The sequence below is a fragment of the Lygodium microphyllum genome, chromosome 3 (genome assembly GCF_053477565.2).
Source record: "Lygodium microphyllum isolate KBCC chromosome 3, Lygodium_microphyllum_v1.1.10, whole genome shotgun sequence".
NCBI classification, from domain to species: Eukaryota; Viridiplantae; Streptophyta; class Polypodiopsida; order Schizaeales; family Lygodiaceae; genus Lygodium; species Lygodium microphyllum.
The window spans coordinates 154,243,348-154,387,526 of NC_141137.1; the positions used below are offsets into that span (position 1 = coordinate 154,243,348).

At 40.7% G+C, this 144,179-nt stretch overlaps 1 protein-coding gene and 1 pseudogene across 2 annotated transcripts; one reads left to right on the forward strand and one right to left on the reverse strand.

Moving 5' to 3' along the window:
* Positions 1-48,007: 48,007 nt before the first annotated feature.
* Positions 48,008-111,013, forward strand: LOC148039059 (secretory carrier-associated membrane protein 3-like). Of its 2 annotated transcripts, XM_087674945.1 has the most exons (13): positions 48,009-48,278; positions 58,865-58,921; positions 102,192-102,308; positions 102,383-102,445; positions 108,049-108,082; positions 108,174-108,296; positions 108,585-108,653; positions 108,908-109,001; positions 109,170-109,215; positions 109,387-109,454; positions 110,223-110,271; positions 110,453-110,518; positions 110,597-111,013. In XM_087674945.1, the coding sequence occupies exons 1-13, from the start codon at positions 48,222-48,224 to the stop codon at positions 110,669-110,671; spliced, it is 918 nt and encodes a 305-aa protein (XP_087531071.1). In that variant the 5' UTR covers positions 48,009-48,221; the 3' UTR covers positions 110,672-111,013. The 2 variants fall into 2 exon arrangements, with proteins under 2 accessions (XP_087531072.1, XP_087531071.1); XM_087674946.1 differs by lacking the exon at positions 58,865-58,921 and having other exon boundaries at positions 48,008-48,278.
* LOC148039060 (uncharacterized) lies at positions 78,570-79,151 on the reverse strand (annotated as a pseudogene).
* Positions 111,014-144,179: the final 33,166 nt, after the last annotated feature.

Sequence of the window (144,179 nt, forward strand, 5' to 3'; positions counted from 1 at the left end):
TCTTAGCATTAATTGCCTTCTTGGTTGTGCTTCTCTTTGAATTTTTGGGAAATCTGGATATGGAGAAAGTTAAGCATGCCTACCAAGAAAAACTCTAATTTCTTGAGCCCTTACTAGCCAAACACACTGTTCTTTGTAGCAATCTTCAGTAAACTACAAAAACAACAACAAGTAGGTAAGGAAAGATAATATCAATATCTTTTCATAATGTAAAGCAATTGGTAAATCACTTACAATTATTCTCTTCATCTTCAAGCATGAAATTTTCCTCAAGAAACCTCCAAGAATTTTTTATTACCCTCCATGCACAAGAGGACCTATCTTACTAGTGAGGAACTTGGAAGCTATAGACAAAAATCTATTTGACCCCTTTCAATACTAGAAACTTGTCCTCAAGAGCAGCATACCATCTCTTTGAAAACCTATGGAATATACTAACTATCAATCATCTAAAGAATACTAGAAACATAAATCAATTAATACTTATAGTCCCATGTCCCCATGGAAACCATGGAGAGAATTCATTGACATGTTTTCCTAAATTTTGTGTGTGTTATAGAAATGCTCCATTGTGAACCAAAAGCCAACTAAGTCCAAGAGAAATAAAAATATCCACAAACCCTTAGAGTGTGCTCAAAAAGCTACCGTGAAAACCTTCTAGTGCACTAAATGTTGTATTCCAAATCACCTAGCTACTGATATGATCTAAATCAGTGATGGTGCCGCATTTACTATATGGCTACCCACAATACCAAAGTTTTTTTTATATAATGCCTACGATTAGATGGGAAATGTGAAGACCTAACAAGACATAGGAGCAGTGCAGGTGGCCCATCAAGATTACCCTAGACCATCTGCTATCGTAGCCCCAATAGTGTCATATACACAATAGGATTATCCATTTCCCAACATGGGCCAAGGAGGACAAGGAAGACATCGAGGAGGCAAAGGAGTAGTATGATGCTCAGAAGTGGTAGAGTTAAGACTAGACTCTAGCACCATATATCAATATAGCAGAGATCAAAGAGCTTCCTGATCCAAAGGCCGATGTGGTTACCCAATAATGTAAGAAGCTAAAAGAGAAAGAGGAGAAGCCCACATGAATTTCTTGGGTTCTACATGGGAAAGTTAACCACCAAGTGCATGCATGAACGGCACAAGATTTCATAGTAATGAGAGATCCATGGTTGTTGCTTGTACCAGATTCAAGATCTACAGGTGCAAAAAGAACCATAGGAATATTGACACCCAAGTAAAGACTGCAGTCGATTTTGCATCCAAAATTAGTATCTTCCAGATATAAAAGTGATCAGTGGAGTATCAGCCACAATCTAGTGTCATAGAAGCCAAGGCTTTGTCCTCGACACATGCAGTTCAAACCAAACTAAATACCCAAACTTTGTGGGGTCCAATATCCATTACCATCCCCTTAGAAGACTAGTTAAATTTGTCCTAGCACTCAAGGGCCACTTACTCTACTGATGATCGAACCAAATTGGCCTACTCTACCAAAACCCAAAGTTGCAAACTTGACTGCATCTACACTAGAGGAGGAAGTTTGAAAGATGAAACATGAGCTAGTTCCATCAAGACCATTGTATGACCCTACTATTTTGGTTATATCCCTTTGATTTCAAAATCAAGTCATCAACAATGTTGTGCTAAACAATGGGTCCAAAGTCAACATCATCACTATGGCCACTTGGAGAGATTTTGGGATGATGAATTGGGAGCCACCCCATTCTTGGTTTAAATGGCTAACCAATAAAGAGTGTAGCCACTTGACATCATTTGATTTTTTCTCATGGAGATAGCTAGTGTGCCACTCTTGATTTCCTTGGTAGTACTCAACATGGAGCATACAGGTGAGGATTATTGCCTATTGCTCAAATGGCCCTAGGCATGGTAAGTAATAATTGGGATTGTGACTGGTTAACAATTTGCCAAGGTCACACTCAAATTTGAATCTTCTTAAATAGAATTCCACCTCCATCAACAACTTGCCAACCAGTAATCACAGAAACAATCAACACGGTGGATGGCCTAAACGATGATGAGGAAGCTACATTCTTGGTAGCTAACTCCAATTTAGAACCATTTTTCCTAGTGGATATGCTACAGATCAGCCAAATATACTTGTAACCCACTCTCCACTTAACCCTGCCTAGAAGCCCCAACCCCAACACAGGACCAAAATCTCGATGATATAGACATCCAAAATCCAGACCAAAGCAAAAGTGGCTCAAGTTACAGCTATAGACACATTCAAAAATTTTTATGTGCTCAAAGAAGAGAGAGAATTTGAAGCACAAATGGAGAATGTTACAAGGGTCTCATGAAGGATTCCCTTACCATAGTCTACCTTGGTCTGGAGGAAACAAAGCCAGTAAAGATCAATGTTCACCTCCAACCTAACTTTCACAACTAGCTAGTTGTTGTACTATCAGAATTTAGAGACATTTTTGCATAGGATAACTCTAAAATGAAGGGACTAGATCCTTAGTTTTATCAACTCTAAATTCCCCTCTAATTGCATGTTGTGCAAGTCTGCATGCAATGATATCACATGAATCCCCACATGGCAAAGCTAGTCCTTCGAGGCAACTTCATCACACCAATGGATTGGGCAAAGTGGATCTCACCCATTTTTATTGTCCCTAAGAAGAACAAGAAAACCATGATCTATGTAGATTATAGGAAGATGAATGCGGCAACCATTCTAGATCTATTCTCCATTCCTTACCTTGAGAAGAACAAGAAACTCATGATCTATGTAGTTATAAGAAGCTAAATGCTACAACCATTCCAGATCTATTTCTCATTCCTTACCTTGAGAGCATTCTTGATGAGGTTGCTAGTCATGAGATGTACTCCTTCTTGGATGGATTTAGTGGTTACAATGAGGTCCGACTTACTCTAGAAGATCAAGCTAAAACTCCTTTTATAATGGCCTAGGGTGTATGTGTATGTAAAGTAATGTGGTTTGGATTGAAGAATACCCGAGCTTCTTTTCAACAGAATATACACGAAATATTTGGGCCCTACCTGATACACTTCATGCAAGTATTCTTGGAAAATTTTAGTGTCTTCAGCACACTCCTAGTTTACTTGCATTATTCGACTCTATTTCACCGAAAGTCTCTTTAAGTTTGAACCCCATGAAATGTGTCTTTGTGGTAAAAGGTGGTGTTTTATTGGGTCACATTATTTTTGGTGATGGCATTGCTATGGATCTTGACAAGATAGCTGCCATCATGTAGATCCCCATTCTTGATTCCCCAACTATGGTGCTCTAGTTTCTAGGGCAAGTACATTGTCATGGACAGCATTTCCACCTCCTAGCCCATGTAGTTATCTCAATCAATTAGCTAGCCTACACTCTCAAAGCAACCTTCATATGGAATGAGGCAGTGGACCTAGCATTCTGGCATCTTTGACTACTTATGTCCAAGTCCCCAATCATGTTCTCACTAGTTTAGACAAAGCCTTTTCATTCCTTTGTGAATATCTTCAATATGGCAATCGATAGTGTACTTATGTAATAGGATGCTAATGGTTGGTTTCGACCAATTTTCTATGCCAATAGACGAATATTTGCTACTAAGAAAAATTATTCTACAATAGAAAGAGAATGCCTTGGAATGATTGATTCTGTGAAGAAATTGTACCATTATATTTACTTGGCCATTCCTTTGTTGTTTATATGGATCACTTTAATCTAGTCTATTTGGTCAAACAATAGAATGTGATAATGAGATTGGCTCGATGGATTCCCTTGCTTCAAGAATTTGATTTCAAGGTGGTGCATAGACCTAGAACACAATCTATGATTGCAAACTTCCTTTCCCAACTTCATTCTGGAGAAGCTCCACTCGAATGAGATGATGATTTTCCAAATACCCAACTATCTCATGCATAACTGATAATCTTGAACCTTACCCACCCAATCCTCCCTGAATGTAGTGAGCAACACAATCCATAAACATCACTATATTGTCCAGTCTTTCAATCTCTTTCTATTTCTCTATTATTATAAACAGAAGTAGGCCTCTACTTCAAAATAAGTAGATCTTGATCTTAAGCAAGGTCCTTGCTAAATCCAAGTAGATCCCTTTCTTAAACACCTTGCTTCCAAAAAACAAGCTACCCCTAAGCTTAAGTAATCCCTATACTTGCATACATCAAAACCATGTACCAAGATATCTTCCCAAGCATCCAAAGCCAACATATTTTACCTTAAATCCAACCACAAATGTCTTCCAAATCATTGTAGCCTCAAATCAAGCCTCAATGGCTAAGGAAAATAGATAAAGGCCAAGAAAGATTGGGAGCAGGCACAAAGTAAAGTCATGTATTGGTTTTTTATTAATGTCACACAGATAGCATGATGGGCTATTTGTAGGAATCTAAAACCCTTGCTATTGCATGGAAGAATTTGGCAAAGTTGTTTGAAGTTGACTCAAAGGCCATAAAGTTGTAGCTCAAGTCGGAGCTGAACCAAGTGAAAAGAGGGAACCTCTCGATTAATGATTATGCTTGAAGATCAAGAGTATTGTGGAAGCTCTTGGATCTATCAGTATGGTAGTTGATGATGATATTGTGCATACATACTTAGATGAGCTTGGAGATGAATACAAGAGCTTCATGCCATCTTTAAATATGAGGGATGATATCCTTGATTTTGCAGACCTGATTTCTATGTTGATACTTGAGAAGAAGAACCTTGGCTTGGATTCATCTTTCTCTCAAAGCAAGTACAACTATAAATAGGTGTTTTACTCTACTAGCACAGGTAAAGGTTGTGGCAAATCCCAAGGTGGTGGCTGTGGTCAAAGTTATGATGCACACCAAAATAGAGGATAATCTCGAGGAAGGGGAAGTCAAAGAGGCCAAGTTATAGATTCTAATATGCAATAGAATTCTTGTGATAGCAAGGAGTGCTAGCTTTGAGTTCAAAAAGGCCACATTTCTAAAAATTTCTTCAAAAATAGGGCTCAAATTAGAAATGGAAAAAAGCAATAAGGCAATTTGCATCTAGTAGAAATAATGATGATTGAAAGTTGTTACATGGCACTTTAAGAATACAATGATTGCTAATGGTTTGTTAAATAATGATGTATGGTATGTAGACTCGGGTGCTTTTAACCACATGACTTCTTAACTACATGACTTCTCATGGAAAGTGATTTAGAGAGATACATAGTCCAAAGTTGCTAGGCTATGTGGAGACAAGCGATGATACACCTCACCCCATTACTCATGTTGGAAATGTTTCTTTGAGTATGCAGGGTGGAAAAACTAAGTACTTGGCTAATGTGCTATATCTTTCCAATATTATCAAATATTCGATTTATATTGGTTAGATGGTAGTATAAGGATTGCAAGTTCGATTCACATTTGATGGTTATTATGTAGAATATCTCAAAAATGATTGCATCTTGATTGCAAAAGGAAAACGTGTTGGAAAATTGTTTGCTCTTCATGTAAGTCTACTGAAAATGGATGCTACCATGTTTGCACAAGGTTTAGGTGTTGTGGTTAATATTGAAATTTGGTATAAGAGAATATTGGTCTCAAAATACCCATTCACATAGTGCATTACTCTTGAGCCCTTTGTTAATGGTCTACGATCCCATTACTAGGATCATTGAAGATTGGCAGGTTTGACCTCCCAAAATACCTTGCAAATTATGGCATACATAGCAATTGCTCTTTATTAAGGTGCATACTCAAGAAAGCAACAACTTCACCTAGACAAGTCAAGCAAATACTATTTTTCTTCAATTTCTCATGAGTTTCAGATGTTAACCCTCAAACGAATGAAGGTGGAAAATCCGGAAAAGCTAAAGCAGAAGACAAAGACAAAGGCCAAGGCAAAGAGAAACGGAAGACAAAGATGCACAAGGAGAAGAGTCCTAAATAAGGGAGAAAGGCGCACAAGGAAAAGTGCAAGTCAAAACTTTTGTAAAAGAGCGCAAGCGCATCATGGTTTAATTCAAGGAGCGCCTCGTGCAATTTGTAAATGTAGATGGGCGGTGGAAAGGAAGCTAGGAAGATAGAAGGACAATGGGAAAAAGGGCCTAGGCTATGGCCGGCCATGTAAAAAAGGGGAAAGGGGATGACCGCCCAAAAGGGATTTAGGGTTTTGTATATAAAGTTGAAAAGTGAATGAGAAGCTCATTCTTGTGTGTGGCCAAAAGTAGCTCTCTTCTTCTTCTTCTTCTTCTTCTTCTTCTTCTTCTTGCTTGCTTGCTTGAGCTTGCGCTTGAGAGAGGGAGTGTGAGAGTGTGAGGGAGTAAGTGTGTGAGGGTGAGGGACCGAGGAGGAGAAGCTCTCCATCTTCTCCTCTCTTCTTCTCTTCTCTCCTCTTCTCTTGTCTTGCTCGCGGCAATGGAGCTTGGAGCGTGGAGCTTGAGGATGGAGCTTGCTTGAAGCTTGCACTTGGATCGTGGAGCTACCGGAGTGCGCGGGAGAGGAGGTAACTCGAGCGGTATGCAGGTGAGCTCACTACACCCGTAGATATGGATGGCGCGTCGGTTATGTGAGAGGTAGCCATTAGTGCTCGGCTTGGAACGCTTGAAACAATAAGCGGTCCATGGGTCTTGGCGGTTGAGTGAAAGCTCACGCATTTTGGTTCCGTTGCCGGGACCAATGGATTCAAGCCTTGAGCGCTTGCGCGCTTCGAATCAAGCATCAAAGTAAGGGGTTTTCCCTGAACTGGTGCTTGAGATAGGTAGGAAGTGAGGGGGTTGAAGAGGGCATTCAATCTCCTTGGCAAGTAGGTTTTTTTATTTTTTGAGATTTATGTTATGAGATGGAGTAGTGTAGGTATTTACTCTATGATTTGTATACGTTTAGGATAGGAAAAAAACAAAGAAAAAAGAAGCAAACAGTAGGGTTTTCTGTTGCTATATAACAGGCTAAAACAGGGAAACAGGGGACTAGATCCAAGTTTCTGGGTGAGACAGGGACAGGGAACTGGCTGTGAGGTTCTGCAATGCTGGGAAAGAACCTTAAGAGGCCTGGGAAGCCAGGACAGACCTCATTTCTTTTGTTGGCCTTATGTGAGAGAGAGAGAGAGCTTCTGGTTCACAGGACGAGGAAGCGCTACCCCGATTCTAGGCGCCAGCGATTCGTGCTGCTCCAGGTGAGTCCGGTGTTCTCCAATAGTGCTCTAATCAGATATGGGAAGTCCGTGGTGCTTGTGTGCAGCAAACAGTAAGGAGGGTTCAAACGCGCCGGAATCGCACCCGCCGCCGACGCAATCGGACCAACCTACAATGGTCTGATTCTCGGAATCAGACCACTCTTGCTCTGGAGTCGGACCGTCCGACTGAGGGTGAGTGAGTCGGACCAATCTAGTCCGATTATCAGAATTGGACCAGCCCAATCGGGCGTGCCATGTGGCACTCGAACCCTACCCGTCCGACTCAGACACTCGGATAATCAGACCACTCAGAATCGGACCATCCGCACCTCCCCTGAGTAGGTTGGAGAGAAAATGAGCGCCGTGACAGGTCTTCCAAATTAGACCCTAGTGTAGTAATGGCTCTACATGAGCATGGATCCTCACTTGTAAAAGAGCAACCAAAAGCCCATGCCCGAACAGAGAGAAACAGAGATCCTAGAACCTCAACGGGCCAATCTAGCCATCTAGGGCAAAGAGGCCACACCACAATAACACATGTACATTGTGTTCAAACTGCGTCTAGTCGAAGCAGAATGCAACATTATCAAGATATCAATGCGAGGATGACTAGACATGACAGTCCTGACGATAGATGCTCCTTGAATAGCACTACACTGGCGATCCAAGGCACCATTGGAGAATCCACATCTGGTCGTACAGTCGGGGACTCAAGGGCATTGGTCAGAAGGCTTAAATTTACAAGCCAAGACCCGGAAGATGAAGACATAGTACCACCTGCTTATCTTAGGGTCAAACTCGCCACCACAGAAAGAGAGCATAGTGTTGATGCTCTCATTGATGAAGGAGCACATTTCAATATCTTGACTTACGAAGCATGGACTCTACTAGGTCAACCAGAGCTCAAACCAACTTATGCAACTCTTAACCCTTACGGGGAACACCCACAAGCACTTCTAGGGAAGTGCAGAATCCTTGTAACTATTGAAACAAAAAGCTTGCCAGTCCTATTCTATGTTCCTCCAAATAGCAAGAATTGTGGAAAGGAAATCCGCCTAGGAAGGCCCTTCAAAAAGGCAACAAAGTGTGAAGCCGACTATATAGCACAGAGGATACACCTAACACTACCAGGTGTGAGGATAATCACAACTTTTAGCAAGGGTGACCTCACCAAACCTTGAGGAAAGGGAAAGGAGCATTCTGACAAACCAAGCAAGCCTAGCAATGAGAGCAAGGAGTTGCCGAAAGAGTTGATACAAGCGCAAGTTGAACGGAGAGAACCAGTGAGTGAGGCCATACTTGAGACAAAAAGGTTAGGAGACAAGGCCAAGGATAGGGTTTGGACTCACAAATATCATAGAAGACCACGAAAGAAGCCCAAGCCTTATAGGCGAAGGCATCGATGGAGAGCTAGCACAACGCCACGATGGATATCCAAGGCCTTGCTTCATGCTCAAGGGTATTATGCAGGCAACCGATGGATTTGGGTACCAAAACCCCCTGCTAAACCACCTCTATCAGACGCCCAAATTGTGTCAGAAGCAAAGAGGCGTAGGAGGAAACCTAAACGAAAATCCAATTCTGGAACCAAAAATATGGGAGTGATTGAGCCCCACACGATGGAAGTCAAGAAACCAAACAGGACCTATCAAAAAGTAGATCCTCGGCCTAACATGCTTGACAAGCAGATGCCATATGTAATCATTGAGGATACGCAGAAGTCGCTAGTGCCCAAGGAGCTTTTGATTCCCCAAGAGGATAGCAAGCATCATAGGCATAACATTGCTCAGGGCAAGGTTAAATGCTCAACAAAGCAAATAGCACAATCATCTAACAGCCACGAGCAAATCTCCCAGCCAGTGTCAAAGCCACTTAGGAGTTCCAAGCCTCCTACACCCTCTTCCCTTAAACGGACACAAGAAGCGCAACACTCGTCAAGTGCGACTACTCAATCCCAATCTCAACCTACATCAAAGCTTCCAAATGTCCAAGAGGCAGGACACGACAACACCCTTAGCTCTCAACCTAAGGATGTGCCTGTGCAATCCACCATGGCTAGATCAACGAATACTCGATCTACGCAAGTGAATGCTCTAAGGGAAAGAAAAGACATGACCACTTCCAATTGCTCTAAGGACTTGACACCACAATCCACCAATAGCAGCAAGTCCATGGAACTAGCTGCTACTACTTCAAATCAAGGATCACAGCAGTCACAGCCCTTGGCCGTGACAAGACCCCTTGCGGAACGTGTCCTTAGTAGTTTACCTATGGAGGAGGTGTCGCAACCAACTTCCTCGACAACTCCAGCACTTTCAAAGTGCCTAAAGCCTAGGCTGGTGGAGTTAAACTCAAGGGAGTTGGCTGAAGAGCTAGACTCTTCGAAAAGGGAGGTAGTTGTGCTCTCACAACCTAGCGAGGCTATTCAGCAGGCCAAGGCCATGTCTCGTAAAGACACACCAGAGAAAGAGAATGCTGAGGCCCAACCAAGCACATCAACGGTTGACCTAGTCCAAGGTCTTAAGTCGTTGAGAGATGCACCTTCACTGACCAAGAAAAAGAGGAGAAAACATCGAAAACAATAGCAGCTACAGGTGGTTGTGGACCCCAAGAACATTGAGACGAAGAGCGCTGGAGAGCCGATGAATAAAGCATCGAGTCCATCCACCAATGAACCCATTAATGTCTCTCCTAATAGCGGTGAAACCTCAGGCTCTGAAAAATCAAAGCATTCATTGCCATCAACAGTTGCTTTCAACACTCAATCCACTGGCAATAGAATCCACATCGACCAATCAAGAGTGGATACAACACAGTCACAACAAGGTGACGAACTCACACTAGTCACATCCAAGAAGAACCATAACGCAACAACGAAGCCTCTAAAGAAACATGGAAACCCCAAGGGCATGAGCAATCCCAACGTTGACCAATCTTGATCATCTAGGCCTGAGTCCCCCAGCTATGCTAAAGCCCAGGCAAACTCCTAGAACCTTGCATGAGATGGCAACCGAGCAAGCCCTCGTTGAACATAGAAGTGTCGCAGAATGCTTAACTGAGTTGGATGCTAAGCTCAAAGTGTTCGCACGTATCTGCGTCCTTGCAGACATGGGCGCATGCCCTAAGGAGCAGCTTGAAGAATACTTGCCATTCCCCTTATCTTGGGAAGAGCAAGAGCATCTTGACGAGCACTATAACAAGCTCTTACATGAACGCATGCAACTCATCCCTGACGAGGAGGCTAACAAATTCCGCTTAACCGTCACGTTCAATGAAGTGCTCTGCCAACCGAATCTCATAGACATAGAGAAACTAAAGCAACTAACAGAGGGCCGAAGTCAATTTGAATAGCGCCACGTTGCAATGGCCGAACTAGGGGCTCAGATCATGACAGTCTCTGAGGAGCGATTGGCCAAATGGCGATCCCAAAGGGACTCAACATATGTGGCACCAACTTCCCTTCTAGTGAGGATTGACATTCGGGGTACAGACTTAGCTGGAACTAGCCTAGAGAGCCCTCTGCTTGATAAGGTTCTCACTGAGGAGGAGTTACATGTTGCCAGTAGACTCGGACAAGGGTCCATGCTGCTCAATGTGGCAAAATATCTATTGGTACTAAGTAAGCTGCCACGAGTGCTGGATGCGTGTGCCACGCTCCAGTACAACCCCGAGTTCTACAATTGGTTCTTATCCTTGTGAAGTGACATTATGTATATAAATAAACACTGATTCTTGTGTCACCTTGTATAAACAGTATCAACACACACAAGTAATGATAGTCAAGCGTAGGGAGAAGAGTTGGGTCTGACAGGCTAAGCTCCTCAAATCCTCCTCTCATCACACATTTAAAAGCCGTGTGATCATCCCCACCTCCAAGTGAAGGGCATGCAACCCACATTACCGCCATAGGAAGCCTTGCCCAACAACACTGATGGTGTAGACAGGGTGCAATCCCTTTCTATACACCTTCTTCCCTTTTTGGTCTATCCTTCCGAGGTTCCTGTTACTTCTCGTTAATGTATGCGACCTTAACAAGCAATGAAATAGGCATCCCAATAAACATCATAGCATTCTAAAAAATTATGTCTTAACATGATTGCATTGGTTCAATGTACTTAACGCAAGCGAGCATGTACTCTCACAAAGTGACAAGTTGATGCAGAATGACACAGGTCAAGGTCTAGAAGCGTTTAATATCCAAGTCACCACAAGACCACCAACCCCACAAAGAACCCTTATGGAGGAAGTGACAAGCATACCAAGAAACCAAAGCCATGATGGAAACGCCACTGGATGAGAACCCAAGGACACCTCTACAGAAAAAGCACATATTGCAATTGAGCATGGCCAAAGCATGATCATCGATTACCTCCTCCTTCTTGGCTAAACTCTATGTTTGGGCAAGAGCCACACTCTCAACAAGGGCGAACGTCTCTTCATCATCCAAGATTCAATTTGCACGATGCTCTGCCCTTGTCCATGCACAGCTCACTCCAAGTGCTACCTCAATTGTTCGATGTCTCACATGTTACAAAGAGGTTTGCAAAATCTCAACTGTATCTCTTTATCTCAACAATAGTTCCTATAGCATCAAGGCTGGTAACACAATCATCTCTGTAATATCAAGTCTTCATAGCCTTTGAATCCCAACATTTCTCAATCCAAATGAAAGGCTAATAGTCTCAATGTATGGCGTTGATTGTATTCACTTTTCCCACACCAAAAAAAAAAGAAAGAAAGAAAGAAAAAGAACAAGAAAAAGAAAAAAGAAAAAGAGCACACATGATCATAGCACCGCACCTAAGGGTCCTCAAATTAGGTACGTCCAGTGACCTTGGTCGGCTAGCTCCGTCCCTAATCCCCTAGCCCCTTGTATGTCCCCCACAATTGTTCAGGGCACATTAAGGGTAGGACATACCTAGGGAGCTCGCCTCGCCTATGGTTAGACCTGTCACCCTGAACCACTTGCACAATTCTTTTACCCTCCATCTCAATGCCATTACAATCAACAGTGGTAAGCAAGGCTTGAAAGACAATGGAAAAGTACACCATGCGTTCCAAGCACTACAAGTAGCCACTAGCTACCAATAGCTAAGACATCAAGAAGCTTAATTATGCTACATTGCCTTGACAAGACCATAATGATGTCTCAAGCAATCTTCAAGTGTACTCCCCGTCTTCATTGACAAATTTTTCCATCAACTTAGCCCCTTGCTTCACTGACCCATTGCTATACAAGGAACCAGGCCGACAGTCTTCTAACTGAGTAATATCTAAGTACGCATAAGCACTCACATAATACCTGCACCGAAGTATATACACAATTTGGGTCCTCTAAGTGTAGGACAATATCCTCAGCTTGCTTAGAGTTTGACCTGTCTCCCAAACTAATTGCACTATGTCTTGTGCACAATAGAGAAGACTACCACTATCCTTAGGGAGAGACCACATGAGAGGTTTTCGATTGCAGATGTTGAAGACTCCAACGAAAGTGTCGTTCGCTTTTCATCAATACCCAACTCTGAATGCTTATCCCTTACCATCCGACAAGCCCGCAAAGAATCGTCATGTGCAGAATCCCCAACAAACCAACACTTGTGCTGGCCATCAATGCAATCCCCAACACAGAATAGCCCTACCATCAACTCCAACAACATTCCACCAGCCACCTTGGCCACCAACAAGCCCCGAGGACCTTCTGCCACACCACCACCAACACTCCTCCACGGAAACCACAGGCGTCCTTGTCACCCACGTCTTCGGTGCATGCTACAGCCTCCTACCTACGACGGTGAGTGCCATGGGACTGGCACTCGTCTAGGCGGGGGGTAATGTTAACCCTCAAACGAACGAAGGTGGAAAATCTGAAAAAGCTAAAGTAGAAGACAAAGACAAAGGCCAAGGCAAAGAGAAACGGAAGACAAAGATGCACAAGGAGAAGAGTCCTAAATAAGGGAGAAAGGCGCACAAGGAAAAGCACAAGTCAAAACTTTTGTAAAAGAGCGCAAGCGCATCATGGTTTAATTCAAGGAGCGCCAGGCTCTCACCCGTGCAATTTGTAAATGTAGATGGGCGGTGGAAAGGAAGCTAGGAAGATAGAAGGACAATGGGAAAAAGGGCCTAGGCTATGGCCGGCCATGTAAAAAAGGGGAAAGGGGATGACCGCCCAAAAGGGATTTAGGGTTTTGTATATAAAGTTGAAAAGTGAATGAGAAGCTCATTCTTGTGTGTGGCCAAAAGTAGCTCTCTTCTTCTTCTTCTTCTTCTTCTTCTTCTTCTTGCTTGCTTGAGCTTGTGCTTGAGAGAGGGAGTGTGAGAGTGTGAGGGAGTGAGTGTGCGAGGGTGAGGGACTGAGGAGGAGAAGCTCTCCATCTTCTCCTCTCTTCTTCTCTTCACTCCTCTTCTTTTGTCTTGCTCGCGGCAATGGAGCTTGGAGTGTGGAGCTTGAGGGTGGAGCTTGCTTGAAGCTTGCACTTGGATCATGGATCTACCGGAGTGCGCAGGAGAGGAGGTAACTTGAGCGGCACGGAGGTAAGCTCACTACACCCGTAGATATGGATGGTGCGTCGGTTATGTGAGAGGTAGCAATTAGTGCTCGGCTTGGAACGCTTGAAACAATAAGCGGTCCGTGGGTCTTGGTGGTTGAGTGAAAGCTCACGCATCAGCCTTTTTTATGATTGCCTCAACCCCATCATGTTCTCCCTTTCCATGTCTTAAGCAAGAAAAATGTCAAGTCATTTTCATGCTAATAAGACCCCAATATCTAGCAACAAAGTAAAATGGTTGCTTTGCTTTGAACTATGAAGTTGCACCATCTAATCAGAACCAGTGTTTTCTAAAGTTGAACCCTTGTCTCTGAGCCATTGAGCATATAAGAGAAAGACATGTTGCATAAATAAGGTGTCATGTTTTTTTATCATCTAAGATAAAAATGTGTGTGCTCTTCTTTACTGTACCTAATGCAATGTGAAAATAAGAAATCGTGACAAAAATAGTGACCTACTTAGTTTGCGATGTATTATTAGGATCTCATTTTGGTCCTTCAAGGAGTAGTTCTGTATGCAGCAATCCACAAAAGAGACTAACACCTCATCTAGAAACAAAAAAATGTGATCCTTGAACTGTTGTGCTTGCCACCTAAATATGAAATTGTGAATGACATACTTCTTCAAGTGGTCTCAGTACACCTACAAAAATTCTATAAGTAGCATTTTCTTTTAGACAATGTCTTTCACTATGCTCTTCTTGCCTTTGTTTTCTAATCCACTAGTACGCACTATATTTTGGAACATCTTAATAGGAGATTGCTCATTCTACTTGAGATCTTCTCTTGGATAGAACTAAATTTTACTTATATCATATGCATTATATATTCGCATTAAACATTTATGATGATGGAAACTATGACCAGAAGGAATAGGGTAGAGGATAAACTCCCAAAGTGGAGTGATACTAATACTTGTGTTCTTCAATGCAAGACATCCTTTGCTAATAACTCCATCATGATAACAACATAAAAACTTATTGCATGTGTATTAGGAACCATAAGCATCAAAACTTTTCATTAGCATGTGAACCTCTTTGAGGAAGATCATATGTACATGCACAATAGAACAACATATGAAGTGTTCCCTCTATTTTCAGACAAAGAACGGTTTCAAAGCCTCAAAACAACATTGAGAAATTGTGATATCTATATACTTTTTCTTGAATTTAATATAGAGTTCAACCAGCATTATACATGTACAGGATTGTTAGTAATAAAATTAATGATGGTGATTTCTAAATCATCAACTACAATAAGTCAACACCTCTCATTAAAAATGTTTTACATGTAAACTAACACAGCATAAAAAGTTAGGATGCACTACTAAAAAATTTTGCAAAATAGAGTGATGTGGCAAAATGTAGTATCACAATACTTGAAAGTAATGCATATGAGGAAACCTAGGCTCTCGAGTCTCACTAAACTTGCAACTTAAACCCATAATGCATATGTTAGCATAGAAAATAATGAGAGTGGGTAGGAGAAAACTCTTCACCAACTCTTGAATTGAGGCAAGTAAGAAAACCAAAAAGGATTTAGGGAACTTGAACCCAAGAACTCACATTGAAGTACTCATAGAATATGTTTATTTTCAATTTGATGGCGGGTAATAGTTTGGTCAAGATCCTAAGTGGCTTTTCTTGGACCATGTTATCTATGGGATGTATTTTTTAATTAGCATATTTGCCCCTCTTTGATCCTATTTGCATTCATTGGTTTAGAACTAGGTGTAGATATTTCATAGCCTTATGTTTCTATCATTCTAATTTGTATTTATTTGAACAATGTAATAAGATTCTGTTAAATGACTCTATGGTTTGGTTTGATCACCAAGACAATCATGATAAAAATGATTTAAGCATTGTGTTAAGCAAAAAAGAAGAATAAAGGGTTTATCAATTTGTACGGATAACTTTCTTTTCCAAATGCAATTTGTTACCTAAATGTTATCACACACACAAATCCAATGCCCAAAGACTACAAAGATAACTACAAAAACAAAAGCAACATAGAATACACTTGTACAAGCCCTTGTCAATTCCTTTAAGTTTTAGGCATGTGATCACCATTTCCCAAGCAGAGTGTTTAACACATAAACGAGCTTCTCATCCACATACCAAAAAATGGACACTCACATTTACGGTATGGACTACCAAGGTATCTAATCCCATTTGCTCCCCAAGCTTAGAAGAGACCCAAAGAGCTACCTTCACTACTTCAGTGTTCATTATCTCCAAACTCTATCCCTACACACAAAATTTCACTCTTCTCTACCTCACTCAAGTAAATTGGTTTCTTAAGCATTATGCTTAGTTGGGCTGGCATCTTTAACATTCTACCTGACTTATTGCCTATGTGCCCTTTACATCTAATCATTTCAAATAACACCTATACCCCCCTCGCCCCACGAGATCCCCCATCTTATTGTGGTTGATGGATGTCACATGTCTACCTAACAATTCCTTGGCAGCATGTTTTAGTGGTCCATCGGGGAACTATCCTAGACAGCTTCACCCGGCACTCGCAAGAATGGATGGTGTCTATCGTCTAGGTTTCCCAGAGTCCACCCTGTAACGGAAGGTACTGGCCATCCTCACGAGGATCACCATGCAAGCTCGGGATCCTAATTTGATAATTGAGGCCTCGATGCATCAACTACCTCCATTGGAGGTGTCCCACAAGGGCTTATTGTCCAACTAGAGCGATCGTAGTTACCCTTGGTTCATAGAGTGCAACGGTTTTTTCCAACAACTAGTTAGGATTCAGGGAACCTTAATGGAGTTCTGGCATAGCCACCCCACCTTTCCCTTGAGATAATTACTGATCAAGGTTTTAAGACTTGACCCTAGGTAAGTCAACACTCAGCTCTACCTAATTTTTCCTAATTAACATTTCGTTTAATCTCTTGAGAGAAGCTCCCAGCTTACCACCCATCCGTAGCACGAATCTATCAAGGATCTCACCCACCCTCTTCCCACAAATGGTTTTCTTTAGTTTTCTAATTACCAATCACATTAAGTTATGACATATGAAACCAGCTTCGTTAATTAACCTGTTATCACAGATTCCTTCGCGTAATTTTATGGCACAACACAAAGATAGAGAAAACAATCTTTTGGCAAAACATATTTCGTAAAGTTATTTACAATGCATTTCCCCTTCTGCCTACGTAGAAGATACACCTCCGTTCACCGGAAAATCCCTTTTGTCTGCACATAGAAGAAAAGAAACCCTCCAAGATTTTCGTCCCTCCACTAGTATCGGGGACTCCAAATCCCATCCTGATTCGCATGAGGCTCAGGAAGTTCCTAGGAGCAATCAAGAGATTTACGGCCAGAGGCCCCTAGCCTTCCCACCTCCTCCTGCCTAACGAAATCCTCATTGAGTGACCTCTCACTATCGGGGCCAGTCCAAAGCTCCTCGCAATGATACAAAACAATCCCCCTTGGGACAAGGTTCCACGTCTAGCTGTGGGGAAGGCATAGCTTGATCTTTCCTCTTATTATCCCAATTATATATTTACAATCAGATCTAACTTCTATAAGCACAATCAATCCTTCCTATCTAACCATCAATGCATGCACAAATATTTTTTAAAAATAGCAGCAAGTGTTTTTAGCATAGAAAGCAGCCCCACCCAAATCTAGGGTTTCTCTTTTAAGGTCCCACCTTATTCTTAGGGTTTCGCTTTCTACTTGCAACTTTTTTTTCAGGATCTGTAAGTTTTTTTGTGAATCTAAAGTCTATTTTATTCTTATTAAAAATTTGGTATTTTCGGCCTAAAAGATAACATTGGCATTTATACCTATGGCAAGCAATCATGCGATGCCCCCTACCCTAACCCATGCTTAGCAAGCTTTCAAATGCTTTACCAAAACCGTTTAGACTTTAGAATTTGTATCGACAAATTCTTATCAATGTCCAACAAGTCCTATAGGCTTCCGATATTTATTTAATTTTTCGATACTTATAACTTTAGGGTTGTCGAGTATTTCATAGCTATTTTTGCTTCAACATTCTCGATGTTTTAGATAAGGTTTTCTCACTGGCTCATACATGGGTCAACCCATGATATTGACGCTCTCGCTAATATAATCGTTAATATTAATATTACATGTGTTTTTAATAAGAAAATAATTTGTATTCTATTCTACTCATATTCTATGGCTTAAACGACGATATTTGATCATTTATCGAACTTTCAATGCTATCTAGAAAGATCAATTTTCATTTAGTTATGTCTTAAGTGTAATGGTGATTGTTTTTCTAAAAACCTTATTCTAAGCAATGCAAAAATCATAAGTGCAGTTTTTCTTTCATCTTTCAGACATCGAATTGTATTATTACACACCTAATTTATGCACGTCTATTATATATTTTTCTATACAATTTTCTGCTCAGTTAATGCATTGATTATTTCATGATATTATCTAAATTATTTTTTATAAATTATTACAAAACTCATATGCATTTATTTATCATTAGCAAAATGAAATAGATATAGTTACCTTCAGGGAAAATATATAAAATATTCCCTCTCCTAACATGGTCTACTTTTTTTCTATTATTATAATCACACGCGTCATTAATGAAATAACAATAAATATCATGAAATAAACCATAATTAAGATATTTTCTTAATGACTGGCATATAATCATTTTCCAAGTGAAAGAGTCTTTTCACTAAATAGTTAATTATTTATTACTTGGGCTATTATCTTAAGCAACAGTTTATATGCATTTTCTTTAAAATGTGTTTATAATCATTTAAAGCTAAATATAGCAATAAGCTTATAAAACATTATTTTTTTTCAAACCGACGAGATGTTACCTCTCTCACGTTTTCTATAACAGGGCTTTGCCAATTTCTACCACGTCATTTTCTCCATCAATCGCGTTCTTTGCTTCCCTTGTTGCAAATGGGCTTTTTGAATTTCTACAACCTCGTGGAGCCATGGTTGTTAGGTGAAATTGATGTAATAGTTCAAGGAGAGCAAAAAATTTTGCTAGCATTTTGCTTAGCGATATGGCTATATGGGAGGAAGGTGTAAGAGACGTAGAGAAAATGGAAACGAGGTAGAAGAGGGGTATTTTCCTCCTTCAAGGCTTAAGCTATAATGGAAAAGAAGAATAGAGAATTTTTTCCATCATCAAGAGGTCTTCCTTCTTGCTTTCTTTGTGAAGGAAAGAGGGTGTATTTATATGCATGAGGGGAAGCATGCAGTCGACTCATTCGTTTAGCTAGTTGTCAAGAGCCAAGTAAGCGTTATAAAAAATGCATTTTGATTGCTTACCTGGTGGATGGTGGCATGGGGATGACTTTAGAATGTTTTCTCTCCCTCCATGTATCAAAAACGTCATGATTTTTTACCTATTTTTTCAAAAATGTCTTTTTTTCTTCAAAATGACTTCATCTGGTGGTTTTTGGCCAAGTTACCTCATGATTTATCTAGTTTATAAAGTCATGCCATACTCTTTGATACTTAACTTACTCGATATCATGCTCTTTCTTGCGTGTTCTTTGTCTATCGATTAAGGCTTTTGCAATTTGTCTTACAGTTATAAAATCAATGTGATCTTTGATGCATTAAATGGAATCAGGTATACTAAATCAAATATAATGTGAAAATTTTATGATTAAGCCATCGTAATATTATTTATGAGGTGTCTTTGCTTCTTGTTGGCTAGGAACATTGAGGTTATTCTCATGTTGGATTGCATAATTGATTTAATACAAGACTCAATATTAAAAAATTACGTGTGGTCACTTATGTAATAACTCAATGAGTAATTTTTAAAACATCTCAAACCCGAATTTGTTTCTTGATATAAAGTGTTATGGCGGGAATATTACATCCTCTCCTCCTTGGAGGAATCAAGATGTCCTCATCTCGAAAAGATTTGGGAAACTGTTTTTCTAGAGCTGTCTCTTCTATCCAGGTAGCATCCTCCTTAGGACAGTCTTTCCACTGGATAAGATAATCTCTAATGGTTCTATTTCTCGGAGGTTTCTCTTTTACATCTAAGATCTTATCAAGTTGGATTTCAAGGGCTCCTTGACTAGGCATTACAATTTGCTGGTCATCAAGAATATGATCTTGATTGGTCACATAAGCTTTCAGAAGACTAACATGAAATACATTGTGGACTTTCACATGATCAGGAAGTTTCAATTTATAGGCATTTGAGAACCTTATATGGTCCACAATACCTTGAACTCAACTTTTTGAACTTTCCCTATGACAGAGAACTCTTCTTTGGGCATACACGGATGAAAACCATGTCTCCCTCTTGGAAGATATGCTCTTGCTATCTTGGATCAACATCAGCTTTTTGGCAGTCTTTGGTAGCTTGGATGTCTTGTCTGATAGTTTTGACTCCATGTCTTCTAGCATTTTCTTAGAGCCTCAACCTTTAGGGTTGGATCAGAGAAATTCAATGGTGTCAAACAATCTTGCCCATACAATGCTTGAAATGGAGTCATTTGAATACTCTGGTGGTATGACGCATTGTAGGAAAATTCTACTAAGGGCAAATATTGTATCCACCTTGTTGGTTCTCTGGAATAGTAAGCTCTTAGTATATCCTCAATGACCTGATTAACTCGCTTTGTTTAACCATCAGTTTGGGGATGGTAAGCTGTGCTAAAGCAAAGTTGGGTTTCGATTGCTTCAAATAGGCTTCTCCAGAAATGTGACGTAAATAGAAAGTCACGATCACTGACGATCCGTTTAGGAAATCCATGAAGCCTAAAGATTTCTTTCACAAACAGTCGTGCAATATATGAAGCTTTGTAGTTGGTCTTGACTGGGATAAGATGAGTGACCTTAGTTAGCATATCCATAATCACCATGATTGAATTATACCCTCCTTGAATAAAAGGTAAGCCAACTACAAAATCCATACTGATGAACTCCCATTTCATCTGTGAAATCTCAAATGGCTGAAGTTTGCCTAGCATTTTGACACGCTTAGCTTTCACTCGCTGGTAACTTAGGCATCCGGTAACATATATGAGTACATCATGCTTCAGTCTTTCCCAGTAGTAACTTTTTCTAATTGCATTGAGAGTTTTTGCATAATCAGGGTGTCCTAAGAACAGGGAGTCATGGGCTTCCCATAATATCTTCTTTTTCAACACTTTACTGAGGGGAATCCAGAGCCTTGTCCTGAAATAAACAAGTCCATCATCCATAGTGAAATTTTGGTATTTGACTCTGAGCTTAGGATCAGTGTCCTTAACTAGGATTTCTCTAAGCACTAGCTGATACTTAGGATCCTTGTTTTCTTCTTCTTTGGCTAGCTCAATGACTGGATTGCTAGGCATCGGTATCATGGTAGTTAAAGTATCTCCTTGAGATGGCTCTTCCATAATAAGTGCATTCAAAAAAGCTTTACGACTTAATGCATAAACAATCACATTCTCTTTTCCAAGTTTGAACTCAATTTCAAAATCAAATTCTTGCAAGACTTCAATCCACCGACACTGCCTCATGTTGAGGTGTGGTTGAGTAAAGATCCATTTGAGACTTTTATGGTCAATGACCAAAGTAAACTTGTTTCCAAGCAGATAGTGTCACCCCAATTTGAGAACATGGATCACAGCTAATAGCTCGAGATCATATGTGGCATAATTTCTCTCATGGATTTTCATTTTTCTTGAGAAATAAGCTATCGGATGACCTTGCTGCATAAGCACACAATCTAGTGCACGAGAACTTGCATCTATTACGACCTCAAACTCTTGACTTAGGTCAAGTAGCTTTAAAATGGATGTTGTTACCAAACTTTCTTGAGCTGCTCAAAACTAGCTTGCTCAATGGGCGTCCACACAATAGCAGTTTTCTTTTTCAGCAAATCAATGAGAGGTGTAGCTATTAGGGTGTAATTTTTTATGAAATTCTATACCATCCAGTCAGCCCTAAGAAACTTCTCACTTCCTTAACAGTTGTTGGAGGTTGCCACTCTTAAACATCTCTAACTTTGGCTAGGTCTACAGAGATTCTTCAACAAATACTTGCATGCTTGCCAATTGTGCCTAGACAATGTTTGAGGCTTGTAGTTGCATTTTCATTTGCACTTTAAGCACTTGAGCTTATCAAAATATTGCTTTAAACTTGTCTTGAGGATCAAAATACCTTGAGGGCATCTTTTGAATATCATGAACATAACCCTCATCCTTAGCTTCATGTGCATGATTAGATGGGATCGCAACCATTTGCTAGAAAAAAGTTTGATCTTAGTGGTCCAAAGTGTATTAATTTTTACTTGATGAAACAAACATTGATACTTTGGTTAAGATGATAAGAATTGATTTTCCTTATTAAAGCACTTTCTTGATTGCTTAGAAAATAGCCTGGGGATTGGAAAGAAGAAAATTATCTATGTACATTTGTGCATCCATATTTTGATGGATTGGAAATTGTGGGTATGTAAGAGGAATCCACATTTGTTGTTCACGTTGATTAAATGCTGTAGAAATTCCCTGAATTGAATACATCAAACATGGTTGGACCTCCTCCTTAGATGTATCTTCTACTTATATTGATTATGAGAGGGTAAAGGTATTTATGGATAGGTGTAAGGAGAGTAAAGGCTCCAAGCTAGATAGGTGCACTACACATTTACTACACCTAAGGGTCCTCAAGATAGATATGCTCGATAGCCTTGATCAATTGGCTCTACTTACAAACCCCTAGCCCTCACCACCATGACACAACCTCATGGCACATCAAGGATAAGACATCCTAGGCTTGTTTGGATGACCTATCACCCTACAATTCTCATTGTACATTAAAACCTTGCACTAACTAGGTCCTCAAGTGTGAGACAATACTCTAAGCTCACTTTAAGTTTGATCCATCTCCCAATTATACTTACACAAGCACCTTCCATTACCTAATTAGCTAGATACACCACTAAGGAGAGCATGCTGATTATAGGTTTGCTAAAGGATGAAGGAGCATCTAACAACATTAGTGCAACCACTCATCTTCTGCAATAACTCTACCAATTGTGGAGACTTCATCCACCTCCTCTAGTTACCATCACTAAAGTTATAAGGACAACCGTATCACTTCATAAAGAAATACTACCACTCCTCTAATAGGACCATCACTTCACAACCATCCCTCACATGAAGCTCCATGATGTTGCATGCCAAGGGGTAAGTACTCATTTAGAAGGGGGTAATGTTTATCTCATTTTTGGAGCTAAGATAAAGAAGAAAATATACACAATAATTTTAAGGATAATTTTAAAGAAAAATATGAAGAATTATCATTCAACTAAAATTGAACATTTCTAAAATTTTCAAAAAAAATTGTATTTCGATTGTAAAATCAAGAGTCATGCAAATTTATCACTCTTAGTTAGGAGAGAGTCCAAGATTAAGCCTCTAAATGTATGCATGTAATACAAGCCTTGGTCCTCATGAGCCTAAGAAAGGGTTAGAGTGTCCACTTTTTGGGGAAATTTTTTCGATTCCATGAATAAAAGGTTGAAATTTGAATAGAAGAAGTTATTTCTTATGTTTCTAAACTTGAAAGCTCTATTATTCCATCTTACCTTTACGTGAGACTGAGAGTGCAATTGAGGGACTTGAAAGGTAAAGCTTCTCTCTTGCCTTGCATTCTTCTCTCCTTACCCTTCTTCTTTCATAGCTTGGAGTTGAAGTTGGGATATCTCTCTTTCTTCTCTATGTTTGCTCTCTTTGTTGGAGTGCTTGAGGAGCAAATCAATTGTGATTGAGCACTGAGAGAAGATTGAGGAGCAACACTTGGAATATGGATCCACTTCCAAGCCGATCAAGTGACAAGGACTACAATGACATAGGTAAGGGGGTGAGCTCTCTACAACTCAAATTAGCCATGCATTTGTTTGCTTTGCATATTAATGAGTGCTTGAGTGGATAGAGAAACAATGTTTATAACTAGCTGAGAGATAACATAGCCAACATGGTTGAAGCTCTTGAAGTAATAAGATTTTTGTCAAAGTCCCAACATTGAGTGAAAAGCTCAAGACTATGACTAAAAGAGAATGTTTAGGCATGATTTTCTATATGAAGTAGTTTCAGCATTACTTTTTTGGGGATATATGTTTGTGTCTCATGTAGATTATTTTGCTCTAGTGTCTCTAGTAAAGCATCAAAACCCTATGTCAATTTATTAGTTGAATAGGTGCTCCTACTACAAGAGCTTAAATATCAGGCAGTGCATAGGCCTAGCTTACAACATGACATTGTGGAGTTCTTGTCAAGGTTTGATAATGGTGAAGCTTAATAGGAGGTGGATGGCAATTTTATGGAGATATTTGAGGCTTCAATAGGTCATGAGAAGGATGCTCACATTCATGCAAGGTCCTTTGGACATGGTATGAGGAGATCTTTCAATCCCTCACTATCAAATAAATACTTGACATGTGACTAATGATCAATAGAAATGGTTGGTGTTTTGTATATAGAGTTTTGCTTTGGAGGAACAAAGAGTTTTCAAAGCACGTTCCACCTACAATTTGGTGTTGTCAAAGGGTTTTCTGTTCATGGCATAAAACATGGAGTTCTTATGTTTGCAGAAGAACTTCATTAGGATTCACATGAGAAACTTTCATACATAATCCAATCATTATTCGCCTACATTTGTCTTAGATGCCATTTAATCTCATAAGTTCCTTTGTAACTTGACATGCAATTTTCAGTTTGTATCATGTAAATTGACAAAAATTAAGTCTATGAGGTCCTTTAACTTGATCAACACGTGGAAATTGACAGTTTACAGGTTATGTCACATTGGTTCATGAGGTGTATTTGCTTGGAAATCAAGAAGAGTGCCCAAAGTCCATTTGGTTTGTATGGGACATGAAGTAATGGCTGTAAGAGACTTATGTGACTTGCAAGTGACCTATATGGTCCACTTTTTGTGTGGAAGCAGAAGAGGAGTGCAGCCCGCATTTTTCGGCGCAATTTTCGGGCATGCACACCTGTGGCAGATGGAGGGAGAGCTGAAGACTATATGATGCATGCTCCAAAGCATGCAAACACAAAGCAAACTGAAGATAGAGAGGAGATACAAACAAAGAAGGTGAGATTCCTTTTTGCCCATCCATTTGGTATCACGAAAATGAGTGGTATGATAGTCCATAAAAGGGAAAAACAAAGATAAAGTATTCAGCCTGCTCTTATGAATGTCTTCTTCCATTCTCTTATCGTATTCATGGACCATTGAAGCCCTTCTTGTGCCCAAGTACTTGAGTGACTTTGGGACAAGTAAAGGGGAGATCTTGGAGGTGTATGGGACTGATTTGGACTGCTAAAAACTACCATAAACAGGGCAGCCCACTGTTCTTGTCTTCTTGAAGGGAAATCAAGTGATCTATGTGGTTGCAAGTGTTGGTATTGACCTCTAAACATCAGGGCTTCATTTGAAAGTGAATAGAGAAGGCATATTCTTGAGTTTATGTATGTTTTGGGGCTTGTTTATGGGCTGGAAATTACTGTTATAAAATAGGGCTGAAGTGAATTAAAAGCTTTGTCAGTGCATTTCAAGAGTTTTTGGTTTTATGTCTTGGAAGTAGTGGAATCTACCACTCAAATACTTGTAACTTGGAGTTGTTGTTCATTGGTATTCATGAAATTGCTAAGTATATGATAAAGCTTGAGGTCTTCTTCTCCAACTGAATCATCTCTAAAACCCAAGACTTACCAAACCCCAATCTTTTCTCTCTCTCCTTACCTTGAATCTCTCACTCCTCGTCTGCTCTAAACCTTGATGGTAGACCTTTTACCCCCCACACGACGACAGCATACAATGCCTCTGGAGCTCTACCATATCATTTCTACAACTATGTGAATTGTTTCACACTGAAGACATCATAGGTAAACAATAATTTCTCTCTCTTAGTTTCAAATGTCGCATCATGTCCTCACTATAGGTAAGCAACAAATTCTCTCTCTTAGTTTCAAATATCACATCATGTCCTCACCATTGCATACAAAACATGATGAGCTTCCACACATACATGTAGATGAAATCATGAACGTTTGAGATGATTTAGGTGTACTTAAACTAGTTTTGATAGGAGAGAATTTTGTTCTCTAATGACTTGCATGGTCATACTATTGAAATATTTTGCTATTTTTTATAAAAACATGGCAAAGATCTCATGTCTTTTATAATACCACATATGTCAGCATGCTTTGAGCATCTCGATTATGGATATTTCTGATAGTGTTACTATTGGACATATGTCATTAAGGGAGCCACTTTAAGGCATCAAGCCCCTATTTATTTTGATACATAGAGGACTACTAATATGATGAAGAGTGTGCAAATTTTTAAAGTAGAGCATGAAACTTAGTGTTGCATCAAAGGGTGATAATATTAATAAGCCTAAGGGGGCTAAAGGGCCACTCTCAAGCAAAGAGCTTGTAAGATCACATAAGAAGAAGTTATGTTTCAAGTGTTTAGGCAATCATGAATGCAAGGATTGTCCATAATTCAAGGGTAACAAGAGTGACAAGAAAAATCAATGAACACATTGCATTGTGCTCCCTTCAGAGGCTTATTCTAAATATTTACTTGTATAAGATATCTAGTAGGCTAATAAGCATGATTGTTGTTTAACTACCTTTCCATAACAATTCATATGTTCCCCCCATGAGTTGTTATGTATGCATGGCATGATCAATGGACAATGAGTTTCTATTCTTGTCGATGATGGATCAATTCATAACATTGACTATATGTTAACAAAGAAAATACATTTGCCCCTAATGCCCAATACTCATCCTTATATCATTAATGAGAAGGATGTATGGGATATGGAAGCATATGATGTTTCATTAGAAGTGCACCAACATACTATGAAAATAACCTTCCAATTTATGTCATGACTAGGATCGATGTGGTCTTAGGACAAGAATGGTTGCAAAACCTAGGTACCACACTACAATGTAGTTATGAGTGCAACACTTGCATTTCAAGAGAATGGTGCACATGTTTTATTGTTGGGCGGGTGAAATGTTATGCCATCCCCACGTACCTAAAACCACTTTTTCATCTTAGGACAATAGTGTGTATGTTTTGCCACTAGGCAAGTAGAATGTTCCGCCATCCCCTTTTATATGTATAGCTATATTTAACTATTACACTAAACATACTAAAATAGAAGAGATCTATTTTGTTATGTGTCATCTCCCTTTTTCCCTTTACACAAATTTTGTATTATATTGATGGTATTGTGGATATTTCTTTAGTAGAATCTAATGAGATATTAAGTGCATGCTCTCTCTCTCTCTCTCTCTCTCTCTCTCTCTCTCTCTCTCTCTCTCTCTCTCTCTATATATATATATATATATATATATATATATATATATATATATATATATATATATATATATATATATATATATATATATATATACACATACGTACGTATGCACGCATGCACGCACGCACACACAATTCCTCCTTCGTCACAACATTTTATTATGGATTCTTCTTCTCTCTCTCTATTGCATGTTCATACTAAGATGCAAAAAATATTGTGGTATACAATGATATAATCATCTTGATTTGCTGCCAGGTTTCCTATATTATAGCACATAATATTGATGTTCTAATAAGGAATTAACCCATTTAATGGCCATCTTATCAACTTAGTACTAATGAAGCTAGCAAAGTGGAGAAGCAATAGGTTGATTATCTCCAACGAAGATTCATTCAATCTCGATGGGTCCATGCATATGTACATAGATTATTGTATCTAAATGTGATCACAATAAAGAATAAGTATATGATTTCTAGTGCCAATAAGTTATTTGATCAATTTAAAGGAGCACACCATACACTAATAAGATTGACTTGAGGTCAAGCTATCATCAACTTTTGATTATGCATAGAGGGTATATCTAAAAATGGATATTGGAATGGATTTTAGCCATTATGAGTTCTCGTTTATGCCCTTTGACCTAAATATTCCTTGTGCAACATTGATGAAAATTATTGATAACGTGTTACATCCATATCTAGGAAAATTTGTTGTTTTCCTTGATGATATCCTTATTTATTATTATTTTGAAGAAGAACATTGGGAACATATTCACGCTTGAGATGTTCAAAAAGCATAAACTCTATGTGAAAGATTATAAATTAAAGCATGGCCATTAAGGCACAATGCAAATAATCTTGTTATTATCACTAGGTATGGCTATTTGGTGGAGCTAGTGAACCATGGTAGTTACTTTGTCCAAAAGGTAATCTAGAGACTCACAACAACTTTCATAAATATACATAAGAAGTTATCTTCGTCTTGACCCAACAAATGGATTGATAGAGTCTATAATTAAGAAAAAGTGCAAAAGCTTGACCAAGTTGGTGCAATCCCATTGGAAGCACTAGGATATTAAGTTCCCATCCGTTTTGTGGCCTTATTAGACATCTTATAAGGTAGGGTTGCCACTAGATTACCTGCTTGCTTTTGAATTGGAGGTTGTGAACCCATTGGAGTTTCTAGTCCCAAGTACTCACTTGGCAACAAAAGATTGCCTCCTCCCTAAAGAATGTCTTCATTTTTGGATGGTTAAGCTAGAAAAATTGGAAGAGGAGCATTTCAAAAGCTTATATATCTTGTTCAAAGCTTAATTACAGAAGAAGAAGTCGATGAACAACTAGAGAACTTTGGAACATGGCAAACCAAATTAGATTTCAATACTTGCTTGTGGAAGCTGCTAAGAAGACTCAAGTTTTGATGGAGTGGCCCATTTTGTGTGTTTTATAATACTAGTTCTACAACTATTTATCTCACACCTTTGCAAGGTCAGCTCCAACAACATATATTGAACGGCTTTAGACTCTAAGTGCACCATGGTTTTGGACTTCAATATGTCCATTTTTTATTTTGTAGAGAGATCAAGAGAAGGATCCAACAATAGGCTCAAATTCAAAGTCCAAACTACATATCACGCTTGAGATGTTTTAAAAATTACTCGTTGAGTTATCACATAAGGGACTGCATGTAATTTTTTAATATCGAGTCTTGTGTTAAAGCAATTTCGCAATCTGACACGAGAAAATGCCTTAATGTTCCTAGCCAACAAGAAGCAAAGATGCCTCGTAAATAATATTACGATGGCTTGATCATAAATTTTCCCACATTATATTTGATTTAGTATTTGCGATTCCATTTAATGCATCAAAGATCACATTGATTTCATAACCGCAAGACAAATCGCAAAAGCCTTAATCAGTGGACAAATAACACACAAGAAAGAGTATGATATTGAGTAAGTTAGTATCAAAGAGTATGACATGACTTTATAGACTAAATAAGTCATGATGCAACTTGGCTAAAAACCACAAGATGAAGTCATTTTGAAGGAAAAAAATACGTTTTGGAAAAAAATAGGCAAAAAATCATTATGTTTTTTACACATGGAGGGAGAGAAAGTATTTTAAAATCATCCCCATGCCACCATCCAATAGGTAAGCAATCAAAATGCATTTTTTATAAAGCTTACTTAGCTCTTGATAAGTAGCCAAAAGAATGAGTCGATTGCATGCTCCCCCTCATGCCTATAAATACACCCCCTTTCCTTCACAAAGAAAGCAAGAAGGAAGACATCTTCACAATGGAAAAAAATCTCTATTTCTCTTTTCCATTGTAGCTTAAGCTTTGAAGGAGGAAAATACCCCACTTCTACCTCATTTCCATTTTCTCTACCCCCTCTTACACCTTCGTCCCATACAGTCATATTGCTAAGTAAAATGCTAGCAAAATTTTTTGCTCTCCTTGAACTACCACGTCAATTTCACCTAACAACCATAGCTCCATGAGGTTGTAGAAATTCAAAAAGCCCATTTGCACCAAGGAAAGCAAAGAACGCAACTGATGGAGAAAATGACACAAAAAAAAATTAGCAAAATCCCCGTTAGAGCAAACCTGAGAGAGGTAACATCTCATGGTTTGGAAAAAAATAATGTTTTATAAGATTATCACTATATTTGGCTTTAAATGATTATAAACGTATTTTTAAAAAAATGCATATGAACTATCGCTTAGGATAATGACCTAAGTAATATAATAATTAACTATTTAGTGAAAAGACTCTTTCACTTCGAAAATGATTATATGCCTATCATTAAGAAAATATCTTAATTATGGTTTATTTTGTGATATTTATTGTTATTTCATTAATGCCGTGTGTGAGTCTAATAACAGAAAAAAAGTAGACAATGTTAGGAAAGGGAATATTTTATAATTTTTCCTTGAAATTAACTATCTCTATTTCATTTTACTAATGATAAATAGATGCATATGAGTTTTGTAGTAATTTATTGAAAATTATTTAGATAATATCATGAAATAATCAATGCATTAACTCAACAGAAAATTGTATAGAAAAATATATACTAGATGTGCATAAATTAGGTGTCTAATAATACAATTCGATGTTTGAAAGATGAAAGAAAAATTGCACTTATGATTTTTGCATTACCTAGAATAAGGTTTTTAGAAAAACAATCAACATTGCACTTAAGACATAACTAAATGAAAATTGATCTTTCTAGATAGCATTGAAAGTTTGACAAATGGTTGGATATCGTCGTTTAAGCCATAGAATATGAGTAGAATAAAATAAAAATTATTTTCTTATTATAAATACATGTAATGTTAATATTAATGATTATATTAGAGAGTGTGTCAATATCATGAGTTGACCCACATATGAGTCAGCGAGAAAACCTTACCTAAAATATTGAGAATATTGAAGCAAAAACAACTATGAAATTTTGTGAAACGTATGATAACCCAAGGTAATACAGCTATCGCTAGTCCGACTGAAATTCAAGAGAAGAAGTAACTCCTTTAGCAAGTTAAGCCACCAGAATTCGATGGCAAGGGCAAAGACATTAAACTGAGGTAGAGATTTGGATTGAGACAATGGAGGACTACTTTACTTTCATGGGGACTGCCCCTGCTAATCAGGCTATGATCGCCAAGTTGAAATTGATTGGTGAGGCACACCTATGGTGGAAGTAGTGGTGTAAAGACCAAGGACTTGTTGAGACAACTATTATCTAAGAAAATGTAAAAGAACCTATGCGTGGTCGATATTTGCCACCAGCTTACCGCACACTAAAAATGAATGAGTTCTTTAACTTAAGATAGCTGAGAATGAGCCTGGAGGCATATTACTCAAAGTTTATCTCACTTCTTAAATATGCACCTTCCATGACTATTGCTCAACAGGCGTCTAAGTTTTGTCATGGATTGAATGCTCCTTTGAACACATGCCTTGAATCTGTGCGCCCAACCGATCTCAAGATGCTTTGATTCACGCAACACCTCTTGTTCAAGAGATTTAGTCAAAGCCAAGGAATAATAGGCTTTGGAATCAAAACAAAGGGACTTCATGGGGCTATGTTAAGCGAGCCAAAGGTCAGCGTCCACTTGGTCAAGGAAAGAGGGACAAAACAAATGCAGTTGGGAACTTTATACCTATGGGAAGTAATTCAAGAGTACCTAGGTGTTTCCACTATAATGAGCCAGGCCACTTTAAAAGATAATGCCCAAAGCTTGGCCAAATTCCTCGCCAAGGACAGTACAAAGGTCAAAACCAAGCTTCAATTGCAAAAGGAAAAGTATCTGTTGTAATTCTTAAAGAGCTTGAAGAAGAGTGAAACCCAACTATGGAAGCCGATATGGAGAGGAAATTAGTTCACGCTGTCCTTCATAAGAAAGGCCCAAATCGCCAGTTTTCAGTGATTCAAACACCAACTAAATATCACAGTAAGTCCTTTAAAATTCTAATTGACTGTGGAAGCACACACTCGTTCATGTCACCAAAGTGTGCCAAGAAATTAGGTATAGACACAATACCTACATCTAGGTTGCTTGTGGAACTATGTAATGAAAAAGATATCATGTCTACTTAGCAAACTTGCAAAGGGGCATTTAGCCTAGGAAGCAATCTCTCTAAAATGGAATTTAGGATCATGAATTTAGGGGCCTATGAATGTCTATCAGGTATGGATTGGCTAATCTCCAATGATGCACATATTCAGTGTAGAAAAGGCCACTTTAAAAACCTAAAGAGGGAAAAAGTGATGACCCAAGGTGAGGTAGGAAAACCCAAGGTTCAACTAGCCAAATCATCTCACATAATAAAAGGGTTAAGAAAAGGATTACTTGTGTGTCTCATAAAATTAAATAAGGTTGAGCAGAATAAACAAGACGAGGGAGAGCCATATTGGCTGAAAGAATATGATGACATCTTCCCAGAAGAGCTGGTTGAATTTCCACCTCAAAGTAAGTGATCATGAGACCAGACTTGAACCAGGAGCTGCTCCAATCACTAAGAGTCTATATAAAATGTCTATCCTTGAAGCAATTGAGCTGAAAGAGCAACTCAAGCAGTTACTAGATCAAGGATACATCAGACCCAGTAATTCACCATGGGGAGCCCCAGTACCGTTTCAAAAGAAAAAGCAAGGAACTCTTCACCTTTGCATTGATTACCGAGGTCTAAACTAGGTGACAATCAAGAATAAGTATCCAATCCCAAGAATAGACAAGCTACTTAACAGGCTGCAAGGAGCGAAAGTCTTTTCCAAAATTGATCTATGATCTGGTTATTACCAAATAAAGATCAAGGAAGAATATATCCCCAAAATTGCCTTCGATACTAGATATGGTCATTTTGAATTTCTTGTAATGTCTTTTGGTCTAACTAATGCCCCTGCTACATTTAACAGATTAATGTATGACATTTTTTACCTTATCTTGATGAGTTTGTCCTACTCTTCTTTGATGACATCCTAACACAATCCAAGAGAGATGAAGACCATGAGCTGCAATTGCGCATTGTGCTGGACACAATGATGATGCACAAGCTCTATGCGAAGAAAAGGAAGTGTGCCTTTTTCAAACAACAGAATAGTAATAATACCCAAGAAATGAAGTCCCAAGTTGCCTAAATTATGCACTTGATGTATTTTGATTGTAACACCTTGAGAGGTGGATTTTTTTCACTTATTCGAAGCCTGTTTGCCTAATGTAAGTTAGTCCCACACTCATATAAGCAAAAACATGCATTGATAATGTGATTAGGACATCTAAAATGCATTCCCTCTTGAGTATACAGAATCTCCTATTGTACCAACAAGCACTCCAAAGCTACAAGCTACACATAGCTACACATGCCCTACCCATTCTCTCAACTAATCATAAAATAGAAAGTAAAAAGCTTAAGAAGCTATTTTATAGCAGGCTCATTGTTGCTTACCTCCCCCCTCATTGTAGTCCAATCCTTTGGAAAGAAGCATAATGACCTCACGATCCTCCCATGTTCTCCTTGAACATTCCAAGATTTCAACTTTCTCTTCAACCACCATCACTACCATAAGGTAAAGAGAGGAGGAGAAAGATACGGAATAAGGGGAGAATATGCGAAGCCTCTCCCAATGTCTATTGTGTACTCTCATTCTCACTCAGCCTATGGGATGAACAATTTTATGAGAAAATTTATCCAATTCTCATGGGAGTGATCCCAATGCTCAAATTTAACAATAAAATTATTTACATGTTATAGATTTTTGAAAATGATTACAAAATATGGCAACACAATTACGAGACTCAAAATATGAATAGTGACACAATTTTAATAGATAGTAAAGCCTTAAATATTTTCAAAAATTACCTTGAATTATTTTGGCTCTTGCTTTGGTCTCTCATTTTTATTTATAGTAGTTTGGTCTTCACTTGCAATTTTGAGTAGCTTCTACTTTTAATGTTGTTATTTTTAGTAGGTGAACATTGCCTTTGCTTTTAGTGTTGTTATTTTTAGTAGATGACATTATCTTTGTTTTTTTCTCACTCCTTAGCTTTGATAGTTCTTTTTCTGCTTTTGTTTAAACTGGTTATGATTCAGTAAGAATATATGTCAATTTTTTCATATTATAAATGGCACTATATCTCACTAGGATCAACAATAGTGATAGCTAGTCAATACATCTACAACTAAGCTAGTTACTCTTGATAATAGTGGTAGACCTATCATTTACATCCATAATGTTGGAGCTCTTTGTTGAAAAAGGATTAGATTTGCTTAGAAATATAGGCTATGGCTTTGCTACAACTTTAGGTTCGAGAGAGTGAAAGTGATAGAAAAATATGAAATGATAGAGTGGAAGCGAGAGAAAAATATGAAATGATGTATTACTAACTCACATCACTTAGGCACACAAGTTTTGGGCATTATTATCTAGGCTAAGGTGCATGAATAACCCTTTGATCCTTATTAAATGCAAACGGGTGGAAGGGATGTTGATACTCACACTTGCATTCATACATAGATAAATGTGGATCCACATGTAGAAGGAACTAATATCCAACTTGTATTTTAGCACTCATGTTCTCCCATGTGAACCACCTTTTATTGTTTGAAAAGTATTCCCTAGATATTCCAAAGACTATAACTTTATTCTTTGTAATCGTGTGGTGCTATTATTATTATTACTATTCTTATTGGGCACTTCTTATCTTGCTTGTACTTTCTCTTAAAGAATAAAACTTAATACACACATGCACAAAATACATGAGTGGTTGCAACATCCATGAATGGGGGAGGCCTCATAGCAATTCGTGGCACCCCTTGTGGCATTTATCTTCATTTATGATTAACTTCTGTTGTGATTTGTTGATTATATCTTAATTGGTTCTAGTTATTTTCTTGTGATAGTCGCTTGTGTGTTTTCATTATGCAATGTTGATTTTGCATTTCCTTAAATAGTGCTAGGTGATTAATGTGTGATTTGTGATTGATTATCTCGAAATTTGTGTAGATTTTGACAAATATGCATATGGAATTGTGGTGAGTTCTTTCATATCCTATTAATACTTTGACTTGATTTCTCCTTTGGGATCACATGGAAAGATTGTGCTTTTGCTATACATATTCTATTCACAAAAGAGTGTACTATCTTTTGAACAAACTTCTAGTTTAATGCCTTTGCTTTCACATACACTTTTGGGGATATGTATAATGATTATTCTTTGGTCCACCAACACTAACAAAATGTTTGTCTACTTTAGGGATCCCATTATTTGTGATCTACATCCTTACCCTTTATTAATTTGGGCCTAAGGATCGAAGAGAAGAAGGCATGAATATGTGGAAGGGATTGTTTAATCCATGCTTGGACTTTTTGTGGTTAACAGACCTTATTACAATTAATACAATCTACAAACAAGTCATGCACTAGTCAATTGCACCCAATCTAGTGTTTATGCATGCCTTGTGGGTCACTTTGTCCATATTTTAGCTCAATTATCCATTTTGTCAAGGGATTTTGTTGATTTTATAAATGTATTTAGTTGTAATTAAGCTCTAATATCAACAAGTAAACGCAGTTTGGCATGTGACATCAACATTAAGTCCCATCTATTATATCATACAAGTCAAATCACTCTCTTTTCTTGAAAAAAGCCATAAGAAGATGAAACAAATGGCCATTGCACCATCAGAATGAGGTCATGTGAGGGTCAAGACTAGCTTCTTTATGCATATTGCAATTCTCTCTCTCTCTCTCTCTCTCTCTCTCTCTCTCTCTCTCTCTCTCTCTCTCTCTCTCTCTCTCTCTCTCTCTCTCTCTCTCTCTCTCTCTCTCTCTCTCTCTCTCTCTCTCTCTCTCTCTCTCTCTCTCTCTCTCTCTCTCTCTCTCTCTCTCTCTCTCTCTCTCTCTCTCTCTCTCTCTCTCTCTCTTTGTGAGTGTGTTTTATTATACTAGGTACATTGGCTATTGGAATTGCCAAACCATCCAGTTTACAAGAGCTCAAAATAAAAATATCAAACCCCTCTATCCTCTATCAGAACTAGTTTTCCTCAGCCAAGAGATAATGCATGGTTTGAGTAAACAACTTCTTGGAAAGCTAAAGGATGACCTATATTGTGACTAGGACACATGCCATGGCTATGCAATGTAATCTATTCTCTTATTTTTGTTAGTTATTACATATAGTGTTGCCATGGTCGCATCCCTTCATAGCTTAAAGTGCCTCCTTGAGATGACATCATGAATCAATTGAATGCTCTTGACATGAGCTATGCAAGCACGTAGTGTTTAGGTCTCCTCTACTTTTTCTTCAATTACTAAGGCCTCAACCTCATGTAGGGTTTGCCTATCTTGACCACGATTGGGAAAACACACACACACACACACACACACACACACACACACACACAAAGTATGTGTGAGTGTTTGTGTGTGTCTCCTCCTAGCTTACTCAACAAGGGTACCACTTTCGTTTATCTCCTCTTCTACTTCCCTTAGTTGAGCAAGTGAGCATGTGACAAGTTTCTCTTCTTTTTCACTCCTATGAAGAATATATCACTAGCAAGAAGGAATATGTTGGATGTGTGCCAACATTGGATTTATAGGATCAAAGGTGTTAGTTGTTTGCTTGTTGATTAGACATTAAAGGTAGCTATGGCAGCTTGTGCAAGAGGAATTTATGATAAGAATGGATGAAATGATAGTCGTCCATCTTGTGAGGAAAGGGCTAATCCTACAAGCATTTGCCTACCTTGCCCTAAAATCCTGCCACATGTTGAAATGCTTTGAGGATGTCAAAAAGGATGCTTGTACCCTTATTAGGCAAAGGGATGTGCTTGTGGATGTTTGTGCTACTATAACATATGTGCTCTATTGCTTTGTTGTCACCACAAGAAAGGTTGGATATTGTGAATTGTTTCACAAGTTGGAGATTGTGAAGAAGATGGCTATAATAGCAAGCAAGGTTGGATGTTGGGAAGAAGATTGCTCAAGACATCATGACAATTGCAAGTTTTAAATTGGTTCTCAGTAAATGCATTCTTTCAAGAGGATGTACCATGTTGAGCAATTGAATATTTGCAAAAGTCTAGTCCATTTTGACGGAGAAGCAAAAGACCAACACACTAGCATCTAATTCTTTGAAGAATCATTGAAATACTTGTCCTCTTCATCTCGAGCAAACAACCTTAGAATTCTATGAATTTACCATATTTCACCAAAGTTGTCTTGCCCTAGGGAGCCATTTGGCCAACATTTGAATTATATAAGACCTATTTAGATGGTGTTTTTGCTACTAGAGTTTACAATAGATTATATATTCATATGTAAATCATTTAAATAGATCTCATTTTGATGTAGGAGTATCTCGAATTACACAAATAGAAAATAATATAGTGTTTCTAGTACTCATGCTTAAAATATGTGACCTAATTATTCTAGACGTATATTTTCTAGTTGGTTCTTATTAAGATATAAAGAAATCCTTAATTTTATAATATATTGCTATTTACAACCATTGGTCTACTACAACTCAATAGCCTTAAGAACTCCCATATAGTTGAATTTGATAATCCTACAGCTTTTGATGTTTTTATCAATCCACAAACTAACCCCTATAGGTTGAATTTCAATAATTCTATGGCCTGTGTCGATGTTATCATTCCAACACATAGAGAAATTTGGAGATCATCAATGACAACAAATTAATTTTTTTAGTTTGATTAATTAAATTTTATGATTGGAGTTTGAAAGGGAGCGACGGATCGAAGGTTGGACTCGAGAGCTATGGCAGGAGAGCAAGAGCAAGAAAGGGAGAGACTAGAAATGGGAACTCCAACAGTCACAATGTATGACCGGGCCTTCCTTTATTCAAACTTCCACTAAAAGAATAAAGAATAAAGTGACGGTGACGGGCACCCGCCACGTGCAGTGTGCAGTGGCGGTGACTGTCAATGTAGTAATACACGGGTGGCTAGGCAGAGGCGCCTTTACCCCCAACAACTTCCCACTTAAAGGCGAATCTGCCCCAGTGAGGAGTGAAAAGAAAAAGAAAAAAGACAGTACAACATGTACACATGTACAACAGGATGAGGAAAGACGTCATCTCATTCCACGCCCATCAATCTCCTGAGGAAGGCAAAGCACCCTGTAGAGAGGCTTTTAGTGAGCAGATTTGTAGGATTTTGGTCAGTCGAGATCTTGACAAGATAAACAAACTTGTCCTCAACGATCCCACGTATGAAGTGATACCTCACCTGAATGTGTTTCATCTTCGCATGGAAGACCGAATTCTTGGCTAACTGAGTAGCACTCATAGAATCCGAATGCAGTGTAGGGATAGCATCAATACCAAGGCCAGTAACTAAACGACCCAACCAAATGGCCTCCTTCCAAGCCTCAGTGGCTGCAACATACTCGGCCTCTGTAGTAGAAAGGGCCATGGATTTTTGCACCCTGGACATTTAAGAAACAGCACCTCCAGCATAGGTGAATACATAGCTGGAAGTGGACTTCCTACTATCTGCATATCCTGCATAATCAGAGTCAGTGTACCCCACAACTCCTATATCCTGGCTGCTATAGCATATGCACATATCTGCAGTGCCCTTCAGGTACCTATGATACCCTTCACGACATCTTAATGCTTCTTGCCATGTGTAGCCATATAGCGTTCCACAACACCAACTACAAAGGCAATATCTAGACGAGTGGCTATTATGGCATACATAAGACTGCCCACTGCGGATGCATAGGGAATCTTGGCCATCTTGGCCCTCTGCTCATATGTCTGCAGAGGATAAGCATGTGATACCTTTACATAAGAAGGCAATGGACAGCCAATAGGCTTTACGTCCTGCATGCGGAAGTGCTCAAGGACTTTATAAATGTACTCCCTCTGTGACAAGTAGAGGAGTCCCTGATGCCTGTCGCGTGTAATGCACATACCAAGTATGTGAGCGGCCTGTCCCAAATCTTTCATCTCAAAGCTCTTCTTGAGCTGAGCCTTAAGAGCATCTAGCTCATCATGAGCTTTCCCTCCTATCAACATATCATCCACATAGAGTACCAAAATCAATAAAGAACCATCACGAGCTTTCTTCGTGTAAAGACACGGATCCATAGCACTCCGGCTGTAGCCATGTGACTGCATAAAGGCATCAAACTTATGATACCACTCCCTAGGTGCATGTTTCAAGCCATAAAGACTTTTCTTCAATTTGCACACTAGTTGCTCCCTGCCAGGTTCTGCAAAGCCCTTAGGCTGCTCCATATAAATCTCATCATGCAAGTCCCCATGTAAGAAAGCCGTCTTAACATCCATCTGGTATAAATCCAAGTTAAGCTGAGCAACCAAAGCTAAGACTAAGCGCAGGGTGGTCATCTTAGCCACATGAGAAAAGACCTCATCAAAGTCCACACCATGCTCCTGCTTAAAACCCTTTGCTACCAATCTAGCCTTGTATGTCAGCTTGGGGTGTCCAGGGGTACTTTTTAGCTTGTACATCCACTTGCATGGCAAAGTCTTCTTGCCCGTAGGCAAGGAAACCAAATCCCAAGTGTCATTCTTATGCAGGGAGTCTATCTCAAACTGCATAGCCCTCTCCCAGGAGTGACTGTCACCCCTGCGCATAGCCTCATCATAAGTGAAAGGCTCTCTTGCATATGTAACCAAGACATAATGCATCGAGGGCTGAAATCTATTTGGTGGACGTCTGTCTCTAGTAGACCGTCTGCTGCCTGCACAGTTGCCTGTCCAACACCCTGACCATGAGCATCTACTGCAATTGTAGGCTGTCCAACTAGTTGTGCGGGAGCTCTCGGCTCCTCCTGAAATATGACCTTGCGGATCTCAATAACTCTCTCAGGCTACCTATGCATTTTGTCTTCATGGAAGACTACATCATGACTGCGGATGACTTTCCGCGCCTGCGGATCCCGGAGACGGTAACCCATCTCACCTGCATCCCCATAACCAAGGAAAATGCATTTGACACTCTTGGGTTCCAGCTTACTTCTCTTGTCCCTGGGCACATGGCAAAATGCCTCACATCCAAAGACACGGAGATGCGCATAAGAGGGGGGTTTTACCTCCTCTGCAACCTGGAAATCCAAACCACTAGAAGGTGATTTGTTTATGACATACACAGCTGTACTAACTGCCTCAACCCAAAAGCTTTGTGGTAGGCCTGCATGACTAAGCATGCTACGTACACGCTCCTGGATGGTTCTATTCATCCGCTCAGCCAAATCATTTTGGGGGGGGTGTAGGGGGCAGTCAACTGACGCTTAATACCCCTCTCATCACATAACAGCTCAAAAGCACGTGAGACATACTCACCCCCATTATCTGTCCTTATGCATTTTAGCCTATACCCAGACTAGTTCTCAACCAATGCAAGCCATCTCTGAAAAAACAACCAAGACATCGGATTTCAGCTTAATGGGATAAGCCCAAACTTTCCATGAAAAATCACCTATGAATGTAACAAAATACTTTGCACCACCCATAGACTGACAAGGCATGGGCCCACAGACATCCGAATGTACCAATGCCAAGGGCTCACTCATGCGTGGCCTACCAGGCTTCTTATGCGTAGACCTAGTTTGTCTGCCATAAAGATAATGCTCACATAAATCAAAACATGCATAATCAAGGGGCGGTAAGTACTGCAAACCAGAAAGCATTTTCATTCCCTTCAAAGACATATGGCCCAAACGGGCATGCCAAAGAGATACATGTGGGATAGAACCCATAGACAAAACATGATCAAGGGAAGAAGTTAATACAATCAAGGGGTAGAGACTGCTAGCCTTGGCACCTCTCACAATCACAAGTCTGCCATGAGTGATCTTCCATGCAGAGTCTCCAAAAGATACATGATAGCCTGCGTCATCAAGCTGTCCAGCTGACATGAGACTGCATGTCAAAGCAGGTACATAACGTACATCCTGCATAACAAAATTGCTGCCAGAAGGAAACTGCACCCTAACATCACCAATGCCCACAATATCAAGAGAGCTGTCATCACCCAAGTGCACAGTACCCGAAACAATACGGTATGAATGAAACCACTCTCGGCAAGGTATCACATGAAAGGATGCACCTGAGTCCAAGAGCCAACACTATGCATACATAGAGTGTATCTCTGTCATCTGTGAAGCACTAGAAGAAGCTGCAAGGATGTAATCATCATCATCAACATCCTCAGGTTGCATAACATTGATCTCTTCAAATTTAACACCGGACTTTGTAGGCACTATGTTGCGATCAGAAGACTTATCCTGCACTTTGCCTTTCCCCTTATGTTTGCGCCTTTTATTGTAAAATTCATGGCATTGTGGCCTAATATGGCCCTTTTTCCCACAATGGTGACAAGTAACATCTGCATTCTTGCCACGGGATTTGCTACGTGACTTCCCACGAGACTTGGACCGAGATTTTTGAGAATCCCGTCCATGGCCACTACCACTGCCATGCTTTCCATATCCATCATTCCTGCCTTTAATTGTCATAGCATGTGACACATGAGAGGCATTCAAATTCTTACGGTTAACCTCTTCTTGCAGAAGAGCACTCTCAACATCAGATAATTTCAAGGTAGCAGTAGAGGCACATAATGCAGTGCGGAATACATACCATGACTCATTAAGAGTACCAAGCAAGAAAAGAGGAGTGACATCCTTTGCAAAAGTGATGTCCTGCGAAGTCAAGTTTTTGAGTATAGCATGGAATTGGCTCAAGTGAGCAAAGATTCTTGATTTTATCCCACAACTACCATGCACTATGTTCTTCCTCAAATACATTGTAGTGAACCTGTTCTGTGAGAGACAATACAATGGTGAACTTGCATAACTCATCAAGCTCAAGCCATTCCTCATCTGGCATAGTTGCAGGCGGATGCCCGCTTAACCTCAAAGGTTTGATCTGCGATTTTTGCACCAATACCTGCCAAATCTGGCTCTTCCAATAAGAGTAATTCGTACCATCAAGATTAGTGATGTTGAAAATAGCATGATCAGTGGGGACGAACTCGCCATAATGCAGATTGGAAGACTGTAAACAGTTCTAAACTGCTTGTTGTTTACTGCAGAAAATGACAAAAAAATCACCAAAATCGAGGGAAAATGGCGAGGAAAGTGGAACCAAAGTTGCTACCCACCAAATACTAGTGAAAGTACATCATTTCAGAGTGTTTCAACATGAAAAATCCATGTCAATCCATACATATATGCTTGCTGTAATAAATTTCAGATTTCAGTAAAAAAAGCTAACAGTGCCAAAATCGGATCCCAAGGCAATTAGATATTGCCAAGACCAAAGCCGGCATCATGCGGGCATAGCATAAGCATATGACAGTCGATAATCATGAATCCAATACCCAAGTATGTCATACAAACATCTGCTAGTGAGTAGGCACACCCCCAGGCAACGGGGCAAAGTGTTCCTGCCACTACCAAAACTTGACACAAGTAGGTGTCAGTTCACAAAGATACGGATCCAAAACTGAGACTTGGCTCATAAGCATACAGTGAACCAAGACATATGATGTATCATCCCAAAAGGTAAGAAGTCCCAAAGTCTCAAGTGTGTGTAACTGCTCAATAGCATGTAATGGCTCAATGCATAAAAGTACCACCTGCTCAATGTCTGATAAGCATTCAAGAATGCTCCCACTGGCACAAAAGCCATATGTACGAGCTCAAGAGCTCAAGCCAAGGCAAGACACAATGCTAATGACATAAGTCCAAGACAATACATCAATAGTACATCCCGAACATGTAAGCGGTAGAGCATCCGTATGTAGCATCCATAAGCATGTAAGACATCAAGTACATCCCAATCCAAACTTTGACAAGTCAAGTAACATCCGTATATAGCATTACATGTAACTTCAATCCCCCATTCAATCGGGATGCAATAGGCATCAAACCGGTTATGTAGTCATGCCCAAACAAGCATAGGCATACAAATACATGCTGTCTCAGACCTGAAATTTATTGCAAAAGATTTTGTCATCAGAATTTGGCAAATCCGACATCACCCTCACATTCGAAGCATGCCAAAACCCCAACTTAGACTCTTACCTTGCTTGAATCGGGTTTCGAATGTCCGAGATATGACAAAAAGAGCGATTTTTGGGCCAGATTTTGAAACATGCGCAAAAAAAACGTGAGCTGGCTGGGGGGGTCTGCTATCCAACATGTCAACAATGGGGCCCAAAGGGGGCACAAATGAGGGCCAAAGAAGGCCTACACCAAGCCTCAACAAGCCTTGATAGGCTGGAAGCAAGATCAAGGTGAAGGAAGCTCCAAGAGGTGTGAGCTATGGTTGCCCACAACTTGTTTACAGCCTGTGAGACCTGAGAACTGAAGTAAAGCCTAAAGAAAATGATCAAATACCTATGATGTAATGCCCTAAAGGTGCCCAACAATGCCGGGAAGGTGCTCGGGAAGCCGGGGAGTGACGGGAGCTCGAAGGAGTCAGATATGGTTGCCGGGAAGGAGACCCAATGCAAGTAGGGAGTCGATGGGATGCTGAGAATGCCACGAACCAAGCTCAAGAGTTGGAAAGCAAAGCTCTGATACCAGTTGAAAGGGAGCAACGGATCGAAGGTTGGACTCGAGAGCTATGGTGGGAGAGCAAGAGCAAGAAAGGGAGAGACTAGAAATGGGAACTCCAACAGCCACAATGTGTGACCGGACCTTCCTTTATTCAAACTATCACTAAAAGAATAAAGAATAAAGTGACAGCGGGCGCCCGCCACCTACAGTGTGCAGTGGCGGTGATTGTCAGTGTAGTAATACACGGGCGGCTAGGCAGAGGCGCCTTTACCCCCAACAGAGTTATACAAAATAAGTACCCAGTTTATGGTGGTTTTGACATCACAATCTATGTTAACATAATGGCAATATGTTCTTGCAAATTTATAACAAGAGGCAACAAGCCAAAAAAAAAAAAAAAAAAAGAACCTTGCAAGGGCAATACTCACGCATGCTAGCCTCCCCTTGTTGATTTATGATTGCGCATTTCAATACAAGGCATACAATTTGATTGAAATTCAAGTCAATAATTAGACGACAGAAAAATTAATGTTGAAGGAGGGCCTCACACAACTAGATTCTTGATTCTCCAATATGGTAAGTATTTGTTATAAGCACAAAATGTGCCCCCACTTATACTCTTCATTGTTGGGACAAAGTGTGCCATTTTTGTGAATCGATCAACCACCACCAAGATGGAATCATGCCCTTTGGAAGAAGGTAGTTCGACAACAATGAAGTCCATGGGTAAAGATGACTTTGGTTTACTTGGAATAGGTAATGGTTAAAGAAGGGCATGAGGTCAATGATGAGGGACTTTCGCTCAATTGCATGTGTCACAAGAATGCACTATCCTTGACTAGTTTCCACATTTGTGGCCACCAAAAATCCCTTGATACTAGTTCAATTGTCTTGTTAACCCCAAAATGCCATGTTGAGGGAAGATCATGTCTCTTTTTGAGCATATCCACTTGTAAAGGATTGAGAGGAATATGAAAAAGTCCTTCATAATAGAGAAATCCATTTATGTCCTAGAAATCCCTTTGAGTTGGTTATTGGCCTTGATGTAATTGTCTCCTTATGTCCTTGGTGAATAAGTCTTTTGTAAATTCCTTCTTGTCCTTTGATAAGAATCCAAAGTGTTCTAGGGCTTTGTTGATAACTGCCCTTAACTTCACTTGCTCAGGATTCAAGATTACTAAATTCTATTGGTCTTGGGTTTCATCTCCTTCTTTTGGTGCTAGGTAGGATTCTTCGAGATAAAGCATCTAGCTTCCCTCATTGGTGGCTAGGCCTACAAGTAATGACAAAGTCAAATCTAGGTAGGAAACCACTCCATCTTATTCAGTGATGATTCAAGACATGAGAAGTCATAAAATATTTCAGATTCTTGTGATTTGTATAGATAGTGATCTTATGAGGGGCATCTTCAAGTAGGTGTCACTAAGTCTCCAAGGAGTCCACAATAGTAGAAGTTCTTTATCATGAATTTCATAGTTGATTTTTGCAGGAGATAAATTTCTCAAGTGGAAAGCTACTAGATGAACTTGATTGTCATCACCGATCTAGGATAGAACATCTATAGTGTAAAATTTGAGGTATTTGTCTCCATGATAAAGGGCTTCAATGGATTTGCATGGATGAGGATGGGTGCTATGGTGAAGGCTTGCTTTAATATTTGAAAAACTTGTTCATCCTTTTGATCCCACACAAACTTGTCCTTTCCAGATAGGTTGGTTATAGAGGGGCAACAATATCAAAGTAATCCTTCATAAATATTAGACAAAAGTTTGCAAATCCCAAAAAGCATTAAACATCTCGTATATATGAAGGAGTCTCCCATTCTATAATAGCTTGTACCTTCTTAGGGTCCATAGAAATTCCCTTCTCAGAAATGATATACCCCAAAAACTCAACTTCTATTTGATGAAAATGATACTTTTCTAGCTTTGCATACAAGCCTACCTCCCACAATTTATTTAAGATAATTTTGACATGATGCCCATGCTCCTCTTGGTTCTCGAAAAATATCAAGATGTCATTCAAATAGATCACAATAAAGTGAGTCTAGTATTCTTGAAAGATATCATTCATCATATGTTGGAAAATTTTTGAAGCATTTGTGAGGCCAAATAGCATGACAACATATTCAAAATATGAATGGAAGATGGGTTTTTGCACAAAGTATGGGCATTTTGAATATGTTGTCATGCCATTTGGCCTCACAAATGCTCTAGTAGTTTTCCAACATATGATGAATGATATCTTTTGAGAATACTTGGATGACTTTATTGTGATCTATTTGAATGACATCTTGATCTTTTTCGAGAACCAAGAGGAGCATGAGCATCACATCAAAATTGTCTTAAATAAATTGCAAAAAGTAGGCTTGTATGCAAAGCTAGAAAAGTATTATCTTCATCAAACAGAAGTTGAGGTTTTGGGGTATATCATTTCTAAGAAGGGAATTTCTATGGACCCTAAGAAGGTACAAACTATTCTAGAATGGGAGATTCCTTCATATATGTGAGATGTTCAACGCGTTTTGGGATTTACAAATTTTTATCTAATCTTTATGAAGGGTCACTTTGATATTGCTAGCCCTCTAACCAAACTAACTAGGAAGGACAAGTTTGTATGGGAGCAAAAGGCTAAACAAGCTTTTCAAATTGTTATGGCTGTCCAAAACCAAAGCTGAAAATATACAAACACATGATTGTGCTAGAACACGTAACATAAACATAGACACAATTCATACACAGACTCCAATGGCCATAACTAAGAATTATTTATAATTTCATGACTTCATAAGCAAAGACTTAGATGTTCAAAGAATATGGCACAAACATTTTTGATAAATCATCCATGACTATTAAAACATAGCACTATTCCTTCTCTATATTCCCAATTCATATAGTTCATAATCTAGAATACAACCGCATGCATACCAAAATCAGCACCTAACATACAGGTAACATGTCTCATGACATTTATGGAGACACTCACATAGGCTGATCTCCAATGACTATATTCATATATTAAAGTAAGAAACTAAGGCAACTATTGGGATTCAAGTTCTGGGGATTTGTGCCCCTAACACTTGGCACAACTCGGTGGATGACTAGCACAGGCATGACCTAAACCCACAAGCATAAAGTAAAATACTAGATGACACAAAGAACATACTTATACCCTAGTAGAGGCCTTGCACCTTTGAATAGGCCACACTGAGCTACCATGAGTAGAACTCCTCTGAGATATTTCATAATCCTCTTGTGCAGTTGCATAAGCAGTTCTAAGGCATAAAAAATAGACGAAGTACAACGATCCAAAAAGAAGTAGCATCATGATAGTTTAAGCATCTAAAAAGAAATAGGAACATAAACTATGATGTCCCTACAAGAGGACATTTGCACTTGAGGAGATTGACATCATGTCTAGCCAGGTACATCACCATCCATATCCTGAAACTCTCCACGCACTTCATTAACCACCTCCTACACTACATCGCTGATCACCTGCATGAAAATGCTTCTCCTACAACAACGTAGCAATGTAATTCTCACTGTTTCTCTTAGCCTACAAAGCCTCCTGCAATCTAATTTCCAAGTCATGACATTTCTCCTCTAGTATAGATATCTTCTTATGTAACCCTTCATCTTGATGATCGTCAACCGGCTACTCTACCGTAAAAACATCCTTAAACATAGCAAAAGGAGATTGGGTCATTGTTGATTGACCCCTTGGTGTCATTTGCAAATTGATTGAGAACCATGTGCTTGTTGTTTGGGAGTTTGATACCTCTAATATATCCTTTGTCTATCTCATCTTGTACTAGCCACCCAAGTGCATCAGCAACAATGGCAAAAAGAAGAGGGGCCAAAGGACATCCTTATTTAATAGATCCCTTGAGGGGGAAGGAGTTTGTCATTTCTCCATTGATGGCTTTTGTTGTGGAGGCATTACCAAATAGGGTACTAACATACTTTATGAATTTTCTCCCCAATCCATGTCCTGAAGGGACTATGAAATTCCACTCAAGCTGATCATATTCTTTATAAAAGTCAAAGTTAAAGAAGACAAATTATTGATGAGTTTTTTAGGCATATTCAATGCTCTCCCAAAGAGCAATAATAGAATCTAGGATATACACGCCTTTGATAAAACCCTTATGTTCTTTCCTTATCCATGAATCTAGATTGTTAGAGATTCTCCTAGTTAAGGCCTTAGCATATATTTTGTATGCAAATGTTAGACATGTGATGAGTCTATTATTAGTTAGAAATTCCTTTTAATCTCTTTTATGGATCAATTTTACTACCCCTTCATTGATAATGTGTGGTAAGGCTCCAAATCTCAAGGATTCCTTCAAAACTCTAAGAAGAGGGAGATGAGGAATTCCTTGAATTCTTTAAAGAATTCATTGTGTAATCCATCGAATGCTGGGCTCTTTCCTTTAGCTAGGGCAAGGGACTCTTTTAACTCATCATACTTTTGTGGAGAGGTGAACCACAAACCTAGTGGTGTGTGGCTCCCTTGCACGCATTTTCAATCATTAGAGTCCAATTTTTGTTAAAAAGGATGGTCTAGATTGGAAACATCTATACTATTAGTTAACGAGAGGTGGGGGCGGGTGCCACGCGTCCAGCACCCGCCCCCGCCCTGGCGTGAAGTGTCGGGGCGAGTCTAAGCGCGGAGCGCCGAGTAGAACTTATATTTGAGCTTGTCAAATACGACTGGAACAACTCCTATCGGGGCCAATTGCCTCTATTGCTTGCAGACGGCATCGTTGCTTTTTCGGTTGCACACCCGCACTTTGGGGTGTAATGCGCGGCCTGGTGTGAACAGATCCTAAGTCACATAGAAGTCTTGGAGGTTTGGTCTTACTATTGGCAGGTGACACGTGTCGGGTATAAAAGAGCGCGTTCCATTTTCAGCAACCTCGTGTTGAAGAAAACATTTTGGCCCGAATCACCGAAGCTCGATATCACCTACAACGCGGAAGGAGGAGGAGGACCGAGGAGGAGGAAGAAACGAAGAAAAGAAAGAACGGGAGAAGAAGAAGAAGAACAGCAGGATTGAGGAAGAAGGAAGACGAAGGCCGATCGAGACGCAGGAGAAGTAGGAGAAGACGAGCTGTCCGCTGTTTCGAGCGATGTCGTATGATAAGAACCCCTTCGACGAAGATCCCGAAGAAGTTAATCCTTTCTCGGTAAGCTCGTTGCTGTTGGTAATCGAAAGATTTCGATCCCGTGCCCTTGATTTATAACAGCTGAAACTTTTCTCGGTCTAGAGCTGAGACGTGCATGATTTCATACATTTGCTTTCTTCAAGCAGAAATTGACGACATGTTTACATCTCACTAGAATTCCAACTCATACACACATCGACCCTTGCTGCTCATCTTTCCCGGATCTTCATCTGCATCAGTTATGTAGATCTTCTAGGCATTTCAACTACGCAGGAATTGAAAAAGCAGACCTGATTGGAAGGTTACCAATAAGTTAGGCTGTTCATATGCTCTAGGACAAATATACGCTGCCTGCCACACATAGGAATGCCACTCTTAGGGATCCTCTTCCAACAAGCAAACATTAAACCTCGGCAATGTTTTGCTACATCTGTGGAAAGGGTAAATTTGGCCAATGCTTAGTCTCATCCATTGAAAAATTGAGGTTTTTCTGTGAAAGAATGCATGAAGCCATGTTGGGCAGTCCTAGGTGGCTTAAAACAGTCTTTCACATATGAATATGATTGAGTAGACTTTGGAAAGAAAAACGCAAAGGCTGCAGGTCAAAAAGAGGCATTAAATGCAGTTGCCAGCACTAATGTAATGCAGAGAATTGGAAAGCGCAGGCAGCAATGGCAATGCAGTCAGGGCAGCCTGTAAGATGAATGCAGTAGCAAAATGCAAAATTTTGATGACTGAAAGGTCCTTGAAACAGGTCGTCCAGCTGCACCAAACAAAGAGGATCAGCAAGCAGCAGTAGAAGGTGTGCAATCAGCAGAAAACAACAGCTGGAGCATAGATCGTGAAATCTGATACCATGTCTGAAGTGGATGCAACAATGGAAGCATAAACAAATGTTGTTATAAATTGTTGAACACGAGGATAGAAGAACCAAACATGAGATAGTCATGTGCAACAATGAGTCATTGGCTGCATGGGGCAACTACTTGGTCCATGAGACATCTAGATTTGAGGCCCATTGTATCATACCCAACATATTTAGTTATGTTGCTCATTGTGTTTTTCGCACACTCTTTAAGTCTCAATCTTTGTTCAAGCATTTCTTTACTTGGTATCAAAGCTAGATACATACTTAATGATACCTAAGCCTCGCCTGGAAAGCTTGACATTGAAGAGAAATAATTATGTAAAATAGAAGAGTATCTCAGCAAAGTGAATAGAAGTAAGAATGCAAAAGAGAAGAATATTTTAGTCAAACTTATTGATGAAGTCATCCCTGAGGTCTATTTCGTTGGCACATTGACACTTGCTTCCGCGCAGATCTTAAAGGAGTAGTATCATTCTCTTGAAAGGCAAAGATCTTCCAACATGAGCGGAGGAATTTTGTCGAGGGGTTTGTATCTTTTTACACAAGATGAATATATTGAATTTCTAAGTAGAGGAGAAGAGAGAGGCACTAAAGGAACGGGCAAACCTTTGGTTTATACTGCACTATTTTTGTCCCTTTGTCATATACCATTTGGATGATTCGATATACAACTAGACCGGGGAGGGGAGGGGGGTGGGAAGCAACAACTCGAGTATGATGTTGATGAGGAATTCAAGGTCCTAGTCGGAGCATGATAGATCGACATGGAATATGTACTGCAACTAGTCTCTCCATATTCGTTAGATTTGGTGAAATGTAAACAAGTTTGAATTTCATCTAGTTCTTCTTTCTTTACTTTGGTTGATGTGCATGATGTGGATGTAAGTGTTTACGATGACCTCTAACTTGTACCAAAATGTGAATGTACATAGAGGTGGCTTAGGAAAAAAAAGAGATCAGATAACACCTCTTGTTCATTTGTAGACTCAGGAGAGGTTTCTTTTGTTGTATCACTATTCGATTACATTCCTACCACCCATTCCACGTATCTCATCCACTATAGCCACTTCTCATATGTATTCCACTATACATTCATCTTGGCATTCACCTTTGCAACACTTACACTAGAGGGTACATGATTGTGAGACTTAGTTTGTTATGGAGGATCGGGAAACGAGAGACATTGTGACCTCAAGAGAGTGTATTAGCTCAAGATTGCACGATAGGATGAATGTACAGAGTATAACTAAGGTCTAAGGTTGACCTAACCACACCCCTAAACCCTAACTAGAGTTGGATTAATGTAACTCTAGAGTCTAGTATCACGACATTTAAAGTCCTAGACACACCATACTTTGACACTTTAATGAGTGCCCACACCACACAAATTACTTTGGGCACTAGCTAGAATTGGCAAATTCTAACACCCCTCTGTAGTGTTGATACGATGAAGTATAAGAATCATTAACCACCAAAGGGTAACAAGTTCAAAGACTTGTGGAGAGCCTCAAACTTCTCATGCAGTAAAGTCTTGGTGAAAATGTTTGCAACATTTTCTTGTGTGGAAACACACATCAAGTTGATCTCTTGTATAAGATCTCTCCTTGACATAGTGGTGGCGAATCTCAATATGTTCATGCAAGCATGAAACATAGGATTTTGTGCTACTGCAATAGCACTCTAATTGGCTTGAGAGAATGGGTGTATGACCCGCCAACAAAATCTGTAGATCAGCCAACAATTTGTGTAGCCATACAAATTCAACTATTAGTGTGAAGGCTGCCATGCACTCAGCCTCACAAGATGAGGTAGCCACTGTAGGTTGTTTCTTGCTAAGCCATGAAATGCATCGATGGCCCAAAAAGAAATAATATCCGCTAGTAGATTGGTGAGTATTTGAGTCTCCAGCCCAATCTGAATTGTTGTAAGCCTGTAGCTTGCGAGGCTTCCCCCCCAGGAAATATCAAGGCATGTGCCTAAGTACCTTACAAGTAACAGAAGATTCACTTAAAGTAATAGAAGATTCACTTAACTTAATAGCTTGCCAATGAACCGTATGTGGGCTGTTCATAAATCTGCTCACTTGAGATGCTGCAAATTGTATGTTAGAATGTGCATTGCAAAATATAGATAAGATATGCAACAATGTGGCTGTAGATTGCAATATCAGTTATCTCACTACCATCATGCATAGAAAGCTTTAGCCTTGGCTTCGTAGGAGTACTCATAGGTTTACAATCCTGCATGTTAAACCTATGTAGAAGTTTTTCCATATATTGTGATTGTGAAATTGAATCCCCAAATAGTAATGTAAAAGGCCCATATTTGACATAGCAAATGTATTCTTCAATTCAGCCTTAAAATCTGCAATTTTATCCTCTTTAGGTCTAGTGTGCAACATATCATCTACATAAAGAATGATGACCAACAAATCCACCCCCTTCATTCTTAATGTATAGAATAGGAGCAATTGGATTGTTCTTGAATCCTTAGCAGTGTAAATAAGCATCTATCTTTGAATACCATGCATGAGGAGCTTGTTTCAAGCCATACAAAGCCTTGTTCAATTTGCAAACCAAGTGCTCATTGCCTTCAATCACAAACCTTGGAGGTTGTGAATCATGATACATAAACATCCTCATGCAAGTTACTATTAAGAAATGCTGTCTCAATGTCTAGTTGATGCATTTTCTATCCATGATGAGTAGCCATAGCAATAACACATCTAATGATACTCATGCAGGATGTAGGAGCAAAAGTCTCCCGAAAATCTTTGCCCTTTTTTTGAGCATACCCTTTGGCAACCAAGCATGCCTTGTACTTGTCAATAGAACCATCAACCTTGCGTTTGAGTTTAAAAACCCATTTAGTGTCAATAGCCTTCTTGCCAAGTAGCAACTCAACAAGATCCCAAAAACCATTAGTAGCAATGGAGTCCAATAGCTCTTTCATGGCTTGCAACCAATGTACATCTTGCTGTGGGTCATCAATTGAAGTGGAATCATCTTCATCCAAAAGTGAGCTCATAAATGCACGCTCATCAAGAAAAGCATGTACTTTTAGATTTTCCACAAAATGTGCCCCCCCTGCATCATGAGCAGCCTATTTGGTAGCCTTTCTAGTGTGTTAAGGTAGAGGAGCATCAATTTTACTCTCTTAAGAGTGTTTGTAACAGCTGTTTAGGGATTGTTTTTACTACATTTATGGCAGCCCTTTCTTTGCTCAAATCCATACATAGGGTTTGCATATCAAAAGCTGTTTCTACTTCCAATTTTTCAATTAAGTGTTTGAAGTGCATAAATACACATCCGACTTTGCTTTAAGACCTTTGAGACCATACACCCATGTACAACGAGAACAGTCATCTATAAATGTGAAAATACAAATGACCATTGAGTGCTCTCATCTGCATAGGACCACACACATCAAAGTGTATGAGTTGCACTTACCAGACAGGATGCATGGCATCATCCTTCTTAAAAGCAAAATGATATGTTCTCCCAAGTATACACTCCTCACATGCATGGGGAGATGGAGTATCAACAAGAGGCAATGCATCCATTATTTGACAATGCTGAAGTATTGTCATACTACCAAAGCTCATGTGAACGTATGCCAAAGCTTCTAAAGAAGACCTTTGTACAAAGTCCTTGACAACCGAAGAGCATAATCAAGCTCTCTATCTTTGACAATGCATTTGTCATCGTCAAAGATGACTTGAAAGCCTTGCTTATTGAAGACTGAAATTTAAAGAAGGTTTTAACTTTTATTAATCCTAGGCATAAACAATACATCCATAATGCCACAATCATCATAGCTAGAGTTGTTTGCACAAGAAACTTTCTTCCTTGCAAGGGTTGATTGCATGGATGCAAACACACACTTTTGTGAAGTGATATGCTTGGATGCCCCACTATCAAGATACCATGTAGCTTTTTAGCAGCATTAAATGCTGAATTAGCCATATATTTGTCATAGCTGTAAGTTTGAGTGGATGACGTTTCATGGACAGCCAAGCCGGAGTCCTCCTTTGCTAACCTCTTTCGGCATTTGTCTATGTAATGCTCGTGCTAGTGGCATTTTTGCTTCTTTTTCCCTTTATCTGAATCTTGGGCAGCCTTGCTAGATGGCTGTTCCACATCAGCCTTAGGTTGATTTTTCACTTGTTGCTTGCTCTTGCCCTTGGTTTTATACCTAGAGAGCATAGCTACATCACCTGATCTCATAGCCACATTCTTTTGAGTTTGTGCCTTTTGCAATAGGAGACCGGTTAACTCCACGAATGTGAGGGGCTATTGTGCTCCTCTCAAAGACAAATTCAATGAAGTGTGAAAACCAAGATAAGACTTTGGAAAAAAGTTTAGGGTGATATTGACCATCTCCTTATCAATCATCACCTCATTAATATTCAGAAGCAGCTCTCTTAAATCTTGAATGTAAGTAAGGTGATTTGTCATGGCATCATCTTCATCCGTGCATGCATTTGCTAATTCTCTTCTCAAGCAAGATTTTGGTCTCATTTCGTGTTGCAAGCATCTACTCAAGGATATCCCAAGTTGCCTTCGAGGTCTTACAAGACTAAATATGAGGTATTATTGCTCTCTTGACTGAAAGATCTTAGAAGTGGATGCAGCAATAGAAGCATAAAAGAATGCTAAAATAAACTACTGAACACAAGACAAAAGAGAGAAAACAAGAACACTGTTACGGAGAACTTAGAGATATGCTTGGGAAGTGGAATCCATATACCAAACACGAGATAGTTGCATACAATAGTGAGTCACTAGTTGCGTGGGTAGTGGCATTGGCTCCCTCTCTCCAATAGAACCCTGCATTGGAATCTACAAGTGGTGAATGACTGATTGTGGAGGAGGGAGCCAGAATATAAAGACAAAAAATATGCCAATAATGTGATCAGGTCTGCCAGCAATAAATGCCAAATAATCATCATAATGACAATAGAAAATACCTAAGATACTCAGTGATCTGATACAATACAAGGATACAAGGATAATGACTCATTATAGGCCTTACAACAAAGACCACCAAAATAGGATCATGGATATCCAAGCAGTGGGTGATGAAGCCACCACCAAGGTGTCTTCTTGGAGAGAACTTGATTGTCGATGTCAATTGTACCAAAGCCTAAAAATAGAGAAGAATCATAGTAACGCTCTATGTCCATCAACAATGCCTCGCAGTAGTATACATGACCATCTTCTAAAAAATGACTTTGAGCATACATGAACATGATTCCTTGCCCTTGGCCAAGACTAAGAAAGTGTCCCCTTGTGCGAGCTCGGAGTAGGAGCCAATTTTGCTCTTTGTCAAGTAACAGGCCATCATGAACTTGGAAGTCAATCATATTGAGCTAAAATAAGGATTACATGCTGAATCACTCTCTCAAACAGTCCCAAAAATGCATAATTAATGAAAACCCTAAAATGGTCCATGGTTCAAGAGAACTTTAAACAGTGTGTGGTACGAGGTCTTGAAACTTTCTTTAAATAGGTAGGTTGCCCTTCATTCAGTCTAATCTTGTCGAAACCAGCCTTCCTTTTCAGATAGGGTAGTAATACTTAATTAAGCACTTAATTATAGTATGAATAAATGAGCATAAATTGAAATGCACACTTTACCTTAATAATCTTGGACGGTGGATATCTTGTTGGCTCCAAAACTTGCGTCCCTTGCATTATTTCTTTAACTTATATTGCCAATGGATTGCGTACAAGCTGACAAACAATCAGCAAGCAGTTTGGGCTAATTGCCCCTTGGTTTTCATCCAAGACTTGCCCTAATGAAACTCCAACTAGCTAAATGCTGCCCCAAATTCACAATGGATGAGTCGGTATTTGAAATTCCTAACGGTTTCTTGGTTTTCAGGTGCAGATTTCAGTGTACGATGCCCTTGATTGATGGCACGGGTCCTGAGGTGGTTGCCAAACCCTAATTTTTGCGGAATTTTAGGATTACAGTAGAATTCTCATTGCTGTCCACAAATTTGGCTGAGATCTTATGAGAATGTTTGAGAAATGCTGAAGAGAGAGAATTCCCTGATTTTCCATGTGAAAGAACTCAAAAAACTGTTGCTTGCCTGTCTAGAACAGCCTTCGATGCTGTCGCGTGCTGCCAAGAGGGCATTAAATGCTTTCGTCGGTCCCTGGTTGCTGTCGTGTGCACCTAGGAAGATTGGAACTGCTGTTGCCTACTCCTTAATGGCCTTCTTCTATTGTTGGCTGCCCCAGAAGATCCTTCAATGGCTTCAAATTAGACCAGTAGCACCTCCTTTCTCTCTCTTGTACGTTGAATAGATTGAATAGCTCAAACCAGCCCCAATAAATGTTTTTCTCAATTGCATGGGTATTTGTACTAAGTGATAGCTTTCTAAACCCGTTTTTTTAGTGTTATCCCGCCATTAAATTAATTTTAAAAAATGAATAATTCAAAAAATTAATTTCAATCCTTCTGACCCTACCCAAAATTAAATGTGCCCATCCATAAATAAATTGGCTAGGCTATTTGCAACTTGGAGTAGTTCCCAACCTCAGTTGACCCTTAGACAAGCTAATTAATGCCTAGTCACTAGTGTCACCATTGACACTTAATGGTGAGACAATTGTCCTAGGGTCAAAATTGACACCAATTGACAACCAAAACCGAGTTGGCATAACTTGTCACAACTTTTACCTTTGACATCCACTGCATCCTCGGTGTTCTTGGCTTATTACCATGAAATAACTGCCATGTGCAATATGTGCTTAACAACTTGGCACATTTGATTATTAACTTAATCAAATGTTACTAGTAAGATTAAAGCATCTAAAAAATTTCACGTCCTCATGATAGATCTCCCTCTTGAAATCCTTGCGATCAACCTCGATTGCACTGCATTGTGCCAAAGCAAAAGTATACTGCATTGGAACCATAGTATGGGGGAAACGGAAATGGGAAAAACCGAAGTTTCGAAGTTTCGGCCAAATTTTGGAAATGGGGAAATAACATTTCGGATTGTACACTAAAATAAATATAGTATTATGTGGGTATATGAATATATCAATGCCTACAACAACATGTATCCAAATTTTATATAAAACTTTGAGTCTTCATGTCATATGATTGAAATCATGATTCATTATACATGTGATGACTCACAAGTGAAGATTGAAGAGTCAAGACTCAATGGTTGAAACTTAAGACAGCTTAATACAATTAAGACTCAATTTTCAAAACTTAAGGCAACAAAATGAATTATAATTTACGACTCATGAATTATCTATGATCTAAAGAGCAATGAAGACTGACATCAAGAACAATGGAATAAGAATCAAGATGCATAATAAGTGAAATCAAATACAACGATACATGTAACTACGTCAAGTGAATAATGTGTGAAAACTCCAAAGTCTAGTGAGCACTGAACACTATGTACTAGTCTCTAGACTCTAGTAACTATTGAGTAATAAGTATCAACATCAATGACAACTTGCAACTGTAGTCTGGACAACAAGGCCCGATGTCTTTGTTGGGAACACATGCCAAGTGGTCTTTCACGCGCGTTATTCTCTGTGATTTCTCCAATCCACAATAGTTGCACCGCCACTTCTTTGATCCGCCAGAACTCTTGTATCCCTTGATTGGGGTGATGTGCCTCCAATATGGATCCGGTGCCATGCTTAGCCTTTAGGTAATGGGTAGAAGAAGAGGGGGAGGAGGAGGAGGCAGCGGCGGCGGCGGGAGCTGGAGTGCCCTGAAACGGACCGTAGGATGCCGAAATGCTGGTTTGCCGTTTCTGTTTTGGTCTGAAACGGTTGGTCTGTTCCGGCAGCTCTAAAACGCCGTTTCGGGGTACTATGACTGGAACTTCCTTCACAATCACAACATTGGCCACTATTGTTTAACCATGCCATATGCACAAAACTTGTTACAATTTTCCGGCCAGCATAAATGTAACATAAAACTGAAAATTAGTTTAGAACTATTGCTAGAAATCCATTGGATGCATCCACAACTCATGTTTCTCAATTATTTTGACTTCATAGCCATAATAAAGCATAAACTATGGTTGAAACTGTCAATGGCATTCACTAACATGCTGCTGTCCAAGGGACAAGTTGTAAACCATTTTTGGCATGTTTACCAAAATTAAATGTTGGTTGGTCATAATTTGGCCCCAAATTTCAGGTCGGCCAGATTTGGGGGCATTTGGCTATTTATAGCCTTCCCTACTTAGTTGGCACATCATTCATTCATCTTCCTCCTTCCTTGGCAGGTGCACACTCCAACTCCATCATCTTCTTGTGTCTCTGGTGCTGTAGTCATCATTAGCCGGAACTAGTGCCCTCACTGACGTTGTGGGCTGTGTGTAGGGATTGATTAGTCCTTTTGTATTCAGCATCCTTTCCTTGTTCAATGCAGATTTCTTTCTTCTTTTCTTGTAGTCTCTCTTTGTTCCTTTGTCTTTGTGTTCGTGTTCTTTCTGTTGTTGTGCATTCTCACAATATTCAATTTCAGATCAATGCAGATTTGTTCTTTCTTTCGCTGCATTCACTTTGCCACTCTCTTCCTTTCTCCCTCCATGGTTATGATTTGCTTCCATTGTGCACTCTCACAAGACCTTCCCTTTAGTTTTGCATTCACATTTATCTCATACGAAATGTTGCTTATGTTAGACTTGAAATGGGGATTCTTAGTAATTTCTCTCCTCGTGAGCTAGTGTGTATTAGTGGTGTGTGTGAACACTCTCTGCATGTCCACCTTTAATGTGGGTCAGGGTATTAGGTATAGTCTTTAGTCTGATAAAGGCTAAGGCTCATATGCGTTTTCAGCAGTCAAGAAAATCATTTGAAAGCAGTCAAGAAAATCATTTGAATCTTTCTATCTCTTTGCCTTTTGTGTCTCCCCGTCTTCTCTCTCACCATTGCTTTTCTCCTTTCTTTCTCCCAACATTATCAACCTCTGTCCATGCACTAAAGCTTCACCCACAAGAAATCTGGATTGAAATCTTGTATTGTTTGTTGGTAGTTGGATCTTATCTAGTATCCCGATTCCCACCCAAGCCAATATGATAGATCCCTTCACAAAGGTTCTGTCTGTTGGGCACTTGGGCTCCTTTGGTTTCAGGCCTGCCTCAAGTTCTGGAAGGGTCTCAATAGTTGGTCTTCCCTTGCTTAAGCCCTATTACATAGTCAGCAGGACATAGAAGTTCTATTTATTGATTGTTCTTTTCATGTTTTTGGTTGTCAGTTTAAATCATGCTGGATTGATCAGTGTAGGGCTGCTGGTCGGGCACCCACCATATGGTCTGTTGCCTATTTACAGCTGCTGGATGAATCACTATTAAATTCACAGCAAGTGGTTATGTTAGGTTTTAATGGATGTTGAAGAACCTCCAAAGTCACAGTAGACCATATGAGCAGCCTCAATAATCACGGGCTTTTTTGTGGGGGTTGTGAACAGATGCAAACAAAGCTGCATAGTAGAGAGGCTGGCGCTATCATGCTGGAACGTGTTCCAAATGTGGTTGCGTGTCTTTGTGTATTCTTCATTTTTACAACTACTACTTAATGTAAACAGTAAATTGCGCTTCTGCTTTTGTTCCTTTTGTTGTTTTTTGGGGGGGGGGGGGGGATCATTTGATCCATACAGTATACATTGTGGTCTAATCATGCTGAGTCTTGAGTCCTTATTAATGTTCTTGATAGGTTTTAGAATCTAAAACATCAATCTTATCCTGTAGGATCCAATTGTACGTGCACAGGGAAGTGCCTTTAATGGAGGAGCTTTTTACAATCCAGTGAGTATTCTTGTTTTAACCTCTGAAGGCTTGATATGTTGTTGCTTCTTTGTTTTCAAAGACAACTGATGTGCTATGGTGAGTCTTTATATCTGAGAGTGTACATCAGATATCTCAGCTGATCAAGGCACCCGTGATTTTTAAGAGCACCACAATATGGCAAATACCGGGTAGCAGGATCAAAGTCTGACCCAAATTATGCAAAAGCGGCAACTTGGTTCAAAAAAAAGACAGTTCGAGTGTAGTGTTTTAGCTCTTCCATTGATTGCTTGATTGAGCAGTCATCTGGGAGCTTGGTCTTATTTCGAAATGATAACATTAGCTTTTGCAAACAGAGTCAAAAAGCCAACTATCAACGATTAACAAAAAAAAATCTTACCTTGTCAGCATGTAGACATGCTGCACATAGCCATTTGAAATCTCTTTAAGCTCTCAAGACCAGATGATCTACTTCAACCCTCATTCCCAGCTCATTCCAAGTGTATATGCAGCTCGCATCTCAATGAGTTCTTTGTCGAATATTTCACTCACAAGGATGGCACACTTCCTATTCTCTCCTGCTCTCCATGTCATGTGTGAACCCATGGCTTGCTGTTCTTTCTACTCTTAGCTTTGGAGGTAGATAGAAATTGATCGGCAGTGTATTGGTGTAGGGTCCTGATGACCTATTTCTGTGGTGTCTGTACTACTTGTTTAGATCCATTCACATGCAAAAGTCTTTCAAGCAGATACTAACTGATTATCAGATGTCTTGAAGAATGTTCCATTTTTATTTAAAAATGCGTCTGTACTGATGGAGTTCTTACATATGTGAGTTTTTTCAGGTTATTTTTCCAGATAAGGTTTTCATTAGGCAAGAAAACAGGCTGTGATGCATGATGCTGCTGCCTCCCCTATCCCTGTGCTGCCTGTATGCCACCACAGCTGTGTAGCTGCCTCTCTTACCTGCCCCCTTGCTGCTTGTCACTCCTGCTAGTCTCTGCAGCCTCCTGCCAGGCCAAACTACCTGCCTGCCAGCACCCACTGCACCCCTGCTGCATCCCGTCACTCCTCCCCCTGTCACTAGCAGCCTGTCCAACCTGCCTGACACAGTCTGCTCACCCACCTGTGCCTCTTGTTTGACCCCACTCACTCCCCAGTTGTTCTATTGGCTCTGACAACTCACTTGGTGGCCACTGACAACCAGTCAACCACTCCAAGCCGCCTATGCTCTCTTTCCCTCAGTTGTAACAGGTCACCATCAGCACACCTGGGTGAGCCTTAGAGAAGGCATGCAATGGAAACCTTTGGTCTGATGTTGGAGCACTCTATTGGTGGCCCGCAAACGCCTTGCATGTTGTCCTCACTCAGGAACAACTTCAGTCAGTTTGTGTGATGGAGAAAGAATTGGAGGAGACCGCGATACAGTCAAGTTGTGAGTCACTCTTCCTTTAGAGCACAGCTTCATGATTGGCTTTATTCCACTTTGCACATGGGCACCTTGCTAGATGTGGAGGTGGTGTTGATGGGGCAAGGCATCTTCATGGTGTGACTCACCTCAGCAGATGCAATGCAAGAGCTTATTAAAAGCTCCTTGGTTGTATCCTCAAAGGGAGTCATCTATATGGTTTTGTGGTATAGTGGCTTGATGGTCATGGACTTTGCACTTAATAATAGAGTTCCCAAATATTCTGTTACCCTCCTCTTCCCCCAGCCTGGTATCGAATACTGCCGAATGATGGAAGTTCTTTGGTGATTTTTGGGCATGACCTTCCCCCCTCATTTGTTGATATAGTGATGTGTGTAGGGGTTTTGAAGATATGGGTGGTGTTGATGGACTCAAATAAATCCCTAAGTTCTTGGAGATCGAGGTAGGAAGTCATGAGTTTACGTAATAGATAAGGTGTGCGTGTGCGGGCCCCCCCTCCCCCCTCCCCCCTCCCCCCTCCCCCCTCCCCCCCCCTTCACCCTCCCCCTCCTCCACTTTTGAATATTGCCCGTCGTCACCCACCAGTATCCCCTCATTCTCCTTCCACATGCAACAAAGAGCCACACAAACCTTGTTCTCCCTCCTTGCCCAAAAAAAAACCCACCCACCACCACCACCAAAAAAAGAAGAAGAAAGAAACCTTTGCCCCCACACCCACACCCACACCCCCCTCCTCCCCTCCTCTCCCCCCCTCCCCTTCTTCACCCTCCCCCTCCTCCACTTTTGAATATTGCCCATCGTCACCCACCAGTATCCCCTCATTCTCCTTCCACATGCAACAAAGAGCCACACAAACCTCGTTAACCCCCCCCCCCCCCCCCAGATAGCAATTGAATGGTCATTTCCACCTTGCCAGTAGCACCGCTACCCTAGTAGCAAGCCACACCTTTCTGTGATATGCTTAAATCCTACAAGAGGATTTCTATTGCTATGGCCCTTGGACATTCATTAGGGTTGCAAGGTACATGGAATTCCCATTGCTCTTGGAGGTGGGGATCTTTGTAATTTGCAAGTTTGGGAGTGGCAGGTTGTATCTACTAGTCCCTTCCGATAGGTTGAATTACTATTTTTTTCTCTAGACTTTCCACTTGGGCGGATGGATGAAGGCTCAGGTGGAGGTGGCCTTATGAGATTAGGTGTCTATGCATGTCTCACAGTGACTTGGAGAGTTAAGGCTATGGTTACTTCTAGAGTAGCGACTGAGATATAGCATGAACATTAGCTGGTGGTTTAGTGCTGAGTTTCCACACCTTTGTATCTAGTGTAAATTAAACTATGGAGTAGTTGCTAGGGTTTGCATTGAGGAAACACAAAGTGTATGACCACGATAGAAATACAATGATACAGATATAGATGTGCAAAACTCAAACCCTAAAAGAAAAAATCAATACTCAAAACACAAAAACAAATACAAGCAAAAGGAGAGAGAAAGAACACAACTCTAAAGTGAATGAAAACTATAAATGAATGAAGAGTATATAGAGTGCCCAAGGGTAGAGCAGTAGTGCCGAAGAGTGATGTCCTCTAAAGACAAATCCCAAGTACTGTTAACGCTAGTTAGAGATGAGAGAGTGTTGAATAATGAAGGGTAGCAGGCTGGTCACCAAAACACAGTAGTCGGAGATTGAAATTTGGTAAATGCTCACCCGAGGCAGAGAATTATCAAGTTACAATAGGAAAGGTGTTTGTTGATGTAGGTGGCTTTCTTGATAGCAAAAACACAGGTATTGCAACAGTTGCTTGATGGAGAGATGGTAGCAGCCTATTGCTTGGCGCTAGATGTTGAAAACGTAGGTTGATCAGGTGCTATGATGCCACAATAGGTAGAGACCTCTAGACAGTAGATGGTAGGTGGTTGATGGCTGAAATTTGCATGGTAGAGTGAGAAACTTGCACAAGAAGAAAGAAACCTTTGCCCCCACACCCACACCCACACCCACACCCACACCCCTCCTCCCCCCCTCCTCTCCCCCCCCTGCCCCTTCTTCACCCTCCCCCTCCTCCACTTTTGAATATTGCCCATCGTCACCCACCAGTATCCCCTCATTCTCCTTCCACATGCAACAAAGAGCCACACAAACCTCGTTCCCCCCCCCCCCCCCCAGATAGCAATTGACTGGTCGTTTCCACCTTGCCAGTAGCACTGCTACCCTAGTAGCAAGCCACACCTTTCTGTGACATGCTTAAATCCTACAAGAGGAGTTCTATTGCTACGGCCCTTGGACATTCATTAGGGTTGCAAGGTACATGGAATTCCCACTGCTCTTGGAGGTGGGGATCTTTGTAATTTGCAAGTTTGGGAGTGGTAGGTTGTATCTACTAGTCCCTTCCGATAGGTTGAATTGCTATTTTTTTCTCTAGACTTTCCACTTGGGCGGATGGATGAAGGCTCAGGTGGTGGTGGTCTTATGAGATTAGGTGTCTATGCATGTCTCACAGTGACTTGGAGAGTTAAGGCTATGGTTACTTCTAGAGTAGCGACTGAGATGTAGCATGAACATTAGCTGGTGGTTCAGTGCTAAGTTTCCACACCTTTGTATCTAGTGTGAATTAAACTATGGAGTAGTTGCTAGGGTTTGCATTGAGGAAACACAAAGTGTATGACCACGATAGAAATACAATGATACAGATATAGATGTGCAAAACTCAAACCCTAAAAGAAAAAATCAATACTCAAAACACAGAAACAAATACAAGCAAAAGGAGAGAGAAAGAACACAACTCTAAAGTGAATGAAAACTATAAATGAATGAAGAGTATATAGAGTGCCCAAGGGTAGAGCAGTAGTGTCGAAGAGTGATGTCCTCTAAAGACAAATCCCAAGTACTGTTAATGCTAGTTAGAGATGAGAGAGTGTTGAATAATGAAGGGTAGCAGGCTGGTCACCAAAACACAGTAGTCGGAGATTGAAATTTGGTAAATGCTCACCCGAGGCAGAGAATTATCAAGTTACAATAGGAAAGGTGTTTGTTGATGTAGGTGGCTTGCTTGATAGCAAAAACACAGGTATTGCAACAGTTGCTTGATGGAGAGATGGTAGCAGCCTATCGCCTGGCGCTAGATGTTGAAAACGTAGGTTGATCATGTGCTATGATGCCACAATAGGTAGAGACCTCTAGGCAGTAGATGGTAGGTGGCTGATGACTGAAATCTGCATGGTAGAGTGAGAAATTTGCACAAGAAGAAAGAAACCTTTGCCTCCACAACCCCCCCCCCCCCCCCCCCCCCCCCCCAACTTTTGAATATTGCCCATCGTCACCCACCAGTATCCCCTCATTCTACTTCCACATGCAACAAAGAGCCACACAAACCTCGTTCCACCACACACACACACACCCCCCCGGCCCCAAGTTAGCAATTGAATGGTCGTTTCCACCTTGCCAGTAGCACCGCTACCCTAGTAGCAAGCCACACCTTTCTGTGACATGCTTAAATCCTACAAGAGGAGTTCTATTGCTATGGCCCTTGGACATTCATTAGGGTTGCAAGGTACATGGAATTCCCACTGCTCTTGGAGATGGGGATCTTTGTAATTTGCAAGTTTGGGAGTGGCAGGTTGTATCTACTAGTCCCTTCCGATAGGTTGAATTACTATTTTTTTCTCTAGACTTTCCACTTGGGTGGATGGATGAAGGCCCAGGTGGAGGTGGTCTTATGAGATTAGGTGTCTATGCATGTCTCACAGTGACTTGGAGAGTTAAGGCTATGGTTACTTCTAGAGTAGCGACTTAGATGTAGCATGAACATTAGCTGGTGGTTCAGTGCTGAGTTTCCACACCTTTGTATCTAGTGAAAAATAAACTATGGAGTAGTTGCTAGGGTTTGCATTGAGGAAACACAAAGTGTATGACCACGATAGAAATACAATGATACAGATATAGATGTGCAAAACTCAAACCCTAAAAGAAAAAATCAATACTCAAAACACAGAAACAAATACAAGCAAAAGGAGAGAGAAAGAACACAACTCTAAAGTGAATGAAAACTATAAATGAATGAAGAGTATATAGAGTGCCCAAGGGTAGAGCAGTAGTGTCGAAGAGTGATGTCCTCTAAAGACAAATCCCAAGTACTGTTAACGCTAGTTAGAGATGAGAGAGTGTTGAATAATGAAGGGTAGCAGGCTGGTCACCAAAACACAGTAGTCGGAGATTGAAATTTGGTAAATGCTCACCCGAGGCAGAGAATTATCAAGTTACAATAGGAAAGCTGTTTGTTGATGTAGGTGGCTTGCTTGATAGCAAAAACACAGGTATTGCAACAGTTGCTTGATGGAGAGATGGTAGCAGCCTATCGCCTGGCGCTAGATGTTGAAAACGTAGGTTGATCAGGTGCTATGATGCCACAATAGGTAGAGACCTCTAGATAGTAGATGGTAGGTGGTTGATGGCTGAAATCTGCATGGTAGAGTGAGAAACTTGCACACATGGATGAAGATTGAATGGGGGCAGCTCGTCTATTAAATATTTATAGACGTGGATGGACCCTCCCAAATTAGGATTTCACTGGAACTCTCTTGAACTGCACACCGTTTTTACAGTTTTCATTAAATAAGCATGACTTGGGGCTGTTTAAAAGGCTAATCAGCATGAAATGCATTTTTTAGCTCAACATCTTCCCTTGTGTCTCATCACATGGAGGTTACCGATGAGTGGCCATTAGCCTAGAGTGCCCGATATTACAAGGACTAGAGGCTTGCTTCATAGCTTTGCTCTTAGAGGTGCTTGCAACAACTAGGGGGAGCAAACATCACCCCTCTCCTTTGTCCTTGGACTACCATGGGGAGTGGAGTTTGTTCTCTCAGCCCGTCACCAAGTCTGCTTAGGTGCTACACAACTCCTTGGCCTCTTTTTCTCGCACCACATCGAGCAATAACTTGTTCGACAAACCATAGTGTTTCCTCATGAGTATACACATCACATCTTGGAACATGAACAACCTCCACTTCGGTGGGGCACAAGGGCTTTGAAGCTGATTGTGTGGTAGGAGCTGCAATCAACCCTTGCTGAACGTATTGACATTCTATTTCTACAAGAGCATAAGCTCACCCCCTCTCAAGCCAGCAAAGGAGGAAAGTTTCTTTCGTGAGGTTGTCACACCAATTGGGAGTACTCTATTGGCGCCCATGACAAGAATGGAGTATGTATCTCGATTGACCTAAGCCACTTGGTTGTGAGTGAGACCATGGGACAATTGTAGTAGGGAGAGTCTTGTGGGTGGTGAGGCTAGATATTATGGATTTTGTGAGCAATTCCAAGCTCCTTCAGTCGCTCTTTTTGTTCCAAGACAAGCAAGGCTAGTTCCTCCTAAAAAACAATGCTCCAAAATTTGGAGGTGAGTAGGGTAATGTAGAAGATGTAGTGACCGGGAGGCACGAAGATCGAGACAGTTAGTGTTCGTTAGCAGGCAGCAGAGAGAGACAGAGTGAGAGAGAGCAGAGTAGAGGGTAGAGAGTGCACGATTCTTTTGGGTACAATGACGAGTGCACCACTTTAGGTTTGTAGATAGATATATATATGTAAGTACAAGTGCTAAGGGTGTGTTCACACCCAAGCACATTAAAAGGCACGAGGGCCTTTATTCCCAACCACCTCTCACCTAAGGCAATGTGCCTTAAGAGGAGAAAAGAATCAGCTAAGTCTAGGTATGTACAAAGCTGAAATACATATATCTATGCAACTCCCATTATCTGTCTGCAATGAGCAAACCGCTTTGTTGGAAGACCCTTTGTGAGAAGGTCTGCAGGATTATAATCTGTATGCATGTTGACAAGCTCAATGCTCTTGCTGTCAAGTACATCTCTAATGAAGTGGTACTTCACCTGTATGTGCTTCATCTTTGCATGAAAGATGGGATTCTAACTCTGTAATGCCAAACTCTCCCACCAGACGTGAAAGCCATAAAGCCTCCTTGCATGCCTCTGTGGCAGCCACATACTCTGCCTCTGTAGTAGACAATGCAACACACTTTTGTAGCCTGGAGATCCAAGAGATTGCTTCTCCTGTGAAGGTAAACACATACCCAAAAGTGGACTTTTTGAAATCCGCATGACCAGCATAGTCTGTATCCGTAAAGCCAACAACAGATGCCTTCTGCTTTCCAAAGTAGATGCACAACTCCTTTGTGCCTTTGAGGTATCTCATAATACCTTTCACTGCTTCCCAATGCTTTTTACCAAGGTTTGCTATGTATCTGCTAACCACTTCCATTGCAAAGGCAATGTGTAGCGACCATAGCATACATAAAACTGCCAACAGCTGAAGCATATGGTATCTTAGCCATTTCAGCCTTCCTATCATCAGATGTAGGGCTGTCCTCTGCACTGAGTTTCACATATGGAGACAATGGAATGCCAAAATTGTTTCCCCCCCCTCCAAATTGAAATGTTGCAAAACCTTGGAGATATACTCTTGTTGAGATAGATATGTCAGAGTGCAGCGGTGCGGAAGCGTAGGACTGAGAGAGAGAGAACGGAGAGAGAGAAGAGAGAGAAAGAGACAGTGGAAGATGAAGATCTGTTGTATAAAGTGTGCTGAATACAAAGATATGCAGATATCTACACGGGCGCAGTGCGCTGGACTGTGTGTCTCCACCTCGACGATGCAACCTGCTGTTCACCTCGAAGTCCGTTGCAGTCTGCACTGTCTCCTGTCTGAAATCTGCGAACAGAGACGGAATCTGCGCGTGCCACCGATCTGTAATCTGCGAGCAGAGAAGTGTAGGAGACTGCTGAAGTCCTCGGCTATTTATAGCTAGGAAACTGGGCGAAAACGAGGGCAGGTCAGCTGCATTAAATGCAGCCGACTGGACTGCAGGCAGTCGGACTGCCACATGGCAGTCCGACTGCACAGTCCGACTGTGCAGCCGACTGCACAGTCCGACTGGACTGTGCAGTCCCGTACAGGCACTGATCTCTAACACCCCCTCTCAGAGCCTGGGCGGGGCAGAAGCCTGAGGGATCTGGAATGCCTCCGAAGTAGAGCGTGAGGAAGTGCCTTCGTAAACAAATCTGCAAGATTGTCCTCGGTCTTGCAGTACTCCACAATGATGGTCTCATCCAGAAGCTTCTCTCTGATGAAGTGGTATTGGATCTCTATGTGCTTGGTCCGGGCATGAAAAACAGGATTCCGTGCCAAGGCAATGCAACTCTCATTGTCACATTGCAGCAAAGTAGGACGAGTCTGGGGGCAGCCAAGCTCCTCCAACAATCTCCGAAGTCACACAGCCTCACATGTGGTGGAAGACGCGGCCCGATACTCCGCCTCAGTAGATGAAAGGGCTACTGTGGGCTGCTTCTTGCTACTCCATGAGATAACACCTGCACCCAAGGTAAAACAGTAACCTGTAGTAGACCGCTTGTGGTCCACATCACCGGCCCAATCCGAGTCGCTCCAACCTGCAAGTACAAGATCTGAACCATCTGTCCGTGCGGGATAATGAATCCCTAAATCAGACGTCCCCCTCAAATACCGAAGTATCCTCTGAGCAGCCTGCCAATGCACCGTCTTAGGTGCACTCATAAACCCTGCCAAGAGCCCAACAACAAAATAAAGATCAACACGAGTGTTGAGAAGCCAAATCAAGGATCCAATCAACTGACGATAGCGGGAAGCATCCGCCATAGGAGAAGCTGAATGGGAAGTGGGGCCTTCCAGTTCGGATCCATAGGAGTAGAAAGGGTCCGACAATCCTCCATCGCAAAAGACACCAAGAGCTCCTGTATATATCTCTGCTGAGAGATGAAGATCCCCCTCCGAGACTGATAAATCTCATGGCCCAAAAAGAAATGGAGTAGACCCAAGTCCGTCATCTCGAATGTCCGATGTAAAGCTGACTTCGTCTCTTGGACCTGCTGTGCATGATCACCTGTGACAATCAAGTCATCAACATACAACACAAAAAGCACACAACCATCCTCGGAAGTGTGAACATAAAGCTGCAGATCGGCCTTAGAACGCCGATATCCCAACTGAGGCTGAAGGAACGAATCAATCTTCTCGTTCCATGCACGCGGAGCCTGCTTGAGGCCATACAAGGCCTTCTTCAACCTGTAGACTTTCCCATCTGAAGATCCAAAGCCAGGAGGCTGCTCAACATAGATCTCCTCCTTCAAATCACCATTGAGGAAGGCCGACTTCACATCCAACTGGTAAACAGGCCATCTCCTATGGCCAGCCAAGGCAAGAACAGTCTAATGGTCACCATACGAGCAGTGGGGGCAAAAGTATCACGACAATCAATCCCTGGGCGCTGTGCAAAATCTTTAGCAACAAGGCGAGCCTTGTGCTTATCCAAAGAACCATCGTTAAGGTATTTGGTCTTGAAGACCCATTTGACGCCAATCACCTTCTTATTCGGGGGGCGGGGCACGAGTGACCAAGTGCCATTCCTCTCAATAGCCTCCAACTCGGCTTTCATAGCTTTCTTCCATGGTGCAGACTGTAAAGCCTTCTTCACGGAGGTGGGCTCTCGATCTTGCATAACACGGGTCATCAAACAATAGTTAGAGCAAACAAGCTCCGTAGAATGTGCCTGGTGCCGCCGTGACCGCCGCGGACCATCCTGCGGTCCCCACTCCTCAAGAACTCGCTCGATCCCTGAATCACGGAGTGTGTCACGGGCCCATCTAGGAGGAGGCCGAACCTCCCCTCGACTCTCTCCATCAGCGGAAGACTCTGGAATATCCACCGGTGGTAACTCCTCAAGGGTGAGCGGTGGAACAGTAGACTCTGTGTCAGAAACAAAATCATAATCAAAAGGCACGGGCTCCAATGGAACGGTAGCAGGAGCCCAACTCTCCCCTGGATCTCCAAGAACGGGATGCTTCTCACCCGTTGATATGGCCGGAACCTCCACAAACCGCACATCGCGACTAGTGTACACATCCGGCTTGACGGGATCATACAATCGATAGCCTTGGGACTGGGAGCTGTAGCCAACAAATACCTGTATTCAGGAAGCTGCTTCAAATTTATCACGGTGAGCCTTGGGAATGTGAACATAGACATCACACCCAAAGACTCTAAAGTAAGAAACATCGGGCTTAGTCCCAAAGTAAGCCTCAAAAGGGGTCATCCCATCAACGGCCGAATTGGGGGATCGATTAAGGATGTGGACTGCAGTAGCCACAGCCTCGGCCCACAGAACCTGAGGGGTCTGTCGGTGCTCCATCATGGTGCGCGCCATCTCGATCACACTGCGGTTTTTCCGTTCAAGAATGCCATTTTCTTGAGGAGTGTTGGTATTAGCAAACTCCTGGTGAATACCTTTATCTGCACAAAACCGAGCAAACTCATTAGAAACAAGTTCACCACCCTTGTCGGATCGCAAGGTCTTCAACTTCCGGTCCGATCGGTTCTCCTCAAAGAGAAGCCAATCCTTGAAGTGGGAGAAAGCTTCTGACTTTAATGCCAAGAAATAGGCCCATGTCATCCTGCTGTAGTCATCTACGATCAACATGAAGTAGAGCTCCCACGCAAGGACTCGTTCCTCATAGGGCCACATAGATCCGTAGATACAAGCTCCATCGGTGAAATAGACTGCTGCGAAGCTATGTGGGGAATGGCATCCCTATGCTGCTTCCCACGAATGCAGGAGACACATGGCTGCTGGCTCACCACTATATCCGGCAACCCTCGAACAAGCTGTCCACGAGACGCCCTCCGAAGATAATCATAGTTGAGGTGACCAAACCGAGCATGCCATAACTCTGACTGTGTCTGAGAGGTAAGAAGAAGAGTAGAGAGGGCGGTGGAAGACTTCAATTTATAGATGCCGTTCTCCTCATATCCGGATGATAGAACCTTCCTTGACCCACGATCAAGGACTCGCACTGAGTTACTGTCAAACTCCATCTAAGCTTTGTGCTAGCTACAATATGCACAGTTTGCATAGCAAGTGGATGGATAGGTCCATACAACTCGTTCTGATTCATGAGAAACTATTATAATAGGATAAAGACATGTACATTGAAGGATGCATTATAGTCTAGCATTGGGAAGATTATAGGTTCTGGTGATACAAGAATCTCCCTTAATCTTTCAGCCCCAAAGTACATGACAAGACGCTGCTCGAAGAAAATCTCCTTACTGATACATACATTAACTCGGATGTTTTGTATAGAGTGGAAGGTATAGAAATTCGGGCCATTATTATTATTCATGAGTGGAGACTACTTAAGGGAGTAGAGGGAATGCACTTAAGGGAGTAGAGGGAGCAAATCTTATGAACTGACAGGAGATGATACCCTAATCCTGGTACATGCAAGACCTCTGAGGTATGGGTACCACCACGTCCATCTGGAATAAGCTGCATCTTAACCCGTCCTGCAATAGACACTGAAGAGCTATCTCCAATGAGAATTTGCCCACGCGAGGGTCGCAACTGGGCAACACCATCTGATGAAGGAGTCATGTGCCGGGAGGCACTACTATCAACGATCCACTCTCGAGCTTGGGGAGCCGTCATCGCAGCATTAGAAGCATTCGGTGAAGAGTCCTCAATGACAACTAGATGAAGAAATGCAGCTGATGAGGGTGCAGCCACTGGTCCAGAATCCTTTGTGTCCTTCTTGTTGGTGTCCTTCTTGTCTTTGTCAGGGCAATCCTTCTTCCAATGGCCAGTCTTTCCACAAATATGACATGTGGATTCTTTGTCCTTGTCCTTCTTTAACTTGTTATCCCCCTTCTTCTTCTTTTGGTCCTGCCCCTTCTTCTGAGAGGCTTGACCTGTCAGTGCCTCCGACTTGGAAGCATTCTGTCCCTTTAGCTGTTTCTCTTGGTCCAAGACCATAGGAACCAACTCTTCCCACCGAAGAGTAGACTCCCGCCCCGAAGCAATAAGGGTGGAGTAGAATGTACCGAATCGTGGCGGCAACTGGGACAATAGTATGATCGCCATGTCTTCGGAGGAAATCGGCTTCCCCACATTCTGAACCTGCATCTGAAGCTGTCTTAGCTTGTTGATGTGCTCCTGTAGCGAAGAAGACTTGTTTACGGACAAGGTCCGCATCTGAACCTCCAAAGAAACCCGCTTCATAAGGGTCATCCGGTTGTACATCTGATCAAGCTCCAGCCATATCTCTCGAGCCACCGTCAAGTGCTCGATGTGAGCTATCACGGCTGTAGTGCAAGATAGAAGAAGAAAGGAACGAATCCTGGCATTCAGTTTGTCCCAGTGAGACTGAGCCTTGGCCAACTCTGCACGAGCATCGGAAGAGAGTTTGGACTCATCTCTTACCGAGGGCCGGTCGATCTCCTCCTGTACAAGCTCCGCCAAATCATAGGACTCAAGGATGGCCAACATCATGACGCGCTAGATGCGGTAGTTGTCGCCATCGAGCTTCTGATCTGTGGGAAGAGCCGGTAAGATAGGCACCTTCCGGTCCATAATCGTCTGGAACTCCAAGTCAATCTCTGTAGACATCTTCACCTGTAATGCCTTCACAAACGCAAAAGCAGCCCCCTCTGACTAGGAAAACTCAGCCTGCTAAGGCTCTTCCGCGTCCTGAAACTTCTTCACCCGCCGGAGGTGATGAAAAAGCAAAACCTGCACTTGAAAGCTGAAAACTCAAACTTCCTCCTCATCAAACAGCAGTAAACAGCAGCAAATCCACCACCTGGACTCCTTTCCTGTGCGCCCACGCTCGCTTCAGCCTTGTTCCGAGGCGCAGCCCTCTTGCCTGCCCTCAAACGCTGAAAACGCAAATTTGTGTCGCGATAGAAACTCCTCTTCAGGTTGGTTCTGCGCTCAGTCAGCCCTCTAACACTGCTCTGATACCATGTCAGAGTGCAGTGGTGCGGAAGCATAGGACAGAGAGAGAGAGAACGCAGAGAGAGAAGAGAGAAAGAGACATTGGAAGATGAAGATCTGCTGTATAAAGTGTGTTGAATACAAAGATATGCAGATATATACATGGGCGCAGTGCGCTGGACTGCGTGTCTCCACCTCGACGATGCAACCTGTTGTTCACCTCGAAGTCCGCTGCAGTCTGCACTGTCTCCTGTCTGAAATCTGCGAACAGAGACGGAATCTGCGCGTGCCACCGGTTTGTAATCTGCGAGCAGAGAAGTGTAGGAGACTGCTGAAGTCCTCGGCTATCTATAGCCAGGAAACTGGGCGAAAACCAGGGCAGGTCGGCTGCATTAAATGCAGCCGACTGGACTGCAGGCAGTCGGACTGCCACGTGGCAGTCCGACTGGACTGTGCAGTCCCGTACAGGCACTGATCTCTAACAAGATAGAGCAATCCTTTTGACCTATCTTTGAGTATTCACATGCCAAGAATGTGATTTGCATCACCGAGATCCTTTATATCAAAGCTGCCATGAAGACTTTGCTTCAGTGAGTCCAAGGCATGAGTATCCCTGGCAGCAACTAGCATGTCATCAACATACAAAACCAAGATAATCAAGCTGCCATTTGCTGCCTTCTTAGTGTACAAGCAGTGATCCACTTGACTTCTATGGAAACCTTTGAGACTACATGAATGTACCAAACTTATGATACCATTCTCATGGTGCTTGTTTCAGCCCTTACAAACTCCTTTTGAGTTTACATACCATCTTCTCTTTCTCTTTTTCAACAAACCCTTTAGGCTGCTGCATGTATATGTCTTCATGCAGATCACCATGTAAGAATGCAGTCTTTATATCCATCTGTATGAGCTCCATATCTTCAGCTGCAACCAAGCCCAAAATGGTTCTCAAGGTAGTCATCTTGACTACAGGAGAGAAGATCTCATCAAAGTCAATTCCATGTTTCTGCTTGTACCCCTTCGCAACCAATCTTGCTTTTACTTTGGTGAGGAACTAGAAGTGACCTTCATATTGTAAACCCATTTGCATGGGAGTGTTTTCTGCCCTTTCGGCAACTACTTCAAGTCCCAAGTGCCATTTTTCTCAAGAGATTCCATTTTTGATAACATGGCTTTATATCATCTTTTGCTATCCTGTCTGTCCATTGCTTCCTTGAAGCAAGACGATTCACCACAGTCTGTCAACATGACATAATCAGCCACATTGTTTGCACCAGGAATGAATCTATCAGGATGTCAAGTAGCCCTAGACGATCTCCTAACCCAATGATCATTGTTTGCTAGTTGTTGAGTATTTTCAGCTTGCTGTCCTAGCATTTCAGCCTGCAAATCAGCATTAACAGCTTGTTGTCCTGGCTGTTCTTGCACATGTAGTGGCTCATTATCATGGGCAATAGCTGGCTCATCATTTCCAGCATTATTTTTTGCATTTACATGTTAAAAAGGAAAGAGTAAGGGTGGCATCCCTTACACAAAAGATTACGAATAACCCCAAAAAGCTCAAGAGCATCTTAACTTGGCATTCGCTTAGATACATGTTGTTTTTGAAACTAGCCTCACAAGGGCTATTACTAGGATGGAGGGAGATGTAGAATGGATTGACACTAACATGCTACATCACATGGACTCACATCTCTCCAATGCCCTTTTCAACAAAAGCCACTCGAGGGAGGAGGTGCCCACCTGTAAACACATAATCTCATTTCAACAGAAACTATATGATAAATCAATAATCACCATTGTTAGAACACTTATTGATGATGGGTTGTTGATTATGTGAAGGACCTTAAGGCCCAACTAAATCTTGCTACCACTACCTTGGAGCATGTAGATTTTGAGAGGGAATTCATAGTGGTGACTTAAAAATTTGCTAGTAGGGAAAGACTTGTGGATCACCTTCATCATGTAGGGTATGATGACCATGACCTTCGGGCCATGGGTCTTTGGGTTGCTCCCTCCTCATTGTTTATTGAGGATCTTCAACACTTGAGAGAGAGAGAGAGAGAGAGAGAGAGAGAGAGAGAGAGAGAGAGAAAACCTTCCATGGTTGACTATAGACAGTGAGTATGAAGGGGCCACCATAGCTATGTCAAAGGGATACATGCTAGAGGAGAGTAAACCATCACTGGATTGCCCATGAAGAGAGGCCTACTATGGTGGGTGTGTGTTCAATTGTTGTTGCCACCCTAAACTTTGTAGGGAATAGAGTTGCAAGACAGGTCCTGATTCCTTTGTCAGGATATGCGCATGGTGTAAGAGGTCCAAGTGCTCTCCAAGTGTAGGCCATTGCAAGAGAAAAGAAGAGATGGCTACTATGTGAGGGTGTCACCGTAGCCAACATCTAGCATCCAAGGAAAGAGATGCAGAACAATAAGTTGAGTGTATGGCAAGATCTACAGGCTACCAATGGAAGCCTTTGATTTGGTTGCCTTTATGGGCATTGCATCCAAGAGGAGGTTTCCTTCTGGAGGAAGACAAGAGCATCCTCTTGCAAGGGACTATCCTTCAAGATTAATATTATGTGCTCCTCAACCTTAATATCTACATTGGTCTATGTAAGAGAAGTTTCATGAGCTCCTTTGTGGGTTGGGAAGTGGATAAATGGAAGGGTTGAATGATGATTAGCAAGGTCTGCTCATCCACATTGCCTAAGCCCAAAAAAGTTGTTCTTGAGATTGTGTGGTGAAACCTGCTCACGTCCTTTGATCTTAGTAGATGTAATAGATAGGGTAGACATGAAGGCAATCCATTAGTTCCAATACAATCAAAGGTAGTCTTATTTTATGCTTGTTCAAGCTTCTTTGATTCTCTCATTCCCCATCAAAATAATCCTAGGGAAATAATGTGTGACATAGACCTACATAGAAGCTTTTTCACAACAATTTACTTGCCTTTTGTTATTGATGTATAGAAGCTTTTCTATAGTACTTCACCCACCATGGCTTGTTGTTGATGGATGGAGAGAGGAAGAGAGTGTGTGTGTATATGTATGTGTGACCGACTCAATTGACCACCACACGAAACCAATCTCCCTCGCTCATCTCCATTGACTCCTTGATAGCGATAGAGACTCGTTGCATAACCATCTTCATCAACCCTCTACCAAAAATAGAATGGAACTTGCATGTTACATACGCGCGAGAGAGAGAGAGAGAGAGAGAGAGAGAGAGAGAGAGAGAGAGTGTGTGTGTGTGTGTGTGTGTGCATGTGCATGTGTGCACTCACACCATGGATGATTGTAGGTCACAGATATGGAGGGGCCACCATGGCCATGTCAAAGGGGTACATACTAGATGAGAGTATTCCATGAAGGGGTTGCCCATGAAGAGAGGTGTGATGATGACTTGCTATGGTGGGTATGCAATCAATTGTTGCTACAATAATTAAATATGCAAGGAATAGAGTTGCAAGCTAGGTCCTCATTGCTTTGTCATAGTACACATGTGGTGTAAGAGATCAAAGTGTGGTGCATTGCAAGCAAAAATAAGAGAGGACTACTTGTGAGGGCATCACCATAGCCAACATCTAGCATGCAAGAAAAGAGATGCATAATATGAAGTTGGGTGTACAACAATATCTAAGAGTTGTCAATGGAAGCCTTTTGATTTGGGTGCTTTGGTGGGCATTAGATCTAGGAGAAAGTTGGCTTCTAGAGGAAGGCTAGGGCATCTTCTCATAGAAGATTATTGTTCTAAATCAATATAGAGTACTCTTCAGCCTCAATATCTACATTGGTATACTTGCTATGCAAGAAAAAATTTCAAGAGTTCCTTTATGGTTTGGGAAGTGGATATGGAAGAGTTGAAATGATGATGAGCAATGCTTGCTCATCCACATGACCCCAGCTTGGAGGTCATTGTTGTTGATCTTGTGTTAGGAATATATAGGTCTTGTGCCATATGACAACAACCATATAGAGAGAAAGAGGGGCATATCTATGCTCCTCTAGAGCTTTGTAATGTGAGAGCATATCCTCAATCTACCTTATCCTACCCTCCACCCTCTAGGACCTTCATAATAGCTTGCATCTTCCACTTCCTCTTCCTTAAAACAGACACACACACACACACACACATACACACAGAGGCTTTTGCAAGCGTAAGAGAGGTCTTGTGCCCTATTACAACAAACATATAGAGAGAAAGAGGGGTATACCTATGCTCCTCTAGAGTTTTGCAGTGTGGGATCATATCCTCGATTTTCCTTACCCTATCCTCCACCCTCTAGAACCTTCATAATAGCTTGTATCTTCCACTTCCACTTCCACTTTCCCAAAACACGTGCACGCGCACGCGCGCGCGCACACACACACACACACACAGTAACCAGCCTGTTCACTGGGAAGGGCGGTAGTGTACAACCAAAATATATAAATGCTTTCACCCAATTCACAGTCGCCCACCTTACCTGAACTTAATGACACAGAATCAAAAAGACATACATGAAGCTAGAATGCTCTTGTTGTGACATAGATACCCTGTTGGCCCCTAAGTTAGGCGCCCCTTGCGGTATTTCTTTATTTTTTTTAAAAAGAGAAGGTACAATGGGCTGTCTTTCACCTATTCTGGGTGAAATTTGACAGCATAACAGTACAATTACTGACCCAAACCAAGTTGACCAGGAGGGGAAACTCTGCCCAAGTCTGAAACTTCTGGTTGGAGTGCAGAACTGACCATTTCAGCCTGCTGTAATTACTGGTTCAGACCTGTTCTGAAACCTGTTTTCAGTTCATACTGTTCCCTGCACTATTCAGCCCACTGCAATTACTGGTTCAGACCTGTTCTGACACCTGTTCTGAGCTCATTTTGTTCCCTGCACTGTCCTGCATCATCTGGGCCAAGTGCCCCTTGATTCTGAAATCAATTGGGCTCTGAAATACCCTCTGAACAGTCCAGAATCAGTTCTGGTTTAGTGCTGTTTCAGGCACTTGCTTGGTGAGGTTACCACCCTCACCTGTCCCTGCTGGGAACTGCAAACAACTGCTCCTGTTCCTGGAGAAAGGAGGCTCTTGCCTCATGCAAAAACAACATATTCCACACAGTTGTACTTGAATTAGAAGAAAGGCCTTTGATTCTGCAGCATAACCATACTGTCAGGGAGAGAACGAGAAAGTAGGGAGCAAGCTTCTCCATCTGGGCATCATAGACAAGGTAGGCCAGCTCTCAAATAGCTCTCCATTTGCGGCTATCCATCTTCCCTTTCACAAATGAGCCCCCAATACCCAAAAAACTGCACGGCAGCCCCTCTTTAAAGAGGTAAGTGCACAAATTTGTGCCAAATGGCAGCACTGGAAGGTGTTTCACGTTCTAGCCTTCTGGTCTAATATTCTCCATCCTCTGTTCAAAATTTGACCTCGGCACAGACCAGAGGATTAATCCTCGTGCAAAAATGAAGATAATGACGCGAACAGATTTTGAGGTCCAAAAATAGTAACTCCCTAAATTTTAGGAGTTGCTTCCATTGTATCCCACTAGTCTTCTAACCATCTTTGCAGACTATGGCTACATCCAAATTTGCAGTGTAGCTCAACTGAAAGTGAATTTCCACTGATGACCCCACATGGACTAATCTCTTGGAGATTTGTTCATCTTCACTTTGAACTAGTCTCTTCCAAGCTAGTTCTTCAACACACTTCATATACACTTTCACAAGTCTCTTCCAGATTTGTACTGGACCTTAACTGTCCAGTCTTGACTCATTGGACATTCCTGTCCGTTTCACATACTGGCCATGCAACTCAGGCGTTTAGATTTCAAGAGGGATCCTTCCAAAAAGAAAAACCAAATAAAGTAGTAATAAAGAAATCAGCAAAAAGATAATAGTTGTCACAGTCTTGTGACATACCTCCCTCTCGAAATCGCAAACGTCCTTGTTTGCATGAATGTCATACATGCTTCTAGCTAACCCAGTGAACTTACACTTGGCAGCACATGTACAACACATACATGCTATCAATCAACATTGTGTACTGAACACACTGTTAACACATGTATGTTTAACTGTGAAACATGGTAGACTATCATCGTGTGACTCCACATCATTGTTTCCAGATGTAGTAGCCGGTACACCACAATGATATCCCCATAGTGGCAGATTCTCATTTGATGACTCCACATCACCCTGACTAGAGATCTAGTGGCTGGTACATCAAAATGATATCCCCACTGAGTCAATTCACAGAATACATGCCCGATCGAGTAACCATTATTACAACATGTATTCAATTCAATAGAAGTAAAAACTGTATTCTTGCAAGTACTTACTTCTTTAGCACTGAGAAAACCATATGGACACAATAAGTGTTAACCTGTACAAAATCTGTTTCTGTACATAATTTCTTTCTTGAGCAATTGTGACTTTGACAATCTATTTCAGCTTAGAGATACATGGGGTCAAGGTAGGTTGCAAGCGAAATGCTTCAAGGTAAAGTTCCAACACATTAGGTGACTTTGCAAGTTTACCTTCGTCCATCCACTTAGCATCTATAGCTGGATAGTTCTTGAACTTAACCAAATACCTTCTAGCAACCTTGCCTTTCACTTTCCTTTCCTTGTGTGCCAGTACCTGTTCTGGAACAAGAATTTCATCAAGTTCTTTAACTTCGGGCTGTTCCTCAGCTGGCATATCTTCTGGCACATCACCCACATAGGGTCTAAGAAGACTTACATGGAAAGCATTATGAATCTTCCAATTGTCAGGCAATTTCAGCCTATAGCTGACATCACTAATCTTCTCTGTTACTTGAAAAGGCCCATAGTATCGCATACTAAGCTTAGTGAAAAGACTTTCCTTGCCTTTCCGCTTCTTTAAGCGTGCCTTTTCAAACCGCAACAGTACCCAATCACCAAGTGAAAATAACAATTCACGACGGTGATGATCAACAGCTTTCTTTTGCTTTGCCTGAGTCCTTTCAAGGGCATGCTTAACTTTCTAATACATTTCATCCATACTCTGCACATACTGATTTGCTTGAAAAATCTTATCCTTTGTATGCAAAATGGGAGGAACCTTTTTATCACCTTCAACAATTTCAAAAGGAGCTTTGCCTATTGACGAATGCACAGTATTATTGTATGCATACTCGACCAAAGGCAAATACTGTTCCCACTTTGACTTGTGCTCTGACACATAGCACTTAAGCATATCCAAGACAGTAGAATTTGCCTCTTCTGATTGTCCATCAGTCTGTGGATGAAATGACGATGAGAACTTAAGTGTTGTGTCCATGTTCTCAAATATGCCTCTCCAGAATAGACTTGTCATCTGTGGATCACGGTCACTGACAATAGACTGTGGCATACCATGGTACTTGAAGACATTGCACATAAACAAACGTGCCATCTGATCTGGTTTTATCTTCTTCCTGACAGGAATGAAATGAGCTTGTTTGCTAAACCTGCAAATAATAATCCATATCCCATCATTTCTTGTCAGTGTCCTTGGAAGATCAAAGATAAAATCCATAGCTATGCTTTCCCATGGTTTATCTGGAATAGGCAATGGCTGTAAAAGCCCTGGTGCTTTTTGCCCGTCAAACTTGACCTTCTGGCAAATCAAACACTGCCGCACAAAAGCATCCACGTCTCTTCTCAAAGTAGGCCAATAAAAGAATGTCTCTACTTTTTTGACCGTTGCATCAATACCATGATGCCCTGCATACGGTGGAGAGTGACTCTCTGTCATAACTTTCCGTCTCAATGGCATAGTCACACATAGTCTACCATGCATCAACATGAAACCATCCTTGAGAAGATAATGCTCATGATATTGTCCATTGATAAGCTGATCAAAGATCCTTGCAAAATCTTCATCATTAGCATACTGTTCCTTCATATCATCAAGCTCATGATGATAAGGAATTGACATAGCTGAAATTTGTGGCTTCCTTGACAAAGCATCAGCTACAACATTCTTTTTGCCTTTCACATGCACAATCTGAAAATGGAACATTGACAAAAAGTTTGCCCAACGCATATGCTTTTCTGACAGTTTAGTCTGAGTTAAGAAATAACGCAATGTTTGATGATCTGTTTGGACAACAAAATCTGCCCCAAGTAGGCAGTGTTTCCAACAAGAAAGCGCACGAATCATAGCCAACAATTAGGTCTTTCTCATAGACCTGCATAGTCTGCTCTGGCCCTCGCAAGATTCTGCTTTCATAAGCCACTACCCGGCCATCTTGCATTAACATTGCACCAATGCTATTGCCACAGGCATCACATTGGACAACAAATGACTTCCTAAGATCTGGCAGAATGATCACTGGACTAGAAGTCATATTTTCTTTAAGAAGATTAAAAGCTGAAATCTCTTTCTATGTCCACTGGAAAGAGACTACTTTCTTCTGTAAAGCATGTAAAGGTGAAGAAATCTCTGCAAAGTTGCGGATGAACCTCCTGTAGTAAGAACACAAACCCAAGAAGCTTCTAACATCATGGACAGTCTTCTAATTTGGCCATGTTCTAATTGCTTCAACCTTAGTAGGATCCATTCGGACACCATCCTTTGACACTATGTGCCCCAGGAATTGGATTTCTTCCAAGAAGAACTCTCTCTTCTTGCCATTGATAAGCAACCTATTACTGCAAAGCTCATCAAAGATTGCTTTCAAGTGTTCTCTATGCTCCTGTTCATTCTTTGAAAAGACAATCATGTCATCAAAGAATGTACCAACAAACTGCTTGTATGGACGAAAAATCCTATCCATCATTCGATTAAACGTAGCAGGAGCATTAGTAAGTCCAAATGGCATTACCAAGAACTCATAGAGACCAAATGTGGTCCTAAATGCAGTCTTATGCACATCCTCTCGCTTAATCCTGATCTGATGGTATCCATTCTTCAAATCTATCTTGCTGAAAATTGACGCTCCTTCCAAACGGTCAAGGATGTCGTCAATTCTTCGAATGGGGAACCTGTTCTTGATGGTACTCTTGTTCAACGCATGATGATCTATGCACATGCGCCAAGAGCCATCCTTCTTCTGCACTAAGAGCACTGGTGAGCAAAAGGGAGATGAACTTGGCTGAATCAGCCCTTTTTCCAACAGCTCATTCACCTGGCTCAATATCTATTTCTGTTGGGCTGCACTAACCCTATACGGAGGTCTATTTGGTGGGCTACTGCCTGGCACCAAATCTATTGCATGATCCTCAGACCTCTCTGGTGGCAACTGTGATGGTAATGAGTTAGAAAAACAATCAGTGAACTGAGACAAGAAAGCAGACCTGTCTCTATTTAACATAGAGAAATTTGACTCATCATTATCCTTGACATCACGTGCAAAAATCAAGTACGCAGAAAGATGATTCTTTATTACAGATGTAATGGCAGAAGCCGATACAACAGGTATAGACTCTCCTTTAAGCTTCACATCAAGCACATGAGTCTTTCCCCTATGTTCCAAAGTCAGTGTCTTGTTAAAGGCATCCAACACACCATGCTTTCTGAACATCCATGGCATTCCCAACAAGACATCACAGCCTTCAAGTGGCATGATATAAAATTCTTCTACATCAACATAAGACTGTATATGAAGACGCAGCTGTCTAAGAATGGGTGTCACAGACTTTGAGTGGCCAGGACATGCCAACCTTGCCTCTGCTGTGTAGCCTATCTCATCTGCTCTGATGCCCAAAGTAGAAGCCAACTCTGGTGAGATAAAGTTTGCCTTAGCTCCAAGATCAAAGAAAATAAGTACATGTTGATCCCTAACTTTACCCTAAGCTCTGCAGAGCTCATTAGCATCTGAGTGTGGCTTGTCTCCCAGCATATCTGGCACTAAACCTGCTGAAGGTTTGGGCTTCTTCCCTTTCCTGTCCTCTTTATCATCATCAGCTGATCTCTTATTCTTGTCCGGACAATTAGACGCAATATGACCAGTCTGCTCACAGATAAAGCATTTCCTCTCAGCCATTAAAGCCTTTCTCTCTTCAAGAGCCTTGCGCACAAAAGGTTTCTTCTGGTCCTTTGGCTGCTGTCCAAAGAACTTGGCTGGCTTCTTCTTGAACTGCCAAGATTTACGTGTGCTTTGAGAAATCCGAGAAACCTGTTTACCAAATGGCTTCTTTGCTGAAAATTTTTCAGATTTGTCTTGTTTAATGCTGCCCCCAAAACCATGACTGTCCCAACAATAATGCATTTCCTGTAGTGGCATTCTCAATTAATTGAGTCAAAGTGGTGAGCTTTGTCTTTGTACAATAATTCCGAAGTTCCTTGGGCAGCCCGCAGCAATATTTCTCTATCTGCTCGGTTAGTGGCACAACCCTGTAAGAAGTGACTGGAAGTAAAGCCTCCCAAAACTTCTTGTTATAGTCTTCCAGATCCTTGCATTTAGATGCATCCAAATTGTGCCAAGCTGACATAACATCAATCTCAAATTCATTGGTCAACCAAGCAGAAGCAAATACTTGCTTAAAGTAAGTCCAAGTGGCAGGAGCCTGTCCTTGCATCAATAGTGTACTCCACTACTGACTAGCATTGTCCTTAAGAAAAGTGGTAGCTTTCCGAACCTTAGAAGGCTCTGTAAAATTCCCTCCTGCAAATGCGGCATCAAACTGCTGTAAAAAGGAGAGAGCCTTAGTTCTATCTTCAAATCCTCGAAATATGTCAAACTATACGGTTGCACCGCCTTCCTTGTATGGCTTTGGCTTCTCATGAGCCATCAAAGGATCCGTAGGATATGCTTGTAACATAGGAACACTAACAGGTGGCATAGGAGTTGCCGGACCACTGACTACAGGGCTTGTAGACACAATACTTGCTTGCTGATTTTGATAACCAGCCATACCAAAAGTGCCCTGTGGCATGCCAAAAATGCCTTGAACTCCCTGAAATCCAGGCTGCATACCTATATTACCATACATGGGGTTTCGAAACACTGTTCCTGGTACATAAATTTGGTTTCCAGGTGCATAACCAGCCATACTCTGAAATACAGATCCACCTCCAAAGTACCCAGGATGTACAGAGGTCGGTGGGAAAACTTGTGGTAAAGCCTGAAAACTGTTTCCCTGTCCATTTAAACCAACATTTGGCTACTGTAAAGTGGCGAGCGGAACTGGTAATGCTTGTGTAACTAGTGTTTCCGCCACTTGTTCCTGGACAGTCGGAACCAATCTTGGAGTCTCCATTGACTCCGCAAGCTGCCTTGGTGTTTCCATTGAATCTCCAGCATGCTTACCTTTATCCTGGACCTCTACTGGATCCAAAATCTTTGCAGATGGCTGCAAAAATGCCAAAAACCTTGGATTCTGCTTCACTTGAGTAAACATACTCACAGCAGCAACTAACTGAGTCTTGAAAGTGTCTTCATCCATAGAAGAAGCCGTAAGAACTTGTGGCTCAACCATAACAGGAGGAGTAACAAACTGTGGAGGTCTAGAAGACTCTCCCACCTCATGAACAACAGGGATCTCCTGTGATGAAGATGCTTCCTCTCTGGTGTCTTCCTTTCTATCAGCCATAATGCACAATTCTGTGTCTTACACCTAAACAAACCCTGGCTCACTCTTTAGGGAAAAAGTGATTCAAATCCCGGCAATGGAACCATGTAACTGGCCCTTCACTGGGAAGGGCGGTAGTGTACAACCAAAATATATAAATGCTTTCACCCAATTCACAGTCGCCCACCTTACCTGAACTTAAAGACACAGAATCAAAAAGACATACAGGAAGCTAGAATGCTCCTGTTGTGACATAGACACCCTGTTGGCCCCTAAGTCATGCGCCCCTTGCGGTATTTCTTTATTTTTTTTAAAAAGAGAAGGTACAATGGGCTGTCTTTCACCTATTCTCGGTGAAATTTGACAGCATAACAGTACAATTACTGATCCAAACCAAGTTGACCAGGAGGGGAAACTCTGCCCAAGTCTGAAACTTCTGGTTGGAGTGCAGAACTGACCATTTCAGCCTGCTGTAATTACTGGTTCAGACCTGTTCTGAAACCTGTTTTCAGTTCATACTGTTCCCTGCACTATTCAACCCACTGCAATTACTGGTTCAGACCTGTTCTGACACCTGTTCTGAGCTCATTTTGTTCCCTGCACTGTCCTGCATCATCTGGGCCAAGTGCCCCTTGATTCTGACATCAATTGGGCTCTGAAATATCCTCTGAACAGTCCAAAATCAGTTTTGGTTTAGTGCTGTTTCAGGCACTTGCTTGGTGAGGTTACCACCCTCACCTGTCCCTGCTAGGAACTGCAAACAACTGCTCCTGTTCCTGGAGAAAGGAGGCTCTTGCCTAATGCAAAAACAGCATATTCCACACAGCTGTACCTGTATCAGAAGAAAGGCCCTTGATTCTGCAGCATAACCATACTGTCAGGGAGAGAAAGAGAAAGTAGGGAGCAAGCTTCTCCATCTGTGCATCATAGACAAGGTAGGCCAGCTCTCAAATAGCTCTCCATTTGCAGCTATCCATCTTCCCTTTCACAAATGAGCCCCCAATACCCAAAAAACTGCACGGCAGCCCCTCTTTAAAGAGGTAAGTGCACACATTTGTGCCAAATGGCAGCACTGGAAGGTGTTTCCCGTTCTAGCCTTCCGGTCTAAAATTCTCCATCCTCTGTTCAAAATTTGACCTCGTCACAGAATAGAGGATTAATTCTTGTGCAAAAACGAAGATAATGACGCGAACAGATTCTGAGGTCCAAAAATAGTAACTCCCTAAATTTTAGGAGTTACTTCCATTGCATCCCACTAGTCTTCTGACCATCTTTGCAAACTATAGCTATATCCAAATTTTCAATGAAAGTGAATTTCCACTGATGATCCCACATGGACTAATCTCTTGGAGATTTGTCCATCTTCACTTTGAACTAGTCTCTTCCAAGCTAGTTCTTCAACACACTTGTCTATATACACTTTCACAAGTCTCTTCCAGACTTGTACTGGACCTTAACTGTCCAGTCTTGACTCATTGGACATTCCTGTCTGTTTCACATACTGGCCATGCAACTCAGGCGTTTAGATTTCAAGAGGGATCCTTCCAAAAAGAAAAACCAAATAAAGTAGTAATAAAGAAATCAACAAAAAGATAATAGTTGTCACAGTCTTGTCACACACACACACACACACACACACACACACACACACACACACACACACACACAGAGTTTTGCATGCATACATTTGCAAAGCTTGGCCAAACTTCATATTTAGCTACTATTGATCAGTAAAATTGATGCACACAATTCTCTTCTGCAATGTTGATAGGAATTCAAGGAATGAAATTGACTATCATGAATGCATGCTCAAATGCCACCATGGTACGGTGGACTAGTGCGCATTATTTCTATCGTGGTCACACACACACACTCACACACACACACACACACACACACACACACACACACGCGCGCGCGCGCAGACATATCTCCCTCCCTACCAGGTCTCTCCCCCCATAGTTTTGACAACCATAATGCAACTACCTCCTTAGCACCATCATTGGTCAACACTCACCCTTGTCACCATATCCTAGGAAAATGCATTTATAGGACTTTGGCTCAAGTTTGCTGCATTTTTCTTTACAAATGTGCACAAAATCCTAGCAGCCAAACACTTTCAGGTGAGCATATAAAGGTGGCTTTCCCGACCACGCTTCTTGGGGAACTCCCCTTCCTCTCCTCCCCCCCCAAAAGACTTATTTGGTGACCGATTAATTAAGTGTACGGTTGCCATAACAGCCTTTGCCCAAAAACCATGGGGTAATGCAGCATGAGACAGCATCGTACGAACCTTATCTTGTATGGTTTGATTCATACACTCTGCAACTTCATTTTGGAGTGGATTATGAGGGGCAGTGAGCTTCCTCTTTATCCCTTTATTGTCACAAAATGGCTGAAAGGCCTTGGACAGATATTCCCTACCATTGTTAGAGCGAAGACACTTAAGTGTCTTGTTTGTCTGATTTTTAGCAAATGCCAAGAATTTTTTAAACTTGTCAAGCATTTCATCCTTACTACGAATAGAATAAACCTTTATCTTTTGTGTAGCATCATCGACAAAGATAACAAAATATTTTTTTTTTCCTAAAGATAATCTTGGCATTTGATATAATCTGAATGTACTAACTCTAGAGGAGAAGATTTCAGGGAAAGAGACTTCTTGTGAGACGTCTGTGCATGTTTATCATAAACACAATGATTACAATGCTCAAAATCAGCATAATGAAGACAAGGCAAGTAACCCAAACCAAAAAGTACTTTCATTCCTGTTTGATTCATGTGTCCCAACCAGCCATGCCACAAAGAAACACTTGGCTGCTCGGTCACGGCAACAACATGATCACTCACACTAGATACATGGAGAGGATACAAGGTATCACTTTTACAACCTCTGGCAATCACTCTAGGTCCCTTACAGATCTTCCATTTTCCATCACCAAAGGTGGTATGATATCCATCATTATCTAGCTGCCCTGTGCTAATCAAGCTCTTCTTGAGCTGAGGTACATGCCATACATGCTGAAGTGTGAAGACAGAACCATGCTGAAACTGCAATTGCACACTGCCAATACGTGCAATGTCACATGCATAGTTGTCCCTAAGATGGACAACACCATGTTGACCCCCTGTATAGGCAGAGAACCACTCACGATGAGAGGTGACATGAAAGGAAGCACTTGAATCGAGGATCCAGGTATGCATGTCATCATCTGTATCTGCAAGTAAAGCATGTGCACCAAAGTGTGAAGAGACTAAGAGTACGTCATTCCCATTGTAACTGTCATGAGTGACTACATTCACCTCTTCAATTTTGACATTGCTCTTCTTAGGTTGACCCTCTTTCTTCTCTTCCTTGCTATCATCTGTCTTCTTGCCCTTTCCTTTCTCTTTCTTCCATTTGTAGCAGTCACGTTTAAAGTGACTCTTCTTGCCACAATGATGGCATTCAACATCTTTGCCACGTGATTTATTGCGTCCCTTGCTATCAGATTTGCCTTTTTGTTGTGATTTGCCCCTAGTATGCAAAGCACTAGAAGACTTACTGGATGCATTGTTCTGTTGATTCATTTCTTCCATGAGTAAAGCACTCTCTACATCGCATACAAAAGAATTGCATTAGAATTGCTCATAGCAGTTCTGAATGTATCCCAACTCTCTGGAAGAGTGCAAAGCAAAAATGTAGCCTTAAATTCTTTATCAATCAAGAACTTCAAGGCAACCAGCTGGCTGAAAATGGAGTTAAACTCACTCAAGTGAGTAGACATTGCTGTACCCTCTTTCATACGCAGAATCGAAACCTTCAATGTTAAACATCAGGGCATCAGAAATCGATAGCTCGATGGTTGAGCATGCAAGCTCATTTAACTCATCCCAATCGTCCTGTTCCATATCTGCAGGCTTTGCCCCTTTGGTCTTAATCGGCTTTGCCTGCTTCTTTTACAACAGGATATTGTAGCATTGTCTTTGCCAGATTGCAAAGTTATGTGCTCCTTCAAGCTTCTTTATGTGTATGAGATTATTGTTGTCACTGCTGCCAACCATGATTTTCAGCTCAAATGTGACTAAAAAATCAGCAAATGCAAGCCCAAACTGTCACGCAAGTGACCAAGGTACAAATGTTGGGATATAAAGGCCTGGTAACCTCCATGTATAGTACACGCACATTGTACATGTGAACGCATCCTTTACGTGCTCCAATTATAAATACATTTTATTCTTTGTGTACCAACACATTGTTGGTACACTCAAATCGACTTGTACTTTTCACTCTGCTCTGACTCTCTTTAGCCGCCACACTCACATGCTCTCTCTTGCTCGACCTCTCTCTACTGTGCCCCTATTAGTCCAACACATCAGGCCCCGCACGCTTCCCAAGATTAGGCCAGCTAAAGACATGAACTGCTTGACAAGTCTGGTTTGACCTGACGGGATTAGGTGACAAGAGCTGGGCGCAGCTATCAGGTCGATGTGAAGGACCAGGTGGGACCAGGATCAGGCGAGGTGCTGAGTGTGTGGCGACCAGCAGGTAGTAGTTGCAGCGTGGAGCAGGCAGCGCCAGCAAGCACACGCTATAGGGAGTCGCGACAACCTGCAGGGCGCATGCGAGTACGATGGTAGGGATAACGCCGTCTGAAGCGTGCTAGGCGACAGGCGGGCACGACGATTTGTGCAAGCGGACGACGACTTCATCGTGACGGGCAGGTGCACGGCGGTCGACGGTCAACGACCTCCCGTCAATCTCTTAAAAGTTGGAAGTTTTTTTTAATTTTCAATTACACTCCTTTTTGATGGGAGGTCACGTGCCAGAAGTATAATCACAAATTTGTGTGGATTAGAGCCAGAAATTTGGGGCTTTTTCCAGATTTGACATAGCTCATGCCTGTCAGTGACTATCGAGTCAAAAATTGCAGACATTGCGAGCGGTGACCCAAATTAATTTAGGGATTTTGCCAAATTAGTCAAAATTTTACCTCTTTGAGCAAAATTTCCTGACATTGAACCCTAGAAACTTAGGGGTTTTCATGTATTGGCAAAGCTTTACTCAGTTGGGTCAGATTAACTGACATTTATGTAATTTTGGACTTCAAATTTTTTGGATTTGCACAGAATTTGGTAAATTTCTGCATCTTTTGTCCGTTTGTTGACTAGTTCATGTACAAATAGCAGAAATTTACTTCTAGTTGAGAAAGAATAGTAGTGCATTTTGCTGGTACAACTTGGGTTTTTTCAGATTAGTGCATTTACTTCTGTGTTCGTGATAAAATAGCTGCAACTTCTTCTAGTTCAGACATCAAGGGTTTGATGGAGATTAAACGTTTTGATGGTCATGGCTTTGACCTTTGGAAAGACCGTGTGCAGGGCATTTGGTTCTTGAAGGATTGTGAGGATGCTTTGCAGGAAGATAAACCCGCACTAATGTCTGATGCAGATTAGGCCAGAGTGAATAAAAAGGCTGTGGCTTACATAAAGATGGGTGTCATTGATGACATTCTGACAGACATTAAGGATTTAGACACAGGTTATGCAATATGGGAAAAGATGAAAACTACTTATGAGATCACCACACCTGTTAATTAGGTGCATTTAATGCGCAAGTTGGTGAATATGTGACTGGATGAGTCAAAGTTTGTAGCTGAGCACTTGAGTGCATTTATAGGGATTCTAAATAAGCTCAAAGATGCAAATTTGAACTTTGATGATAAGTTGAGGGCAATCTTTTTGATCATGACACTATCGGACTCGTGGGAAACCTTGGTGGTTTCATTCAGCAATAACCCCAATCTCTCATATGATGGGGTGAGGGGTTCTATCTTGAATGAAGAAATTAGATGTATGTCTAGTGGAGAAGGCAACAACTCAGCTTATAATGTAAGAGGCAGGGCTGAAAAGAAAAATGCAAATGCAGGACACAGAAATAGAAGCAAGAGCAAAGGAAAGGATAAGAGTGACATTACTTGCTATCACTGTGGTCGGAAGGGCCACAAGAAACCTGATTGTAGGTATTACAAGAAGGAACAAGAGAGAGAGAGAATGCAGGAGATAAAAAGAAGGAAGAAAAGACAGATGCATCGGAGACAACCAATGGCAAAGAGAAGGCCAATGTGGCCTCTAGTGTGGTCATAGAAAAGCTTTCAGATGCAGAGGCTGATGTATTATGTGCAGTTGATTATGATGCCTTGTATGTCACATGCAGGATATGGAGATTACCAAGGCTGATGTGATTGATGCACTCTTGTTAGTTGATGACGGTGTCACTCAGACTTGGATTGTAGACTCTGGTGCCTCTTTCCATGTAACTGTTGGGTATTTGACTCACGCCTTACTTACGCCTACGCTCATATGGGAGTGTCGGTGATCAGTAGGATAGTGGGGCACTTTTTACTCTCGGTAGGAGAGGTTTTTTCCCCCAGACTAATGGTCTTATTGTCGTATGTACTTATGTGCTTATGTTACACACATTTGGGCACTTAGTGTGTGTCGGGTGTGAACACCCCCCTACAACCCTAAGGTTTAAGGGTGGTACTTTGTACTTTCAGATTACACTCATTCAGTCTATTCTCTTGGGTGTCGTGCTTCAACTCAGTCTCTCACTCTCACACTGTCTACTGAATCTCTGCTGTACCTTGATCCTCTGTTCTCACATTTGGTATTAGAGCGGTCCTCAGTCAGCAGCCAGCAGCCCCCGCCAGTTTTGCCCCCGTGTCGCCAGCTCCAGACCTGCCCAGTCCTGCCTGCGCCTGTCAGCCCGTCAGCATGCAGCACCAGACGACTCCTCTGCCCTGCGCGCAGCTCCAACAGTCAGCGCGCAACACTTGCCTGTCCCAGCGCGCCACCAGCAGGAGCCGTTAACGTTAGTCTCGTCAGTCACGTCTGACATCAGTCTCGTCAGGTCAGCTGCAGGCGCTGACGTATGCCAGCGCGCTGTCCAACAGCGCAGTCCTCGTCAGCCCAGGCGCCTCCTAAGTCAACTGTTAGCCCACGCGACTTCCGTCAGACCAGCGCACGTCCGCCTGCCCAGTCCACGTCACGCCTGCTCGTCCGACGACCACGTCAGCCTGTCCTGCGCCGCCAAACTGCCCGCCGACCAGCACACGCCAGTTTGCTCCATGTCAGGTAAAATTTTCAACAAATTTTTTTAATTTCAGCCCAGAACACAGTTCTGGAAGCGGAGGTTCACACGCAGCAAGCACAGAACAAGTGGGGGGATAAATTTCATGCAAATTTCTGGACTGGATCGTCAGAAATTTTGGGGCTTTTGTGTATTTGGAGGACAGTTGCATTTGAACTGGTGATACAGTCACAGAAAGACTGTTTTTGATAGAAATTTTGGCAAAAATTTTGGGGATTTTGAGATAACAGTGATGCAGTGCACTGTTTGCACCTTGGGAAGCGTGCATTAAAAGACAGTTTTCTGACAGAGTATGCCCTTGCACATTAATTGCAGAAACGTATTTGCTGCAATTTCTGGAAATTTGCAGATTTCCAATTCATACTGCTTTGACATTGCTCATTTTGTCTTTGGAAATTTGTCATCATGGCAAATTAGGGAGGTGATGTTTTTATGTATGTATCCAAGGAAGACAGACTGGACAGAAACAACTATTCCCTTTGGTCATTCATGATGAAGAATGTATTAGTGGCCAAGAATTTATGGGATTATGTCAGTGGAGAGGAAACTCGACCGGGAGTTGTAGCTCCCGCTACTCCTCCTCCCCATGGCGCACGTGGACAACGGGGACCTCAGCCTGCTCCACCTCAGCCACTTCCTCCAAGAATTGCAGCTCAAAAAGCTTGGGATACCCGTGATGCACAGGCCTTGTCGCTGATTGCTCTGGCAGCTCAGCGGTCCATCATACCTCATATCCATTCGGCATCTTCTTCATGAGATGCATGGTTGACTTTGGAGCATATGTTTGTAGGAAAGAATGAGACACAGATCTCTTTCTTGAAGAAAGAGTTGGAAACTCTGAAGATGCATGAAAGTGATTCTATGCAGGATCACTTAAACAAGATTCAGGACTTGAGGGAGCAGCTCATGAATGTAGATGAGTATTTTTCGGATGCACAGTTGATATCCACCACCTTGAATTCCTTACCTCCTTCGTACTTGTCTTTTCATACTGCATTGAACCTCACCATGAGGATTGCTGAGCACCCACTCACTTTTATTCAGCTGGTTAGCTTGCTTCTAGAGGAGGAGCAAACACGGAAAAATAGTGGTGTGGATGCTATAGTCTCTGAGCAGGCTTTTGTGGCAAGACAGAAAGGCAAGAACAGCAAGGTGAAAAATGCTCCACAGAGTTCTGGCACTTCGGGCACATCGCAGAATCAGTCACAAGGGGGGACGCAAGCAAAGAAAGGAAAATGTCATTATTGTAAGAAGCCCGGCCACTATATCACTGAGTGCAGAAAGCGCATTGCCAAAGAGGAGTCAGGAATGTCTGTTTCTACTACTCCTTCCACTGCTAGTGAGTCCGCGTCCTTTGTTGTGGACAGGGACTATTGTTTTTACACTTGCAGTTATGACATCTCTTGGGCCGATAGAGCACTTAGCTCTACAGAGGATGCTGACACTTGGTTCTTTGACAGTGGTGCTTCTAGACATATCACATCTCGCAGAGATTTGTTTGCTTCAGTTAGTGCACCTCCCGTTGGGAAATCGGTACAGTGTGCCAATAATGCATCATACCTTGTTCGTGGTATTGGGGAGATTCAGCTCACAGCCATTGATGGCTCTATTCTCCGCCTGCAGGATGCTTTGTTTGTGCCTGGAATAAAGAAGAATTTGCTTTCTATTTCTTCTTTGGCACGTTGTGGTATGCAGGTCACCTTTGATGATGACTGGTGCATGGTTCGAGAAAAAGAATGCATGACTTTGGTCTTGACAGGATCTTTGTGTCATGGTTTATATGAGTTGGATGCTCTTACAGTAGATCAGTCAGCATACTTGACATCCACTCTTACTCCTGCTATGATACAGGTAGAGTTATGGCATGCTCGTTTAGGGCATGTAAACTTTGGCAGCTTGATGCTTTTACAGCGTACTCAGATGCTGGATGGCTTACCTCTCTTGGAGAGACCTCCTGAGCACTTATGCGAGGGATGCATTTTAGGAAAAATGCATCGGTTCTCATTTCCTCGTGATGTTGCTTTCAGAGTAACAACCAGATTGCAGTTGGTGCATTCAGATGTTTGTGGGCCTATGCAGACCATGTCATTGGGATGCATTTTGGGAAAAATGCATCGGTTCTCATTTCCTCGTGATGTTGCTTTCAGAGCAACAACCAGATTGCAGTTGGTGCATTCAGATGTTTGTGGGCCTATGTAGACCATGTCATTGGGTGGTGGTTATTATTTTGTGACATTCATTGATGACTTCACACGTTTTTGCTGGGTCTATTGTTTGAAAAAGAAGTCAGAAGTGTATGATGCATTTTTGGCTTTCAGTGCACTTGTTGAAAACCAATTTGGATGCAAAATTAAGACTCTCCGTTCAGACCGAGGGGGGGAATACATGTCCTCTATGCTGAATTCTTTTTTGCAGCAGAAGGGCATAGTACTCAGTATACTACAGCTTATACTCCATAGCAGAATGGGGTAGCAGAGAGGAAAAATCGGTCACTCATGGAGATGGCCAGATGTATGCTGAAGGCAAAGAGCTTGCCTCATAGTTTTTGGATGGAAGCAGTCATGTGTGCTTGCCATATTTTGAACAGATGCCCTACCAAAGCCTTGAAGACCATCACACCATTTGAGGCTTGGAACAGCCGTAAACCTTCGGTTGGTCACTTTCGTACCTTTGGGTGTCTTGCCTATGCTCATATTCCACAGGTACTTAGAAGAAAATTGGACAACAAGGCTGTTAAGTGCATTTTTATGGGATATAGCAATGAGAGCAAAGGCTACAGACTCTATGATCCCGTTACAAAGAAGGTTTTTGTCAGCAGGGATGTTGTTTTTGATGAAAAATCAGAATTATCCTTGGCTGGTTTGGACACATATCAGGCTGCCCGTGATGTTTTTGAAGGGCTGCTGCCCATTACTTTTGGTGATTCAGCTGGAGGTTCACAAAATGAACCTAATGTTCAGCCAGCTGCTCCTATGGAAAGTGCAGAAATTCAGCCATTGGCTGATCAGAATATTCAGCATCATGCTAAAACAGAAATTCAGCAAGAGCTTGCACACAGCCAGGATGCTAGACAGCTACCTAGATGGTATTTGCAGACTATGCAAGATAGTCCTTTGGATGCACCCATGGCTGGTCGTACTAGACGGCAAACTCGCTTGCATGATTCAGCACATACCATGGAGTTTATTATGGCAGCAAGTACTTTTGATAATGAAGAGCCTGAATGTTATGAGGATGCACGACACAGTGTGCATTGGATGGCAGCCATGCAAGCTGAATTAGATTCTATTACTAAGAATCAAACTTGGGATTTGGTATCCTTGCCATTTGGGAAGAAAGCCATTGGAACGAAATGGGTCTACAAATTGAAAAGAAAAACAGATGGATCCATTGATAAATACAAGGCACGGCTGGTAGCTAAAGGCTACGCACAGAAAAAGGGCATTGATTATGAGGAGACATTTGCTCCTACTTCCCGTATGACGACCATCAGGTCTATGATTGCTTTGGCTGTACATTATGGTTGGACAGTACATCAGCTAGATATCAAGACTGCATTTTTACATGGGGAACTTCAGGAGGAAGTTTATGTACAACAGCCCATTGGTTTTGCAGTTGAAGGCTCAGAACATTTGGTATGCAAGCTTAAAAAGGCACTATATGGTTTGAAACAAGCTCCTGGAGCTTGGTATGAAAAGATAGATGCTTTCTTGCTTGGTCAGGGGTTTCTAAAAAGCTCATCTGAGTCTACTCTTTATGTATGTAAAGAAGGGGGATCTATGCTGATTTTATGTCTTTATGTTGATGACCTTTTGCTCACTGGAACACATGCTGATCAGATTTCAGCATTCAAACAAAATTTGCAGCAAACTTTTGACATGTCTGACTTGGGAGTTTTGCATTACTACTTGGGCATCCAGTTCATACATACTGCTCGAGGTATTGGGTTATTACAGTCAAGGTATATTGGGCAGCTTCTTGAGAAATTTGGCTTACAGGATTGCAAGCCAGTTAGTACTCCCATGGAACCTGGACTGAAACTGTCATTACATGATGACAGTGATTTGTTTGATATACATACATATGCTCCTGCAGTTGGATGTCTTATCTATCTATGCAATACTAGGCCGGACATACAGTTTGCAGTTTCAGCTTTGAGCAGGTATATGCATCAGCCACGCATGTCACATTGGCAAGCTGTCAAGCTTGTTTTTCGCTACTTGCAGGGTACTCGTTCTCTTGGATTGCTTTATGCCAAGGGGGGACCACTGCATTTACATGCTTACAGTGATTCTGATTGGGCTGGTGATTATGATACACGTCACTTTACTAGTGGCAATTGTTTCTTTCTTGGCACTTCTTGCATTTCTTGGCTTAGCAAGAAACAATCCACTGTTGCCACATCGTCATGTGAAGCTGAATACAAGGGAGCTTTCACTACCACAGTTGAATGCGTATGGCTTAGACGCTTGCTAGCTGATTTGGATGTATCTGTTACTGAGCCTACTCCATTGTTCACTGACAGTCAGAGTGCCATTGCAGTGGCACAGAACCCAGTGTTTCATGCTCGCACGAAACACATTGAGATTCACTATCACTTTGTCAGAGAGAGGCTACATGCAGGTGATATTAGCCTTGTCTATTGTCCTACCACCAGTAATGTGGCAGACATCTTCACCAAAGCTCTTTCTCGTGACAAATTTGAAGCATTTCGAGATGCTTTAAATTTGATATCCTTTGGTGGCGGATGATCCTTGTACTCTTGATCACTCTTCACTCCAGGGGGTTTTGTTGGGTATTTGACTCACGCCTTACTTACGCCTACGCTCATATGGAAGTGTGGGTGATCAGTAGGACACTGGGCACTTTTTACTCTCGGTAGGAGAGGTTTTTTCCCCCAGACTTATGGTCTTATTGTCGTATGTACTTATGTGCTTATGTTACACACATTTGGGCACTTAGTGTGTGTCGGGTGTGAACACCCCCCTACAACCCTAAGGTTTAAGGGTTGTACTTTGTACTTTCAGATTACACTCATTCAGTCTATTCTCTTGGGTGTCGTGCTTCAACTCTGTCTCTCACTCTCACAGTGTCTATTGAATCTCTGCTATACCTTGATCCTCTGTTCTCACAGTAACTCCTTGCTTGAAGTGTTTTGCTATGTTCAATGTAGGCAGTTATGGAAAGGTGTATCTTGGAAATAACCATGCTTGTAGCATTGATGGGATTGGCACAGTACACTTGTCTTTAGACAATGGTCAAGAGCTTGTGTTGAAAGATGTCAGATATGTGCCTGGCATTAAAAAGAGTTTACTATCTGTTGGTCAGCTTGACTTGCATGGCTACACCACACTATTTAGTGGTGATTTGTGGAAAGTGAAAAAGGGTTCCATGCTGATTGCAAAAGGAACCAAGAAGGGCACTTTGTATTGCTTGCATTGTAAAGCCTTGAATGGCAAGTCCCTTGCAGTTGCTGAAATTTGCAGCCACTTGGAGTTATGGCATAAGAGATTAGGCCATATGAGCCAAAAAGGACTTGATGTCCTTACCTCTTTGAAGAGGGTTGATGGAAAAGGCTCTAAACTTGATTTTTGTAATGAGTGTCAATTTGGAAAGCAAATAAAAAATTCCTTTTATTTTGGTGTCTCACATAAGTCCAATGTCTTGGACTTAGTCCATTCTGATGTATGTAGTATACCCTTGAAATTGTTGGGTGGTGCTGCATATTTTATCTCCTTTATTGATGACTGTTCCAAGAAGATTTTGGTGTATTTGCTGAAAAAGAAAAGCGAAGTGTTTACTGTTTTTAAAACTTTTCATGCATTTGTGACCACTCAGGCAAGTAGAAAGCTAAAATGCTTGAGAACTGATAATGGGGGTGAGTTCACATCGACTGAATTCAAGTCCTTTTGTGACTTGCATGGTATTAAGAGGGAGCTTACATCCCTTCTTCAAATGGGGTGGCTGAAAGATATAACAAGACTTTATGTGAAAGAGTGCGGTGCATGCTGTCCATTGCTAATCTCCCTCATGCATTTTGGGGAGAGGCACTCAAAACCGCGGTTCACATTTGCAACCACTCTTCAAACAGGTCCTTAAATAATGGCATCCCTGAGGAGGTTTGGTCTAGCAAATTGGCCTCATATGACCATTTACTCATATTTGGCTGTGATGCTTTTGTGCATGTTAGGGATGAGTTGAGGAATAAACTTGACCCAAAATCCACCAAAGGCATTTTCATGGGCTATGGTGATGAGGGTGAATTTGGCTGCAGAGTGTGGTTACCTCAGTCCGAGTGTGGTTATCTCAGTCCGAGAAAATTATTCGCAGCCGTAACGTTGTGTTTAACGCGTTTATAGTCTGTAATCCAATGGATGTTCCCTTTTTCCCGTCTTCTAAGAGGGAGATTATACATATATCGGCAACAAATGCCACGTATCACCAGCACAAGGGCACCCCACCGGCTAATTGCCGTGGCCCTACCGCAGCTCTTCTACATCTTGGGGGTAAAAACGGGATAGCAAACAAGAGGGCAAAAAGAAGGGCAAGCAGCCAGGATATAAGTTGCAATCTGATATTGAGATAGCCACAGATCTTAAGAAGGTTCTTGAAGAATGGATCTGAAATAGTCGGGTGAAATTCACCCTGGGAGAGGTGCTTGGTATCACTAAGCGAGAATTTCATGATGAGATCATTGACATAATTAAGAGAAAGCGTTAGTTTCTTGGTGATACTACTAGTGTATTGCTGCAATTTGAAGAGGAAACTGGTTTGTTGGGTATTCGGGCTGAATATGAGCATGCAGTAAGTATTGGAATATCTATACAGGATGCTACTAATCAGTGGACAGCAAGTGGAAAAGAGAAGAAAGTGGCTGACAATGCAATCTTGTAGCGATATGCATGGTGGAGTAAGGCAGATGCAACAATATGAGGACGAGACTCTAGGATTTATTCTTCGAAGTCACTATACAAGAAATCATTGGGCTAGGGCTACCACTGAAACGGTAGTGAAAATAGGGGAATGTGAAATTCCTTGTATTGCTTTACTTGACCATGGGTCTTAGATAAATGTCATTAAGCATGGATTGTATGAAAATGGTACATGGCCTGTAGACACTGATCATGGTTGGTGTATCTGCAAGCATGGTTATTTCCAAGATATACTTTTCCATAACTGCCTGCATTGAACATAGCTAAATACTCCAAGCAAGGAGTTATATGGAAAGAGGCACTAGAGTTTATAATCCAAGTCTAAGTGACACCATCATCAACTGACAAAAGTGCATCAATTACATCAACCTTGGTAATTTGCATATCTTGCTTGTGACATACAAGGGCATCATAATCTATTGCACATAGTACATTAGCCTCTGCATCTGAGAGCTCCTCTATGACTACACTGGAGGCCACATTGGCCTTTTCCTTGCTTTTGGCTGCCTTAGATACATCTGTCTTATCCTCTTTCTTCTTTTTGTCTCCTGTATTTTTCTCTCTCTTGTTCCTTCTTGTAGTACGTACAATTAGGCTTTGTGTGGCCCTTCTGACCACATTGATAGCAAGTAACATCACTCTTTTCCTTTCCTTTGCTCTTGCTTTTGCTTCTTTGTCTAGCATTTACATTTTTCTTTTCAGCCTTGCCTCTAACATTGAAAGCTGAGTTGTTGCCGTCTCCACTAGACTTACTTCTAATTTCTTCATTCAAGATTGAACCCCTCACACCATCATATGAGAGATTGGGGTTATTATTGAGAGAAACTATCAAGGTTTCCCAAGAATCAGGGAGTGTCATGATTAAAAAGATCACCCTCAACTTACCATCAAAATCCAAATTAGCATCCTTGAGCTGATTTAAAATACTAATAAATGCACTCAAGTGCTTAGCTATAGGCTTGGACTTATCCAGTTGCATATTCACCAACTTGCACATTAAATGTACCTGATTAACATGTGTAGTGATCTCATAGGTAGCTTTCAACTTTCCCCATATTGCATGACCAGTATCTAAGCCCTTAATGTCTGTCAAAATGTCATCAGTGTGACATCCATCTTTATATAAGTCACATCCTTTTTGTTGACTTTGGCCCAATCTGCATCAAACATTTGTGTGGGCTTATGTTCTTGCAAAGCATCATCACAATCCTTTAAGAATAGTATGCCCTGCATATGGTCTTTCCAAAGGTCAAAACCTTGACCATCAAACTGTTTGATTTCGATCAAAATCTTAATGTTAGAACTGGAAGAAGTTGCAGCCGTTTTTATTAGAAACACAAGTGTAAATGCATTGAACTGCAAGAGCACAAGCTGAACCAACAATTACATTGATGTTCTTGCCCAACCTGCAATAAACTTCTACTGTTTTTACATAAACCAGCCATCACATGGGCAAATACTACAGAAATTTACCAAAATCTGCACAAAATCCCAAATTTCTAGGTTCGACAGTTAGCCAGTCTGACCTAGCTGAGCAAAATTCATCAATACATGAAAAGCCCCAAATTTTCTAGGTCCAATGTCAAGAAACTTTACTGGGATGAGCAAAATTCCAACAAATTTTGGCAAAATCCCCAATTTAACTAAGGTCAACATGCACAATGTCTGCAATTTCTGACACAAATGTCACTGTCAAAGCATAAAAACTGCATCAAATCTAGGAAATGCCCCAAATTTTTCGAAGCAGATTTGTACAGATTTGAAAACTATGCTTCTACGCATGAAACCCCATCAGAGCAAGGGGATAAGAGAGATTAAAAGAATTTTTGATTTTTTAAAAACTTGGGGGGGGGGGGGGGGGGTCGTTGACCTTGCTCGTCACGTCGCGACATATCATCTGTGCGTACCGTCGGCCTGTGCAGTCCACGTCAACTTTCTTGCATGCCATGTCACCTGTTGGACTGTTTGCTTGTAACGTGCGTATCCTGAGCTTCCGCATACTCCCACTCCCGTTTCCTGTTGCTTGGTACCTGTTGGACCTGCCTCCGAGTTGTGAGCACCCGTGCTGGTATTCTTCACACGACCTGTTTGTTGGCTGTTTGCACGACCTGTTTGTTGGTCTTTTGTATGCGACTTCTTCCTGCGACTGTAGCTTGGTCGACAGCTTCTCACCTGTGAGCTTGTAGTTGGCGACTAATGCCTATGGCTTGTGTGAACCATTGTGGCTTTGATACCAGTTGTTGTGAGTGGTGTTAATGGAAGCGTGAAGATTTGCAATATAACTGTGCAGGTGAGTGAGAGTGACAGAGAGAGAGTACAATCTGATTTGTTTGCTGTTTGCACGACCTGTTTGTTGGCTGTTTGCACGACTTGTTTGTTGGTCTTTTGTATGCGACTTCTTCCTGCGGCTGTAGCTTGGTCGACAGCTTCTCACCTGTGAGCTTGTAGTTGGCGACTAATGCCTGTGGCCTGCGTGAACCATTGTGGCTTTGATACCAGTTGTTGTGAGTGGTGTTAATGGAAGCGTGAAGATTTGCAGTAGAACTGTGCAGGTGAGTGAGAGTAACAGAGAGAGAGTACAATCTGATTTGGGTGTATCAACAATGTGTTGGTACACAAAGATTGTATTTATACTTGGGGCATGTAAGGGTGCATTCACATGTACAACATAATAATACATGTGTACGATACACGGAGGTGAATAAAGGACCTTTACATTCCAACACCTGTTTCTTTCCTGTTGTCTCTCTCTTCACCTTCTCTTCATGTTTGTGTTCCTCTTTTGTTGCGTACTCTCACAGTCCCATCTCTAGCGACATCCATGATGGAACAAACTCTCCCCTTTCTCCTCCCCCTTCGTTGAGGAGGAGCTTCTCCACGATTTCTAGTTTCAGGACGGGCAGAAATGCCCAGGAGAGGATGGTCTGCCTAGGGCTTTTCTAGGGCTTTCTTTTCCTCCTACTGGTAGGAGGAGGTGGACCTCTTGCTATGAGCATTTCAAGAGATCTTTAGTTCAACAGAGATACGAGGCAGCATGTTAGTAGGTTTCTGACGTTTTTGGCTGCTATGTTCATACTCTGGTGTTTCATAATGTGGGGCTTATTTTTCATTATGCAAGTGGGTGGCTTTGGGTGGTAGTACGTTGTCGGAGGGGGTTTTGTCGAAAGGTCGAATCCATCGGGGATCAGAAGTAGAAGGAAGTAGAGATAGGAGATGGAAGAGAAGATAGAGAATTTCCAAGTGGTAAACACTACAAAAATAAATCACAATGAATTGAAACAATATATATTGAAAGAACCTGGAATCTTTGCACTACTCAGAAGCAATCTCCAAGCATTAGTTCTCCTGGAGCTCCTTCGTAGACCAAAAACGTGGATCAGAAAAAATCAGCTCTTTCTCTGCTGGCCGGAACCCAAATTTGATGGTTCCATTGGCTCCGAAAGGGGGGTAAAACCTAGGACGCTTGGTCACGGATCTCCCAGACCACTCCTTCCTTCAGTTCAATCTGTAGTTTTCAGCTTGTTTACAGCGATTGCGACGCGTGCGATTTCGTCAATTTGTCTTTTTTATGAAAAATCTCCTAATTGGCTGAAAAAGCAACTAGCTTTTTGCATGCCATCCTAATCTAAAAGCTTTTTCTAACTTTTTCGGATTTTTACAATAAATAATATAAAAAATAGACTAAAATTATCTAAAAATCTAATATTTTTGGATAATCCATGCAACTCACACTAGTACTAATGGCTCAGATCACATTGACTCTCTAGATCAATAGAGAAGTCGGATGATGATGCATTCCATACTTTTTCACAGTGTCCTCATAACATCACGACAACTTGCCACTTCCATGGCATCTCCCCCCCATTCCCCCTAGACCCTCTTGAGAGGCTTATATATATGATGGTTTTCCAAGAGACCCAACCCCACCCACCCCCCCCCCCCCCCCCCCCCCCCCCCAAAAAAAAAAAGAAGAAGAAGAAGAAGAAGAAGCTCAGGCCATTTTATTGCCCTTACCTTGCACAGTAAAAATGAGTTTTTACATGTATGTGTGTTGGAAAAAGTGTGGAAATATGTTGCAGTACATATGCTTGCAGATCAATTAATTATTGATACTTGGAGAACAGTTTGCAGATCAATAGACTACTGACACTTGGACAAACGTCTTAATAGTCACACTTCGTCTTTTGAATAATGTGGACAGGCAAATCAAACCAGATATTGTAGCATTGGGTTTTGAGAGCAACATGGCCCAGTAGCATTTTCTATTTTAGCATTTGAACAGTTGATCTGAACTAGATGCAAGATATCCATGATAAAAAAATTTGCCTTCTTTATAAATCACAATTTTGAGTAGTATATATTGCCTATGGTCCTTGTTCTCTGGTTCTTTCTGGTGGATTGACTAGCATTAACTTCTGATGATTCCCCCTCTTTCTATGTTGGAATATTAACATATAGTTGTCTGATCTGTTTTCTGCAGTATCCAGGCAGTGTTCATCAGGCGTCCAACCCTGGCCTCTCACCGTTGCCTCATGAACCAGTAGCTTTTGATGCAAGCCGAGATGCGACAGTGGGTATACCTCTTGGAAATGCAAAAGTAAGTTGCCGATCAATATTATTGGAGAACAAAGTGAGAAAGATTATGCTAACTCTCTGATTTGGTTACTGTAGGACCTAAAGAAGAAGGAGAAGGAGCTTGAAGAAAAAGAAGCAGAGCTTAGGAGGAGAGAAAGGGTAAAAATTTTACTTTCAGATAAATCAAAGATTGTGTTTCACTATCCACACTGAAGAATTTGCAAGAGGTTTTCATATGGCTTGTTTGGTCACTGTATTAAGATTATCCATTAAGGATGAATGGCTAATGGTCCAATGCTGTGCTGTTAGTGGGTATCAAATTTGCCTTTTCTTTAAAAGAGGTAACATATAGATATTCAAATTGTGTGTGTCAAGGTAGGAAATGATGTCAAGGCTGCAGTAAGACAATTCTTTTTAAACTCTACATTGACTGCGTTTAGTGTGGGGTCTGCAGGCTGAGTGAATTTTTAAACATCCTCAAGGGCTAATAAATCTAGCCACCTTACTACACATTGCATAAGCTCGAGCTGTTTATACTTGATATATGCCTATTCATTCAGACCTGCCAGGACTTTGGTGTCCAATCGGTCTCCTTTCTCAATTTCTGCTTTCAGAAGCTGCATGGCCTCCTGATCATAGGTTAGTTTATTGTAGTTCTTCAAGAGAACTGTTTCTCTGCATGTGCCAACCCTCAAACATTAAAACAGTTTGCCAAACCTAGTGGAGGTGTCCATGCTTTGAGCTTTAGAAGGAACCTGCAAAACCGAGACTTTCGTTCTTGTGGAGCCTTCTGAAGTTCTATTGTGCAGGTTGAGATTATGAAAAATGCTGTTTTTGTAACTCAGCCCTCCAGTGAACATTTTTTTCATATGGGAGCTCGATTAATGCTAGCCATAGATTCCTCTACTTCACTTAAAAAGACTCATGCATGTATCAACCCTTAAATGTTGAATCAGTTCATGAAACCTAGTAACCATATGAGTAGCCCATCAAGGATGGATAGGTGCATGGTAAGTAGAGGATAGATATCCTTGCGTTAGAGTGGCCCACGGTACGAGGGACAACACACCATAAGCAGAGGATGGATATTCTTGTATCTAAGTGGCAGTGGGAGAAGTTTGGGGGACATGAGGGGATATCCAACACATCCATCCTAGGAGAGGTACATGTGCTTACCCATAGGTAGGTGTGAGGTACGATATGTAGAGGTGGCATTCTTGACAACATAGTACCAAGGTGCGAAGCGCATGCACCTATTTATGTGCGTACACACACACACACACACGCACACACACACACAAACACAAACATCTACTAAGACCAAAATGGGCCTATGAGTTAACCATGTACAATGAGGATCATCACTGAGTATTAAAGTGTAACATATTGAGTTGTCGTCTATGATGGCAAGATGTGATATGTGATGGTGATATATAGTGCCAAGAGAAACTACAAAGGTATGTAATACAGGATAATGTGAGTATGGTAGAGAGAGAGGGGGAATCTGTGGATCTGCTAACATCATCCAAAAGACGTGTGTGTGTCCTTTGGAGGCTAAAATTGAGCTATAGGACAAATCAAATTGTTCATTCCATTCCACTTTAGGTATCAGTGCCATTAAGGCACATAAAATGAAAAAGAAAAAGAAGATTAGATAGGATAAACTCTAAGCTCTAATGACCCATAAAAGCTTTAATTACAACACCAAGTTCCATTACGGATGTAGAGGGTAGCTAAAATGCATCGCTAGATATATTTACTTCTAGGGAAGTGGGGTGCGGAAGTCCCCAATGATTGCTTTTCCTCCTTGATACACTTCCCACTTTCCATTTCTTTGCGCTTCTTTGGCTTTGGCTAATTTTTGTTGATCGATTTTTGAGCTGAAGTCGGGTCAGCACATTTGCTATCTACACTTTTGTCCCTTCTACAGACATAGCCTGCTTCATCACTGCTATCTTCTTCCGGCCAAGATAGGGTGAGTTATATATATAGTTGCAACAACAGAAGGTCCTATGCTTAATGCATTTGACATTGAAGGAGCTTCTAAAGGCCTAAACACCGCCAAATCCTCACTCAGCTCCCTAGTTTCATTGATACATAAAAGAAGCTCCACTTTTTGTGGTCTGTACCCTCCAATAAAATTTTATCACTTTTTTAGGTGCATAACATGTACTTCTTCCTCATTGAGACCCCAAGCTTCATTGTCACAAAGAAGAAGCTTCACTTTTTACTCTTCCCTCCTTCCAATAAACTTTTCTTTGTTTTCCAAGTATTTGTGAATATTTCTTGAATAAAACACAACCCTTTTTTATTCAATCTATAAATAACCCATTTACATGGTGTCCTTTTGTATGGAAAAAATGTATAAAAATGATATTTTTGAAATCTCTTATTTAAAACCTTGTCTCCCTTAGATCTAATATTCTTCTCTATCTTTTCATAATCTTGCACCTCATGCGGGATCACAAAAACAAAAAACATTAACAAAAAATTTTCAATGGTTATAATAGAATAAAAAAAAATATTGTGATTAGCTCATGTACTTCCGTTTTTGTATGGCAGAAATACTACTCCATGATATAGTCCTCATGGTATCATCAACGAGTGTGGAATGGCAGCCACTAGAGTTACTTAGAAGTATATTCAGCATCATGCACATTGAATTTTACACCCTTATTTACCCTAACTATCCTTCATCCTTCATCATTGAAAACAATTTATATTTTTACTTTGCAGCTTGCACTATTCTAGCAAATGCATAAGCTTGTGGAAGGTTAGAAGAGCTTCATTCACCTGATTTAAATTCACTAATCAATTGGAATACTCTTGATGATGAAACCGTCCAAGGCTTATGCGACCTTATCTCCAGGTAGAGGACAAGCCAAGCAAAAGATAGGGAAGAGGAAGAAGTTGGAGTCTTATTTCCACTTTGATAGAGATTTTATGGGGAAGTGTAGAGGATATCCCATGTGTCCTCATTGTGAGAAGACCTCACACTTTGAGGAGAAGTGTTGGAGGATATATCCTCACCTTCGTCCAAGAGCGAAGGGTGGATCACAACCTTATGCTACCTCTACTTTGTCACCCGCTATTATCGCCGAGATCGTGTTTCTACACATGTATTAGGTGGATGAGCCTTCTTTGATTGTCTCGTCTATTGAGCAGCCTTGGCTCATTGACGGTGGTGCATCAAGTCATATGACTCCCTGAGGTGATTAGAGATTTATTAGAGGATCTTTGTCTGTTAGAGGATATCATCATTGTTGGTGACATTTCTTTGGTTCCTATTAGTGGTATTGACACCTTGCCTCTATTATTTGACCATCCATTGAGCTCCATTTTTGAGGCCCTACATGTTTTGGACTTGGGTTTCCCTCTTCTTTCAGTTCATGGCCTTTCTAGACTCGAGACCCGCATTGTTTTTATCGAGATAGCTTTCTTTGTTGAGGATTCTTCTACCGGAGCCACTCTTGTGAGAGATTGGTAGGAGAGTGGGCTATCTATGCTCCATTCCCCTTCCTTTGTGTAGGGCCCTCTGATGTAGCTTTCTATTTCCGCATCTATTTCCGGTTGTGCACCCTTTATCCCACGGGTTTCATCCCATCCCTAACCATCTCCTCTAGTGGTTCCCTCGCACCTCCCATCCCTTTTAGAGGGGGACAATATTGGTGATGTGGTTGTGGATTTCTTGGCCCTTTGTGTTTTAGAGAGACCTCTCTAGGATCATAAGTTTTTTCAGGGTTTATAGAGTACTTTGGGATTTTTCTTAATGTGGCAGCCTCTTTTCTTCATCATTGAGCCACCATCCCTTGCCGCTTGGCCCTTGGTCCCTAGTGTTTCTATGCAACTTATGTCGCCTTCGATAGTTTCTTACTATTGTCTCATAGTTGGGTTAGAGGCTTGGCTCACGCATTCTCGACTGGAGTTTTCAAGACTGATCCATTCAAGGCCTCTCCGTTTCCCCTGCCCTTTGATGGCCTTCTGTTTAATGAGATTTTTATTTGGAGAGGGGTCCTTGCTCCTTGCTTGACTTTCTTTATCAATGGACTTCATTAGCATTGGCACTCTTCCTACCACCCTCGGATCCATATCTCCTTTGGCCTTTTGCCACATCCAGGATTTGAGAGGGGGTGTTAGTAGAGAGAAGGAAGAATGTGATTGCAATGGCTGAAGGTACAAGGCTGCAATAGTCAGCCTCAACATGCAGTTCTATGTACCAGTGTGGGCGCCAGATGGTAGCAGGGAGATGAGAGAATGAGGAGGGCTGGCTGATCATGAAGGATCAATAATGGATAATGAAAGTGGGAGGGCAAGCTGCCTGTATATAGGCGCAAAATGGCAAAACTCTAAGAATGGCCAAAAGTGCCAAAAAAGAAATGCACAAATGTGCCCTCCATCTAAAGTGTCTAAAATACATAAAATGATAGACAAATACAATGTCAAGGCTCTTAATGTCCTCGTTTGACTCAAACTAAGGCTCATAGGCAAGAGATGACCACACAAGACACACATGACTGCCCAAGTGTAGAATAGGTTTTAAGTGTTGAAGATGAAGTTGTAGCTGAAGGTGTAGGAGATGTTGTGGCAGTCACAGCAGGTAGGAGAACCATGATCAGCAATAGATAAGGTCGAGAAGGCTGGCGTCAATGTTATGTAGCTGATGGATGCCACATGAAAGCTGGTGACAACAGGACGAGCATTTGCAAACAAGCTCACAGCAGCCAAGATTCTGCTGTAGATGGCTGGCAGCAAGGGCAGCACCTCCAGATGGTGATGATGAGGGTAGATGATGATGGTGACAACTTTGGATGCAAGGGAATAATGTGGGATACAAGAGTATGAAAAAATTGTGTGCACATTGAATCCCTTGTATGGAAATTGTTGGAGTTAGAAGAATAACTAGAGTGTTGTGCAACTGTCTAGTGTTGTAACTCGGCTGGCGCCCCCCCCCCCCCCCCCCCCCCCCACCAAAGAGAAAAAAAGAAAAAAAGAGGAAAGATTCTCTAAATGGATGCATCATTTTAAGTCATTTAAAGGTACAACATATTTCAAGATTTTGAATATAAATAACATATGTAATAAGCAAGTACATAGTTTTTAAAATTGTACATAGTTGTTAAAATTCTCTCTCTTTTTACTACGTTAAAAGAGTAACATCCTTAACTATTGCTACATAGGCTCCTTGCCATCAATATTGTGTAATACTTTCCTCTATAACTATGTCTACTTGATTAAAAATCTTAAAATACTTCAAGCTTTTTTTGTTAGAGTAAAAGGTGTTTACATTTCAACCATAAAATAAAATATATACACATGAACAAGACTAGAAGATGTTTTGGGACCCCTTAAATGTGACTATTGGCCCCTCTATGCTATGTTGTGTAGGTTCTTTGTCTCCCTCCATGACTTGAGATTGAGAGTCTAGGAGGAGTTGTTTCCAAACTCAACTTTTAGACACGTGAAAATGGAATCTTGGGAAGTGAGACTACATTCTTTAGGTTCACAATGGTGATCCACTCTATTCTATGCAAAGTACTGCCATAGTGCTCTGTACTTGCTACCTAAGTCAAACAGGGATGATCTAGTGGGCAGTTTATTTAGGCGCTTCTCTATCTGCCTTTTTTATTTGTAGGGTTCATCCCCATCATGTTAACATCATTTTGGACTGTTATTAGTGTCATCATGTGTCTGCTTTGGAGCACAGGAGGATATAGACAAGAGTAATTGTACAATTTATTGGATTTGTTTGTGCTGGCATGTAGGAGCTCAAGCGAAAAGAGGAAGCAGCTGCAAGAGGTATCTCTTTTATTTCTGATGAATATGGATGAGGAAGCATTGCCATTAGCTGCTGTATACACTTCACTAATATATTAAAGCTGTCTTGCAGCTGGAATTGTACTTGAGGATAGGAACTGGCCCCCTTTTTTCCCTATTATCCATCATGATATTCGAAGGGAGATACCAACTCACTTGCAACGTATACAGTATTTCGCATTTGCCAGCTGGCTAGGTGAGAAGAAATTGCACTTTTCCCTTTCTGTCCACATTTTAGTAATTATGTCCCTTATTGCTTGATCTCCTTTTGCAAAGTGCTCTATCTTTTTACCTTGTTGCAATTGATTGTACATTCTGTGGAGGTGATCAATTCAGGATACAAGATTTGATAATTTGATGAGCAATGTCATGCATGTGATTCTTAGTCCACTGATGTCAGACCATGCTCTTGGTTACTGTGATATAAATATTCTTCCCTACTACATATTCTACTAACATACAACTGCTGTCTTTTGTGCCTCAGGTATTGTGATCTGCTTAGTCTGGAATGTCCTTGCAGTCACTGGTGCCTGGATAAAGCTCAATTCACATGGTGAGTGTCCATGTGCTTAAAAGTTTGGACAATGGGTTATAAATGGAATGCTTGAAGAAATGATCTGTAGTTGAGCTTCGATTTGTGCAAGTCATAGAGCGATGGTGGGTTCCATGGCATGTTTTCTGTCTTTACTCTTTGGCTTCTTCTGTATCTCAGACAATGGAGAAATGTACTGCAGAGAGGGATAGTGTGAGAATTACGTAGGTTAATGTCAATGTGCCTAATGATAAGTTGTTATAAATTGCTTGCAGATGTGAAGATCTGGTTTTTGGCAGTCATCTATGCCATATGTGGGATTCCAGGATCCTATGTGCTCTGGTATAGGCCGCTTTATCGTGCCATGAGGTACTATCTTGGCTAAGATACGTCTGTACAATTGTGATATTTGCAGTCTCAATCCTCAAGAGAAATATTTGCCGTTGAAGAAATTTGTGGTGAAGTCTAACTAACAGTGAAAGGAATGCCTGGTCTTAGTCTACTTATGTTATCTGACTTCTAGAACTGTCACTGCAGGACAGAGAGTGCTTTGAAGTTCTCATGGTTTTTCTTGTTCTATCTGGTGAGGTTTTAAATTCAGCTGTACATGTCATGGTCTCTTATGTTTTATCTGAAAGTTTCCAGAAAATTTCCAGGATAGGGAATGTAACAAGGAGTTATTCAATTGGTGGTTAAAGTTACTTTTCTACCTGTTGGAGGGTTTTCCCAGCTTAGCAAGTTTGTTATCTTGCAGATCCATATTAGCTTCACAATTTTTGCAGCAGTAGCCCCACCGATTGCTTTCAATGGGAAATCTTTAACGTGAGTATAAAGAGTGCTTTCTGCATTGAGTTAATTGCATATGTTTTAACTTTCCAGATTGCTGTTGTCATATTGAATGGAATGTTTCAGATTGCAAAATTGTGCTAGGGAACTTTATAATGTGCTTTACAATGGTTGTCTTTGAAGATATTGCTGTCAGGCACTAGACCACATGAGGAGCCTAGCAGGTACCTTTTAGATATGCTTTAGCAAGCATAACCTCAAACAAAGCAACGCTACCTACATTAGCTTCATTGTGAATGTCTTTATTACAACCTAAAAATTGGAAGGAAGTTATACTTCTCATCCTTAGGCTAGGTTGTGAGGAGTGCTGGCTCTGTGTGTAGCAAGGTTACGGATCTGAAAGGGTTTATTGATGTACCCCATGTCTTTAAAACCTTGGAAGCTTCTGCAACCCCTGGATGATACAGACTCAGGCTGGCTTTCTGTAATATCGTCTCTTGAGAATGGAATCATAGTTTACATCAGTAGCTTTACTTACCTTTTCAGTTGAATGTTTTAGTCTTTAGGTGAGCCTTTCTGTCTGGACTTTCTCACTGTAGAGCATTCTGGGTGTGATTATGAATCTTTTTAAGGCATGCAAGTTCTTCAAACATATGACTTACTTGAAGATGGAGTGCTTTTGGCTTGCCAGATCATGTCAAATGCACTTGGGCTTACACACAATAAGTACTTGGTTCTGATTGTACTTCAAATATAGCTCCAATTATGAAGGTTTGATATAAGGTACTTCTGGTTTGATTTCAGGGGCATCCTACCACTTATTAACGTCATTTCGGACTCCGTAGGAATTGGGGTACTCTCTCTCTCTCTCTCTCTCTCTCTGTGTGTGTGTGTGTGTGTGTGTGTTGCACTGCACATGCATATGCCCATGTCAGAGAACTTAAACCCCTGCACCCCCATGTGTTTTTTTTCGGCGGATTCCAGGGAAAGATTACTGTTTTCACTTCTTTAATCTTGTATTGCTTGTATTACAGATTCTATACCTTATTGGTTTTGCTTTTTTCTGCTTGGAGGCTTTGCTTAGCATTTGGGTTCTACAGGTAAACTGCGACACTGGAATATATTGCATATGCATCTATTCTTTACGGGAACCTAACTGCAGTTTTGTTGTTCTGCAGCAAGTTTACATGTATTTCAGAGGAACTGGTAAAGCTGCAGAATTAAGGCGGGAGGCTGTTAGGTCTGCAATTTAGATTTTTCCTGGTGGGCTGATATCTGGGTTGTTCATTTGTACCCATAGGTCACTGTATTCTCCACTGACTCTGGTTTCATCCCGTTATCAATGAGCCCCAATCTTTTTGTAATTTCACACCTTTTGAATTTTACATCCTGTAATCTTCCAAAAATTGGCCAGTTTTTCATGCAAAGGTATCTGTTTTAAGACGGGAATGTAGTGAGTCCTAGCTTTACATGTACTACTGTGGTTATGTAAACCCTCACAGTTTTTGAAGGGTTTATTAACATTCTGATTGGAGATATTCTGTGACGACTCTTAGGATATCAATTTGTGGATACATGCAATTCTGCTTCCAGAATATTGACGATATTAGGACATGTACTGACTTGAAGTAAACTCTGCACGTATAGAGAACTTGACTCTCATGAAGCACAAATATCCAGAGACTTATTATGCGAAGTTTGGATGAAATGCTTTCAAGATGACCTCGTGTGTGCTACAGATGAGAGATGTTGACTGAGTGTGAGAGACGTCAAGGAACCCCAGTTTTGAATCAGTGACATTGATATAAAAGACATGTGGAAGCATATGCATTTGAATTGGCTTTTGTTACAATCATGCAGGCATCCATGTGGTCTTGGGCTGCTACTGTGCACATATCTAGGCATGTGTGACATCTCTTGGCTTTAGATTGTTGAAGCATCATGGAGCAATTGATTAAGTAGCAATTGGATTGCAGAGTGACAGACTTAACGGTCTATATGTCAGCTGAATGAGTGGAGCAAATTACATTGCCATAAATCCTGAATATAATCATAAATGTTCCCCGTACTTATTGTTAATAAGGCAAGTTGGCTTTAAATGGATCCTTTAGTATCACAAGCGATGCCTTGTACAGTCACTAGATTTTCGTATAATGTTGATCAGGACCTCCAAAATTGTGTGTTGGCAAGCATCGACTTTTGAAAGGTTTGAAGTTTATACTTGTGCTAAACTAACAAGGTGGTTCTTGTCTCTGCAGTTTTGATGATACAAATTGAGGGCACAATTGTTATAGAAATTAATGAAAGGTTGAATGCTTGCATAACTTTTGACAAATGTGCTTCCAGAATAGAAATGCGAATAACAGGCAAACAACTGGAAACACCAAGGAGAAAGATGTGTGGACTCTGCACATTTATGCACTTCATTTGTCAAGGAATAATGGTTACTTTGAGCCTTGATAAAGAGATGATGGTGCAACTGCAAAGCATTTATAAGGGATGATGGCTTGCTTGCTTCTTTTTCACGAAGCAATACCCAACTATGTTTTACACATACAATCACAACAATGCAAATGTGCTTACACGTGACAGCCTTGCTAGGACTGCATACATCTACATCCCTTACATAACTGAAACAGAGTTGGGAATTGAAAAGGAGCGTCTTACTTGGATCTCGTGCTGTTAAAGAAAGTATTGCAAAGGCAACTTAAACAGCTTGAACAACATTTTTTTTTTTTTTTGGAAGTTGAAAACCATTTTTTGTGGTGCTCGTCTTTCAGCCACTAACCTTAGTGGTTGACTACATCTTCTAAATGAAACTAGTTGTGCTTCAGCCTCGTGGATATATGAAAGTTTCGCAAGAGGATGGAAGCTGTGGATATTATCAATTTGTCCCACCATTACTAAAGACGATGTTAGTACTATTGCAAGAGCTCTTGGGTTATGAATGGAGAGATTGATGCTTTGCATAGCTACGCTCTTAAGCTATAGTAGAAACATAAGTTCAGAAATTGCAGGTTCGGTAAGCTGATGGTGTTGGTTATATTGATGGAGTGGAATATGAATGTAGAGAGATTGAAATTTAAGCACACTTTGTCCTATTCATTGCTTTACCTTTGTTCTTTTAATGTACTATGCATTGGTATACATCATGTTTCTCTTTGAGTCTACATTGATTGCATAATTGGCAAACATGGTGTTCTACGGTTGCATGTCATGGCATACTTTGTCCTATTCATTGCTCTACCTTTGTTCTTTTAATGTACTATGCATTGGTATACATCATGTTTCTCTTTGAGTCTACATTGATTGCATAATTGGCAAACATGGTGTTCTATGGTTGCATGTCATGGCCTCCATCCTTAATTCATGTGAATAACTAGCAAATGTGATGCTATATGCTTGCATGGGTCATGGCCTCTCCATCCTCATGCAAAAACCTAGCAAATATGGTGTTCTATGGTTTACATAGTCTCATGCCCCTTCCATCCTCAATTCATGCAAAGAAACTAGAATGGGTCTAATTGCACTTTGTCCCATTTGAGAGGGGTACATGCATGTATGTCAATACACATCCTACTTTGTCCCATTTGAGAGGGGTGCATCCATGTATGTTAACCTAGTAACAAGTCCATTAGGTGAGATATGTAGGAAGTGGTGTTGGTAATGAGCCATCTTCGTGCTACGTGGCTCTCAAAGGTACATCATAAGTCCCCTTTGTATCTAAACGTGGGCAGCTGTCCTAATGATTTGGTTCCTCTCTAAGCGGGTGAGCTCTAAATGCACGTAATCCAAGTTGTACTAAAAATGCGAGGGTGATATGTGGAATCCTCGTGCCTCAAGCCATGTCTAGGGTGATATGCGGAGTTCGTGTGCCTCAATCCGAGTTGTGCTAAAAATGTGAGGGTGATGTGGAATCCTTGTGCCTCAAGCCATGTCTAGATTTGAGGATACTAGTAGCTTATGTCCCTCTTCCTATTAGTGAACCACATGAAACTAATGCCAATTTAGGGCATTTGTGCTAGGCAAACTAATGCCAATTTAAGGCATTTGTGTTAGGGAAGCTTCAAAATCCTTAGCAGCCATGTAATGGGCTGAAATAAAGCCTCTTTGATCATTGGAGCAATTGCGGACTTGTCTCGAATGATCTCATGTGGTACTGATTGCTTGCTTCATATCATATACCAATCATTATAATTAGGGTCTCTTTGTACTTCACATATTGTGATCGAGGCTCGATTTCCATACGTTTGATTCTTACAAAAATGACATGGTAGGAAACTAGTAGGTAGTCTAAAGGTGAAGGCCTTGCTTGATGACACTTGATTTATATCCTTTCTCATCCATATAAGATTGTTTCTTTAACTACATTAAGTACTTAACATGTTGCACATTATTGTCTTTTTATGTTTACGATTTATGTGATTTGATTGTCATTCTAAGTTTTTAAAAAGAACAAGGAAAATGTGTTGTTAGGGATTATGCTAAAATGAACACATTAACATGTTAATGACATTGTTTGTTTATGGTTGGGATTCACATTTAGTGATAAGATTTTTCAATGTTAATGTAAGTGCATGTTAAAAATAAACTTGGTCACGTGCTATTAGTGGAGCCCAACCATGATATCTAGAAAGCTTAGGGAACATGTTGGCTTCTATGTTATCTTAGGGGACTTGTTGGGCTAAAGAAAAGATGGACAAGCTTTATTTCCTATAGAATAACAAAGTTGGGCCTATTATTAGTCAAAACAAATGCTTGAAGAGTCCACTTTTAAAAATTTGTTATCTATTGTTTGTAGTGTGTGTACTTTTGAATATCATGTCATATTGTGGGTAGTATGTGACCTCAAGGAGGGATAAAATGTTATGTTTGCATAGTTTGTTAGTTGAGTTTTTGTTTCTTGATTTTATTCAACAATTAGCATAGTCCATGGGTATTGAACTACTATACATGGTCTCAAGACATCAACGTCCAAAAACCTTATGATCATGTTACTTTTAGTTAGTTTCTTTGGGTTGGATCGCCAAAAATGAAGAGTGGTGGGTGAAACAAAAATCTTTTGATACCACATTTAACTTAAAGTGTGGAGGGATTTTTGGATTAGACTATATGCATGGCCACATGCTAATATAAAATCTTTATGAATTCATATGGTCTTAAACCTTCTTCAAGACTTGAAGGAAATTCCCTCCTTATGTCAAAAGGGATATCAAAGGAGAAATGTTTCCTAGTAGTTTACATTCCTCTTGGGAAAATGGTAGGGTTGACCTTGAATGCTTACGATAGACTTTCTTCAAGTATCCTGAAGGATTAATTGGTGTATGTGCGAGGGATCAATATTGTGGAAAATGAAGACGAAATTGTGGTCATTGGATGTTGATGAATGGACTTAATTTCTTATCTCAAGGTCTAGATCTTGGGCTTCCATGTGAAAAAAGAGTAGAAGCAACTGCTTCTTTCTTGTTCATCAAGAGGAGAATTGTGATGATTGATGTATGGGAACAAGTGATTGTTGTTGATGCGAGAAACAATCAGAGCCGACAATGAGGTTCGTATGAGGGGAATTCATTAAAATTGTGATGGTTAAGTAGGTAGATAAAGTATGGAATTGATGTTAAATAAATTTATGAGGGATTAAAAAGAAAATGCAAAGCCTCTAAAAAGTGTGTAAGAATGAGTTGATGGATGGGGCAAAGATCCATGTAAAAACTATATACAACATCTCTAGAACTAATTGAAGCATGTGACAAATGACATGATGCAATGTGCATATTATTGTAGAATACATGATGGTGACATAGAATGGCTCCAATGTGTTTCTTATCACTAACCCAATTTGAAAGAATTTAGAGCCAACATGTATGAAGATGAGGATCATAGCCCTTTCAAAATGTCGAAGAAGGTGAAACTTGGATGATTGATCAAATAGTGTGTCGATGGTGAGGTGCGTTTGGCACATTATAGAGTGTTTTGATGCTAAGGTGCCTTGAACACATTGCAAATCCTTATGAACAATCCAAGAAGTGTGTAAAAGACCATTCTCGAAGAAAAACTTGGTATTGTATCTTGAGGTAAAATAGTAAATAAGAAGATCAATACATATTTCGAAGCCCTGATAGCTTGAGAAAAGTCACAAAGTTATGTAGACCTTGTGAGGAGGTATCCATGATTAAATGTACAAATGTGGAAGGCTCAAAAGTGGATTAAGCTGATGGATATGAGGTACTCCATGGTAGAAAACCAAGACAACCATGCAATGGGCTAGCAAAATGAAGATGATGGAGATAGTTCCTCAATCTTGTTGAGGCTATGCCAATGTAGACTTTAAAGTCATATAAGAAGGTAAATGTGATAAGTTTCTTGGTGGCTTGCAATAGGAAGGAGGAAAGAAACTCCACAATATGCAATTATAAAGGCACATTGTTCAAATCATTGAGGGTAAATGTTGAAGCTAAAACAAAAAGCTAAAGTCATCTTTGAGGCCAACAACTAGATCTTTTTGTAACTATTATTGCATAGGCAAGAGGTTGTAGAATCTATTAATGAACAACATGCCAAGTGCAAGTGTCGTCTTGAAGATCACAATGACCAAGAAGTTTGTAAAGAAGATGAGAAGCACTCAAAATTTAATCGTTAAAGTGGCCCCAAGGTGACTAATATGATAGCATGCTTGGTGACATTGGCTAGCTCTATAGTCATGAAATAGATAGATATGACTGAAGAATGACTAGATAAGTTGTTCTAGAAAATTAATGTATCTAAAATGTTGATTAAGTGAAAGAGGAATAATTAATTTTACATGAGCCAAATTTTTGCACTTAGAAGACTTTATCTACATGTAGATAATATTAAATGAGCTAATCATGCTTGTCATCTTAACTACGCATGACAAGGCGAGGAATCAATTAGATGTAGATAATATTAAATGAGCTAATCGTGCTTGTCATCTTAACTACACATGACAAGGCGAGGAATCAATTAGATGAAGAGAAGGTTGATGAACCATGTCATCCTAGGTAGGAAAATGATTAGGAAGTAATTTCCATTTGTCAAAAAGATAAACATGTTTTAATAAAATGGCACACACACAAAATTTATCGAGGGTCTTTTTTCAAATACCTTGATTCTCAAGATTTCTTAGACATCCATGTTCGGCTTGAAGCACTTATTTAGCGTGCCCAAAAAAAAAGCAAGGCCAAAGACAAAAAACCTAGGTGGAAACTAGAGTAGACAATCTTTGCTAATCCATCTCTCATGGATGTTTTGATGATGATTGATGTCTGAATTAGAAAAAACACTAGAATCTAGTTGCTGCAACAGATAAGCAAATAATTCTATACTTTCTTTATCTATGAGCCTCCCTTCACAGTCCTTTAGACCACAATGCTAATATATGGCATAAGAAAGACAACTCAAACTTTGAAGTTTGCTGACAACCAATTGAGCTTCTTTCATTTAAAAAAAAAAAAAAAAACGAAAAGTGTTTGGAAGAGTCATCTGCATAAAGATTTATGGTTGGCCTCACCCAAAAAAAAAAGGATTCTTTACAAATAAGCAATGACATCTATGCCGTTGTGGGCTCAAATGAAATACCCAATGATGGACACTTTTTAGTATTTTGTTTTTTATTTATTTAGCAGAGATCTCCTTCAGGCAAAAAATAAGTCTTTACAAATTCCTTACAAAATGTAAAGTTAAATAGTCTAGGCCTAAATTGCCCATAAGATACCGTTAGCTCTATTTGGCCTGCAATCGTTTCAAACACATGAGTGCATGCTTTATTGTCATTTTAGTAACTTATAGTGTTTTGTGGTCTTTTTATAAATGCGAAAACTAAAGGATTCATTGCTTTTCCTTTTTTGTAGAACTTGTATAAACACAACCCTATTTGCACCTATCAATTATGAACTTGCTATTGTTATGAAAGACAACCCCTAGGCTCAGCACAACAACGAGTACTGAACCTTCGTTCCCACGGCTATGATACCACAAGCCCAAAGGCAAATCTTGTGCCACTCCACTTGGTCATATGTAACTAGTATACATCGTGGCTCCTGAAACTCGTTCATGGAATTTAAGATGTTTCTCTCGCATAATCAACTTAATGATGAAGCATAGCGATCGAGTTTCCCTCCCCTCAAAAAACCCCATGCGACAACATGGCATATCCCCCCCCCCCCCCAAACGACATGGGTGGAGCGGGGTTTTTTTGGGGGGGGAGGGAGGTGCTGTGTTGTAGGGGTGTGTACTGTGTTGAGGGGGGGAGGGGGTTGGAGTGGGGTTTTTTGAGGGGGGGGGGGGGGGGGGGGGGGGGGGGGTGTGCCATGTCGTGGGTGCGGGGGTGGGGTGGGTGGAGTGGGGGGGGGGGGGGGGGCGCCATGTTGTGGGGCTTATTGAGGAGGGACGGTATGCCGGGGGGCGGGGGGGGTGAGGTGGGGTGGGTGGAGCGTGGTTTTTTGAACGGGGGGGGGGGGGGGGTTATCTTCCTTGCATGCGTCACATTACCATAATTCTTCATGAGTGCATCCCAAGCATTCTTCGGGGAATAACAATTGGTAATTTGTATAGCCATTGCATCATAAATGCATAAAGGAAACCAATGCAGTACTTTAGTAGCTCTTTATGACCACTATCAGTGAGCTCTCTGCTGTTCTTGTGTAGGATTCCATTCAGGCAATTTGGGTTCAACTTTTGTCGCAGGGGAGGGGGGGGGGGGGGGATGTGCCGTGTTGTGGGAGGGGGGGCGGGGAGATGTGGCGTGCTGTAGGGGGCGGGCACAATAAGGACAATGCCACCTATGATAGACATATTGAAAGAGAAATGCAAGATGATATTATTCATGCATAGTGGTGCCTTACATAGGCTAATAAAAAAAGGTGCATCCATCATAGAGCTCATATCACAAGTTAGATCAATGTGGCTACATCAAGGATGAGCTCAATTACATAAGAGAGACTTTCCATATCAAGATGACAAATGTACTTTGTGAAGTTTATTTTTGGAGTTATAGAAGGAGCCATTGTTATCATTCCTGATATAGAAGAGGAATCCACTACTAGTAGCTTATCTTCCGGAGGCTATCCTAAGAGTGTAGATATGAAAGGCTCTAATATCCATTGCTGGTAGCTTTCGTGGCTACCACAACCCTATTGGCTTGATCACACATATTTTGTTTACGGTACCGAAAAAAGAGAAGAAGAGATATGTGGTGTGAATTGGACTGCTTGGGTTCTGGTGGAGGAAAGCTTTCGGGATTTGGATGAGAAACGGTAGGATGACATGCTGGATGCAGCAAAGTGCGAGTACGAGGAGGCTTGCAATAGAGAGCCTGGGCCTTGTTTTAAGGATGGTAGCAACAGCTTAGTCTACGGAGGCTCGTCTTAGTCAAGGCAAAAGATCAAGGATGGAGTCTACCAGAGCTTGGAATTCTTTGGTAAGGCTTACTAAGCCAAGTTCCACATTATTTTACAAATAAAATAAAATAAGACTGCCGCATCTGAGCAATTAATTGCCTTATATCAACTCGTGAGACCATGGCATGGTAATGAAATGTTTTTGTGTAACAGGAATAAGCTACAAACGCATAGGCGAGGCTTTGAAAATGCTTCTTTCGACACGTTACCTGCTGTTTTTGTGAGTTCAACCTACTTCAATTCAACATCCTTTTCGACATGTTACCTGCTGTTTTTGTGAGTTCAGCCTACAAGTTCTATTCACAAGTCTCAAAATTTCTACACATGACACGACATGTGTTCCCACAAAGGCTCCATTAGAAAAAGGTTTATATTCACCAATTATCCTCAGGTATCCCTAGTATTTCCTATCTTTAATGTATTTCATGCCATTTTCATGCAATGATTTTAAATAAAAATTTCTAATTTTCCTACACCACACTACACTCCACCATTCTATATACAAACACACACATGCCCACATGCAAGTGTACGCATATACACATACATATACACTTTTCATGCTTGTTTGCTAAAATCCCGTCGCTCTCTCTCATATATGAGGGTATGGATTGCCATATTACTACAAGGGAGCCATATTGATGCATTTTTTGAACTTTAAAAAACATAGGCGTATGTCTAATATCGTGCTTTACAATTTGTTAGGAGATTTGCATCCAATATAGTGTATATTTCATGAAGGAGAAATACAAATTTACACATGCTTTTATCTTACGTCACTTTAAATTGAATTTATATGCGCTACAACTACACTTTTTGCACACATATAGACATGCTAGATACTATGGAAGAAAAAAAGGAGTTGTTAATTACAAAACTTTGCCACAATTCTACAACTATGTTATCAGTTTTCTTGTACAATTGCCACAAAAATGACAATGGATGCACTCAAAACTGACATAGATAGACATTGACATCACTTTCGACATTCAGAGCTCGGGTTGAAGAGCTCAACATGATCACAACAGAGGAACCAAGCACAGAAAGGTAATCAAGGCTCAAGGCAGAGTGTATTGCTGAAATCAAAGTCAATACATGAGTTAGGGACCAAATGGTCACAACATAGTTCTATGAAATACAAAAGCGAAACACTAATGAACATAATGACCAAGGCAATAATATTGCCGAATACACTGACTGGGGATAGTACAATATAGCTCTATTGTTAGAGTGCACCAAGGATGCCAGTCAAAGGAGTCTAGAAGAAAGATTCAGGAAGGATATGGCATGGAGCAAGAAGATCTCTTGCTACTTAGCCTCCAGGACAATGAGTATGCTTGAATAACAACAACAACAACAACAACCATGCTTTGCTCCCTACCATTATATAGGTTAGTGCCTATGATAGGACCTTCTCTTTGCCCATATGTCATATCACGAAACGAGATATTCTCTCCGCCTATGTACCATGCTGGGTCGCCATTACTCCTTTGCTCTCATCAGCTCTTCAATGCACCATCGGTGGCTCTCTTGTTTAATGCCACCGCTACCTTTAACATTGGTATATTGCCACCACAGAAATGACGATGAATGCACTTAGAACTGACACAGACAAACATTGATATCACTTTCGACGTTCAAATTCTAGGTTGAAGAGTGAGACATAATCTCAGCACAGGAAACAAGCACAAAAAGATAATCAAGACTCAAGCCGGAGCATATTGTTGAAATCAAAGTCAATATATCAGTTAGGGACCAAATGGTTGCACCACAATTCTACAAAATAGAAGAGTGAAATACTGATGACATATACAATGACCAAGGCAGTGCTATTGCCGAATACACTGATTGGGAATAGTACAATATAGCTCTACTGTCAGAGAGCACCAAGGATGCTAGTCAAAGGAGACTAGAAGAAAGACTTAGGAAGGATATGGCATGGAGCAAGAAGACCTCCTATTGCTTGGTCTCCAGGACAATGAGTACACTAGAACAACAACAATAACCATGCTTCACTTCCTATTGTTATATAGGTTGTTGCCTGTGGTGTCAGGACCTCTCTACCCATGTGCTGTGTTAGGCAATGGGACATTCTCTCTACTCATATGTCGTGCTAGGTCGCCATTACTTCTCTGCTCCCATAATCTCTTCAATGCACCATTGGTGGCTCTTGTGTTTAATGTCATCACCATCTTTAACCCTCGCACACCACCATAGAAATGATGATGGACACACTTAGAATTGACACAAATAGACATTGACATCACTTGTAACATTTAGAGCCTGAGTTGAGGAGCGAGATATCACACCAGTCGAAACAAGCACAGTACGGTAATCAAGATCCAAGCCATAGTGTATTGCTAAAATCAAAGTCAATAGATCACTTAGGGACCAAGTAGTCACAACAGAGTTCTATGAAATAGAAGATTGAAACAACGATATATACAATGACCAAGGTAGTATTACTATCGAATACATTGATTGGGGAGTGTACAATATAGCTCTACTATTAGAGTACACCAAGGGTGCAAGTCAAAGGAGACTGGAACAAAGACTCATGAAGGATATGGCATAGAGCAAGAAGACTTCCTACTGCTTAGCCTCCAGGACAATGAGTATGCTCGAACAACAAGAAGCATGCTCCGCTTCCTATCGTTGTATAGGTTGTTGCCTATCGTGGAACCTTCTCTCTAACCATGTGCTATGTCATGCAATGAGACATTTTCTCCATCCATGTGCCATGTTGGGTTGCCATTACTAATGCTCCCATTGGCTCTTCAACGCACTGTTGGCAGCTCTTGTGTTTAATGCTGCCGCTATCTTTAATACTGGTGCCATAAATGAATGCTATATTAGCAAGATTGGCGACTTTCGGATTGAATTTGATTTGGAGTTAGGTGACCAATGGGAAAGACAATCAGAAATCCAGTGTGGAAGGTGAAGTGGGTGTTGGAAATAAAGGCCTCGTGCCTTTAAATGTGCTCGGGTGTGAACACACCCTTAGCACTTGTACTTACACATATATATCTATCTAAAAACCTAAAGGTACACTCTCGTCATTGTGCCTACAAATGTGCTCACTCTCTACTCTGCTCTATCTCACTCTCTTTGTCTCTCACAGTGCGTAACTATTGACTGTCTCGATCTTCGTGCCTAACCCGTCACTACAAACTGGTATCAGAGCTAGCAAGAGACAACTGCAGGCATCGTGGGTAGTTGCAAGCAGTGAGAACAATAGACAACTATAGACATCGTGGGTAGTCGATCACAGGCAGTGAGGATAGTCGACAGTTGCATGCATTGTGAATAGGCACCACATGAGACTCCAGCAAGAGATAGGTCACGGCGGGCAGGCCCACGATAGACAATAGTTGACGGGAGCAACAGTCACTAGGCCATGGCAGGCAACTGACAAGTCACGACAGACAGTAGTTGATAGGAGCAATGGTCACGCGATGGGTCTGGACTCTATGGCGGGTAGGTGCAGGTGACGTCTTGTCGGCGACTTGCACGGAGTCAACGGACCTCGTCATACGGTTTTTTTCAAAATCGTTTTGAAAAAAAGAAAAACAAAAAATAATTCAACTTCTATCCCCTTTCTTGATGGGGTTTCGCGTGCTAGGCACAAAAGGCCAGATTTGTGCAACTGTGGTCTAGAAAATTTGGGGCTTTTCTCGGAATTGGAGATTGTGATGCAGAGCAAGGTCATTTGTCTCAAAATTGCAAGAATTTTGTGACATTTTATCCTCGACATTTGGGGCTTTTTATGTACATGGACAAATTGGACTGAAACTTACCCAATTTCTTGACATTGATGCACATTGGACCCTGTGCAATTTGGGGATTTTGCAGTTTGGGCAAAATCTGTGCAGCATTTGGTCAACTTATGTACATGCAGGTTGAATTCCACGCAATTTGGACATCAACACTTGGTAACATTTTGGGTTTTGCTGAAATTGCTCTATTTTGGCAAAATTGACTTGTTCTATGCATGACAGAGAAAATGCAGATGTGTGTTTGATGCTTTGAGCACAAAATTTTGGGGCTTTTGGCTGTTCGAGTCAAATTTTATGCCCGTGGGTACATGTACAATAGAAATTGTAGCTAAAATTTGGGATTTCTCATATAATGTGATGTATACGCCCTTGGAATAGCTATAATCAATTGTGGAATGCTGTTGGGCAAAATCTGTGCAGCATTTGGCCAATTTATGTACATACAGGTTGAATTCCACGCAATTTGGACATCAACACTTGGTAACATTTTGGGGTTTTGTTGAAATTGCTCTATTTTGGCAAAATTGGCTTGTCCTATGCATGAAAGAGAAAATGCAGATGTGTGTTTGATGCTTTGAGCACAAAATTTTGGGGCTTTTGACCGTTCGAGTCAAATTTTATGCCCGTGGGTACATGTACAATAGAAATTGTAGATAAAATTTGGGATTTCTCATATGATGTGATGTATATGCCCTTGGAACAGCTGTAATCAGTTGTGGAATGATGTAGCACATGGTTTGGTGCTTCTGAAAATTTATTTACAGATCTAAAATCTGTGCTTCTACGTGCTCATTTATTGCTGGTTGGTACTTCTTTGTATCTTGGTCGCTTGCGTGACAGTTTGGACCTACATTTGTTGGTTTTTTGGTCACATTTGGGCTGAAAATCATGGATGGCAGCAATGACAGCAGTAATCTGATGCACATAAAGAAACTTGAAGGTGCACATAACTTTGTAGTTCGACAAAAGCAATGCTACAATATCCTGTTGCAAAAGAAGCAAGCAAAGCTGATCAAAACCAAAGGGGCAAAGCTTGTGGACATGGAACATGATGATTGGGATGAGTTAAATGAGCTTGCATACTCAACCATAGAGCTATCGATTTCTAATGCCTTGCTGTTCAATATTGAAGGTTTGGATTCTGCACATGCTATATGGACCAGAATGAAAGAACTGTATGCACAAAAGAGTGATGCAAGCAAAGTGTATTGGATGAAAAAGCTTATGGATTTGTGTATGAAAGAGGGTACATCAATGTCTACTCACTTGAGTGAGTTTAACTCCATTTTCAGCCAGCTGGTTGCCTTGAAGTTCATGATTGATGAGGAATTTAAGGCTACTTTCTTGCTTTGCACTCTACTAGAGAGTTCGGATATATTCAGGACTGCTATGAGCAATTCTAATGTAATCCTTTTGTATGCTGATGTAGAGAGTGCTCTACTTATGGAAGAGATGAATCGGTAGAACAATGCATCCAGTAAGTCTTCCAGTGCTTTGCATACTAGGGGCAGATCACAACAAAAGGGCAAATATGATAGCAAGGGACGCAGTAAATCACGTGGCAAAGTTGTTGAATGTCATCATTGTGGCAAGTAGGGTTGCTTTAAATGTGATTGCTACAAATGGAAGAAAGAGAAAGGAAAAGGCAAGAAGACAAATGATAGCAAGGAAGAGAAGAAGGGCAGTCAACCTAAGAAGAGTAGTGTAAAAATTGAAGAGGTGAATGTAGTCACTCATGATAGTGATAGTGGGAGTGATGTACTCTTTGTCTCTTCACACTTTGGTGCACATGCTTTACTTACAGATACAGATGATGACATGCATACATGGATTCTTGATTTAGGTACTTCCTTTCATGTCACCCCTCATTGTGAGTGGTTCTCTGCCTGTATAGGGGGTCCATCTTGGGGACAACTATGCATGTGATGGTTTTCATACCACCTTTGGTGATGGAAAATGGAAAATTTGTAAGGGATCTAGGGTTATTCTCAGAGGTTGCAAGAGTGATACTTTGTATCCACTTCATGTATCCAGTGTGCGTAACCATGCTGTTGCCGTGACTGAGCAGCCAAGTGTTTCTTTGTGGCACGGGTGGTTGGGACACATGAGTCAAATAGGAATGAAAGTGCTTTGTCATTTGGGTCACTTGCCTTGTCTTCATTATGCTGATTTTGAGCACTATGATAATTGTATTTATGGCAAACATGCACAGACGTCTCATAAAAAGTCTATTTCTTTGAAATCTTCTCCTCTAGAGTTAGTACATTTGGATCTATGTCAAATGCCAAGATTATCTTTAGGGGGAAAAAAATATTTTTTCACCTTTGTTGATGATGCTACACAGAAGGTATGGGTTTACCCTATTCGTAGCAAGGATGAAGTGCTTGATGAGTTTAAAAAATTCTTCGTATTGGTTGAAAATTAGATAGATAAGACACTTAAGTATCTTCTCTCTGATAATGGTTGGGAATATGTGTCCAAAGCCTTTCAGGCATTTTGTGATAGCAAAGGGATAAAGAGGCAGCTCACTGCCCCTCATAATTCGCCCCAAAATGGAGTTGCAGAGTGTATGAATTGGACCATACAGGATAAGGTCTGTATGATGCTGTCTCATTCTGCATTACCCCATGGTTTTTGGGCAGAGGTTGTTATGACAGCCGTTCACTTAATTAATCAATCACCAAATAGGTCTTTGGGGGGGGGAAGGGGCCCCAAGAAGCGTGGTCGGGAAAGCCATATACTCACCTGAAAGTGTTTGGATGTGAGGCTTTTGTGCACATTCGTAAAGAAAAACACAACAAACTTGAGCCAAATTCCTGTAAATGCATTTTCCTAGGATATGGTGACGAGGGTGAAATGGGGTATAAATTGTGGGATCTCGAGAAAAGGAAAGTAGTATGCAGCAATGATGTTATCTTCTGGGAGAAGATTGCATGTACAAACAGTCCGAAAAAGTGAGGAGGTCCATAGGGTTGTATTCCAGGAAGAAATACATTTTGGATAGCAAAATGTGCCCGTTGTACAGCAGCAAATACCTGCTGTAAATGAACTTGTAAATGCAGGAAATGATGCTGGAAATAATCAGCCAGCTATTGCCCATGGTAATGAGCCACTATATGTGTAGGAACAGCCAGGACAACAAGCTGTTAATACTGATTTGCAGGCTAAAATGCCAGGATAGCATGTTGAAAATGGAAATTTGTAGGAATAGCCAATAAACAATAACCATTGGGTTAGGAGATCGTCTAGGGCTACTAGACAACCTGAGAGATTTGTTCCTGGTGCAAACAATGTGGCTGATTATGTCATGTTGACAGACTGTGGTGAACCGTCTTGCTTCAAGGAAGCAATGGACAGATAGGACAACAATAAATGGTACAAATCCATGTTGTTAGAGATGGAATCTCTTGAGAAAAATGGCACTTGGGACTTAATGCAGTTGCCTAAAGGGCAGAAGACACTTCCATGCAAATGGGTTTACAAGATGAAGGTCACTTCTGGTTGCTCACCAAAGTACAAAGCAAGATTGGCTACTACAAAGGGGTACAAGCAGGAGCATGGAATTGACTTTGATGAGATTTTCTCTCATGTAATCAAGATGACTACATTGAGAACCATTTTGGGCTTAGTTGTAGTTGAGGATATGGGGCTCATATAGATGGATATAAAGACATCATTCTTACATGGTGATCTGCGTGAAGACATATACATGTAGCAGCTTGAAGGGTTTGTTGAAAAAGGGAAAGAGAAGATGGTATGTAAACTCAAAAGGAGTTTGTATGGGCTGAAACAAGCACAAAGAGGATGGTATCATAAGTTTGATACATTCGTGTAGTCCCAAGGCTTTCATAGAAGTCAAGTGGATCACTGCTTTTACACTAAGAAGGCAGCAGATGGCAGCCTGATTATCTTGGTTTTGTATGTTGATGACATGCTTATTGCTGGTAGGGATACTCATGCCTTAAACTCATTGAAGCAAAGTCTTCATGGCAGCTTTGACATGAAGGATCTTGGTGATGCTAATCACATTCTTGGCATGCGAATACTCAGAGATAGATCGAAAGGCTTACTCTATCTATCTCAATACAGTATATCTCCAAGGTTTTGCAGCGTTTCAATATGGAGGGGGGGGAAAAAATTGGGGTTCCATTGCCTCTATACGTGAAACTCAGTGCAGAGCACATTCCTACATCTGATGATGAGAAGGCTGAAATGGCCAAGATACCATATGCTTTAACTGTTGGCAGTTTGATGTATGCTATGGTTGCTACACGTCTTGACATTGCCTTTGCAGTGGAAGTGGTTAGCAGATACATGGCAAACCTTGGTAAAAAGCATTGGGAAGCAGTGAAAGGTATTATGAGATACCTCAAAGGCACAAATGAGTTGTGCATCTTCTTTGGAAAGCAGATGGCATCTGTTGTTGGCTTTACGGATGTAGACTATGTTGGTCATGCGGATTTCAAAAAGTCCACTTTTGGGTATGTGTTTACCTTCACAGGAGGAGCAGTCTCTTGGATCTCCAGGCTACAAAAGTGTGTTTCATTATCTACTATAGGGGCAGAGTATGTGGTTGCTATTGAGGCATGCAAGCTTTATGGCTTTCACGTCTGGTGGGAGAGCTTGGCATCACAGAGTTACCTGTTCTCCATTGTGATAGTGAGAGTGCTATCATGCTAGCATGGAATCCTGTCTTTCATGCAGAGACAAAGCACATACAGGTGAAGTAACACTTCATTAGAGATGTACTTGACAACAAGAGCATTGAGCTTGTCAAAGTGCATATAGATGATAATCACGTAGACCTTCTCACGAAGAGTCTTCAAGGAGAGTGGTTTGCTCATTGTTGACAGATGATGGGAGTTGGATAGATATATGTAATTTAGCTTTGTACATACCTAGACTTAGCTGATTCTCTTCTCCTCTTAAGGCACATTGCCTTTAGGTGGGAGTTTGTTGGGAATAAAGGCCTCATGCCTTAAAATGTGCTTAGGTGTGAACAAACCCTTAGCACTTATACTTACACATATATATCTATCTAAAAACCTAAAGGTACAATCTCGTCATTGTACCTACAAACGTGCTCACTCTCTACTCTTCTCTATCTCACTCTCTCTGTCTCTCACTACGTGTAACTACTGATTGTCTCAATCTTCGTGCCTAACCCGTCACTACAATGGGTGAATTTGGACTAATGGGGAATGGGGGTTGGAAGCCTTCCGCATGATGGTAATGCTGTTGTTGGAATGCATTAATAGGCCTTGGCAGCAACTTCTCTCACAAGTTGATTAAATAAAACAAATTAGTGCTAGAGTCATGAAATACCCAGAACAAACTATTCCATTAGAATTTAAGCTTGTTTGGGAGTTTCCTCATCTAGGTTTTGAAAACTAGGATGAGTTGGCCTTTGCAGAAAAATGGCTTCTTGGATGGTTGATCGACTTGGTGTTTCTGTCGAGCTTGGACTTTGGATAGGATGTGAGTGATTCGTATTCGATCATCTTCAAGTTGAGCGATGGCTTTCATCTAGAATGGGAGGGATTCCTTCAGAATCGTGGATCTCATACCACCAATCGGAAACTAGGGACTATAAATTGCAGTGGTGTAATGGCTTCCATTCCAAAGGCTAACTTGTAGGGAGTCATGCCAGTTGTCAAGGAGACAACTTTTTATGGACAATTAGAAATAATGATGTGAGCTCTTTGATGACCTTATTTTCAAAGTGTATACCTCAATCACCGAACAATTCGATCGGCATGCCATACCTGGTGAAGATATCCCAGAATAGGCACTTGGCTCTATTGACTTGGTGGTGTTGTTCGGTAGAGCCCAAGCTTCTATCCATTTGGTACAGTAGTGTGTTGCTGTTAGTATTATGCACTTATTGTGGGTGTAGGTAGCAGCTGGAGAGATGGATCCAACAAAGTCTAAACCCCACTTTTGGAAAGGTTCCAAGGGTAGGATTGGTTGGAGTGGTAAGTGATCTTTGGTGGCCCAGAATCACAATGCTAAATCCACTTGTGAACATCCCCTTGCATTGTTGGCCACCATAGCCTAGCTTGTTGGATTTTTCGGATTGTGATCTTAGAACCAAATTGATCATTGGCAACTCCTCGGTGTCTATCTTCTAAGACAATAGGATGCCCCATCGGGAGGACCACTCGTTATAGCAATTCAAAGAGAGTGCGGTGGTACAATTGGCCCATTCATGACCTCAAAAAGTTGGCTCTAGAGAGCTAGTCGTTTCTGGTAGTCCTTCTAAAGATGGGGTGGGGGTACACCTGTTTCTAGGAAAGTCATCATCTCGTCATACCAAAACCATGGAGGGTTTGGCAGCTTAAGGTCTATGCCATCTGCTACTACTGGGACGACAAAGAGTTTGTAATAGATTGATCATCCAATCTTCAATTAGGGACTTTAACTAAAAGAGATTACTGTTCAAAGGCCCTAAACAAATTGGTTAAGCTAATTACAGCCAAGGAAAAATTCAATAGGAGTTATTAGATTGAAACTTTGAAGCTCTTAGAAACTTTCAAGGTGAAGAGAAACCAAGTTGAAAGGTTGTTTACTAGGCTAAATTCTACTTTTGATTGCCATCATGTTTCAATAGTGCTTGCAAAAGCACTTGGAAAGATATACTGTATTGTATATTTAGGATCCTAATTGAATTTAAATTACAATAGGATAAAATAAAGAGTCATGCTAGACCTTCCCCAAGGCTAGTTGCAGAACCCTACACTAAGGGAATTGGTTTTTACCACCTCGGAGAGCTTGGACCAATGTCGATGGCGAGAGGTCACTCCATAGGGAAAGACTTGGACAAGAGGAGGTGAGGGTGCCAGGAGGGCTCTAGCTAGTAAATCCTTTCGGCTCTTAAGAACAACCCAACCCTTGCCGTGACTTAGGATGGGGACTTCTCAAGAGCCCTGATATTAATTAAGGGCAGAATTTTGGTGGAAATAAGATATTCGAGTTGTTCTTTCGTATGGGCAGAAAGTGGAATTTATAATACTCTTCAAGATAATTAGAAGTCATTTATCAAATGACTATTTTCTTTTATTTGTGTATCATATCCCTAAATTACATGAGCAAACCATGTGCTCTAAAACATTAATTAAAGAAGTTGGTTTATATATTCAAGTATAAGCATGATAAGTAATTAGTTAACTAAAGCTAATCAATGGAGAGAAATGGGAGGGCATGAATTTGTCCTTAGGTAGGGTGGTCTCAATGAGTCGAGAGCTTCTCCAAAAATCTAATATGTTAACTAGAAGTAAGTGTTGACCAAGTAGAGATTAGTGAGAATCCTTGTTTTGTGTCATTTTAGGGGACTAGAGTGAGATTGTGCCTTGATGTACCTATACTTCCCCTTGTTTCTCACTCTCCTTGAACTAAGTGTGACACGAGTTGGCTTTGGTTCGAGTGATCTAGCACAAGGAGATACTTGAAGATTGATGCTACATAAACTAATAGGCAACATTAGCTTACTTTAAGAATCCACATTTTAGGTTGATCTTATGGGTTATGGTTGAAACCTTTCATTGCGAAGTGAAATTGAGAGGGCCTAAGCAACAAAACCCATGTCATTCTAAGGAGTACCAAGTGGTGTTGCTTAGGAAAAGTCCCTCGATGGACTACTAAATTGCGCTACCAAGGACTCCTCAGTCAGGTACATCACACATGGTATTAGAGTGTAAATGGAGTTATGATTATGTGGCAAAAGGTTATCGAAATCTTGTTAACCTAAGTTAGGGGTTCAAGAAGTTTTCTCATATTAACGTGGGTGTACCTTCAACAAAGTATGGAAGCTTGGGATCATTTTCTCGTGTTCCAAGCCACTTATACATTAGTGATACACTCCTCTAACTACAGATGGAGGAGAGAGGTGATGTGCATCTTGGGCCTACTGCATGATTTGTCCCCATTGTATAGAGAAAGAAGATGGGTTTGGGGTGGGTATTATTGTTACATAGATGTTGATCATTTCCACTACATTCAGACAAACTTAAAGAAAATTCAATGGATGAAGAACTTAAATGTCGTAATTGCTTTTATATGAATCTCTCCATCAAGGAGAAATCCCACTTTGTACACCCATGGTAAAGCAATTCACTTTGACCACTATGTTTATGATGAAGTGACAAGAGTAATCCCAGCAAACAGAGCATTAGTATAGGGCTATGTATTCGATATAGAAGGTCTTCCTTATCCTCCTTCACAATATAGGCTTTTGGATATCCACCACAAACCACCATCCTATTATTCTATTTATCTACTTAACTATCATTCTTAGGCTTCTATCCTGAATGTTGTAAGCCTTTGGGCTATAAATAAAGGAGCTAGTTTCTTCTTGTTATCTACCCATACAAAGCATTTTCCATACTTAAAACTTTCCACCTGATGTAATAAAAATCGGCTAGCATTACCACATCCCTGAATTATGAAAAAGATCTCGATTTCTTTTCAAGATTATGCATCTTCGTACTAAACTCTTACTATAAACTTAAAATTGTGGAATCAAGTACTGAAAGTCTTAAGGAGAGAGATGAAAGTTGTCACTTGCAAAAGTTATATCTAACCATGCAAGATTTTCAATCCCAAGGTATCATGCCTTCTACACCTACGCTTACCCTAGTGGAAGTGCAAGAGAAGAAATTTCTCCTCAAGCAAATCAATCCACCCAAGTTCAATGGCAAAGGGAATGATATTGAATCCAAAGCAAAAGTTTGGATTGATTCCATGGAGAATTACTTTTCCGCCCACAGTAACTATTCCCTCAAATCAGGCTATGATATCCAAGCTAAAGGTGATATGTGAAGCTCGACTTTGGTGAAAACAATGGTACAAAGACCAAGGGATTTTTAAAGCAACCATCACTTGGAAGAGGTTGAAGGAGGTTGTGCATGAGTGATACCTTTCACCAACATACCACACCTTAAAGATGAATGCATTCTTTAACTTGAAACAATTATGACTAAGCTTAGAAGTCCACTATTCTAGATTTGTATCTCTTTTGAAATATGGCCCATCCACGTGGACATCTCCCAATAGGTGTCAAAGTTCTACCATGGACTAAATCCCGCATTGAATACTTGACTCAAAGCAATGTGCCCATCCAATATGCAAGATGCATTAATTCGAGTTAAGACAATTACTCGAAAACTTAAAAAAACCCCCGAGTAGTAAAATTTGGGGACAAACTTCTCCTTACAAAGGATTTCCGTGCAATTATGTTAAAAGGATTCAAGGACAACACCAAGTTGATCAAAGAAAGAAAGCCAAAACAAATGTAGTTGGAAACTTTGTGCCTACAGTTTGCAATAATGAAGCATCAAGGTGTTTCCATTGCAATGAGCCAAGCCACTTTAAGAGATAGTGCCCAAAGCTAGGCCAAATAGTTTGCCAAGGATGGTTTCATGGCTAAAGTTGAGCTTAACTTTGGCCATGAAACCATCCTTGGCAAACTTTATGCCAACAAGAAAAAATGTGCCTTCTTCAAGGGGTAGATTGAATACCTTGGATTCATAGCATCTGATGAAGGGATTATGGTAGACCAGGCCAAATTTAAGGATGTGCAAGAATGGGCACCTCCAACAATGATTAAGGAAGTCTGAAGCTTTTTGGGTTTAACAGGATGGTAGAGAATCTTTATCAAGGACTATGCCTTGATTGTTACACTCCTTATCGACTTACTCAAGAAACAAGTTACTATTATATGGACTCTCACTAAACAATCTAATTTTGAGAAGCTCATTATTCATATCTCCCACCCTAAAAATACTTGAATTGAACTAAGAATTTGAAGTTGTGATCGATGCAATCTCACTTGTGTTAGGTTGTGTTCTCATACAAGAAGGTTGTTCGATAGCCTATTCTTCTAGAAAACTGAATACTCATGAGAAGAATTATGCTACCCATGATCTAGAGCTACGTGCTATGATTTACGCTCTCAAGTTATGGAGATAGTATTTGCTTGACAACAAATTAACTTTGGTCCACTGACTACAAGAGTCTCAAATGGATCTTTACTCAATCAAATCTAAATATGAGGCAAAAATAGAAGTCTTGCAAGAGTATGCTTTTGAAATCAAGTATAGATCAAGCAAGGAAAATGCAGTTGTGGATGGCCTAAGCCACAAAACATTTCTCAATGTCCTCATCTTAGAGGAACCCTCTAAAAAAATATCTCTAGTTGGCATGGTGTTAATGCCTGGTAATCTGATCATAGAAATGGCCAAATAGAAAGTAATTAAGGATCTAAAGTATCCAAATTAAGGATCTAAAGTTCCTCATCTTAGAGGAACCCTCTAAAAAAATATCTCTAGTTGGCATGGTGTTAATGCCTAGTAATTTGATCATAGAAATGGCCAAATAGAAAGTAATTAAGGATCTAAAGTATCCAAAGGAGATCCTGTCCAAGGAGATAAACCCTAAACTCAAGCTCAAGTACTTAAACTTCTCTATAGAAAGATGGAATTATCTACTTCAAGACAAGGATATGTATACCCTCAAGTCAAGCACTCAAAAAGAAGATATTAATTCTCATTGTTATAAGAAGAAGCTACCACTAGGAAAAGCTCAAAGGAGACGTACTTAAATATGTCATTGAATGCCTAAGCTGCCATGAACATGTTAAGAGTCCATGAAAATTTTAGCCACTTAACATCCCACAAATGAAATGGGAGTTTATTAGGACGGATTCCATAGTTGGATTACCCTCAGTCCAAGGAGGATATAATTCAACTCTAGTGATTGTGAATTTGTTGACAAAGGTTGCTCACCTTATGCTAGAGTTAAGACCAACTACAAGGATTTAGATATTGTAAGATTCTTTGTGAAATGGATCTTTAGGTTTGTAGGGAAGATTGCTTAAAAGGATTGTCATTGATTATGATTTTCTTTTTACATTTCATTTTTGGAAGAGTTGGTTTGAGGCTATTGGTACCCAACTTTGTTTTAGCACAACTTATCATTCCCAAACTGATGGCCAAATTGAGCGGGTTAATTGAGTCACTGAGGCCATACTTAGAGCTTACTATTGCAGGAAACCTAAATGGTGGATACAATACTTACACTTGGTGGAATTTGCCTACAATGCATCCTATCATCAAAATGTTCAGATGACTCCATTCCAAGCATTGTATGGACATGAATGTCTTAATCCACCATTGATACTTTCAGAACCTATCCTATATGTAGAAGCTTCTAAGAAGATGTTGGAAGAAACGGATGAGTAGGTTAAGGCTATCATGGAAGACTTCCAAGCTTTTGGTAAAAAACATACACTAATTTAGGAAGGTAAGAGTGGATCTTCAAGGAAGGTGACATGGTTTTTATTTGTCCTTGCCCTAAGAAGAGTTCCTTGTCCTTAGGAAAATTCAAGAAACTAAGTCCAAGATATTGTGGGCCATATGAAATCCTAAAGTGTCTAGGATTGAATGTTTACAAGCTACAACTTCCAGAACCCTTGAAAGTTCACAATGTATTCCATGTTAGCCTATTGAAAGGTTATGTAGCCAACCCAAATAGTGTTCTTGATAATCAACGAGCTATAATGCCAAGCCAAGGATTCCTTGAGATTCAGCCTAATAGGATACTTGATGTAAAATAACACAACCTTAGAAGTAGAAACCTTAGAGAATATCTCATCCAGTGGAAAGTCTACCTTCTAGAGGATGCCACTTGTATCAATGAGGAAGCCCTATGTAAGTAACACCCCCAGTTTCCTTCAAGATGAGGAGATATCAATTTCTCTAAGGGAAAGAGGATGTAATGTTTATTTCCCCCCCTCCCACCCCTTGGGTGAACTAGTTCTTGGGAGGGGAAAAAAGTTTAAAGATTTACTAATCCTTTTTATAATTAAAAAAAAACCAACTGTAAAAATCATCACCTTTGTTGATTGATTTTTCCATCTCTTCTCCTTGATATCATTGTAACCTCAAATGATGCATCATTGCCTTGATCATACACACTCCATCCACCTATTTGGCTAGGAGTCAACCTTGGGAAGAGAGAGGGAGGGGGAGTCCATCATGATGATGTAGCACCCATAGCTAAGCAAGAGATTAGGAATAGCCTTAGCCTTACTAAGGCTATATAAGCCTTAGCAAAGGCTTAAGAGAAGCTTTAATTTACCTAGTCTTGCATATGAGAGAGAGAGAGAGAGAGAGAGAGAGAGAGAGAGAGAGAGAGAGAGAGAGAGAGAGAGAGAGAGAGAGAGAGAGAGAGAGAGAGAGAGAGAGAGAGAGAGAGAGAGATGTGTGTGTGTGTGTGTAAGAGGGACAATGAGAGATTATTGGGAGGAGAAGAGGAAAATAGTAGGGAGAAGGGGAGAAGAAGAAAATAAGAGGGAGAAGAAGAAGGGAAGAGAGAGGAGGTAGAAAAAGAAGAGGGGATAAAGATAGAGAGAATAAGAGGTAGGGAAAAAGAAAAAGAGGAGGAGAGAAAGAGAAGAAGAAGTAGATTAAGAAGATAAGAAGAAGAGAGAAGAGAGAAAGGAAGTGGAGGAAGAGAAGGATCTAGGAAGCATCATCGGATTTTGATAAAACCCTCTGAGTTTGCTAATTAGGCTCGCTTGAGTCTACCTCATGGTGGAAGTTTCGGCCGCTCCCACGAGAATCAACTTGGGTTTTTCTGGTTAAATCTATTACTAACAGCTAATTAGTATTGGTAGATTCTAAAGTGATGTGAATTAGGCTTTCTGGTTTTTAATGGTCCCCATCAAGTGTGATTTTTATTCCTTCTTACGAAAGCTCTCGGCTTACTGAGACCACCTAGCCATAGGTTTGGATCCGTTGGGATCCATCTCTCACTTCCCTCAAGAGAGTAGTTTTAGTTATCTAATTACCTATCACTTTAGGTCCAACATATAAAAACAACTTCTTTGAATTATCTCCTGATACAAATTTGTTACACGTCCTTAATTCACGACGCAAATATAGAGTAAAGCAATTCCTTCTTAATAGTTCATTTAAAAAAATGACATTTTATAAATATTTTCTTGTTTGAATATACTATTCTCTCCAAGTTTTGTTCCTCAACTATTTTCGAAACTTTCAGACACAGTTTGGAAATCAAAGGGTAGTTAATAGTTCGTAAGAGACTAAGAAGTTTATGACTAGAGCTCTCTGGTATCCTCACCTGCTCCTGTTGACTAGAGCTCCCTACGACAAGACATTTCGCATCATGATTGGTCTAAACTCACTAACATGAAACAAAAAAAAGAAAAATCCCTTGGAGTAGGTTTTATTCACGCTGGCCTTGGGGAGGTCTAGCGCCATAAAAAAACACTATCTTAGTCCTCAATATGCTGTGTTCACCGGAATACTACCTTAATCGGCGATCTGTACTCAGTTATCCATCTTTTAGCCTGATGATTTTGGAAAAGATTAGTACCTAGCTTATAATCCCAAACATCTTATTTCGAATGCATTATACATAAGCTTTTTAATAAGTTTATTTTTAAGAAAAATATTTTCATTCAAAAAATAATAACATCAAGGTAAATTAGCATAAGTGATAAAATAACTTCGAGACAAATCAACATAAGTGGCAATACCTTTCAATAGTCTTCCTGGACTTCCTCTTCCTTGGGGATTAGTTTGGACTGAATTTAAGCAAGAATTTCATACTTGAGGATAACTTCATTGGAGTTTTGTGAGTCTTTGCCCACAATAAAAGAAAATCTTGGTTAGTTTAATTATGAACAATATCATTTGGCAATTGCATCTTAAGGTCTTTTATATACCAAGGATTAGTGTTTGTGATTACCCATCAGAGATTTCGTTTGATCAACACAAAAAGAAATCAGAAATATTAAATCTTTTAGGGACACAGTATCTTCCTCATACTTGCTTAGGTTCATCTTTTACAAACCCAAGTTACCCCTTGGAATTTTCGATTAACAATTTCTCAAAGAAATTATATGCAAGAATCAAATAAAATCTTATTTTATGTATGCAGCTTTTGTTGCCTATTCATGGGATAAATGCTTGCTAGCTATTTTTATTTAAGAAAAATAGTACATGAGGATCCGTGATAGGTGCTCGGTTAATGGTATTTGTGGCTTGATTTGTAATCCCCGTACTTGCCATTCCATTTGTAATAATTGTGTCTACAACGTTATTGGCAACTCCTGCCTCCGCGACCTTCATAGCTTTCTTCTTCACGGCCATGGTCTTTAATCATGAGATTGCAAAAAGGGAAATTTGGTGAAGGAGCTTGGGGGTAATTTGATTGACGGAATTTTGGATTGATAGGAGGGAGGGGAAAAAAGTAATTACTAAGAATTTTGAGAAATCAAGAAGAGACTTGATTCCATAGGAGAATAGAATAGAAGGAACGAAGGAATTGAATTCGAGAGCTCGCGGAGTATCCTCCTTGTCTTCTTGACGAGAAATTTCCGTGCTCGCACTTCTCTTGCCCCACTTCCTCTTGCTCTATACTCCCGAGAAGGGACTTTTCTCTCTTGCTCCAATTACCCTCAACGGCTCCCCATGCCTCATATTTATAGCTAAATTGGAGAAGAAGGATTGTGGCTAAGAAGAAGAGCTCTTTATGGAATGGATCTTGGCAAAATCAGCAATTTGAAGATTCCAAGATGCAATCTGATGGTTTCGTTAGCTCTAAAAGGGGGGTAGAACCCCAGGACATCCAGGGCACCTAGTCAGAATTCTTCCAGACTACTTTTTCTTCTTCTTTCATTATGAGTGCAGTTTGCTGCTTGTAAACTGCGATTGCGACGCACACGATTTTGCCAATCCTTCTTTTTGCATAAAATCTCCAAAATTGACTAAAAAAGCCACTTGCTTTTTTAGCATGATACCCTATTTTAGAAGTTTTCATAGCTTTTTAGGATATTTACAATAAAATATAATATTTAAAATATAAAAATTATGCTAGTTTTGTTCAAAAATCTAGTATTTTTGAACCGTCCATACTATAGACACCGACACTAATGACTAATATGGTTCATAACTCTTGTTCACACGGTAACTTCTGTGACGGGTGGCTATAGTCCTTGTCAATCTGGAAAAACGTCGGGTTACGATCCTCAGGTCTTTTTGCTTGTGATATTCTTTATTTAATGATTTTAGAGTTCTTCAAGTCAAACTCCTAAGAAAACCATGTCACCTTCTTTGAAGATGCGTTCTTACATTCATTGATCGACATATGCCTTCTGCCGATCCTTGGCAGCTTGAGTATCTTGCCTTACAGCTTTCAGTTTCTAATCCATTTTTTCCAGTATTTTCTTAGATGCTTCTACCCGTAGGGTAGGATCGAAAAAATTTAATGGTGTAAGACAATCTTGCCCATATAGTGCCTGAAAAGGAGTCATTTGAATGCTTTGATGGTATGATGCATTATAGGCAAATTCAACCAAGGGTAGATATTGGATCCATTGTTTGGGTTTCCTATTACAATAAGCCCTCAGTATGTCCTCGATAACTTGGTTGACCGGCTTTGTTTGACCATAGATTTGGGGATGGTAAGTAGTACTGAAGTAGAGCTAGGTTCCTAGAGCTTCGAATAAACTCTTCCAAAAGTTTGAGGTGAAGAGAGAATCACGGTCGCTGATGATTCTTTGGGGTAATCCATGTAACCAAAAAATTTTCTTAATGAAAAGCCTAGCGATATCAGAAGCCTTGTAATTGGTTTTTATAGGAATAAGGTATGCAACTTTTGTTAGCATATTAATGACTACCATTATGGATTTATATCCTCCTTGTACCGGGGGTAATCCAACTATGAAGTCCATGCTAATATACTCCCATTTCATTTGAGGGATGTCAAGTGACTAGAGCTTTCTTGGCAACTTGACATGCTCGGCCTTAAATTGTTGTTGACAATTTAGGTATTCGGTGATATACTTGAGTACATCACCCTTGAGTCTTTCCCAGTAGAAGCTTCTTTTGACTGTATTAAGAGTCTTAGCATAACCAGGATGACCCGAAAATGGGAAATTATGAGCTGCTTAGAGTATTTTGCTTTTGAGTTTCTGACTTGCAGGAGTACATAGTCTTATCCTGTAATAGGCAAGCTCCTTGTTTATGGAAAAATCTTGATACTTAGTCTTGAGTTTTGGATTTGAATCCTTGATGGAAATTTCTCTTAATAAGTTTTGATAGCTTGGATTTTTTCACTGCCTCTCTTCTCTAGCCATTTCTATGAGAGGATTTACTGGACATTAAAATCATTGTGACAAGAGTTCCAACCCTAGAGGGTTCTTTTAGGATTGGAGCATTAAGGAATGATTTACGACTTAAGGCATCTGCAATCACATTCTCCTTGCCTAGTCTATACTTGATTTCAAAGTCAAATTCTTACAAGGTCCTAATCCATCGACGTTGTCTTATATTGAGATCTGATTGAGTAAAAATCCACTTTAGGCTCTTATGATCAGTGACTGGAGAAAACCTATTACGAAGCAGGTAATGTCTCCATAGTTTAAGGGCATGAATTACAACAAGTAATTCTAGATCATGTGTGACATAGTTTCTTTCGTGGATCTTTAATTTTCTTGAGGCATAGGTTACTAGATGTCCTTTTTGCATAAGCATACAACCCAAAGCAAGAGTGCTTGTGTCAGTTATGACTTCAAATTCTTTACTGAGGTTGATAAGCCTTAGGATGAGGATGGTTACCAAAATCTGCTTAAGATTCTCAAAGCTAGATTGTTCGCCGAATGTCCATGTAATGGAGACCTACCTTTTGAGAAGGTCGGTAAGAGGTGCGGTGATTGAGGCATAATCTTTAATGAAGACTCTATAGCAACCCATTAGCCCTAGAAAGCTTCGCACTTCCTTGACTGTTGTCGAGGGTGGCCAGTCTTGTACATCTTGGACCTTGGCAGGATCCACTGAAATACCACTTGTTGATAATATGAACCCTAGATATTCAATCTACTTCTTGAAGAAATAACACTTCTTCTTTTTAGCATACAATTTATGGACTCTCACTGTTTCAATAACTGTTCGTAGCTATGGTTCATGGTCTTCTTCATTCTTGGAATACGTTAAGATATCATCAAAGAAGACAAGGACAAAGTCGTTAAGGTAGGGTCAGAAAATGTCTTACATCTATCTATTGAAGGTGGTAGGAGCATTTGGTTAACCCAAATGACATTACAATAAACTCATAATGATCGTTCCTTGTGTTAAAAACAGTTTTAGGGATGTCTTCCTCCCTACTTCTTATTTGATAATATCGATCTCAAGCAACTCATCTATCTTGGGAATTGGATATTTATTTTTCACTATCACCTAGTTTAATCCACGATAATTGATACAAAGGCGAAGAGTTTTGCCTTTCTCTTTCTGAAATAAAACCGGGGCTCCCATGGTGAATTACTTGGCCAGATATATCTCTGGTCTAATATCTGCTTGAGTTGTTCTTTTAGCTCAATGTCCTCATGAATCGATATTTGGTAAGGCTGTTTGGCAACGGGGTAGCGCCTAGAATAAGTTGAATTTCATGATCTACTTCCCTTGCTGGTGGGAGCTTTGTCAGGTCTTCTGGAAAAACATCCACATATTCTTTTAGCCAAGATGGTTGATCCTTTGCTTCACTATCCTACTTAGGCTTGTTGAGTTTAATTAGATAGAAGGTAATCATTTCTTCAGTTCATTTACTATTCGGGAAGCTTTACCTAGCTGAACCTTAGGGTTTCATGCTTCTCATTGAGTGGTTATTTGTTTTTCCTTTGAGTTTTGGAATGTGATTTGGTCCTTTTTGCAATGGATATGGGCATTATTTGGAATTAACCAATCCATACCTAGTAGACATTCATAAGCCCCGAGGTTCATAATTCTCAGAAGTTCATTTTGGAAGAATTGCCACCCAAGCTAAAACCTACCTTGCTAGTTTGTTGCATTGATAGAACTTCTTTGTGACATTTTTGCTAATTCCACAAGCATTCTAGGTGCGAGGAGAGTGTTTATGCCTAGCCTTTTTGCGCATTTTAGTGATACGAAAGAGTGGGTACTTCCACAATCAATTAAAATTCAAAAGGGTTTACCTTGATAATTTGCTAGTGTTTGAATTATTGAGAATTGGTGATTTGGACCCTTCTTATTGAGAGTGCATGTACTCTAGCTCTTTCCATATCGAATTCCATCACGGGATCTTTATCATTATTGATCTCCTTTAGGTTTATTCCAATGACCTTTCCCTTGGCATCTTGGCTTTGCTTGCAAAACTGAGCTTGGCTAAAGCTTCGGGCTACTACCTCTTAAAATTTCATGGTTCCTTACAATAGAAATACCTTAGAGTCTCATTGCTCCTTCCTGTGGTTATAAAGCTTCCCACAACATTTGATTTGGCCTTGTTTGTTTTGTTTGGTTGCTACTATCCTTGGGGTCTTTTTGCATAACCTTGGAAGTTGCCCTTATTCTGACTGTTTCTATTCCAAATTTTTGTATTTCTTGGCCTTTGTTCAATCTCTTGAACTATTGGAGCTACTTGAATCAATGCATCTTGTAAATTCGATGGTCTCATTGATTCAAGACATGTATTCAGGGGTGGATTTAGACCATTGCAAAATATGGATACTTGCTATGAAACATCCATCGTAGGTGCATATTTTAGAAGTGTTACAAATTTAGACTAGTAGGCTTCTATGCTTAGGCTTAACTACTTTAGATTGAAGAACTCGTTCATCTTCTAGGCTTGATATGTGAGCGGAAGATATCTCCCATGTACCGCATCCTTAATTTTGTCCCAAGTGATAGTGTCTTTGGGCGTTCTTTGGTCCTTGCACTATTATTTCCACCAAAGATGGGCATCTCTTGCGAGTTTTAGCTTGGCGATCATGGGATTCAAGGGTGTAGTCCTTGCAACAATGAAATAGTCCTTTATAGATTCTATCCATGTTTCTGCTTCAGGTTGAATGTCCCTTCCTTAACTATCAAACTCTGATGGGCTTGTATTGCTTGATAAGAAATTGCTTCTCTTGGGCTTCTAGAGTATTGAGATTCGTGGTGACGTTCTAAAAATTATGCAATTTTATAATCAGTTTTCTTTCCAACCATACTTAGAAAAAAAAGATGTTCACTTGCTTACTCTACCTCATTAATTTAGGAGGAATATTATGTAATACTTGTCCTTTTCACAACGATCACGGTTTATACTTTAAAAGAGAGTTTTAATTTTTAATTAGGAAAAAAAGTCTATCTATTAATTTTGATTTATCAAGGAGGCAAATAGATTGACAAAATAATTCTTTACATCAATAGGAAGGGAATACATTATTCAAGTAGTTGGGGAGCTCATATATTCTTGAAAAATATTTTTCTACCACAATCTAGGCATGACATTGTGATACATCCATCGCATATTATTTAGGATTCCAAGAATAAATATCCAAAAATCTATATTTCAAAGGAAGATCAAGCAATCCATCTTTCTTGTAGTTGTGACAACTGAAACGACCTACAACCATGATCCAATCAGTTGGTATAACCCTTATAACCTCCTCATAGATGTACCGGTTTAGTTTGACCTATCCCCCTCTAGTGAACACGTTTGAGTTTACTCTGGCCTCATAAAAGAGATAAATCTTGGCAACCTTAAGGGCTTTCATCCATCTTAATCTCTTTAAATTATTCTACAGGTGAGCAAGATGGTTTGCGTCAATGTAAAAATACCCTCCGCTTAACATCCATCGCCTTTCGTAATACATGGGTGAAGGATTGTATATCTGATCTAATATTTGCACCATCTAGTTTCTCGAGCTAAAGCTAGAGGAGTGCATTGCTGACATAAACATAACTTGGAAAATCAAGAATTGTTCCCAAGGTTTCTCTTTTTGCCAGAAATCAAGAACATATATAAACAAGAGAAGACTTTACTACTTAAGGGAAAATATATTTTATGCTGTAAATATAACTAGTTTTATTTACTTACGCCGTGTCCTACATCAACGTGCGCTTTGATACCAACTGTAACATGCCGTTTGAGCTTCTCTTGGTGGTACGTTCTTAGTAGCCCATCAAGAGATGTCCTAGGAAGCGACGTTCGGAATTTTGATAAAATCCTTAGGGTTTGCCAACTAGACTGACTTGAGTCTACTCTGCAATGGAAGTTTCGACCACTCCCACAAGGATCAACCTGAGTTTTTCTGGTTAAATCTATTACTGGTGGCTAATTAGTATTGGCGGATTCTAAAGTGATGCAAATCAAGCTTTCTGGTTTCTAATGGTCCATTAAGTGCAATTTTTATTCCTTCTTAGGAAAGCTCTTGGCTTGCCGAGACCATCAAGCCATAGGTTTGGATCCGTCAAGGGTCCATTCTCCCACTTCCCTCGAGAGAGTAGTTTTAGTTATCTAATTACCTACCACTTTAGGCTCAACATATAAAAATAGCTTCTTTGAATTATCTCCCGATAAAAATTTGTTACATGCTCTTAATTCATGACACAAAAAAGAGTAAAGCAATTCTTTCTTAATAGTTCATTTCAGAAAAATGACATTTTATAAATATTTTCTTGTTCGAAGGTATTATTCTCTCCAAGTTCCGTTCCCCAACTAGTATTGGAACTTCTAGACATAGTCTGGAAATCGAAGGGTAGTTGGCAGTTCGTAAGAGCCTAAGGAGTTTATGACCAGAGCCCTTGGTATCCTTACCTCCTTCTATTGACTAGAGCTCCCTACGATAAGACCTTTCGCATCATGTTTAGTCTAAGTTCACTAATGTGAAACAAAAAAATGAAAAACCCCTTGGAGTAGGTTTTATTCACAGTGGCCTTGGGGAGGTCTAGCACCATCAAGAACACTATCTTAGTCCTCGGCATTATTTGTTCACCGAAATACTACCTCAATCGGTGATCTGTACTCAATTATCCATCTTTTAGCCTGATGATTTTAGGAAAGATCAATACCTAGCTTATAATCCCAAACAACTTATTTCGAATGCATTATACATAAACTTTTTAACAAGTTTATTTCCAAGACAAATATTTTCTTTCCAAAAATAACAACATCGAGGAAAATTAGTGTAATTGGCAAAATAACTTCGAGACAAATCAACATAAGTGGCAATACCTTCCAATAGTCTTCCTGGACTTCCTCTTCCTTGGGGATTAGTTTGGATTGAATTTAAGCAATAATTTCATACTTGAGGATAACTTCCTTGGAGTTTCATGGATCTTTGGCCGCAATAAAAGAAAATCTTGGTTAGTTTAATTACGAATAGTATCATTTAGCAATTGCATGTCAAGGTCTCTTATATACCAAGGATTAGCGTTTGATTACCCATGAGAAATTTTGTTTGATTAACACAAAAAATTTAAATCTTTTAGGGACACAATACCTTCTTCGTACTTGCTTAGGTTCATCTTGTACATACCCAAGTTACCCCTTGGAATTCCCAGTTAAGAATTCCTAAAAGAAATTATATGCAGGAATTGAATAAAATCTTATTTTACGTATGTAGCTTCTGTTGCCTATTCATCGGATAAAGGCATGCTAGCTATTTTTATTTAAGAAAAATAGGACATGAGGATCCATGACGAGTGCTTGGTTGATGGTATTTGCAACTTCGTTTGTAATCCTTATTACTCGCCATTCCGTTT

Excerpts from the sequence above, each read along its gene's own strand:
- LOC148039059 (XM_087674945.1), top strand. The coding sequence starts at position 48,222 with ATGTCGTATGATAAGAACCCCTTCGACGAAGATCCCGAAGAAGTTAAT. Across the intron at positions 108,083-108,173 it reads AGAGGAAGCAGCTGCAAGAG|CTGGAATTGTACTTGAGGAT; the intron begins GTATCTCTTTTA and ends GCTGTCTTGCAG. Across the intron at positions 109,455-110,222 it reads TTCAATGGGAAATCTTTAAC|GGGCATCCTACCACTTATTA; the intron begins GTGAGTATAAAG and ends GTTTGATTTCAG.